We start from the raw sequence: 144,179 nt of genomic DNA on the forward strand, positions 1-144,179 counted from the left end.
ACTCGGAGCATTTGGGCAATAAATTACTAGTCTATTCACCACTTTAAAGATGAACCTGAACTACCTGGCGATGAATTGCCCAGACTGAATTGCGTGAAGCCAGATCCTGCAATACCTCTCTTTATCCTGAAGGCAGGTACTAACTCCAGACAGTTCCAGGCACCTGGTTTCAGTGCTGCAAACTAGACAGCTAATCTCTCGCAGTTCCTAGTAAAGATCTCGGTGCTCTGGACTAAAAAGACTAGTGCTACTGAGAAAGTCTCTCTCTCGCTACTCTGTAGCATTATCTAGCTGGCTAGTTACCATTTCTAGAGCAGGTGTGATGTACACCCTTCCTAAGAAACCTTGACATAGCCCCACAATTAAAAAATCAAGGGGAATGCATTTATAAAAATTTTAAAAACTCTTGCATTTGATACATTATTCTATGCTAAGCTGTATCCTTAAACAAAAAATTTACGAAGGTAAATACTGTCTTTCTCAATTTTACCACCACAGTTACAGTGGAACTTGTCAAGTGCTGTGCTGTGCCCTCTCTCCCTTTCTAATTTTGCAAATGCATTCATTTTGGGAGAGGGAGGAAACAAAAGAGAAAAAGACAAAAGAGAGAAGATGTATCTGCCAAGTCTGACTGCTAGGAAATAAATATATCACATTGATTCCTCTATATGCCATATTTCAGCAGGAAATTAATGTTTTTCAGGTGGCTACTTTTTTTTTGCTGTGTAAAGTGTTAATTAAAAAAAGTTGTTGTTATAAAGACAGTGAAGGCCCGGCCTTCCATTGCCCTTTGCTCACAGGGGAGTTTATACCGATGGCAGGATTAGACATGGCTGATCTCAAATCTTGTCGTGCGGTGGCTCTGAGTTGTAACATCACCACCAACTTCAGAGGGCAATGTGTACAATTAGTGAGTGTCACTGGCTGACTTTTCCCATGAGAAAGCTGAAGAAATTATCTTTGCCTATGAGAAAGCTGAAGAAATTATCAGCATGTCCAGTTCCATTCTTACTTGTTTCATCTGTATGTGCTTTCTCCACAGTTTTCTGTTATAACCTTGAATTTTGCTGCAGTGTTTCAGAAAGCTGTAACGTATACTGTATGTTTCATATGAAAATTGTCTAGCTGCTTCTAATTACAATAGCTCCTTGTTCTGCTGCCAAGGAAACAGCATCATCAGCTACCTGGATTATACAGAACATTACAGAATAAAGACAACAACATAAATACACTGTTATTTTTCCCTCCTTATAGCCTGCCTTATGACAGGAATCCCTCCCATGCTAAGTTCATTGGTTAACAATAGTCAAAGCTGCTTTCAACAACTGTCTCTCTGTAGCCTCTGTGGAGCATAATATGGTAGAGCCATGATAGTATTAAAAAACTGTCTTACCATGATAGTTTCAATTTTTTTAGTAAACTTTATTTGACTTATAGCCTCTCCTAAACAGAGATTAATCCCTTTTCTTGCATCCACATAGAATGGGACGTCTATGATACCAATAATAAAGAATAGCATAAATAATTTTCTTTAAGTAAGTATTTTGCTAACATCAGCAGAGAAAAATGTTCACTGCAAGAGATACAGTGTCACTACAAAGACTCCAGCAGTGACCAGAGGTTGTAGTTTACTCAGCCAGGGGATTCTGAGTTGCTTGTATCTTTCATTCCTATTAACAGAAGGTTTTGTCATTCAATGTTTTTGGAAATTATGGAAGGATATTTGGCTGAATCGCAAACACTGATTTATCAGAAAACATTTTTTAAAGCCTCAAAAATCTGTCTACTTTGCCCAAGGGAAATGCCTTGAAGAAAGGATAAGGATTTCACATTCCCTAGCTTTAGGTGAATAATTTTGGTCACCAAAATTAAGACTTTGATTTCCAAGGACTCCCTCTGTCTGTAGCCAACAGAGAGAAGGAGGATCTTTCAGAGGATTTACAGCCAGAAATCTAATTCAGATATTCTATGCTATCCTTCAGAGGAGGCTTGTGAGAGAGATGAGAAAACTGTCTGATACCCTTGGCAGTATGTGAGGGGTGGACATGCATTGGTGGTTCCAGTTTTTCAGTGCTGGAGGCTGGCTGCCAGGTCTGGGGCTCTCCTAACAGGGTGACATGCACAGACCCAGAGGGAGGTACCTGTTTTCACCCTCTGTCATGCCCTGTCTCCTCCAGAAATGCTGCAGAAAAGGTGGTGAGTTAGAACCATCTTGTGTGCCCAGGACCTGTGGGCCACCAGTTCAGCCACCTGTTCTTAGGAATATCAGTCCATCCTTTCTCTTCCCTTAAAGGTTCTCTGTCATACCTGGCTTTTGTTTTTCAGGAATATTGTAGATGAGGTATCTGACATTTTGGGGCAATGTCTTCTTGCTCATGCTTATGCCAGGCAAATTATATGACATTAAGTTCTGACTAATGCTTTGTTCCACTTGTGGTTGTCAGCTGTGGGTAATAACATCTGTATTCAGAAAGCACTGTCTGTGCCTTTGCACTTGAAGAGTGGTCTCAGGAACATGTGCAAGCACCTCAGGCCCTCTGACCTGCCATGTGCTGTCCCCACAGCTGTCCCACAGGCTGACCATGAGGAGCCTGGTCAGTTGTATCTATGAGACTGGAGTTGCTCAGACATTTGAAGTTGTGGGTGCACCTTGACCCGTATCTGGGATTATCTTTCTAGCTTCACATTTTTCAACCTACCCAAAACTGGACTTCAGAGAGGTCACCAACAGACTTCAAAGATAATGTATGCACGGACTGATTTACTTTAGACAATCCTCTGGGTGGGCACTGACGTCCTGCATCTTTGTGCTGGACAGTCTCTGTTAAGAAGTCCTGTAACTTCTTGTCCTTTTTTGCACGGCACTGCTATACCCTCTTATTTAGTTAGTATTAAACTTTTACTCAAACAGAATTCTTTAAGTGTCTGGATCTTGAAATTTGTTGCCAGATTCTTTAGTATTCATCCTTTTGATCCAATAAAATTGCTTAGCTCTCCTGCAGCAGTTAAGACATAAAAAACTTCCCTGAATCTGAAACTTTGGTGGATACAAAAGTCTGAGGGCTACTGGCTCTTCCGAGTATAATGGCTATGCTATTTTGTTTGCTGTTATCAGTGTTTCTTTTTATTAACAGATACTATGGGTTTTTTTTCTCATTTAGCCTGGCAGCCTAACATTTAAAGTAGGTGAGAATCTGATTTTACTTACAGAACATTTTATTTATTTAAGGCTATTTGAAATTACTTGTTTAATGAATGTATTGCAACTCAGCTGATGACCTCATCCTCTCTCTGTGCAATTACAGTTCTGCATCACAAAGAGAGGGCCATATGTATCCAGGGGAAACTGAGTCACTTAAGCAGAAAATAAAAGTCTGTCAAAATACTACACAAATGCTGTACATGCACCTTTTTTAACGGAGCCTGGTAAATTGAGATATTTCCAGTGTATTCTGAAAGTTTAGTCCCTGGACCAAGTCAACAAATGGTCTGCCACTCCTCAAGGTAAAATACAAGTCACAAGTCAAACAACTAGTCCTTTAGGGAACAGTGAATACATGTAAACTGGTGATCATTTTAGAGCTCCTTTGTTTGACTCATCTCATTAATTTATTTTATCAATTAAGAAATTTGCTGCATCAAGAACTTCACTGCCACCCTCCTCACAGATATGGAAGCTAATGCACTAAAGTACAGGCTGACATAAAAAGGGTTTGAAGTTTGCAGTGCTAATCAGAGGTGTGCCTCTATTCAAGAGTAGCTCTTACAGTACATTTGGCTTAGCACAAGCAGAAGAGCTTCAATATTTCTATTTTGTAATGAAAGCTTTAAAAGCCTCCTCTCATAGGGAAAAGACTTGAAGGAAGGGGAACAGGCTTTTTTACTTGGTGATTCCTTTCAGTGGTTCACTGCTCTGCAGTGGCTCTCTAAACTGCTGTGGATTTTAACATTTACTTGAGCACAGCTGGGCATTTTTTTTTCCCTGGCATTTTTCATTCAAATATAAATAGCTACGAAAGCAATATTACCAAGATTATTTTTAAAGAAATATCCACTGAAGCCATAAAAAAAGTCTTGAACTAAGGCCTTCCAGAATGACTGCCATCATTTTTATGCTCCTATTCTGAGTGCACATGAGGCTGTCTAGGAACTGTAAACTTAAGGAAAGAAATAGAAAGGTATATGATGAATACAGTAGATGGGATCTTTAGTGTAGCTTGTTCAGACATTCTTTTTGTTAATACAGCATTATTTCTGTCAAAATTGTAATGCTTTGAAAAATATGCTAAGTTGATGAAAATCTGTTCAAAGGAGAACTGATAAAGCATTAAAAAAAAAAGTCCAGGAAAGAATGTTTTGACCATTTTTAGAAAATTTAAAAATGTGAATTGTTTTATTTAAAACAATTCAAAGAAATTTGAACTCTGATTAAATGTATTGCAGCTACAGAACAATAGAATTTATTAGGTTGAAATGGGGAAAAAATTGGCAGCATGAAGTTTCCTGTGAAACGGAAAATCCAGTTCCTGGCCAGGTCTGTTTAGTGACAATTTCCTAAATCTGTAAATACTTTTGATTCATAGAATCATGAATCATGATTCTGTAAATACTTTTGATTGATGGTTTTAAAGAGAGAGAAAATTCTTGAATGTTGACTGACAAATGCAAGTAGATTAAAATCTCCCAAGCTGCCTGCTTGCTTTAGCGGGGATGGCTTGAACGTTGTGTGGAAACCCTGTTCCTCAGAAAGGTACCTCGGTACTGAAGCTAGTCATGCCCTTCTCTGAAAGCTGGCTGAAGGTATTTTCCCAAGCTGTAGATATTAATGGTCTCAGACTAATCATGCTTTTGCAAAGCATAAGACTCTCAATTACCTGAAGCGTAGGTTGCTGTTCATTTGCTGGCTACTGACAACTTGTAAGCTCAAGTTGACCTCTGTATATTTTAAATTGGTATTACCTTTGAAACAAAAAGAACATGTCAGATGAGCTGTTACCACATCTCATATGTCACCACAGACTGCCATGGCATAGGTCTTGCTGGGAGCTGCACAGTGATGATGGAAGAAAGCTGGGAAATTGTATTATTATAAAGAACACCTTCGTAAGTGGAAAAAGTGTTGGTGGAGGCAGATGCTATTAGTGTGAAGGAAGCACAGTCCATTCATTAGCTCTTCTTTCTATGTGGGAAATCAAAATGGGAAATAAAAAGGACTAGTTGCACTGTGCAACTAGTTGCTGTGCAATGAGTTTTGCACCGTGCTTTGAATATAACAACCACCAAATATAACAACTATGTAGTGGCCAGATTTCTTTTTTCTCTGGGGATTTTGATCTATTTCCTTTAGAGGCAGATTTTTTGTGTCACATCCGTGCATTTGCCATCACTTTGTAAGCTGAAGAAGAAATCGTCTGCCAAATTAATTAGCTAGAATCCTCCTACGTAGGAGACCGTGTAGGAGTGTGTAGACCTTAGAGGAGTGTTTGTCACCAAATGAACGTGTCTGTGCTAGTTCAAAATGCCCTTCAAGCTACATCTGAAATATTTCTTTGTTCAAATGAGTTGCTCCTTCTCGTGGGTGGAATGAAGAATCTTGTCCTTCATCTTAATTTGTATACACTAGGTTCATGACAGAGTAACTTAGTCATATAAAGGAATGCAGATATCACCTCCCTTCTACACCATGCAAAGCTGTTGTGAGCCAAGGAGTTGTACAGGTAACAGACTAGTAAAACCAGGCCTATGATGTCTACCAAAACAATCTGGTTGCAAACTCTGCATAGTCAAATTAAAAATCTAATTTAGCTATTTGTATGGGCTCTTAATCGTACATGTACAAGTACATATTAAAGTTAGAATTAATTACATCTCTCAACTCATCCATCTAAATGAACAATGCTTTGCTGAACGTAGCTTTTTTTTTTATAAATATCCTCCCATTATATAGCAACTGAAGATTCCTATTTTACTTTGGCTTTTGTGCGTGGGAGAGGCACTCTGAAAACTAAATATATCCAGTACTAATTAAACTATGTATCTAGAAAGGACAGCAGGACAATTCTTCTTTATAGTTTTATAATGAGATTTGTCTGTACATGAAACAAACTCAGCCATTAAACATTTTTACTGCAATTTTAGATCTCTCTTTACATCTGTGAGAGAGAGCAACAATTGGGTCCTATATTTTACAACCTGGTATGTATGAAAAATGAGCTTTTGTGAAATTGAGTTTTGCAAATACTCAGAAAATGAGAAGAAACAATGCACAGGGAAAAAGGAAATGGGGAACAAAAACATGGAGAAGATGATAAAGATTTTGGGTATCTAATGAAAAGGGAGAGGGAAATGCCTACGAAATATGAATCTGAACACAAAAGTCTTGCTGAATCCTAAAAATGATGTGCAGTACATTAGATCATAATTTTCCTTCTCTGTTATGTCTCTTGCCCTATTAATCCCGCTACCTATACCACATTTGACGTGTTCTCGTTGTGCTTATCTTCCTTCCTAATACCCCATATGAGCTAACAAACTTGCCATGGCTTCCCTTGAAGCTCACAAAGCTGGGGTATTCATGTTTCATGCCATGAGCAGTTTGCAGAGAGTCACCATCAATCTAGCTACAGCAGTGTGGTACAGCTCTCCCTTGGCACACACACGAGCTAGCGCACATGTCGGCACCGTGCTGTCCTGAGGCCGTGATGCTGCCTGCAGTTCCCAGGTGCCTCTGTGCTGTGTAAACATGCCCACTGTCTTTAATGATCTTGGCTGGTGGCTCTGATGCAGAACCACAAAACTCGGAGGACTTCTTTGCTTTCAGGTGTCTGCTGTAACCATGGAAATGTTTTCACCTCCATCCTGGATTCAGCAGAAGGCCACCAAACCTGAAGGTGTTGTGAACTAAATTCTCTGAACTCCATGAACCAGAATTTTCCCACTGAATTATTCTGCTTGCAAATGCGAGAAGTTGCAGGTTTACTTCATCCATCATGCAGGTACCCTGTTATGCATAATACTTGCGTTTATTCCTTGGACAAAGCAGTTTGCCCACTCTTTCAGTCCAGGGACGAGGACAGAGACAGCCTGGCAAATTGCGCTGAGGTTGCTGAAGGCAGAACCCCTCCAGTTGTTCCGTCTGTCCTGTCCCTGCCGCAGCTGGCCTGGCAGGGTGGAGCACCTGCACGTGTCTCAGTGCAAAGTCTGCTGTCTTAGCACAAACCAGCTTTCACCAGCACTTTAAAAAAAAAATTGCTGGGCTTTGCATCTGAAGCATGTACATGCAGCCCCAGCCGGCTGCTTTTCTGCATGGATGTTTTCCCCTGGCAAACAAGTGGTAATGAATTGTGGAGGGCCTAGAAGCAGAAGGAAGAAATAATTCATGAGTACCCAAAGTCTTCCAGACTTTTTTCCATGGTATTGAAAAAATGAGTCCTTAGCCCCATTTAAATAACTACCACCGAAGGCTATTACAAACTTCTCAACCTAATGAAAAAGTATGTGGTATACAAGCACCGAAGATTACAAATAAATATTTTGCAAAACTGCCTGTTATTATGCAAAGTAAATTTTATGCAAGAAGTGGCGCCACCTAAATGGCAACATAACATATGCACATGTTCAGAAAAGAGTCTTTTCAAACTATTGCCACCTGCCTGGAATAGCTTGAGTCTTCAATTACAACTTAATCTATCCTAGTAAAATGAATTCTTTAGTGTTGGGAGTGGTTCTCTCGTTTTTCACTAGTAAGTGTATTCTTTCTACTCTACTATGTTGAAACAGTAAAGTGACATTAAAGGAGTAGGTAGAATTACTTCCTGTATGAACACCATATGTGGCAACATGACAGTAGTTCTGCTGCAGCTTTCCTCATGGCAAGGTGAGAAATCCAAAGTTAGATGGCTCAGATGTTACCAAAGCTGGTTTATAGCTAGAGTTTGTTAATTTCTCACTTTGTGCATGAGACCTGAGCAGGTCTCACAATTACTGCTCAGACCTGAGCAGTAATTTTTGTACTAGCAACAATCCTGATACTTATGGTTTTCTCCCAGTTACCCTCTTTTTGGTGTTTCCAGATAAGTAGAACTGGTCTTGTGGCATGGGGCTGCAGTGCTTCTCTGCAGACGCAGAGGAAACAGGGCTGTTCCAGCTAAGGCCGTTAGTATCTGCTGTCTGCTCCTGTGCCGTGATGCATGTTCTTCATGCAGCCTCTCTGGGGAGCTGGACTGAAGTTACAGCACTGTGGCTGAAAGTGCAACTGCCTTGAAGAACAGGAGGAGGATACAAGTTTATATGGGTTGCAAACACAAAATTCCCTTATGTAGTTGATGAAATGAGCCAGCTTCTAACTGCCTGGATTTTGAAAGCTTCCAGAAAGTCCATGAAAGGGGTTTCTGATATGTTGACGCAGTAATAGCTGTGTCAGAACCATAAGGTGTTGCAACTTCCTAAGCAGTAATAATAGATGGGTTGATACCATCTACTTCCTTAGTTTGTGTTTTCCTGCTTTGTCACAAGGGTGTTTGTCTGGCAGGGCTAGAAAAGGGAAGATACTTACGTTTTGAAAAATTTGCAATTGTAAGCAGCTGAGAAGGAAATGGGTACTAAATCTTGTCAGAGGCAGACTACTACCCTGCAGGCTCTGCTGTCCAGCAGAGCAGGCTGAGTGATGAGCTGTGGGTTCTGCACTGCAGAGAAGGGGGAGTAGTGAGTTTGAAAGGTAACAGTCTCAGCTGGCCTTTAGAAATTCTCCTGGTCATCTATGAAAGTCTTTGGGATGTGTCTGTCAGTAGAGCCATATCATTCACGAATCTAAGTTTAGGTTACGCTAAAAAGCATAGCAGGCTTGAAGAAGAAAATTTGAATGGATCAGAAGAAGCAACCTTGATTCTGAGAAAATAGATGCCTTCATCTAGGACCTGTCCAGATAAGTCCTCAAGTCCATGACTGCTTGTGCCAAAATTAACTCTACAGTCCATGCAACCTGTTCTTTAAGTATAAGCCCTAGAGCCAAAGTTTTCCTTCCACTGAACTCCCCTAGTGAAGGTCCAAATTCTTGTCATTGCTCGAATTAATAGATATACCCTTTGAATCACAGAACTTTACACAAAGATGTTTGTGTATTACATTGATCCATGTGTCTTCTCTGTGGAGACCAGAGTCCTGTAGAATAGAAAACAGTTTGAATTCTCTTTTATTGCATATCCAAAAGAAAACAAACAAACAACGAAAAACCCCCACACCGTATAAGATGTGTTTACCTGAACTTCTAACCTTATTTCAGATACACATGTGGTGGGATAGGGAATTCTTTGTCTCTTGCCCTGTTTGTCCTGCTCTGTCATCATGTGCGTGGAACTCGTATTTCCAGTACAGCATTGTGACTTCTCTTTGACAGGCCATGAAGGTGTGTGTTTGCAAAGGCTCAGAGAGTGGTGGAGACACCGTGATGTGGCCACTTCCCAGGCTGCATGCTGCAGAACTTCCACGCTAGTCACCCAGCCTGGTGCAGAGGGCTGGTTGCCCACATACTGTGTTTCCCGCCCCCCGCCCCCCAGTCTCTCTTTGCTATTGAGTATGTTCTTCTACAGTTAATATTTTGCCATCCCTTAGTGTTGTTTAGCAGTACTATCTCCCAGCCTTGGTTAACAAAAATAGAGTGAGCCCTCAGAATTAATACCTCTGCCCCCATTTTCTATTGGACCACTAAACTAAATGTATGAGACTTCACGTGCCTGTAATGCTGACCAGCTACTGTTAAAAAGCCTTCTTATCTGTCTCTGCCTTCATGCTTAGATAATCAGTCCCCATCCTGTTATGTAATGAATTATTTTATTGTCTTCATTTTGTCCATTTTTATAACAAATACTTCCCTTACATTTTTGCCTTTGGAGCTTTTCTTGCTTCGATGATTCTCTGGAATATTATGTTGAGCTTGTTTTAAATAGCAAAGTGTATGCACGTGTAATGTGCCTCAGTAAAACATACATGAACTGCTGTTCACAGCAGCTCTCGTTGTCAATTGGTATGCAATGTTTCTGATGCACCCAAGTTCCCCCAAAACATTGTCTAATGTCACCACCTCAGTCCTGTCTCCATTTGAAGTCATGGACTCTCCCTTCCTTCCTCTAAACTAACCCTTGCTCTAACTGTACAGCACAGAGTCCTAGCTGGTGTAGCACTCTCCCCGTTCTGCATGTTGAGTTTCATGCCAGCAAAGCTTGCCCCGAGGATAGTTTTCCTTTGGTAACGTGTACCAAATGTGCAGTAGTGTAACAAGTGGAATAAAGTTATACCAATGCAATACTAAAGATCATCAATGAAAGTCCCCACCGAGAAGCAAGTACCACTGGAGATCATTTCTCAAACGGTATGACTAACCCCATTTATCTAATGTGTCACCCTCTAAGTCTTATGTTTCACCCCAGCTGTCCATGTTTTAACATTTAAAGGCTTTGCGTCTGCTGTGCCTGATACTGTAGTAGTGAAGGTCACTAAGCTGACTTTACTATTAGGTGGGTTTCATTTTTATATACCAAACGTGATGAGGAAGAGTCACAGTGAAGTCTGTTGACAAGATCAGCTTTAAATGTTGCACATATTAAATGACTTTGCTTTCAGTTGGTCGTCTCAGCACAAGCAGGACTGGAAATCTCATTAGAATACAGAAAGTGACAGATTTTGCAGTGCCAGCTGTGCTCTTGGAGCCCAATGTTGTCTTTCATGTGAATACACAGAGAGTATAGTCACATATTTATTTGAAGGTTGCCCTACAGCTTTGTCTAGAGCACCCACTGACAACAGCCACACACTACCCTCACCACTCCTCTGAGTGAGTTAACAGCAGTAAGGAGGTCCTAAAGTGCCATTTCATATTGATTAAAAACTAACTTTCTTTCTGGTAGGTAACCTCCCCAATATTAATTATTAAAAAGTTAACTTTTTAATCACCCAAATGAACGCTGTGCTCAGATAAAACAAGTCAAATATGGCAGGCGAAGTGGTCTGCAACTGTTAGCGTTCTTCTGTAAAATTTAGGTGAAGCAGGCTTGTTGGTTAAAATCATGACAATAAAAGAAAACAAATACTTCTTTGTTTTCTCAGATGCTTTCTGACTTACAAAACTGCTATTGTTGCAGTCAGTAAGTGTGGTCAAACGCCATGGGTCATTGCAATAATATGGAGAATACATGATTTTCTGCCAAAAAATATTTTAGGAAGAATTATTTTCTACATACAGGTAAAAAGTACAAGATGGTACGAGCCTGACCATGCACATATGTCAGTGAAGTTTCACATACACTTGAATTTTTACATATATTTTACAGTCAGTAATAAGATACAAAATAAACTGATACTTATTCAAGAAAATGAGGGACATGTGGTCCCATAACTGGATATAAGAGAGAGAAAACCTCTCAGACAATATAAAATAGGCAAGCATGCGCTTCATTTTGAAGAAATTACTGCACCTACTACTCAGCAGTTTTGTGTGATCCAGACTGAGCAGTATTAAGTTTAAAAAACCTCTGGGCTGAGGGCATGAAAACTTTATGCTATAAAAATCCTACAAGATCCTATTAAAATCCTGAAGGTCTGTTTTGTCCTCTTTTACTTTCTTGGAAAAAAAAGTTGTTATCAAGTCCTGCCATGGAGGCCACGGTCATTTGTGAGGAACTGTCCGATCTTTCCTCAATGTTTCTCAGGGCTGAATACAATGAACCCTGTGTTAATGCCCACCATGTTCTATAGAAAGCTACCTGTCTACAGCTAGGTTGATTGAAAATGCAGATCTAAAAGCACAAAAAAAAAAAAAAAAAAAGCAAACTCCCACCTAAATTTTTAGACAAACAAATGTTAATTGGTAAAGTTTCCTAAGTGCTGGGGAAGCTCTCCTGCTGTGTGTGTGCTTCCACCCTGCCAGGGCTGAGTGCCTAGAAACGTTCCCTAAAAGGTAAGTGGTGGTATTCCCCAGTTCATCTTCCCTGAGACCACTTGATAGCTATGCTTTGAGCACGCTGATGGAAATGAATCAACATGACACACAGCAGCCTTGGGTGCTTACGTTTAAAAATACAGCCAGTGAGGGAGGTGGTAATGATGTTTGTTCCTTATTTAATCTTCTCGTGTTTAGAGTACTCTCCCAGGAGATGGAAGATTTGGGTGCCATGTCCTCCTACGCCATCAGGGGTTTGGTGTCAACATTCCCTTCATTCCAGAGGAGCGGCCAGACAACGAGGCTGTAGACCATGCTGCGATAAGGAAGTGACGTGATTGGACCTGAGCAAGAATCATTAAGCTTCAGTTGTGAAACATGAATCCTTATCTAAAGCAGCTTTCCACCTGTTCAAAAGCAGCTTCCCAGTCCATAGTAGGGTTAGGATATTGGGCACGTGCCTCTTTCAGCAATTTAGCAAGTCGTAGGTTGCTGGATGTTGCAGATCCAAGCTTGCAGCATCCAAGTCCCTTCCATACCTGGGGCAGGGAGCTTAGGTGACTAGCTGAGGTGTTTTGATATTACTGCAAGAACCGAATACCTGAAACCTACGTGAAATAATGCACTTCAATGGTCTGAGTCCTTTCATTTCTCTATCTTTGAGTAGCAGATTATGGGTGACCAGACAGACAGGCATCAAAAAATGACAGAAGCAAAAAATATGAATTTTGTACTAGTCCCATCAACTTTGCCTTCCAGTTTTATCTGTGGATTACAGGAACCTGATAGAGAGCAACCTTGTTTATCCATGTAGACCATCAGATGTAAGGTCATTGGCTAACAAAGCAATTGTCTGTAATTATTTAATTAAGGAAGAGTGCATGCACGTACATGACTGCACATATGGGAAAATTGTCCAGGAGGTCTGATAGGCTATCATCATGGTCAACGAGCATTTGCTTGAACAGAAAGCAAGACATGACTGAGAAGATGCATGGAAGACAAGAACGTGACTTTTCACTTTGCAGGAAGTTCTGCCATTTAAAAAAAAGTATTCAAAGTAAAAATGAAAAAAACCCCACAACTGAATTTTCTACAGAACTGGCTTAATTACTCTGTAATCCAAAATAAGTTGTTTAGACCTTGGATATCTGAGTGTTACACACTTGTGATGCTAACAATTATAAATGTTTGAGCTGAAATAGTTTCAAAATAAACATTGGAAGTAATCATTAGGTGAAGTCTAAAACAGGGGGAGTGTTAATTGTTATTTTACCTAAAAGGAAATTCAGTGGAGATAGTGATTTGTTGTGAAACATGCTCCTTTAAATGAGTTACCTTTCCAATGACAGAAAGAAGTATTTTGGGGAAAAGTTCTGAAACCTTTAACTGCCTGATAAATGGTGGGTAATGCCTATTGGAAGGACTAATATTCATTGCTGAGCTCTAAATTACCTTCAGCCACATAGGAAAAAAACCTTACTGCCTCTCAGGAAAGCTGTGTGAAATATATGATCATTGCGCAAGTGTGGTCAAGAAAGTAAATGAAATGTGAAGATGGCTAAGGTTAAGCATAAGGCACTTGAACCAGGTTCTTGGAGAATCCAGAATTTCTGTGAAATTCAGCTGCAGTTACATGGACTCAGTACTCTAAATCTCAGCATTTTTATTTTGAATGTAGCATCTGACTTTTAGAAGGTATATGAATAGGCATCTACTGTCAGGAAGCAACAGGAAAGTGAGGGACATTCAGTTTAAGATACAAAAATGGTGGTATACTATGTTGTGTTTTGCATAGCAACAAAAACTACATTCACATCATTTTAGTTTTACTTTTAGATTTTCAAAAGGCTTTCAGACAACAATTGCTCTCTTTCCTGAGTTACAACTTCAGTTAGTTTTTGTTTTGGTTCCCTCAGGGAATAACCAACATAAGATTTTGCAAGTGCAGAAGCAATATTTGAATGGTTGCCAGTGACACAGAGAGTAATTGTCAAATTATGATTTTAAAAAGTGTCCTGCTTAAAAAGCTTCTTGAGTAGCACTGGTTTTGTTTCATGTGGCTGAACTATTTACTGCAAAGCAAGAAGGCCTAAGTGAAAGTGCTCCAAAATGGGTTTTCTAAATGTGAATCCAGAGAAACTCGTCTCTAAGGTTAATTACAGAAGCTGTGTGTTTGTAGCATTTACAGCACTTTTTAAAGCAGTGCTTTCTCATGGCCAATATAGCAGGTTACACATTTGGGAAAAGAAAACCAGGAAGTCCTGACTTGTACTTCCCCAGCTGTAACCAATGCAGCCACAGTATAATTAAAGCTCTAAATAAATGATGCACTTAATTAAAGACAAAAACAAGCCTATTGAAAATGGAGGGAAATAATGAGCTATTTCTTGTTGTACATGATCTTTGTATACAATAAAACATGTGCTAAAGTGTTTTGTGGTTGGCTGGTGTTTTGTTTACTCTTTACAAAAATGGGAAGACAAGGAGCCTAACATGGTTTGCATCTAACAGGCAGTCTACAGACCAGAAAGGCGTGATCACTTACTGATTTAAGAAATAGGTGCAACGAAGCTCAACGGGTACCATCGCAGAGCCTGTGTCACCCTCTCTTTTGGGCTGGCACAGCTGTTCATACAGCCAGTCAGTGAACCATTTTGGGGAACTGATCTAGCAGAAGAAAGCAACTGGGTTCGGGGGGAGGGGAGGCTGTGATTGATTGTATTTCAGGTGGATCTCTTCTCCAGCACCGATAGTGAGGAGACCATGCAAACAGGGATAGCCTCGCCTAGGGGACCAAGCAGCTGGAGGCAGAGGTTGTGCAACATGTTGCCAAATGTTTAACAACCAAACCCTCTAATATTGTTAAAAGGTGAGGAGCAACTAAGGGGAAATACGGTAAACCTCTGGGAAAATATGTATAGCTATGCCTCATACTATTTAAGATATTAAAGGTACATGGCCCAACTTGTAACCAACAACACAAGCAACAGGAAGGGATTAGAAAAAAAAGAGAAATAGATTTCAGCTCTTGAGACTCATAAGCAAATGTCATCATGCAGCCTCTGATCGCTTCTCTTTCTGTGCACTAGTATCATCAATAAGACTAGCAAGAAAATGGTTGCAGCTCTGGAGGTGTGACAGCTAAATGATCACTGCAGACTAGCAACAGGAGCTCCGAAATTTAAGACTGTGGGTTCTTTGTTAAGGTGGCTTGTCTCAGAAACAATACTTTACAGGTACTGCTCTGTAGGAAATTAGATGATATTACATAAGTGAAAAAAGGAAGTCTCCTGTATGGTTCTTTTTGTGCTGTACCAAGTGCATGTGTGACGGCTTTTGGACCTTGGGTTATCATGCCGAATTCTCTGCTAGGTTTGCACAAAATTCATTTGGGCTCCAGTCAACAGGATTTGAAGGCAGAAAAGGAAGGAAGGGTGAAACCAAGCAATCTGTTTTTTTTAATTTCTTCTGAAACAGTAGTTCCTTAATATATTATAGACACTAAGGAATACTAATATCATCAAGTCAAGAGCTCTTTCTAAATTTTGGCCCTGTCAAAACTGTTAGTGTTTTCTGATGAGGTACAAATTCCAGTCTTGTGCTCCATCTACTTCATACAGAGCTTGTGCTGCAAACGGAATATGAAACTCCGTTCTGTCTGGTTTCCAGCAACACCATATGTACGACGGAATCCTAATTTGCATGGCTATGGTTCAGATTATGTCAGTATTTCATTGATGAATCCCTGTCTCAGGAGTGGATTGCTCAGCCTTTTTTTATTTTAAAGAAAGTGCGGAAGGGGAGGAGCCCTTAAAAGTGATAAGTTGGGGGGAAGAAGGAAAGGAATTTAATGGAAGGTGATACTTTGTCATCCCATCCTGATTTGAAGCGAATTGGACAAAAAGTAAAATTTCTTTCCAACACTTTCTTTTTGGACACATTCTATCTGTCAGGGAAGCTATTCCATTGAGTTAAATGAAACACAGAAAAGACTTGAAAAAATTATTGCCAAATGCATCTTTATAAAAAATGCTGCATGAAAGCAAATATTTATAAACAATGAATAGCTTTGTTAAAAATTATCTGAACCCAAATAGGGCAGCATGTGTCAAAAACACAGTGTAGAAGCTGTAAAATTGTATGAGAAAAAGCGTGACTATATATTGGAAGAGAAGGACAGAGGAATTGGTCTAGCACTCTGGCACAGCAATGCAACAGAAAACTTTTCTTAAAAAAACCCCAGACTACTACTGCCATCTCTTACACATAGCCATCAGTCTGAGCAGAGATTAATTTCTGCTCTTATCCCCAGAAAAGCAATTTGCAAGCCATTTCTGATCTCATTATATATCTGCATAGTTTCTTGTCTTCTGCACAATAAATTATTTGGGAACATTAATTTTAAAAATCACCTTGTATATTGCAGCATAAAAGGCAAAAACATTAGAACTGATAGAATCTATGAGCAACAAACCTTAGAAGAGCAAATTGCAACATCTCCTGCACAGAAGCTACAGTGAAACAAGGCAGCGTTTGCAGGTTGCCACGAGCTGTGCAAAAATCGGTGTTTTACTTTAAGTCCAAGATCTTGCGGCAATGTTATTACCTGATAACTCAGCTGTAAAAAGATTCATACTCTACTGTGGGGAGAGGGGGGAATTGAATTACAGAGTCGTAAATGCTAAGGCTCTGTGTGACAGGCGAGCAGTAGCCACAATTCATTTCGTTGCATTATGTTCCCAGCTCATGATTTTTAGGTAATCGGGGCTATCAGAACCGTGCTGCTCGCCTCAGCTTTTCCTACAGACAGACCAAGCTTCACCAGCTTGAGAAACCAAACCGGGATGCAGCTACCGTTTATTGCGTAGGCATCCAAAATATGGGGTGGGGTCCTCTGCTGCCCTTCACCTGCTTCTGTTCAAATGCATTTTGGGCAGCCCAGTACCCCCGGGACTTTCCAAGACCGGCTTTCCCCTGCTGGCGCTGGTGCCCAGAGCCGAGTCCTTTTCCTCCCTTTCCTTGACTCCGCAGAGCGGAGTGACAGAGGGACAACCTCTTTCTCAATACCGTTTAGCTGCTGTGACCCAATTCACCGCGGGTTGCCAAGACCTGAAACCCTCCCCATGCTTTAATCAGCAGTGAAATAGTTAAGGACGGTCCCGTTTAATCTGAATGCTGAATACCGTCACCTCACCCAGCTAAACCTACGCAGGGAGGGGAAGATCTGCAACTTTTAAGTGCCGTTTAGGGGCTAAGGTTTGCTGTCGATACGAGCAGCCAGTGCTGAAACTGGTCAGAAATTTCCTGCAAACCCCCCCGGAAAGCGCCGGCTTCTTGCGGCCGAAACACGCTGACGACTGTCGGACTGGGCTGACTGCAGGGCAGGCCACGCTTGGCTCCCGCGCCCTGGGAGAAGCCTGCAGCCGGCCCACGTCCCGCCGGGACGGGGTGCCGCTCCCCGGCGGGAGCTAGGCGCTCTCGGGTTCGCCGCCGCCGCCGCGGCCGGACCGCGGCTCCCCCGGGCGGCCGCGGCGGAGCGGGGGAAACTTCGCTTTCCCTCAGGAGGCAGGGCGGCGGGGCTGCCCCTGCGAGGGGCGGGGGGGAAGCCTCTCCCCCGGCGGAGGACGCGGGGTCCTTCCCGGAGGAACGGCCCGGCCCCGCTGAGCCCCCGGGCGCCCCGGCCGCTCCCCCGGGACCGAGGCCAAGCCGGCGCTGTCCCGCGGGGGCGGCCGCCGCCGCCGCCAAGATGGAGGCGGCCGCTGTAAATACCGCGGGGAAGGGGCAGGGCAGCGGCGGCACCGCCGGCGGCGAGCGAGGGGGGCAGCCGCCGCGGCGGGGGGCTCCGCCCGGGGCAGGTGCGCGGGGCGGCGCCGCCGGGAGAACCGCTGCCGGGCGGCGGCGGCGCGGGCCGAGCGGAGCCGGGCCGAGCCGAGGGCGGGGCCGGGGCCGGGGCCGGCGGCGCGCTCGGCGCTCCGGGCACGCTGGGCGGCGGCGGGGGCGGCCGCGCTGGGAGTGACAGCGGGGCCTGAGCGGATCCGCGCTATACCCCGTGGCGGCCGCCCGCCTCGGCGGCCCGCCCGCCTGGCGGTGACTCGGGCTCCCCCTCCCGCCCCTCCTCCTCCGCCGCCGCCGCCTCCTGCTCCGCTCGCCCAGCCCGGGCCCGGCCCAGCCGCTGCCGCACGGCGCCGCCGCCGCCCGCCGAGCCCGGGGCGCAGCCGGGAGCCGCGCGGGGGCCATGACGGTGGAGCAGAACGTGCTGCAGCCCGGCGGCGCCGCCAAGGTGAGACACCGGCCCGGCCCGGCCCGCCGCCCTGCGCCGCGCCGGCCGCGGGGTCCGCCCGCTGCGCCAGGGCCCGGCCTGCGAGCCGGCTGCGCGCCCCTCGCCGCGTGCCCCTCGCCGCGTCCCGGCCCGCCGGCCTCGCCCGGGCCTGGCCCCCACCCCTTCCCGGAGGCGCTCCTTTCCTGCGCGGCTCCGGCGGCTGCCCCCGCTCCCGCCCCCCCCACCCCCCCCCGGCCGGCGACTTTCCCCCCCCTCTGCAAACGGGGGCGCAGCCTCCCCACCCTCCGCCGCTTCCCGGGCCCGTGGGAACCTTCCCCCGGCCGAGGAGGGGGCCCGGCCTTCCCCGCCCCGCGGCCTCTCCGGGCCCGCGGCGCTTCAGCCCCGGGCCGGGGCGATGGCGAAAAGCCGCCGGGGGGACGCGGCGGGGCCGGGCGCCGCGCTGGGGCGCGGTCGGTCAGCGGGGGGGCCGCCGTCACCCCGGCCCCGGGTCAGCCCCCCCCCCTCCGGGCCGGGTCCTCTTCCCCAGCGCCCCGCGGCTCCGGGGAGACCCGCCGCTCCCCGGGCTGGGACGGCGGCGGGGCCCCGGGCGGGCCTGTTGCACTTGCAGAGCTGCCGGGACGGGGAGCGGGACGGGGAGCAGCGTGTCGGTGAGGACCGCGAGGTCCTGCCCGAGCCCCCGGCGTGAGCCGTGGGCCGGGAGGGAGATGCTGCACGTGCACGGCGTGACCCTGCTGCGCCGGCATCCGTGTCTGCTAAAGGTGAACGCTATTCCAGCGTGTGACACACGGCTCGCTGTGACGCTGTCTTGGTGGAGTAAAAAAGTGCTGGATTTAGGGACTTCTGTTAGCGTGCATCATGAAATGGGGTTAAGCGAATGGCAGCGTTTATGAATCTTTTGCTGCGCACCAGGAGTTGCTGGAAAATGTTTCTTTATCAAAAAAAAAAAAAAAAGACACCTTCTAAAGCTCTTTTTTTGCCTGAAGTGAACTGAACTGGCAAGAGAAAAAAGAAACCTAAAATTAAATCAAGGTGCTTTTAAAATTATTTTTTTAATTTTTAAAGGTAACTGTTGCTGGTTAATGCAACTGTTCTGGTTAGTGATATGACTTACCTCCTTTTCCCTGACTTTTTTTTTTTTTTTTTTTTTATGGCATGTAATGTTTTTATAGGAGGATAAAGGTATGTGTGCTTTGGTATAGTCAGTGTGGAAGTTAAATGGCTCCAGTTGTAAGACTGGACAGCGGGAATGCAGTTATTAAGGTATAATTGTTTAAAGTGGTACAACATACATTCAGAAGGCTTGTTTGGAGGGAGAGGCACGTCTTGCCAAAGACTGCTATCGTAGCTGAAGTAGTTAGCACTGATTTTGGCTGCTTCAGCAGGAAGGCAAGGGCTGGACGGACTAATTTTGTTTCTTCGTTCCTCAGTCAGCAGTGTTTTCAATTGGGGTGTGCTAGCAGGCTAACGTAGGAGAGTTTTGCTGCCAGGTCCCATGCTATGCGTGTGTCTTCTGTGTTGAACAACTTCCTTTGCCTGACAACTTTGGTAGAGCGAGGTTATATTTTACAAAACCTGTTGTTGATGGTTTACTTAAGTATCCCTTAATTATCGTATTGGATACTCTGTTACGTAATACCTGATAGACACTGGTCAGAGCTGCCTGTTGTACTTTCTGTCAGTAATCCTGAAGAAGACGTGTTACAGTTTCCAGCTAAACTACTGCTTGCAGGTCAGTAGTTCAGGATTACTGTAGTTTCAAATCGAGGATAAGTTTAAAGGGTGGTTGGAGATTGATTGTGGTAGATCCCCTGGTAATCTACTGCAGTAAAAAATGAAATTAGCAATAATTCTAAAGTTGTAATCAGCATCTATGGATGATGGTTACTTGTCTAAGTATCTAGAGAAACTGTATAAAATAAGTTGGTTTTTTTTTTTTTTTTCATGGCAGGGATTTGCTTTTTTTATTTCTGTTGAATCATCTGATTATTATATTATCTGAAACTCCTTGTCGCCCATTTTATCGCTAATTGCATGCTGGGGGGGGAAGGCCAACCTTGAGAATATTTTGCAAAAAAAAATATTATTTGACTCTAAAGTGAGTATCTCATTGCTTAGTGAGACTAATGAATAGCTAACTGGATGGCAGACTTTAACATTGTTCAGCTTATTTGCATGTAAGAAGAAAAATTGTGAAGGTACAGTGGGCTGATGCGTGGTTGAAAGGTGGAGAGGTTACCATACCACTAACTCACCGTCTTCCCTCAAAAGAAGAAAATCCCATGCTCCACAAATAATGAGAGTTTTTTCTGGGGACCTCAAAGTTTGTCATGATTGTTTTCTGTTAGTGTGAAGAAACCACATACAAACAGAAATATATTGGATTTCCAAGAGATGCCTGAGTCATCAGCATACCTTATTCAGAACTGTGGTTCCCAACATTGTTCATCAGATGTTTTCTTACTGTCATACAGGAAGTATGTGTCAAACTGCAGCAGTACTTGAAGATGTAGGTTTGTATTAATAAATGCTCTAACTACGAACAGCCTGTTTCCCACTGAAGCTATCTTTAGTTTATTGTGTAGTTAAAGCATCTGGATCGGGTCAAAAGAAATTTTTTCTTTCATGTTTACTGGTCATCTTGACTCCTAGTTAAAACTTGTAATTTATCTCCTGAAGCAAATAATTAATCACGTTACTCTCATTGCTCACAGCTCTTGTGTGCTTCTCTTAACATTGTTAGGTGTCTGTAGGTTATCTGTAATGTTCATATTAAGACTAAAGCATGTGAATAAAGGTAAATGGCCTGGGAAGTTAAAAAAAGTGGCTTCTCGTTTTGCCCTGTCTGTATTTCTGTCCAGTAAAACCCTTTTTGCCAGGCATTTTGGGGCTGAAGAGCAAAGGCATGTGTGTTGCAGGGTTCCCTGTACTCCAGGCAGTGCTGCACTGCTGCCATGGGGGCAGCTTGCACTGGTGCATGTGTACATCGATTTTCCTTACTGAGGAAGACTGTTCCAGGCTGCCCTTTGTGCTGTGCAGACCCTTCCCTTGGCCAGTGTCCCTTACACAGTGGGTTCAGCAACAAGGGCTGGGGTGAATGGTGATTTTTCTAGTAATTGGAAGAAATGATGTGGAGAGGTCATACATGTTTCAGCAGCGTCTCGGCTCTAACTAATAATTATCGTGATGGTCCTCTTGGAACAGCAGATTGAAGAAGCTGGATTTTAAAGGGTGACACTTAGCTGGCCACTCAGCAATGTGTATTATCAAGTTCTACTGCTTCTGGAGAGAGACTGAGTGTTGGCTGATACATAGATTTAAAGTCTGTTTTATCTGTCCCTTGGTTTCCCACACCCACTGTTATTTCAGACCTGTGATTCAGCAGCATATTGGCAGTGTAATCACAGGAATAGTAGAATAAAGTGAGGTGTGTCAGCTCAGCTCGTTTTTTTTAAAAGAAGCACAAACCTTTAAGGATATTTACCCCTTGAAATAATGCATGGCTTAAAGCAAGGTCTAATACTACTTACTTCCTCTCCCTTGCTCTTTTTTGGGGTAGTAAGGAGAAAATTGTGCTAGCTTATGTGTGTGCTTCCGTTCTGCTCATCCTGTGTATTTGATGTACTCATTACTGAAAGATTTAGCTAATAATATGGTACTGACTGCTTTTCTTCCCTGAAAGCAATAGCCACTAATTGCGGTAGTTCTTCATATGAAAGATGATACAGTCCTATGTCTCCAACAATTGAAATAGGGATGTCCATGCAGTACTGAATGGCAGGAGGTGATAGCAACAAACATCTACTGAGGACTAGGCATGCAAGGAAGGTATTTTGGGAGTTGTGGTCATTTTTTTATTTTTTTTAATTTTTTTTTCATCTCAATAGGTGGCAGCCTTCCAAGGATACAGCCTTTAAAGTCTTTGTGTTTTGATCAGTTGGGTTCAGGGTTTCCTGACCTACCATTTGCCCCGTGGATGCAGGAGGCTGCAGGCTCCTGCTCTTAGCATGTGACCAGAGCCCCTCATGCCCATGAGCAACACGCAGGTGTCTTCCCGTATCTGAGAAATGCACCCTGGGTCATGTAAGGAGGATGGCTTACATATCTCCCCACGAATGAGCTACCTGTGTTTGGACTGTGTGACAGGTGGCCTCCTTGCATGGTGGGCTTGCATGGTGGGGGGGATTATACCTGCTGCTGCTGGTATTGGAAGCTTTATTACCTCTTTTGGCCAGGATGAGCAGAATAAGCAGACTAGTTTACTGAAGGTGTTTGCACCAACTGCTAAGTAATTTTCAAGAATTATTTGAGGTGCTATGGAGTCACACTTTACATATACACATCTTGTTATGCATTTAAAAAAAAAGTTCATTAAAAAAGTTCATCTTGTGTGTAGTTACACCTTCTACATAGACTCCTGTTTGTATTTTCTGAAAGCTGGAGCAAGGTGCAAAGGTCAGTGATTCGAAGTAATTTTGAAAGCCCTTGCCAGACTGGTATGCTGAATGCCTTCTGGTTTTGTGAATTTTCTGATGGGTTTTGGTGGGAGGGGCTGTGTGTGTGTGGTTGAGTGGGTGGTGGGTTGTTTTTTTTTTTGTAGCTATGCAGTCTTGCTTTTTTTGGTATATACTATGAATCTGCACCTTTCTGAAACATTTAATAGTAGTTTAAAATCTGTTGCATTCTAGAAAAACTTCCACAAAAGTTCAGTAATGATTTTGATTGTGGTAGCACGACTTTGCAACTATAGTGCTATCACTAGCATCTGTCCGAACTAATGTCTTTAAATACCTTTTGGTCCACACCTTGAAAATAAAAATACTTCTTCAGAATATTAAAATGTAAGGTTTATACATTTTTCTGTTAAGTTATTTTTAAATAATATTACAAAAGGTTTAGTACTTTCAAAAAAAAAAAAAAAAAAAGATGTATTTTTAGGATAACCCTGTATCTACAACCACTAGGAAGAGCAGCTACAAAAGATGACAAAACCCATCAGCTTCTATGAAAAGGTCAAAAAGTAAATTACCCATGTCTCAAAATAGAAAAATATTTGACATTTTTAAAAGTGCTTTGTAAAGATAAGTGGGAGGATAATTGAACAGTTGCTTTTCTTGCACTCTTATGCCTGAAAAGATATGTTAAGGCAGGAAGTAGCATGTCTTTAATCCTGTGAATTCAGTTGGTGTTCATGGACTTTTCTAACTGAAGATGAATGAAAGATAGAAAGAAAGATATAATTTTTGTTCTGTTTTTGCCTAAATCTTCTCTTCTTCCTGGTTGAGGAGCACACTAAGTGTTGACTCTGATTATTCAGTCTGCAAGAAGCTGGCTTCATAACTTCAGTGATGTGAATGGCTGGGTTGAGAGACACCCTGGACGCCGGGGACCGGTGAATTGATCTGGTGCCCCAGCTGACTTGGAGGCTGCCTTTTCAGGCTGGGCTGAGTTCTTAGCAGAACTAGCTGGGAGGTATCTAACCCTCACACATGACTTGTGCCAGGAATTGTTTGGGGTGCTGCATCAGTCACCCCCTTACAGCTGTTGCTGGTGGTGCCACGATGGGGGGATTACTGAGGTGCCCAGGGCTGCTTCTAGGGTTCCTTTATGTTTTATTGCCCTTCACTTTCTGTAGTGGAGATGATGATTTGCAATTTCCAGCTGGTCATCTCACAAAAGCTAAGAGCCAAACGTGGCATTCCTGATATTCTTTAGCATAAAAAGTAAACAAAAAGCTTAAGAACAGTGTCTTCGCTTACATGTTTTCATGTAGGAGTAAATTCCTTTAAAAGCCTGACTTTTTGGTTTTATTTTTTTTTTTAATTTCTTTTTTTTTATTATTGACATCTTGTACTTACTATGGAACAGAGCTCTTAAAATTGGGAGGGGGGGTGTTGCCAGGACCTGGACCGAGACAGGAAAGTCTTTTCTACTTTCACTGAGTAGGAAAGCCACATGTGTGGGAGCAGCTTTTCTGGGAAATGAAAGTATCCTGAGTGCTTTCATTTTCTGGTTCTCTTGTGATAACCAGCGTGATTATGTAAGGGTGGGGAAGGTTGCATTGAGTTACAATGAAGGTTTGTTTGTGTGTTAGGGTTTTTTGTGTTTGGTTTTGTTATGTTTTGGTGTTTGTTTGCGGTTTTTTTTTGTGGGGTTTTTTTTGTTTGTTTGTTTTAGATGGATGTGTTAAACCTCCCCATCAAAACCCAGTGACTAAGTTACCTATGTGATGGTCTTTAGTCAGCAGGTAGACACCTGTAATTTGAGAGGATTCAGCTTCTCACCCGGGGGCTGTTGACTTGTGCCTGGGGTAGCAGTGTAGCATCACGATGTAAATAGCAAGCCAGAGTATTAGCTGAGTAATGTAGGAGAGCCTGTTGTGACAACGTATTTCAAAATGATTTTATGAATTCAAGGTAGACTTCAGTCTTTCTTTCCCAGTAGGACATAAAGACCACTTCTGTTAGCTGATATTACACTTCATCAGTTGGGGTGCTGTTAAAGAAGTCAACAGTTGCCGAGAGTAGGAAATATTTGACTGGAGTGAATGTTCAGTTTCACTAGTTCAGTGAAACTAATATAACTCGCATGTGACTTTTGCCAGAGATCTAAGTGTGCAATAGGTGGGGTGGTAACTCCATTCACTTTGGGACTGTGATATGTGCAAAGTTCTGGTTAATGAGTGGTTAAGTATAATTACTAGGGAAAAGGTAGCACTGTGAATCACTATAGTTAGTTGCATGTAAAAGTATGTAAAGTTGAAACTTTTCTGATGAATTCTTTATCTTTTTTATTATTTAAAAAAGGGGCAAAAATACGATGACAAAGTAATCTAAAGCTCTGAGGCTGAAGTAAAGATGAGGTGGTGAGATGCTTTACTGCTCAACAGGATAGCGGGGGCATGCCTTGCATGATGGTACAAACCCAGGCTTTGGGCCAAGTCAAGGGAAAGACTTTTTCCTGTTTCCTGCATCAGGTTGGCAAATGGTATCTCTTGCTATTTTTTTGTGAACACTTGTAAGTCTTAATTTGGCAACACAGCGTTCTGAACAGCGGATGTCAGATTTTTTTAATGTTACCTTACAGTAATGCTGTGCTGAATATAAATGTTATAAGCTGCATTGTGCTGACACACCTCAGCCAAACTTGCAGGTAGAATGGAGAGCAGCTGTGGTGTGTGCCATGACTGAGTACAATCACTGTCTAAATCACCATCTAACATGTTGCTTTCTTACAGCATTAAGGTTTGCGCCCTCTCGTTGTATTGCAGGCTTTAGATCTCTTTATCACTAGATTTCTTTAGCACTTCAAAACTTGTAATACACTAAGGGCTCTACGGACCATTAAAGGAAAATTTCCATGAAACTTCTTTTTGAGTAAACCTGTCCATACCACCTTTCTGCTCTACGTCACCATCCCAGTTTCCAGAAGTGAATGAAGGGAGCAGAAGTCAGTCTGTCTGCTGCAGCGGGTTACATCTCCCTGCCTGGATATTTGGGGCGCGTACGCTGGTCTGTGATCTGGAGTGGCAGAGGTGGTGTGCTGCCTTCTCCTGGTAGCTGCAGGGCTGGGTCTGCTGGTAGAGGGGTGGTTTTAACATGCTGAACTACGTAGTAGTTTTCCTGGTGAATGTAGTGCAGAATCTGTGGTTTTAGGCTTTAACAGGAATGAGATGTTAAGCAACATTTTGAATCAATATTGAGATTCCTGTGAAGTGCTATGAAGGAGGAATTGGGTCCTAAGATGTTGTAAAGGACAGATTGACACAGTGTCGTGAGTAGGACACTGATAATTTCAGTCGTCTATGGCAGGCTTTGTGAGTTCTTGTCTGTTTAATTATGGATGGGTTTTCCATGTATTCAGTAACGTCATTAATTCCAAACATTTGAAAATCACAATGAAAGTATTTAATCTATTTAGACATAGACCCTTGCAATTTAAGGCGGTGCTGATGATTTTTACAGTTAGGTTTTATAGCTTTCATTCTTTTGAAATTGTCATTAGCTACATTCTTTTGCTTTTTGCTTCTTTGCTGTAATGGATGAAATTCAGGAGCATGTTGAAAGCCATCAGCATGAGAGTTTTTCTGAAGCCTGATGTTACCTGATGATGGGACTTCAAGAGAAACAGCACTGTTGGGAGAGGTGGCAACGCTAAGTGTCCACAGTTCTAATGTAGCTCTCTGTAGTAAGGGTGTTAGAGAGGTGGAATCCAAGGAACATGTGATGTGGAAGATCTTGAAGGCTGGAGTGCAGCTAGGTTAACCTTGGAAACATCACCTGACATGGATTTGTGTATGTAAAACACTTTTTTTTTTTTTTTTTTTTTAAGGCAGCAGAAATATCGGTGTGCAAATTCTAATAGTTTTTATTCTGAGATACACAGCTTTGACTTGATGCTTTTGTTTATAGTAGTTTTCTGAAGTATTTTAACTGGTGGATTCTTGCTGAAAAAAATTATACCCTGCACAACATTTCTTTTAAAATGTTTCTGTTATCAACTAATTGGCAATAGTCAAGCTTATCAAAGTTTAGGGGTCAAGCAAATGCAGTTTCTGGTTATAATATCCTTGACTAAAGCTTTTTTTAGCCATCAGGTGAAAGCTTATTTTTAAGCTTTACAGTAGGCACATGTAGACAAGAATAATGTATTTCATAAAAGCCTTTCAGAGAGGTATTAGTGTTTTCAAGGCATGATCCATAGCTATTTAAATGTAATTGACCCTTGTATCTTACCTCGGTCTAGACACAATTCGTGGACATTAATGCACGTGACAAAAAATGGCATTATATGCCTTTATGGCTCCTTCCTACCAATTGACGTGTCATCATTTCACTTGTGTTGTACCCCAAAATCCAGAGGGCTCCCTTTAATTAAAACAGGATGTTCACTTGACATTAGGGTCTGAGTCTCAGATGTAAAAGTTTTGGATTGTGAATTGTGTACCTATATTTAATGCCATCTCTTGCTTTTGCTGAATAGTAAATGCTAGGCTTGAGTTTTCGCATGGTTTTTGTGATAGCAGTTCTTCTCACAGCTGTATGACTTCAAGAAAAGTCAGATACCTGTGCTGAAATTTCCTATTCTTATTCTCAAACCAAAAATTACTCTTTCTGAATTTCAATAAAATTTTAATGAAAAAAAAAATAATTTTGAGAAGTTGAATTTAGCTGTGTTTTTACTGGAATTAAGCCAGAAAAAAAAAAAAAAAGTGCTACGTGGAAATTGAAGATAGTATTTATTTACATTCAGGTGTATGCTTCGAGAGTCCTCTAAAGTACGCAGCTGGTAAAGGCTGGGTATGCACAGGCATGTGGCATTCTTTGTTCTCTTCAAAAGAGAAGGAGATAGTGAGAACAGACTCCTACTCCGCTTTCCTTTTGTGTCCAGTTTCATTTTATTCCTCTGAAAGTTAGCTGCTTTGAAAAAGAAATTTCTCCTGGGAACACAGCTGTTGGAAATGTACTTTTTTTTAAACACTTGCCAAAGTGCATAGGTATAAATGGCCTGGTTAGAGGACAGATTACTGTGTATTTCATTGTATCCCAGAAATCTTATATTATGACTTAGAAAGCATTTCTATATTTTGCAGATTTTAACTTTTGCTTTTTTTTGATACAGAATCATGGCAAAATATATTAAGAGAAAGTTTTTAAGCTTGTAAGTATGTTTTAGTTTTTTAAACCTAAACAGCTTTTGGAGCGCTTGCAGAGTTGTTTCCCTTCTTGGTATTACCTACTTTCCCATTTGTCAGCTGCTTTTCTTCAAATTCTGCTTGTCTCTCATGTAATTTTTCACCTGTTTGAGGACTATGCTCTTTTCATTTAGAGACTTTCCCACTACCGTTTTCTTTTCTTACATTAGAACCTTTTAATTATTTGGTGGCAGTAATCAGCAAGCTTTTTAAATTCAGGCACCTAGGTTTCTAACTTTTTTTTTTTTTTTTTTAATGGGGTACTAGAATTAAGTCTTCTCTTTCTCTCTGTATTCCTTTACTTGTTTGGAAATCAAAAAATAACCAACATCTTACTGGCTACTTTTAAATGTTGCCTCTAGTCTTGCATGTGTTTTATGGGACTTGGTGCTGAAAGCCACAAACATCTCTTGGGACAGCCCTGACTGGACCATAATTGTCCCCTTGCCTGAAGCTGGCTGGGCTGCTTTTTTGGGTAGTCTGCTGGGTAACCTCTGGATTTATTCATGGTAGGGATGGACAGATTTCCCCATCATCACAAGTTCCAGCTCTGGCTAACTTGGCAAGTTGCCTTGAAGCTTTTTCTGGGCCTGATTTAAAGACGACTGGTAAATGTGCTACCTACTTCCCAGTACTGGGTGGGGGTGTGCGTGCAGCACACACGCTCTGCTGCGTTGTGACCGGGGAAGGAGTTTGCAGCTGCCTGCTATCCCCAGCAAAGATGCCAAAGACTGTTGCTTTGTGACCTTACTGAGTAGAAAAGGGTTGAAAATTTTGCTGTTGGAGTTTATTATCTGTTGTTTGATGGGGGAACATGTTGGCATAGTGCTGCTGCTAGGAAGGCGGCACAGAATTTAAATTTCTGTATGTTTCAAATTATTTTTCAAAAATGTGAACTCTTTAGAGGAGTCTTTCATACCCCTTTTCCTTAAGTCAGCCTATGAAGTTTCACATAGGTGTGCGGTGATGAAGAATGGCAGAAAGTCACTACTGATGATATTGCCACAACACCACTGAGACAGGGGAGACTGATAGGACTAAATTATAACAAATAGCAGTTATAAAACAAAGTTGTCATGAGTTTCTTGAGACCACGTCCTCATATTAGAATACAACAAGTTCAGCTTTCTGTGGGAGCTGAGGCGAATGTGCATTTCAAAATCAGGTAATTCTAAGTCCATTAAAAATTACCCAGGGATTCTCAAGATTGTCTTTTGTCTTTCTCCTTGAGAGAAAATGGCCTGGAAAATTTCAGTTGCCCTCTGTGGAGTGTACTGATGAATTTACTATTTCTTTAATTGTGAGGTAGTAAAAGTATATGCTGATATACTGGTAAAAATCTCAACACATCTTTAAATACTATGTCTCTGTTGTGTTTGAGGTTCATTTTAATTCTAATACCATCTGCATCTGTCGAGGTTATTACCTAATGAAAATGAAAGCTGCTCGCTGCCCTTCACAGGCTGACTGTCCATGGTGTTGCGGTGGCCTTTCTGCAGGGATGCAGCACGTGCCGGTGCCTTCCTGGTGCTTGACCCAGGAAAGGCTGTCTCGCTGGAGAAGCTGGAACTGCTGTCAGAAACCCAGCCCTTTGCAGGCAACCTGTTAAATACTGCCCCGGATTTTAGGTGATTTACTGTGATCTGTAATCTCATTCTTCCGCAGAGTTTGTTTATTTAATCCCCCCCCCCCCCCCCCCCCCCCCCCCCCCAAGCTAACAGTGTGTGTCTCTTCACAGGATTCCTTTTTAAGTGATTAGTAGCGGGGCAGGATAAGCTAGTCAATAACTTTACTGAATGCTGCAGATAAAGGTGTCTGACTTTTCTGACGGAATTCCGCCTCGCAGTGCACCTCAGGTTAAAAGTTGGGGAGGGGGTGATCTGTTGAGGCTGCAGGATGAGCTCCCCTCCGAAGACCTCGCTGCGGCGGGGTGGAGGTGCTCCCCTCCGCTCTCCGTCCCCAGCCCCTGTGTCCTCTCACCTGATCTCTCTTGGCCCGGGCGGCGGCGGGCGGGAGCGGGCAGCGCGATTGTTTGCTGCGGGCCGGCCGGCTGAGCGGCCGGGTGCAGCCCCCGGGACCCCCGAGGCAGGAGGTGGGTGCTGCCGAGGGTGTTGGGGAGCCCTGGGGTCGGCCAGGCTGCTGGAGGTGGCCAGGGCTGCCGCTCTCGAGAGACGGGAGGGCACGTGCACGCTCTGTGAGCACAAGGCCCGTTTCTTTAGGAAGCGAGGTTAGTAGTTTTTTTTAATCGGACTAAACGGCAAAGCCCATGTTGAAAGGCTTTCTGTTACGTTTTCTTTCTTTCTTTCTTTCTTTCTATTCAAGACAGACAGCTGAGCTTTTTGCCCAAATGTGTCCCTGCTATTCAATACCGTGGACTCTTTGTGATACAGGCCTGTCTTAAAAAGTGCGATTTAACTTTCATTTAGGATTTCCATGCTGTACTATTCTGAATTTTGTGTGGAAAAATTGTTTGTGAAATCTTCCCTGGTATCGCTTACCTAGGGCACATAGCGGAATTGTTTGAGGTGAGGTTGGGATCTTTGACACTTGTGCCATTAGCAGTTGCAGTAAATGAGATCTTTCTGGATGTGAACACCTAAACCGGGGAGCGGAGAACAGCGTACAGGGTTTCAGCCCCTGCTGGAGTGGGCCTAAGTGTGAGCGTTCTTTTATGTGGTGTGTGGCTTTGACCACTGAGGCCCACCAGGAGCATCAGACCCTCGTTGAATTTTATGTTCAAATTGTATTTATATTATTTATAATCCTCTATGAATTTTATATTCATCTCTTGTTTGAGCAGGTTTTCTGCAATAGTCCCTAAGTAGGACAAGGACTGCGGGAGGCTTTTTTCCCCCTCAGTTTCCCTCACTGTATAAAAATAGCATTAAAATAAAGGCAGAGAAACAATCCATTTTCATAAGGCTACTGCTCCACAACAGTTTAATCCAGTGGAAATAGGTGCAGCCTTGGTCTTGTCCTCTCCCTTATCCCACTCCTGGCTCTCACTAAGTCAGCAGGAAATTAATTTAAAGCAAAGAGCAGCTTTCTGATGGTTTATTGAGAGCCTGGGCTGGCTTGCTGGAGGTTCAGGCAAGTGGCAGTGCTGGCTCAAAGGGAGGAGTGGCTTGTGGCCAGAGTGGGTGGCATCGGGCAACGCCAGCCTAGGCTGGCCAGTGGTGGCAGGAGCTACAGCCTGGGAAGGACAGCTGATGTGTCAGAAGCAGCTTGTGGTCTGACAGCCCCTTTAAACTTTATTATTGGTTTATTATTTATTAAGTATTGCAGAGACTGGAATGCCACCGATCTGAGGACTCTTGCAGCTTCCAGAGTTGGTTGGTTTTTTCCTAGAGTTGTCCTCTTTATCGTAACAGCAGAGTGAGGAGAACGAAGGGGCTAGCTTGATGTTTTCTTGTGAGCTCCTCGGTATTGTGCAGAGCAGGGTGAGATTGATGGCTATTTGGAAAAAAAAACCCAACATAAAAAAGCTAAACACTTGAATGGGCTAGCGGGGCTGCCCTCTGAGTTGAGAGGTAGATCTTAGCCTTTCAGTGACAGATAATAAATAGGTAATGAAAGGACTGTGAAGAGCCTCAAATGTGAGCCAGAATAGCTTGTGTTTGGCGTGATGGGTTAAACTGTGACTGGAATGCAAAGGAAAATAACTCAAAGTGAGAAGTTAAAATGTGGATCTTTGCAGCATTGTTTTAGACCTCAGCAAGACAAGATTTCATTAATTGTTTAAAAGACACTCGAGGATGTTTTTAATAGCTGCTACAGTGAAATTATGATACCCTGGGCAATAGTCTTTCCTGTAATTATGATACCCTGGGCAATAGTCTTTCCTGTGAGGAGAAAGCTTGTGTCTTGGTGAAACTACCTGGGCAGAGACTGTAAAATTTAATGTTTAGGCATGATGGTAAATGTCTATGAACAGAAGAAAAAAATTAAGAAGGAAACTTTTACAACAGAAAGTAGCCAGGAGTGATTGGAAAATATGTGTGTATATTTATATACACACACAGTTAGCTCTATATCTGTCATCCTCCAGCCTCCTTCTCCTTTCTATCTGTATAATGTCACCTATCATTGAGCCCACTGGCTTTAATTTGCTGTGGCTTGTGCACCCTGTTGGCAGCTCTCTTGATGCTGGGGTCAGAACACGTTGAGGTGGGACTGGGATATGAACCGAGGCTGGAGTGTGCCACTGGGATGTGGCACTGCCCAGCTGTTTCCCATGGGTGGGCTCTCAGAGGAATCCTTCTGAATTTTATATGTAGTTTACAGATAATGTGTGCTGGTGCTTTGAAAGACCCCTTGCTGCCACCAATAACTCTAATCACCCATCAGAGTTGGATTGGAGCAGAGATACTTTTGCTAATTACTGTCACAGTTATTGGAGTGTGTAAGAATCAAAAGCGATTTTTGTGAAGCAAATTTTCCCATGGCCATTCCAGTGAATACAACCTGAAGTTTAACTTGCATCTAGTTAAATGAAACTAAAGATCTCATTGGTTTTATCGTAATTAATTAATTTTTAGAGGTGCCGTCATTACTATTGGGAAGCTTGCTATCGTACTGAGCAGGGTGTGAGAAATCGTGATGGTGGTTTAAAACACACAGACCTCAAAACTCTCAATAATTTTTCATTTCTGACACCTTTTATGTTTTCCGTAAGTACTAAGGCTGCTATCCATTCTTGATTATCAGCCTGTCACTGAAGCTTGTTTAGGAGTAGTTATCAGTAAGAGCTAGAAATGTGGAACTAAGCAATTCTTCACATGCTTCACTCAAGCAACAGTGTTCATAAATCAGTTCATAGACTAATTTTAAGATAGAACTTCAGTTACATTTCTATTGTTTGATCCTGTTTTGGTTTGGAGGATTGGTTTTAAACGATGTTGCTTTGATGGAAATGACAAGATTTTTGAGTTCACACTTCGGTTGTAGATCACACCGTTTATTAGCATGTTCTGGTAAGTTAGTTTAAATGGCTTTGCTGCCTTCCTAGCGTTTGGTCTTGCTTTGTCTTTATAATGACTACTCATATTGCCTTCAGCCACTGTTTTCATTGTTGTTGTTTTGTTTTTTTTCTATTGGGGAAAACCAAATCTCTTAGCAATATAAACTGAGCATGTTTAGTTGTAATCCAGGCAATAGACCTGCAGGGCAATCAAGTTGGAGTCCAGGGCTGAGTTTCAGTCCTTCTGTGGCCTGAGGGAAAAGGAGACAAAATCCACTAAACGTGTTCGAGGAAGTGTGTTTCTGTTGCTTTCTGAATGCTCTCCATGTTGTTGTATGTAGGTACTCAGTGGTGCCTTTTCCAGCTGCATTATTACTCCAATTCTTTAGCACCCTGACATTTGCCTAGGAAGATCCATATAATAAGGTGGTGCTTCTCCCTTGCTTTACTCTTCTATGTCCTGTGTACAAAATCAGGCTGTAGGGTCTCATTCCTTCTCTGTGCTGTCCATCTGAACGTGGAAGAAAGGGTGTGAAGCCACTTTTCCTGCCTGTGGGTGGAATAGTTTGGAAAGTCACAGACTTTCCCCCTGTGAACTGACAGGGTTTCCTGCTCGTTGCAAGAGTATTCCCCATGTTAGGTGGTGATTTGGTTCACATTTAACTTCTGTTTTTTTTGTAAATGTGTGTAACTATCAGAGGTGGGTTTTCCTTTTATTTAGTGTTAGTAAATACAAACCAAACACCTCAAGCCTCTCTTTAAAAAAATCTCGTTTCAAAAAGTGTAAATATTAGCTTGAATTAAAATAAATTTAAGTGTTTTATGTTGAGAGTAACTGAGACTTTTTGGGGGGGCCACTTATGAGGCTCAGAATAGTGAGTGTTTACATGAATGCATGCTCTCATATTGTGTAGAATCCTTAATACCAAATCTTGAAATTCATTGAAAAGTCACTTCTTTAAAGCCTTTTCAGTTGAAGTAGTACAACTTTGTTATTGTTCATGGAAACAGTATGGAAATGTGGTGAGAGTATTACAAGTGTTTTCTTATGATGAATGTAGGTTATATAACGCTATGATTAGGTAGGATCCTTCCTTTAATTTTTCAGGGAGGACTGTGTGCACGTAAGTAATGGACTCAAGCCTTTTCCCCATTAAACTTTTATTTTGTCCAGGCTGTGGTTGGCTGAAAGTTACTGCTATACATTGTGTCCTTTTGCTTCCTTGAAGTAAGTTTGCTCTCAGTCCAGTTGCAGGTGGATAATTACGCACTTTGCACAGGCTGCTGCTGTAATTGGCAGGTTTTGGCAGTCTGCGCAGAGGAGTCCTGGACTGAAAATCTGCAGTCTCTGTGCACGTCCTTTGCTCTCCACAAGTGATTTTGTCCAAGCCAAAGCTGAGATGCATTTTGCATTTGTGTGTGTATAAAAATATATCTTTACCTACTTTCTTAGAGGATACAATGTCATGTAAGGGGTTTCTCTTTTCATGACTGAACAAAAGGAAACCCAGTTAGCAGATACCAGGCAAGGGAATCTAATTCTGCTATGCTTTAGGAGGTACTGTAAGAATGAACACCTTAAAGCCAGTGCAGAGATTTAACTTGGTCTTTGCATTAGTAAAATACTGCTTTTAAAAATATGTGTATACATATACCCACTTTTAAATTTACCTATTTATATATATATGTTTATTCTGCACACACATACACACAGAAAAATCTTGAGGACAGAGATGGTGAGAGCAAAGACATGCAGCAAAGCCTTCTGGAGTTTACTGTGTGTTTTCCCCATGTTTCAACCTGGTATCTTTATGGAAGGAGTTAGTTTTTATTTGCCCATTTGGAACTTGAGCAACAGCTTATTTAGAAGATGGTTAATGTACCTGTGTTGCTGGAAGCTGTAATGCTCAGCAGTGTATGTGGGCCTTTTAACTGTTCCTGGGAGATATGATTAATGTGGCAGAAAATGACATTCACAGTAGTAATTGAGGGTCTTTAGTATGCTCGTCCTTTGTACATTAACTGTTTTTTGTTTGTTTGTAGCAAAAACTTAAACCCTTTTTATAGGGGATTACATTCCTCTAATCTCTCAGTGTTCTTCTCATTACAGCAACATCATACGAGGAAACTGGCTTATTGGCTACTTGTCTGGAAACGGTACCATTAACAGGTCCTCTGCAGCTCAGGTTACATTAGAAATGTCTTTAATATAAAATATTTTGTGCAATGTCATTTGGGTTTTCCTCCAACAAATAGCTCTTATAAATCAGTGTTGCACTGAAAAGTAAAGTGAGTTTTGTGTGGAGGGACTGAGTCAAGATGCTGTTCTCTGCATTTGCATTTTTTCTGCTCTTTCTTTTTTGTCTCTAGTACAAGTATTCATGCCTTGAGAACGAAGGGATTCCCATAGTTCGTTCTCATTATGTACTATTTAAATGAACTGTGTAGTGAGGCAGTAGGCCCTGTTTCCTCCTGGTAATGGTTGGACCATCGCATTTATTACTAAATATACAACTTTTTCTGTGCTTGGAAACTGAAGAGGGTTGTTTTATCTTCTAAGTTTGAAAGTGCGTGTTGCAAATACAAATATTTGGATGTTGCTATGAATAAAGCCGAAGCTTCTGAAGAAGTACATGTAAGCTACAGAGATGAGAAAACAAACAGCTCAAAAGGTGTCTAATTTTTTCCCCCAAGTTTATCTGCAGTATAATTCAGAATTAGTCAACCTGTGAGATTTACTTTGTCCATAAAAGCATTTGTGTAACTTAGCTTTTTGCTCTGATTTTGATAAGTTATCAGAGTTTACAGTACTGTTGTGGAACTAATTTGGGCACAATACCTCCCTAAGCAGATAATAGTGTAGATCCTTTTCTGCTTCACTAGCACTGGCACAGCTACTGAATGTGCTATTGTGTGAAGTTATAAACCAGATAATCTTAATTGGGCATTTCCTGAGAGGAAGGGAGGGATGGCTGAAAAAGGAGAGAATTGGAAATAAGGGCATGCATTCCTACTATACAAATTTGGCTTCCATCCAGGAAAATGGGAGAATTTCCTGTTAGTTAAAATCTTCCAAGAGCTGAAAGCCTGGTGATACATACTGCATACCTCAGGGAGCCAGAGGAAGGGGGAAGGCTGGGAATAGCTTGTGCATGAAAGCCCTGTGGAACCGATTGCGTTGTGATGCGTTGGGACTGAGGGGTGTGAGCAGCTGGATCTCAGGGCAGCTGTAGCATCGGAGGACCATCTCCTTTGTCTGGCCAAGGATTTGGGTTACCCTGTAGTGGTTGCACCAGCAGAATCTGGTGTCATAGACCAAGTCCTGGAGCCTTTTTAGAGTTGAGTCAAATGTGATTCAAGCTACATGGAGTATGTGTGTATGTGTTGTATGTATGTGTGCATATACAATCTAACACATTTGGTGCCTCACTGCAGATATACGTGGAGTCTTGACTCGCTAAACTGGAGAATCTCTGCTGTAGATAAACTATGGAATCTGTCATGTAAATTTGAGGAAAGGATGGCAAACAGAAGCGGGTACAGGCAAACAGGATCCAAAAGAATTTAAGTGGATTTCTTAGCACCAGTAGTTGCACCTGGTTCCATGGGAATAATCTTTTTGGACCTGCATTTGAAGAGAGAGGTTGCTTATTAAATTGAATTAAAGTACAGTGAGTTATAATTCAGAATTTGAGCCTCTACTAATTCAAGGTTGGGAAAAATAGGTAATCAGGGAAGAGATGTGTTTGAAAAAAGACTGCAATTTTTTATGTTAGGACTGCTAGTTGTGTTCTGAATCATCCCTCACTGACCTGCTTTAGTTAATATACGCTAGTGTAGATGCTTCAGACACTTGTAAATACTTGTACGCTACCATGTTTGTTTTTTAGTCTTTGCTTTAGTGTAGGGTGAGCTCTTCTGGGTGTTTTTCGTAAGCCTGTGAGTGAATTAGGATCGTAATTGTTTGGAATATCTACATTAGTGTTTGTGGACATTTGAGGGTCTGTATGTTACAGTTACTTCAGCTCAAGTTAGCCCAAGCTCCAGGAAAAGTGAAGTTTCTAGGGTAGATGTAATCAGAAGGAGCATTAATAGCAGTAAGAAGGGTGGCTTGCTTTGTATATAGAAGTCTGTCCTAAGTATTGTATTAAATATTAGTTATGGTACAGAAGAGACTTAATCGTTTAGCAGTTGCATTAGAAATTGGTCTCCAAACTTCAGTCATGGGTAAGAGTAAAATAAAATCTTTTTTTTAAATCATCCCATATGCCCCAATAGCCTGTACTAAAGGGATATAATTCAAAAAAAATAAACTTTACCTGTTTTGACTTTTGCAGTCTAGTACAGATGCACTAAATTAAAGTGACATCAAGAATTAAATACTATCAGCTCTCTGAATATGGGTACAATTGTGTTTCGTAAACTTCTTAAGTGAAAAGCAAAAAGAAAATTGGATCTCGCCCCCGATTAATGAATGAGGAAAGGGTTTGATAGCAGTTGCCTGCACTGTCATTTGTAATGAAAATAAATAGAATTACCTGTGTTAATACAGTTTCATGGGTAATAACATATTGTTGATATAACAGTAAAGGAGAAAAATGGCAAAGTTAAACATGCAGCTCCAAGAAAGTCTGTACACAGTAAAGATGATGCAGTTACGTCAGATTCGAGAGGATGAGGGGAAGATGGTGAATGCATAGAAGAGAAGGCCACCAATTGAATGGTATGTTAAGGAGTTTTTAGCTGCCTTATGCAGTTTCAGAATTGTTTCTGAAGACCTGTTAGTCTATTGGAAGGTATTAAGAGAACACATTGATCAGGTGGAAACATTTAAATTATACTTTTTTTGTTGCTTTGTTTTTATCTTTTTCCTCCTCCTTCTAGGAAGGGAAGTGTCTTGTCATTCTTTAACTTCTGTGTGATTTGAAATAACTCAATTAGAGATTAATGGCAGCTTGTCCACATGTACCTGAAAAGCCAGTAATGTCTAAAACAGATGTTTGTGGCCCCAAAGCAGCTCAGCTCCATTTGAGGTATTCAGGATAACTGTAAATTTTCCTCTTAATTTCTGTCACTTGTAACTAGGATGCTTATGGACTCTGTGTTGTTCACTTAATTACCAGTTAGAAATTTTGGAACCGAGTGCCTTAAACTCTTGGCCTTAAAAAAATATATTTAGGTACTTAAATCATCTCTTGATGAGAAAGGAGCATCTCTGGGCCTGGTTCTGATCTGCTGAATGTGTATATCCTTGGGAAGGGGGCCTCGAAACACAGCTTTACACTGGAATACTGAAATCCGGATATAAACTACAGATGTCTAGGTTTATAAGTCACAGCTGTGCTCATAAATTAACAGCCAATATTCTGAACTGCTAAGAGATTGTTTGTTGGTAAACTATGTCCCTTCTGTCTTCCCAATCTCTGTGAACAATGAATATCCTCCAGTCAGCCTTTCCAAGTGTTGTATATATTGTGGAAGATAGAGAAATCTTTTATAACTTGTTATAATAATTTCTAGTGAAACTATTTTCTGTTTTATCAACCATCACGTTGGTAGCAAAGAAAAAAATAAATCCATTTTGCTGCCATGCACTGCCCTTGAATTGCTCCTGCCAGTTTTAATGCTGTTGTAATTACTTTTCCCAAATACTCTATTTCTTTTCTTTCCCTCTTGCCAGACCCAGGGGCAGGAAAGCAACTTTATAGGGGAAACAAGTCCTGCCTTTGTACAGTGCTATGAAATGCACAGAGTAAACAAATGAGGGGGTGAGGGATGGGGATAGAGTGGGAGTTTGTTTTCCTGCATCACTTCACTTTTCTTGTGCCAATAGCAGGGTTTTTAAAAAGAAAAGGAAAAAAAAAAGCAAATTGGATTGTTAGCAGTGTCCCTTAGGATCATAAATGAAGGGAAGATTGTGTATGTAATTCATAAACATCCTGAACTATACGCCTTCTATTTCAACTTATTAGGGCATGAAGTAGTGCCTGCCAGGTTAATTTCACACTGGGGAATTCAGCATTCATGCAGCTCTTAATTTCCTCCTCTATACAAAGCTGTGATAAGGAGAGAATAAGGGTATTTGAATATTTGATTCCAAATAATTATTTTTAAAGAGAAGTATTTTAGCAGTAGCCGCAAGACAATTATAGTTGTTTTTTTTAATTGAATTTGGGGAGTAACATGAGAATGTTTCTTTGTCACTGATAGGAAATATGCTTTTTGTCTAGCAAACAAAACCCTGTACTTTACAAAATCTTCTCTTTTATAGATGAAATTATTGTTTTGAATTCAGGATGTGGTGGGCAAACAATAAAAAAGAAAAGCCACTTGCAAATACCACTAATCTTTCTCCTTTTCTGATCTGCCAAAGGAAGCATGGAATTTGTTAGTATGGAACAATGGTCAGTCCTCTGTATTTTCATGGGTTTAATGGTTAAGATGGTTTTAATGGTTAACTGGAGTTCAAGGATTGTTCCAGCCTAGTGCCTGCTTTTTGCTTTTGTGATGTGGTATCTGAGCATGAGTGGAGGGAATCATCTGTTGGCTCTAAACAGGAATCGGACCAGATTTTTATTAAAAAAAAAAAACAAAACCAAAAAGCCTCAAAATTCTTATGAAGTGAATCTTTGAGACCTGGAACCTTTCATTCTTTTCTAACTCCAAGTGTTAATTTAAACTCAGTCATGGATGCTGACCGATGTGATGGGGAGAGATGGATTCAACTGGTCTAGGAAGGTGGTTAAGACGAATTCCTAAGGTTTTGCTTTAGTCTCGAGAAACTCTGTTTTGTGTGGATGTTTTTAGACTAATTCTCTTAAAACACCTAGATGATCAGTAAAGATGAATTTCTTAGTTTTTGAGGTTGGAATGGCTGGGAATTATGTATGTTAAGGAAATAGCAGGGTTGAGAATAATTGGCAGTTGGTGGTTTTGGTAGGAATTCAGTCAACTATTCCCCCTACTGCCTTTGAACACCAAGCTATGGAGTTTTATTTGTTTAGGAGGGCCAATTGCAGCTCTATATAGGTTCCTTAAACCCACATTGCATAAGCTCACCCGTCATCAATTTTTTTTGTTTTTTTTTTTAACACCCCCTCCCCCGCTCCCCCCAAAGCCAAACCCAACCAAACAAAACCATTACATTTGGGAAATAAAAGTGCCCAAGTTGCAGAAACAAAACCAAACTTGAATAACAGGGGCTCTACGCCTTTGTGGTACATAAAGCTTATATGGAGATACTTTTAATGTTTGTAGAGACTCATACTCTTGTAAGTAATTGGTTTTGCTGTTATTTGGCTCTTACCTTATTTTGATTGTCTGTTTTTGTTTTTAGCACCAGCAAACATTTTTAAATCAGCTAAGGGAGATCACTGGTATCAATGACATCCAGGTACTACAACAGGCACTGAAGGTAAGATGGATGTGTCTGACTTGTAGCTGAATGTATACATCTTAAGTGCCTGTGAAAGCCATAAACCCTACCCTTTCTTACTCTCATCTTCCCTTCCTTCCGTTCCATGTCCATCTTGAATACTTTTTAGATTTGTTTCAGGAGGGAAAAAAGCTAATAATGATGGCTTGTTCACTTTAGAAGGAATTTTGGTCTGTTTTGGTACTGACATAAAAATTAATCTGGTGTTCAAAAATGAAAAGACAGGAATGGTATGACTTGCCTTTAACCTTTGGCTAAGGTGTTTTGAGATACCTTGGTGCTACTACAGCTGGTCAACTCCTGATGAGTTAAGTGTTGTTTTTTTGGCAAGGTATAGTTAAGTTTTCTATCACGAACAGGTCCTGCTCTGTATGTAGAATGAAGAATTCTCCTTGAACTTGCCACCCTTTGCTAATTTGCTATTGTTTCACTGTTTTTTTTCAACCATTGTAAATTCTTTCACAGCACAGAAGAGTTCTTTGATGCAAGTAAAGAATGGCAGGTCTCTGTGTTCTGCTTCCCCATATATGTATATGTGTATACATACATACATATATATATTTAAATAAAATGGCTTGTCTCCCTCAAGCAGAGCTTTTTAGCCATTTAACATGGTAAATGAGGATTTAATGAATTTAAATCATATATATATATATATAGTTGTTACTTCAGATTCGGCATAAATCTTGTTCACAACTGCCCCTCGAAAGCCAGTATTCTGGCTTTAAAAATGGAATGGTAGACTTTCAGAAGAATTCAGCTGACTGCTATTGAAGTCTGTGAGAATGTGCTGATTATGCTTGTTGAGGGGTGGACCTACACTACAAGACCTTTAATTTTTTTTCTGAAATAAGTGGAATTCTTCCAAAGTAAATTTTTATAAGATGTTTTATCTTTATTTTGGTTAAAAATAGAGAGGTATGCAGAATATGTCAAGTTTGGAAACTTTCTTTTCTAACCAATATTTCACCTGAAAATACAATGTGTCATTGATCTTATAAAATGCTTGTATTGTTGTGCTTTGCTGTTAAGAAAAATCAAAAAAGGGTAAGGGGACTCTCACTTCTTGTTTCGTTGATGCTTAAAGGACAGCAATGGTAATCTGGAGTTGGCTGTGGCTTTTCTCACCGCGAAGAATGCCAAGGTTCCCCAGTTAGAGGAGGCAACTTACTATCAAACAGCCCTTCCTGGAAATGACAGATACATCAGCGTGGGCAGCCAGGCAGACACCAGTAGGTATTTTTGATTTTCGTAAGTTTAGTTTCAAGGCAAGGGAACTAAAAACTTGCCTGCGAGATGACTGTTTCTGCTGATAATTCTTGCTTAAAAATTTTTAGATAATTACGTGTTCTTTCTTTCCTTATTTCAGTGTATTTTTGTTTTATTTGAGCTATCCTTAAGCATTACCTTTACATGTATGTATGGTGCTGATCAGAGGGTGAATAACTGGGTTGTTTATCTTTTTCCTCTTTTTTTTCCTATTACAGGATTTATTTTGGGGTCATGCAGTAAATAATTAAAGGCAAAAGCTGGTTACTCTTTTGTCAAAATAAAATAAAATGGGAGAAGAGTCTGTGAATGTCTGTCTTAATATGCTGAAGCCTAATACGCTTAAGCGTAGCTTCTCCCTGACAGGGATAACTTTCCCAAAGGGAGAACCGAGAAGTTAGGTGTGCATTTTGTAGTAAAAGAGTAGGTATTTTATATGTGAAATTAACATTAAATATATTCATTTAAGGAGTTTTATTTAGTTTATACAGAAGGTCCCACAACCTGTATTTCTCTGAGCCTTGCAGGTTCTATTCCTTTGCTTCAAGTGCATAGTTATTTTTATTGGGGGAAAAAATGTGTTAAACATGTTAAATGTGTTCTGCAAATAAATATGGGAAATAACATGAAAGAAAAAAGTCAAAGGAAGCTTTGTAGTGGGATTGATTGCTGTAAAATCTGAGTTTCTTGATACTGTATTTACATTCCAACATTCTAAACACAGATGTAGAATATTTTAATTACATATTGATTGTTTGACCATGTATGTAGTACGTCTATGTAGCTTTTCTTAAGTAAGTAGAATTATTTAGCTTCACGCACAGCAGGATTTTTTTCCTCTTTGTTTCACTAATATTGGGGTGGCTATGGTGGCACCATTATAAAGAAGTTTAGTTAGATCTCCTTGTCAGTTGCACAATTGTCTCTTTGTCTCTGGCATCTTGACATAACCATCTTTTTTTTTTTTATTTTTTTTCTTTTTTTAATTTAGAGAAGAGTTTATTCTCAACATCTCAGATTTGAAAACTGCATTTTAATCCTTGGTATTACTAGCAACCCTGTTTAAAACACCCCGAGTGCATTATAGGTAGTTGTATTATCCCCCTACTAAGTTGGGGGGGTGGTGGTGGTGGTTTGTTTTGGTGTTGTGTGGTGTGTGGGTTTTTTTTTTTTTTCTTTTTTTCTTTTCCCTCCTTTGGAAAGAAAGCACACACAAAACCCCACATGTATTTAATTTTCAATGTCAGAAAATTGACATTGAGGAAATGGAGAATATTTTCAACAAACTTACCACTGTTGTCATAGGCTGCAGTACTGAAGATCTACTATGGCAGTGGAATAGTAAGCTGGATTCTCTTGCTGTCTGTGTTTAATTAGATTTATTAGCAATCCCATTAATAGAAGCATTTAGTTTTGCTGTCACTTACTGTGCTATGTAACCTTATTGAAGATATGAGGTGACAAGGGATATGAGAGGGAAGAGTCAGGCCTGCAGAGTCTACATTACCCATGACTTATGGTCAAACTGAAAAAAGTAAGTTTTGAGTTGTACATTCCAAGCTGAATTTCAAGATTCTTTTCTCTTTTCTAGAGGGCTGAAGGCAGACCCAGACTCCTTACAGTTACATAGCATTACAAGCCAGTAATCAAGAAGCGCAAACTGCTGTGGAAAAAGCAGACAGATTTTTTTTTTTTTTTTTTTTTTTATATCTTTAATATCTGGTCAGGTCCTCACTGGTAACAAAGATAAGAACCCTTTCCCAGCCTTTGCTGTTTTACTTAGACTGAAAACATGTTATGAGGTAAAGGCATCTTGGTCAACTTTTCTTCACGCTGAAGGATTTATGGGGCAAGAGCTAAACACCTACAGCAGAACAAAAGTCTAAACCAGTCTGGTCATTGAACACCTCCCTGCCGCCCCACAGAGTGAAAGCTTCTTGCAGAAACCTACAGTTCTTCTGTTGTGATCTGCTTGCTGTAATTATTTTGATTATGAATTTAAAAAATGCAGTACACTTAAAATGGACAAGTTGCAGGGCCCTACCTTAGTAAGTACTGTCATGCAAGGGAGTATAATGAAAGACAGCAGATGACTTGGGAGAATAGAATGGAAGGGTGGGCATAGATGGAAAACATATTCAGCAATGATAGCTCCAACCATCAACACTCCCTTCTGCAAAGAGCACTATTCTCAGAAACTATGCTGAGTTGCTGACAGTATCTTGCCTTTCAAATTTGAGTCCCTTTTACTATCCCACATGGGTATAATTACATGAAGATAATTATAACTCACCCTTACTGTTTCTTACTGCTTAACTACCTCTGTGCATTTGGAACTTAAAATGTTATGAGTCACCGAGTTTCGTGATCCCACCAAGTTAAGTCATCCAAAATGGGGATGAGAGAGTTACAGATAAATGTCAGAACTGTCTTTTATGCCCCAGAAAACCTCCAGCCACTTAAAAAGGCTTTTGAATGTAAGCCTTGCATAAAGGTATATCAAATGTATTCTGTCAGCTTGACTGACTACATTTCTTTGAAATGGTTACTTAGTTAAGGGGTAAAATAAAAAATGTATATGTATACCTTAACAATCAGCAATTAGCCTGGATTGTGCACTGGCTCTTCCATAAGTGACAGTGGTCATTCAGATGTTTGAGTTGCATTCTATATGTTAGGAGGTATACGGAAACGTGATTTCTCTTATTAGCAAATGCAACACTTAAGCAGCTGCAAAAATATTAATGAGTTTGCATAAAATTTACTCCATCTTTAAAAGCAAAGGCTGACTTGCACAGTGTTATTCATGATGCTTGCCTTTTTGCCTGTTCAAAATGGTCTGTGCAAGCACCTGCGAGTAGCTTTTTCACATCAGGAGTGATGTGTGCATTATCTGATGCCTTTGCAAAGGTGGTGTTACTCTTCTGGATTTTTTTTTTTTTTTTTCCCTTCCTGCAATCTATTAGTGAGCAGAAGGTGCTTAAGCATTAGGGTTGCAGTGTACAAATGGACACCTCTTAGTCTAAGATCACTTTAATGTTCTGCTGAGTAGCATAAATCCTAGGCACTGCACTTAAAGCAAAACAAAAGAAGTTTAGTAGTACTTTCTAACATTTTCACTTTATTGATTTCTCTAGAAACCTTTTTTTTCCATTTGAAGTAATTCAGTGTATTTTCATCTATGGCTGCACAACAGAACTGTTGCATTGCTAAACATATATCCATTTCCTTATTATTTGAGATACTTGCAGAACCGAGGGTTAAAGGAAGCAGCAGAATGAAGAGAAGACATGTATTTAGAAGTTGTATTGTCTTCAAATGAAATAGCTGTCAAGAAAAATTCTCTCCTTCCCTTCTTTTGAAAACTCAGAATTCTTTTTCACAAAAACTGAATTATTAGTCTTTGCAATTGCACATTCCACAGCTGAAGCAAAAGGTTTCAAGCCCTTTTATAAGGACATAGTACAATGTAACTATAAAATGTCATGCACACCAACTTCAGGGTTGTAGATTTCATTGCTTCTGGGGACCTGGCTTTTTATATCTTCCTGTTTTAGAGTTTGAGCTTTTGCATAGGTTTCAGAAGTCATTCAGTCAACCCTTTCTAATGAGGTAGGCTTAACTGCACCTAAAACCTCCCGAAGTGATGTTTATGTAACATTTCTTAAAAACCATTCTGTTTTAGAGACACTGAAAAGTTTATAGAGTCATTTGATTTGGTGCTTCACTGTCCTTACTTTTAGACTCCTAATATCTTGCCTAAATCCCTCTTGCTTCAGGCTAAGTCCTTCATTCTTTTTACTACCCCAGTGGAGATTATAGTACACTTCATTCCTTTTATCTTAGGTGAAGTGTTGCATGCTCAAAGACTGTGTATCATAATGTACCCTCAGACTTTTCTCAGATCTAAACTAAACAGCCCAAATTCTTTCCAAGTCTTTGGATGCATTTCCTATACCTATTGTCAGTTCTTTTTCTCTCTTCTCGACCTTCTCTAATGGTTCTGCCTTTTTTGTGACCTGTGGCACTCAAAACAATAACCAAGACTTCAGCTGAGTTCTTAAGCAAAATGGGTGATTATAAGTGTCCATGTAGTACTCTGACAGTATACCTCATGTAACACTTTCTATTTTCTTCAATGCTGTGATGTGAGTTGCAGGTTGAACATGGATCAGCTGTAGCCCCTAGATCCTTCCTGGCACAGGTCCTAGTCGGTCTTTGTTCTATAGCTGTGCATTTTATTGTTTCTGGACACTAATTTCTTCTGTCACCTTACCTAACTCAGATATAGCTATGTGACTTTGTGACATTTCCTCCTATTTCAGGGATTATTTGTGTCATCTTCATCCAGGTTCCTGGGAGTGTCTCCAGCTTGGTATAGCAGGGTCCCTGCTTCAGAATGTCAGGAGTCTTGTACCTTGAGGTGGTCCTTTTATCTTACAGATTCACTTGTTCCTTTGTTTCATGACTACCTCTCTCCTTCCCATCCCAGTCAGTGCGAGAATCGTCAGTTTAAGGTGTTATTCTAGAACAGTGTAAATGCAGCTGAGATGAGGAAGTTCCTGTGAGACAGTGGTGGCCAACATTTGCTAGCTCTTTCATCAATGGAGCTGTTGGCTGAGTAGCTGCTGGGATGCTGTGTATTCTTCCCCCATCCAGTTTTAACCAAAATTGGCATATACAGCCAATTAAATTCCTTTAAATTTTCACATAGGAGCCCAAGATCATCATGGTATTTAACATCACAGAACAGATGGTAGAATGTAAGATCTTGCTTAGCGCTGTTTGTAATAAGCAAAAATGATGTAGGCTCAACTTCATTTTTTTCTTTTTTTTTTCTTTTTTTATGTTGTTGGTATGTTGAAATTGGAGTCTTGCTGCTGAATTTCCATACTTGGCACCTGTCCATTGAACCTATCAGGCCTGCCCCTCATTTTCCTCTCCCTGTGCTAGCGGTTGCATCGCTGTGGTGCTTTATTGCCTGTCCCTGGGTTCAATTGCTACTTCTGATCTGTCCTTCATGCTGAGTTTCCCAGCCTACTTGAGTTTGAAGTTCCTACTCTCTGCCTCCTCCTAGTAAAAGTAACAAGTCAATAACACAGTAATTATTTTAATGACCTAGGCAATTACCAATTAAGAACCATTTATTTAAATGATAGAAACTTCCTAAGTAAACAGATTGGTAGTAAGGTTTTTATAGAAAAGAAAGAAGAGATATGGGGATAGATAGATACAGTGTGTGCATTTACTATATGTATACACTAATATATATGTCACAAATTTCAATATACAACTTAAAGTTCTTTGTAGAATTACAATTCAAACTCTCTGGAACTTAGGTACCAGAAGCACACATTATTATAGAATAACGTTGTAAACCAAAATACATTTCTTAGTAAAAGAGTTGATTAATTCTGCATGTTAATTTTAGTTGAATAAACATCATGAATGCACTAAGCCAGACTGTTTTGATGAGCAGTTTCTTCGTTCATAAAGAATTTTTTCAGAAGCAAACTTTTTTGTTTATTTAGTAGTCATGGCTTAGTTAAGAACATTTGCATTTCCTAAGGCTATGTGATATACAATAAGAAGTACCTTTATGAGGGTGAGCCAGTGAGACCTAAAGTGTCCTGTGGCCTAAATGAGAGGAGTGTTACAAAATCAGCATATGTAAATTAAAGTCAGGTAGCTATAAATTTGGAGAAGTGGCATTATTCTTAATACCATTATGAAGTGCATCCTTCAGCCTATCACAGGAAACTCGTGTGTCTGATTAAATACTTCGGGTAAAAGTCAGCTTTTTTTTTTATTTCAGACTCAGGCTTTGAACACAGAAATCAGTTGGTCAAATAGGAAACATCAGTAGATTGGTTTCATGAATGAATTCCACTACTAATTGCTACAAAATAAAGTCATAGATATTTTAAAACTAGATTAATGCTGAATTTAGTAATGAGTGTGAGAGAAGGCAAAGTGATCATACTTGTAGAATAACTGCTTGAAAATTGGACTTGAAAATTTTCACTTTAAAAAAAAAAGAAATCCCCATGTAAGAGTTTACAAAACATGAAGATATTTTAAAACAAAACCAAAAAAACCCTGCATGAATTTCATGTATATGTACATTTGTATAATCTATAACTGACATGAATGCAAACTGTGCAGACAAGCTGACTTTTTTTTAAAAGAATTTAGTCGCAGAATTTGCCCTTCTGTTATGACTTCTATTGAGATCTCCTCTTTATAATCCTATGATATAGGATTCAAGTCATACATGAGTTGTTGCAGCTTAATGAGTTACTGTGTCAGCTGAGATGCTGAAAAAGACCTTGAACCTGCTCCAAGTACAGCAAACATGAACTAAAATACATTACCTTAAATCTCCAAAACATTTTTATTTTACATTTGCTACAAACTAAAAGCTTGCATGGAGTAAGTTACTGTGGATTAGCTGATATTTAGAAGTGTATTTTTCTGATGTAAGTTATGCTAGGTAAACCCTCCGTGACATAAATTGATGGCACCACTCACACGTGGTGGTAGTATCTGGCAGCAGGTCTTCACTGTATTGTCTTTTTTTCATGCAGATCAGGAACAATGTACATGTGAAAACAAGATTTCTTAAGAGAATCCTGTGTTATCTGCTCCAAAACCCTTGCACGCCAAAGGAAACTGTTGTGTTGATCTGCTTTCTGAAAGCAAGTAGAAGTCAAGGATTTGGGGTTTTAATATTAGTGATGTAATCACTGGTACTATGAATGGTAATAAACTTCTAAACACATAGGGTGGTGGTATAAATTAATAAAGATTAAGGAGCTAGGGACATGCAAAGAAGTTGAATGAAAGTGTGAGTTGGAGTTGACCTTGGTAGATTTTTGTATAACAGTGGGAGCTTTTGTTAACCACATAATTTTCAGCTAGGTTATGAATTCTTTTCCAGAAAATACTCCCTGTATAAAGGAGCTTACTTCTTAATCTAACTTTCTTTTTTTATTGTTGTATAAGAATTTCATCACTCATACCTGACTAGAGACTAGCTAAAGGAATATTCCCCTCTAAGTAAGTGATCAGAGTAATCCTATATGCTTCTCCATCAGTTTGTGTGGCTGTGGGATTGAGGCTTACTCCATCTTCAGTTGTGACCACTATTACTATTTTCAGAAAAACAGCTCATCTCCAGTGGAGATGAGGTGCTTGTGTGTGGCTACATGCAAATGTGCAGAAAATATTACATAAGCATCGCATTTTAGAGCATAATAGGTAGTGTGTGGTCACGGGATCCTCTCATCGCTGTCGACCTTTCTAGACTTTCTCCTGCTCTCAGGCTATTGAACATGCTTGCATGTGACCCAGGTTGAAGTATTATTTTAGCCCAAATTACACTGTTCTCGATGTGGCAGCTCATATATGAAAACTCCTCTGGGTGAGATGTCTGCTGGTGGTTCTTGTAATTGTTTTAGAACTTCTGAAGGAGAATTTCAGGCAACTGAGTTGAAGTATCCTTCTGATATGCTGGTAGATCTGAGCTGACTATAAACGACATAAGAATAAAATTATGAAGTGCTGCTTTTGTGGTCATAGTGTTTTTCCATACTTCCAGATCATGACAGATTGCCTAGTTTACTTTGCAGATAAGAGTGCTTCCTTTAAAGGCTCACTAAATAAAATAGAAGTTCAGCCATCTTTGTTTGGGGAAACAGGGCTAAGCTGAAAACTAGTTTTTGAAGATGCTGGTGTTAACAGAAAATTTTCTTTTACAACTTCTCTTCAGTTTCAGCTTTCTGTGAGGACAAGGCATCCCATTTTCTGTTCATACACAGCTATGGCAATGATTTTTGTATCATAAGTTCAGTGTTTTATTTTGATCCAGTGAGAAATGTCACAGACCAAGTAAGCCCAGGGAAATAGGGGAAGCTGTCTCTACAGCGAGTCAGCCCATCCAGGAGAAAAGTCAGAAGCTAGATGGGAGAAGCTCTTTGGGTATGAGTAATTGAGCTGGCCTATGGAAGGAGAAATGCAGACAAGCTGCTCATCTCTCTTTGTGAGCAATCATCAGTTTAGAATCTATATCTCTTTCTCCCAGAGTCTTTTAGCTTCTAATGTCCAAACCCCAGGCTGAAGAGTAGTCCCTTTCATAGCTCTTTGGGTAAGTGTTGGCCTGGGAGGAGGGAGACTGAAACTGTGTGTGTCTCTCTAATATTGCACATAAAAGTCTCTTCTGCACTTTTCCTTCTCTTTCTGTCTGTCTGACTTGCAAAGTGAAACCTTTGGCCCTTGAAATCATGATAACCAACGACCTTGGCTTTTCTGAAGGTCTTGTGCAGTTGATGGACATTCCTGTTGGCCCTGGCTGCTCTGAAAGCATGGCTGTACCTGACGGGAGGGACTTCTGTTGTGGTGTGACCTGTGTAGTGAAATCCCTCCTTACTCAGGAGGGGGAGTGCTGTTGCTACTCTCAGGAAACGAGGTTTACGGGGGATGTTAGTATCTGATTCTTTAGATAATGGGAGCTGGAAAGGAAGGCAGAAGTAGGATTGTTTTCATCTTCATTACCCAGTCAGTAGCCCATCCAGCATTCCCCACGTGTCCAAGTATGGATCCTCATTTTGACTTCAGTACTTGTTTTCTTTAATTCTCCTGGTGAGACGGGACAGTTCCAGTAGACAGAAATTGGATTTAAATATATTCAGAAAAGGAATGCACAGACAGGATAGAAAAGAATTAGGTTAAGTAAGGAAGTCTCCCACATGTTATGAAACTGTGTGAAAGTATTTGGCTCACCAGTGCACAGAAATACTTGTAGAATTTGAGGCTGTATTGGGAAAACTCCACATGTGTTCCTCCAGGAGGAGGGAAAAACAACTATGCTTGGTTAAGGTATCCTTTTTAAGAGAAGGTTGTCTTCATCATGTGTTCCCTGGAAGCAACTGATTACGGTAGCTGAAGTAATACTTTTAAGTGTATTGCTTTAAGAGGGCTTTCAGAAACCATAGATTCCTAAATTTGTCCCATAGCTCTGTGAAACTTAAGAATGTTTGGAGGAAGGAAGACTTTTGCCTGTCATACCTTAGCAAGAGCAAGCTGCTGAGGTTTTTATCCAGCTTGGAGGCAGAAGGGAGCCGTTAGCAGGGTTAGTGGTTGGAAGAGCACAGGGCACAGGAGGGATTAACTGGAATGGCGCTCAGCAATCCACGTGGGCTCTCTCTCCTCTACAGTAAGACTTGCCTTTCATTCTGTTTCACTTTTAATTTTGAGAAAGATAGTTTTGCTTTTCAGATGTGATTGATCTCACTGGAGATGATAAAGATGATCTTCAGAGGGCAATTGCCTTGAGTTTGGAGGAATCAAACAGGGCATTCAGGGAGACTGGAATAACAGATGAGGAACAAGCCATTAGCAGGTAAACGAACAACTTATATAAAGCAGAAATTAAATTAAAGAGTTGGAGATTGGCCTGTATTGCTTTTTTTAACTTTTACTTTAACAAAGAATAACTTGTTTACTTTCACTTGTGCTACTGATATGCCTGGCTTCAGGATGTTGCTTTAATGTATTGTATGTTCTACACTGGAAAATAGTCTGTCATGTGTGGGCTAGGATTTAATAGTATATTTCATGTTGATGCATTTGTTTAAATATTGAGGAAGTTGATGGAGATAGAGGATATATGGTCATATTTAAATAGGACCTAAAACTAAAAGTTTCTCTTGTGTATCAGGTAAAAAGCAATGAAAACAAAATATAATTAAGCAGCTAATAAATTCTTTGTCCTGTTTTTTACAGTGTTCATTTTACAATAACATTTTCTTACCTCTGTGCTAAGACTGAGATTTGGGGAGGGGGTAGTAACACTATGACTTGAGTATACTAAGAGCAGCTGCTGTATTTTAGCTGATAAAGTATGTTGTTAACCTATTTAACAAATAGGTTTTATAACCTTTGAGTGAAGTTAACTTCTTGGTTTAAAGTTTTATGAACTTAACTTTCTCAACTTGGTTGTGATAAGAATCTGTAAGTTAACTTTTGATCAGATTTTACACTAATTTTTGGTACAGTATGTGTTTATATGTAAATATAGATATAATTATGAAGTATTTGGGACTTGAACTAAGCCTGGTGTAGGGTTGTGTGGGAGGGATGTTGGTTTTTTTTTTTGTGTGGCTGGCCTTGGGAGGGATGTTGGTTTTTTCATCTGTGGCTGGCCTTGTTCTAGGGGAAAAGGGCAATGATTTGATCCTTGTGTTAGAAGGTTAAGTACCGCCTCCTTGTAAAAGACTAATTTTATAAAAAAAATGATTTAGATGGGGGAGACTCATCACAATAATTCTTCTCCTGTATTTGACACTGTGTTGTGTTTGTTCACTGTATTTGACAGACTAAATGGCTTATCAGAAAAGTCCAACTCTGAGAATATGGAGAGTGTTACTTTATCCATAGTCATTTTCTTTTTCCTTTTGAAAAATAAATGTACTAATTGTGAGAATAAACGTACCCCTCCCTCCCCCCATTTGTGATAAAAGCCATCTTGTTATATGAATTTAAGATAACATTTTAGGAGAGAAAGGTGGGATGAGAGGGATTTATCTTCTCATTAATAGTTGGAAGAAGATTTTAAGGGGTTGTTTTTTGTTTGGTGGTGGTATTTGGTTTTTTTGTTTTGTTTTTTTTTTAAGACCTCAGTATGTGCACGTATACAAGATTATGGTGGAAGTTCTGTCCAGTTCTGATTCAGAAGTTCTGCTCTTGCATGTTCCTTTTTGAAAGACAGAATTGTCATAATTACAGAGTTGTGATTTAGGTAGGCTCTCATAAAGATGGACCTATTTCTGGTCATGGAAATCTTTCTCCCTTTTTTTTCCGTCCCCAAGCTGTGACTGCTTCTACTGTGCTCACTTCTTGGGAGCCTCCAAGCTTTAATTTTTTTCCTGTAGACTTTGTTTTTCACTTTGCAGGCTAAAAAGCCCTTTTTGGTTTTATCTGCTTAGCCCATAACTAAGTATTATAAACATTTTACTTAAATTATGGTGTATCTTTTTTCTGGTTGCAGAAAATAACAAAGTATGCCATTTTTTTCTGTATGTATAAAGGCATGTAGACAATTTGTTCAGTTATATACAGAGAAAATATTGGTCTTTTGATGAAACAGAGATGTATATTTGATGGCAAAATTACACACAATAGCATGTGCCAAATTAAGGGCTTGTTGCTACCAAGGGGGATATGGCCTGCACACTGTACCACATTTTCTATGCTTGCTGTAGTATTCTTTGGAGCACGAATTTATTTCCCAAAGCCATACAAAAATATTCATTAAAAGATCCAGAGTATATCATGGCACAAGAAGGGGAATGGGACTTTGGTTGTGAATGGAGGCAGAAAAGAATGAGGGTGTTGGGGGTTTTGGCAGCACTGAGGTATTAGATCAACTCAATTACATACCAAGATACACCCCGAGCTGATGGCAATTTATGTCTGAGATGTACAAATACAGGAAGTTCAGAATTCTTGATCTGAGCTATTCAATCAGCTTGCTTAAGGACAGGACTTCAGACTGGTTTAAAAAAAAAAAAAAAGAAATCACTTAGTAGTTAACACCCCACAGAAGAATGTTGGCATTCCAATAGAAAGCACAGTATCTGGGCAAGACTCCTCAAAACAAAAAGTAGAACACTGTGGTTGTAAACAAGTCAAGCTGCAGCCATTTACTTTTGTTTTTCTAGGTTAAATAAGAAGCAGAAATCAAACAGGAAGTCAATAATAAGCACCTGAAACTATGGAAATATTTCATTTTTAATAATGTAGGATGTGTGCATATTTAAACAGCCTTTGGTGTGGAGGATATTTTTTTCCAAAGGTATTCATGTTTTGGAACCTAATTTGCACTGATTTTGTTGAGGTTTCCAAGGGAGCATTAATGGAATTTCTTGACTTGTGTAATTAATGCTATAATGCGCATAGAATTTGTCTTCCTGAATGTAATTGCCTTGTGCTACTTAATGAGGACAGATCTGATTACTGCGTAAGTGTTGAGAGGAGTGCAGCTGAAATGTCCAAGTGTCCAAGCTGAACATCTTGTACATGGCACGTTTAAAGTTTTTTATTATTCCCTCTTTAAATCTCCCAGGGAAATGTGCGTGATCAGTGTATTTCCTAATATGAAAAATCTTCTCCTGTTTATATTACTTTTAAAGGATTGAAAGAGAATGAGGCTGGTCAGGTAGGGCTTCACTGGGGAAGCCTAGTAAGACATGACTGAAAGAAGAAATTAGCTGGCCTGTGTTGTGCCTAGGGTAGTAGCCATATTAAAATGAGAGCCCATGCTATAAGTGCATAAGGATGTGCACAACCCCTAGTGTGGTGTTTTTTGTTTGTTTGGTTGGTTGGTTTTTTTAACATGGTCACTGAAACTGTTGGGGACTCTGCACTGTGGTTAAGCATTGTGTGTATTGATCAGAGGTGAAACTGGGGAGGGATGTAGAGTTGGGGATGTTCCTGGATGTCCAGCTGTAAGATCATCACAGTATAAAGATGCTTCCTTGTTCTTTTAGCCGAGTAGCCTGCCAGAGTGGGCTTTTCTGCAGCATGTTTAGTGGGCTTCCTCAAAATGGTTTGGCTGAACTTTTGTGTTGTGGACTCACTCTGCCCGAGGCTTATTGCATTGTCTGGCTAGCCTCATGCAAGCAGCTCTGCAAAGCTGCTTGGCTATGCCCAGCTTGTTAGAGAGAAATAAAATACTGCTTTCAAGTCCCATGCCAAGCCTGGCATTAACTAACCCTCACTCCAGAGTTTTCCTCCAAACAAGATTCCAACGCTTGGAGGTGGGGAAGCCTTTGGTCCTGTGAGGCTAGAGAAATGCCATACCCTCCACGTAGCTTATGGCTCTGCGGCTAGCAATTGCTGCGGTGGTCTCCGAGGGTCGCAAAGAGGGTGTTTCAGCTATGTAATCAGAATTGCTAAATCCTTGTACTAACTTTCTGGAAGGATGCTTATTTTTTTGAGAGCATGTGTGAATAAGATTCTTTGTCAAGATAGTCTCCCAGATCAGGACTGTATGAATATAATATAGTGAACATTATAGTATGAGGTATACTCACTATGCTGGTAAATACATTTATTTATGTAGCTTTTGAACTGATCATTAGGTTCCTGTTTACTGTGCTCACTTTTTATTTCAGTTTGCATCATAGCTACCATTATGGCTGAAAATGAGTTTGGCACATAGGGTGTGCAGCTATTGCATGTGCTCTCTGAGGACAATGTTATAAGTAAAATTAAGGAAAAATATGAAGTTTCGAGAATAAAATACTTTTAAGACATGGAAACAGATCTGAGGTGGAGCTAGAGATGAGGAAATCCATCACCTGCTGAAGAAATACAATAACAAATACAAGGAAGAAATTTTAGTAGGTAATTAAATTGACAAATGGTAATACCCTTGGGGTAGAGAACTATTTCAGTTTGAGAATGTATATTTTTCTGAACTTGAACCTTGAAATATCTTGAAATATTCTTCAGCTTGGGAAAAAAAGAAAAAGTTTGATTGTTTCCCTGAAACAAAAGTGGTATGGACTAAGTATTGTAGTCCTGTTACATCATCATTCCAAATTTATTCCAGTCTGTCAGAGTCTTCCTATCAGTTTTAAAGGTCCCTTCAATTTAGTTTAAACAAGAGTTTAAGTAATTCTACCTGAATGAGAAATTATTTGAAATATGTATGACATTTGTTTTGAATTAATTTTTTAATGTCCTCATCAAATAACTTTTACTCTCAAAGCAGAGATACACTGGTCATCTAACACTTTTGAAGGATTGTATCAGTGAGAAGGGAAATGAATTTGACTGTTTCTTTGCATTTTGGGGTTTGCTTAGGAGATAACGTTACCGTAAAAGACTCTTAAAACTAGCAACTACTGAAGAATCAGGTTCCATCCTTATGCATTGTTTGAAGAGATGTCAGAGCAGAAGGTCTTAGAGGATTATATGCCTGTCTTTTCAGTGCTGTTACAAGGTTATCTGTCAAAAACTAAATGTCAGAAATTGATTAATCCTTAAGAAATTACAAGTTTTAGGTTCTTCCTGACATGTATTGATACAAAAGTGGTATTTATACCAAATGGTCTCTCAAATTCTGAATGCTTCTATTTTTTTTTTTTTTTTTAATTAAGTAAGTAGCAGTAACAAATTAGCATGTCCCACAAAGCAGTTGTCTACAGTAAATTCATATAATGCTTCATAGTTCTTGTATATCTTGTAAGATACCTTTTCTTACTTTGACAAGAGCATAGCTTGAAACAAAAATTTACAGTTAGGAAACTGAGGGATTATGTCACATGTGTGTCCCACCCTGTTTCTTTGTTTTTTTTTCTAAGGTGTTCAAACTTTGTCCTTGAGGAACTCCATTTACAGACCAGCCTAAACCTGCCTGTCTTTGTTCAGTGATTTTAGGACTGAAGGGGGCAACCCTTCATGCTGCTCAGACTGCTTAGATGCTTGTCATGCAGCTCCAGAAATCCTGTGATTGGCGAATGTAGTAGTTCAATAGCAGCTCAGCCTTTTACATGGTAGTCGGAGTAGATGGTTGGGGATAGTGACTACTGTGTCAGTAGTACACACACCAGGCAACTTTGCTTATAAGTTAGAGCCATCGTTATATGACCTGAATGTATCCATCTCCATCTTTCTGTTTAGAATATGCAGCTACCACAAATTACCTTTAAGGTGTTCTTTGTCACCAGTCTAAGGATATGTGCTGATACAGAAATACTGTGTTGAGTGAAGCTTGAGTTTGGGAGCATAACACATAATCAGATCTTACTGTCATGTGAAATATGGACATTCAACGTAAATCACGTAGGAACAGTTTCCTGCAAAGAGTGTGGTCATTGAAGTGTACAATTAACTTGAGTGGCATTTGAAAAATTGTGGGAAGATGTCTTCCCATGGCTCATGAAGTGATTACTTGCTATGTAAAGTGATTAATACAGTTGCATAAGTTCCAAAAATGGAAACTAAAAAAGCTTCTTCCATTTTTGAAAGTTGCCTAGCTAGCTTTGGTTTACTGTCAGTAAATTAACTATTGGTGACTTTCTGCTTTGCATACCAATAAAAGCATTTGTGGATGAAAGTACTACACTAACAGTGCTGCCTGATATTTCTTGTTGTCCATCCTATTTGAATCTGGTTCTTCAATAATTGATGACTTAGAGACATGGTTCTTGTATCTAGAGCTCTCACAGGAGACTCACTCATTCACTCACTGATACCATTTTCCAAAACGTAATGGAATTACTGTAACATATCTAAAAGTAAAATGGCGTCTTACTTTTGAAGACATATTATTGCATATAAATTTAAAACCAAGCTCAGCAACAATAAGTTAGTGAATGATGTAATTAAGATGTCTGTATTAGTAACTGAAGGTGTTTTACTGTGCCTTTTTTTTTTCTTTTTCTCACATTTTTCCCTCCCTTCTGTTCCCGAAGAGTTCTAGAAGCCAGTATTGCAGAAAATAAAGCAAGTTTAAAGAGGACGCACCCAGAGGTGTGGAGTGACTCTCCAAACCCTTATGATCGAAAGCGGCAAGACAACTGTCCAGTAGGATTAAAGAATGTTGGCAACACGTGCTGGTTTAGTGCTGTCATTCAGGTAAGAACCCTCTTTGATTAGCTGTGTATACTCTTCATTGTATTTTTTGTGAGGTGAGTTATCTTATTTTGAGTGGATAACTTAAGATATTTGTTTTCCTGGGAAGTTTAGGCCACTGGATGAGATGGTTTTGAGCATTAATTATTTATTGCATCTCTTAACGTGTTTATCTATAGGCCTGATGGAAATGTAGAAAGTACTGTAGTGTAACTAAGTAAAGCTTCAAAATATTTCTTATTAAAAAGTTGCTGAAGACAAGGAGTTGAGTCTCTGAAGATTCTGGGTGTCTGCAACTCATGCTGACATCAGTGACAATTGTGGGTGCCTAAAAACATGTGAAAACTGGATTACAGATGAAGAACAGACTGCTTATATTAAAAGGAATGTATGTAAATGACTGAAAGGGGGTGGCTGACAATGGAGGTAGGTAGAGGAAATGAGACACCCTCAATCATGGAGTGCTTACTGGAACAGCTACAAGAAAATAGATAGCTGAGTAGGGTAAAAGAAGGAATAACTGATAGAGAAGGAAACTTGAGGAGGAGGAAAGTGAAGGTCTGATATGGATGCAGTTGTGTCTGTTTTGGGTTGTTTTACCTAATACAGCCAATATATGTGCTCTTAGTCTGTTTTTGTGTATATGTAGCTTAATTAAAAGCTACTTTTTTTTTGAAGATAGGGTCAATAGGGAAATGAGTACAGGTAGTGCAACTTGTTTAGTCAAATCTAATGTTCTAATATCAAAGATTCATTGTACATAAACTTTATGAACCCATCTTTTAAGAGATTTTTTTTTTCAGAAGTGATTGCTAAAGCTGTGTATGTTTCTTTAAATAATCTGTAGGTATATTCAAAAGCATGCAAACCCACAGAAGACTGTGGGTGAAAGTGGTCTACAATAGGGGGAAATTTATTTTTAGTCTACAAGAAGCAATTCAGCATATTGTAACTTTTCATAGTCTGACATTTTGAGAGGAATCAAATAAAATATTTAATACCCATTTTTAACAAATTACTGTCAGGCTGAAGCACTTCAGATAAACTAATATTGTTACTTTCATACTAATGGCTGTTGTACTTCAGGTTGAGTCCATTTAGATCAACGTTCTGCCTAGCAATTTCTGCAAATGCATGCTTCCAGAGGAGTACAAACAGTATACATGATACTGCTCTGTTAAAACACTCCCAAGCCTCCAACTGCTTTCACCTTGGGGGATTTTCTTAATCCTTTGCAGTTTTAGTTGGCAATGCCCAGTGGACCTCTTTTATGTACTTGTCTCCCTTGAACCTTGCAAACTTCTTGCACCCATAGGATCCTTTGGGTGGGAATTCCATAGTTGTGCTCCCTATTTTGCATGAAGAACTGCCTGGTTTTTGTTTGTTTTTTTTTGAACTTGGCTCCCACTAGCTTTGTCTGGTGGCCTCCATGTCTCCGTGTGGACAAGTCAGTTAAAAGTTGATTGCTGTTACAGTTCTGTGGACTGCTGTCATACTCTTTCACCAGGTCGCTGGTCTCTTTTTCCAAGCTGACTGCTGAGTTGTTGCCTATACAGAAACTGTTCTAACCTCTGACCTGCCTTGTTGCTGTTCTCCAGATCTTTTCTAGCTCTAGTAGCATTTTAGCTGGGAGACCAGGAAAGTTCTCAAGGGGTGAGTGGGCTATGAATTTGAGGTGGTACAATGGACAGATACAGGCTCTTCAGGAAAGACAATCAGGGATGACAAGGAAGGGCATTGCCTTCCTTATGAAGGAGCAGCTCAAATGTATGCTGTACTTGTGTGAGACAAGATGACAATTTAAGATGAGAGTTTGTGGGTCAGCATCATGGGAGAGGCTGGTAGAGGTACCACCTGTTTAGTTTGTTACAGATCACCCTCCTCAGGATGGGGTTATGGACAAAGCTTTCTTTCAAGGCTGGTTCCCATGGAGAACTTTAATAATCATCCTGACATCTGCTGGAAGTCCAACACAGCAGGACACAAGCAAACCAGATTTCTGGAGAGTATCAGGGACAACTTCTTGATACAAGTACTGATGGGCTGCCTAGGTGTGATGCACAGCTGCATCTGCTGTGCCCTAAAATGGAAAAACTGGTTGGAGATGTAGTAATGTGGGTACCCTTGACTGCAGTGACCATGAAATAGTGGAGTTCAAGATCCTGATAGGAGTGAGGAAGGAGTAGCAGGGTACAGACCCTACAGTTCAGGAGAGCAGACTTTGGCTTCTTCAGGAAGTTGGTATCTGGGATCCCATAGGAGGCAGCTTTGAAGGGCAGAGGAGCTCAGAAAAGCTGGCAGCATCCTCTGATTACAAGAAGGGTCCGTACTGCTGCTCAGGGAACTCATAGCCAAGCTCCAATGCAAGCAGGCAGTGTGCAGGATCTGGAAGCAGAGGTGGGCTACTGAGGAGGAGTTTGGAAATGTTGCCTAGGCATGAAGGGATGATGTTAGGAAAGTGAAAGCTAACTTAGAGTTGATGCCTCAAGGGATGTCTAGGGTAACAAGAAGAGGTTTTGATGCTACACTAGTCGTAAAAGGCTGAGCAAGGAGAACATAGTTCTGTTGCTGAATAGAGCAGGTGATTTAGTGACAGGAGGCTTAAATAAGGCTGAGGTACTCGGTGCCTTGCTTTGCCTCAGTCTTCACCGATGAGGTATCCCAGACCACTGTGCTTGGTTGGGGGAGAGGAACTCTGAGCAGTGTTTTCGGATTGAGTAAGAGATTACTCGAGGAAACTTCACCCATATAAGTCCACAGGACCCACTGAGCTGCATCCAGTGGTGCTGAGATAATGGGGGAAAGTCTTAGCAAGGCCACTCTGTCATCTTTGAAAGGTCATGGAGAATCAAAGAGGTTTCTGATAAACTGCAGACAGGCCAAAAAGTCAACCTTGGCAAGCTATGGGATGGTTTGCATTAGCTGACCATTGAGAAGATGGAGCCAGGCTTTTCACAGCAGTGGATATTGGGAGAATGAGAGGCAATGGGAGTAGAGTTAGATAAGAGAGATTCAGCCTGGATATAAGAAGCATTCTTCCCCATGAGGACAGGCAGGCAGTGGAGGTTGCCCAGAGAGGCTGTGCAGGCTCTGTCAAACCTTGAAGGCTTTTAAGATGTGCCCTGAGCAGCCTGGTCTGATCTCACAGGTGACATCCTGCTTTAAGCAGGAGGTTTGAAAAGAGACTTCCATCAGTTCCTTCTGAGCTGAATTACCCTATGATTCTATAGTAATGTTTTCTGTTTCATTCTGTCTTCCTTTCTTAATTATTTTTTTTTCTTCTTTTAACTACTTTGTGTATTGAACTGATACTTTCATGAAACTATCATAAATTCAAAGTTTTGAATAATACTAGTTAGCTTGGTGCCCATAATTTTCTGTAAATTTTAGGGTTGTTTTCCACCATGTATATCACTGTACACTTATCTGTGTTCAATTTAGCTTTCTTATTACATAGTCGCTCAGTCCCATATGATCCTTCTGTCAGTTCATCTTTGCCAGCTCTTGTTTTTACTACATTGTATATCTCTGCACTGAGCAAACTTGGTGATCTTGCCACTTGCTCTCTTTTCTAGATCACTTCTGAATTTTGCTTACCAGCACAGACTTCATGAATTTGCAGTAACCTCCCTTCAGGCTGGAACAGATGGTTTGCTCCTGCCCTCTTTTTCTTTTTGATTGCCTATTTGTCTGTACCTTGACCTTCCATCTTGCCTCATTGCTGCTTAGTTAAAAGTTTTTGTTGAATGACTTCTTTGGAAATTACTCTGAAGTCCCAGTAGACTACATAAATTGGATTGCTGTTATCCATGTTCTTTTTGACTTCTTAGTGTTGAGTGGTTTTGGTTTTTTGTTTGTGGTGGGTTTTTTGGGGGGTTGGTTTGTTTGTTTTCTGTTTTTTTTTTTTTTTTTTTTTTTTTATGGACAGGGTTTACTTACCTGCAGGTAATACTTAGGTAACGCTGTAGATAAGGAAACAGAAAGATTTCTTTATTTGTTCTACCACCTCCTTTCCCACCGAAATTTTTGTGTTCTTAGGCCTCTTTTCTTTCAGCATCTAGTAATATATCAGGTGTTTGAATTTTCTGTTTTCCTGAGATGTTTTGATGTTTCCCTTGTTCATCTCTCCTCCTTTCCTTATTCTTTCACATGAATAGCTCTTTTTCCAATAGCAGAAACATTGTCTTGGTGCTAATATAGAGAAACATTTTATTTCCATAAAGCTCTTTGTGGAGCTAATATGACTTGGCGTTTTACCTTCTCTGTTGTGTAATCAGATTTTACATTCCATAGTAGTCCCAAATCTCAAGATGACTTATTTTATGTGTACGTGCATTTCTGTAAAAGAAATATTTATACACAGGAAACTGCAAATGTTTAAATAAATGTTTTCAAGGAAACATGAATTTTAATTCATTAACCACAGAGGTAAGAACAGAGGCTAGAGAATGTAAAAACCTATGCTAGACCTATGATCTCATGTTATTTATACACGATGTGCAACTTTATACCTTGAAAATGGATTATAAAGAGAGCTAGCTAGTTCTTATGGTCACTACCCATATTATGTGAAAATCTGTGGCATCTGTAATTATAAAGGTTTGATCCTAAAAGATAGTTAACTTCTGTATTTATGTCTATAGAATGTAATTCAAGTAAACCATTGAAAGATTTATAACTTCAGTTGGTTGAAAATGTAGGTTATTAATATTGTCTGCTAGCCAGGAAGACTTATGTTTCAAACAACCATACCAGGAAACTTAATGCATGTTAATTTAGAGTATTAGCTAATACCATATTTATTTATCCACAGGGCAGATTGACTCCTTGGGTTGCATTGACTATGTAGAAGTATTTTCAAGCTTTCTTTAGGAGTCTTTTGAAACTTGACACATCACATAGGTCAACGATGTCTAAATGTTAACTACTGTCAGTCACAAAGATATATTGTGTAATATAGTCTAAAACTAAATAGCAAAGAAAGAAAATTTTTTTCCCCTTCTACTTAAGGGGTGCTTGTTAAGGGAAAAAAGCTTTTGACATTTTGACAGTTTCCTTATGCAATGTATGTTGTTTTTTATAGCCACCAGTTAGCTGACTTAGTCAAATGCAATCAATTGTTCGTTGTATTTGCATTAAGAGCATGAAATTCCTTAAGCTGTGTTTTCAGTGAGTGTCAGCAAACCTTAACAAGATTCAAACTTTGCTAGAAATACTGCCTTTTAATCTGTATTTATTTGGGCATTAGAGAAATACACACGTATGGAAGTCATCCTCTTCTGTAGGGGAAGAGGGGGGTATCTCTTCAGATAGCTCTAAACCGAAGTATTGCTTTCAACAGTTACATTCAGCATCGTTAGAATGAACAGTAATAGTTTTTCCACAGTGTAACTTCTACAAATCTGTCCTGCTATTGAAGACTTTTGACTTGATAATAACTTGAATTTAAAACTGAGTCCCCCAGAAAATATGTCAAAACAAAACTGTATTAAAGTATGTTTGCTTCTTCCTCACCTGCCAAGAAATGAATCAAGTCTCTCAATGATTTCCCACCTCCTCTTTAACTTGTAATAAACCTATATTTTTGACAGGAGTTCACCCATAGATGCTTTTGCTACTGTTTATTTACATTAACTTTTATAGTGGGATCCCTAAATCTTGAGTTTTTAGAATATTTCTAGAAGGTTGTTTGTGTGGGTTTGGTGGTTTTTTTTAATTCTCATTATTGTAACTGCATATGTCTGCTCTTGAAATAGAACTTAAGATAGCAAGTTCTTTAAAGAAACAAAACACGAATATATTCCTATATGTTTTTACTTCCTTTTTTTCAGTAGATTTCAGTGGCTCCCTTGTAAAAATGTAACTTTACAATTTTCCTTGGTTTTAAGAGTTTATAGTCTGAAAATGGCTTATAAATAACACATTTATTGAGACTGTGAAGCGGCTCCTTTGTGTCATGCTGAGCATGAGTTAAGTGTTTGCAGGACGTAGGACATAGAAGGCGGGTAACGCACAGGACACAGAAGCGTTGCTGGAGTCATGTCTGTAGGCTTGCTGGCTGTGCAAGTTGTCTCCCAGGTGTTTTGCTTTAAGGCATTGCACAAGACTAACTTTATCTTTTGGAGTTCCAAGTAGGGCTTCAGTCATGTGTGAGAAGTAATGCCCTGGCAGCACTTGCCCCTTGAAAAAGGTGTCGTGGGAGATACTGAGTAGTTGGTCGTTTAGTGAATGTTGTCCACTCAGTGTGCTAAGACAAATTCCTGATGGAAGGAAGAAAGTCTGTGGGGAAACACATGAAAATTGTACTTTCCTTCCCCCCCATCCCATACCTAAAGTACTAGGTGCAGTGTTTTCCTGGGTCTCGTGAGTTCCCGAAGGCCTGTCTGGATTGTAGCTCCTCCCTTTCCCAAATGAGTTATCCCAACAGGACAGCTGAGGCTTGGCATCCCCACACTCTTCTCTCTGGGAGCCTGTCAGAGTCTGGTTAATCATTCAAAAATGAGAGCTCCCCCCCCCCCCCGCCCCGAGTACATAGCTTGCAGAGCAAAGAATTAAAAAGCTACTGTCTTACAAGCATAAATCTCCATGGCTGCTCTCTTTAACTTTTATTTTCAGGGTCCCTCACACCACTTCTGGCATTTTACTCTGTTGCATTGTGTTTAGGAGCAGCCTTCTTGCTTTTCTGATGTCAATATATTTGGGGTTAGGATCTCATTTGATCCTAAGCTTCTAGTTCTGGGAAGAAGCAAGCCAGCTTGAGGGGTGAGAATCAAGGAAGTATTTTCTTCCCAGTTGGTGGCTCAGCTATTGTTCTTACCATCTTTGAAGCAGCCCACCGCAAGTATCTAACTTTCACATTGTTTTGTTTTTCCTATTTGTCATGTTGAATGGAAGGGATTGTGATGGATGACGTGGTAGTGCATTAATACCAAAAAGCCTAGTATTATATAATGAGAGTTGCATATATGTGTATTGTACACAACTCCCTTGCTTTCCTGGACATGCAATGGAAGGTTGCATGCTGAAGAACATTCAGTGTGCAATCCCTATTTGAGTTAAAGTGGTCATTGATGGAATATTTTCTTTCCACTATTTTCTCTCTGGAGCAGCCTGGGGGGGTGGGATATGATATAAACGGTTCTGTAGAATTTCATGGGAAGAGGAATAATGAAGTGGGAAATCTAATTTCTTGCTTTCCCTCCGTCACTCCCTGTGTTCCCCTGTAGAGTAAAGATTGACCTGTCACTTCCAAGTTCAGTCATCCTAGGATATTGCTGACAGGAAATTCCTTTTCCTGGTTTTTGTTCTTCACTGTGGTCTCCAGCTCGCTCAGGTTGCTTGCGTGATTTTTTTGAAACTCTTACCTTATATTTAGTGGTATACAATATTGCGTTTTCTGTTGTGAAGGTTTGGAAAGCTTTAACGGATGGTGGCTTTAGCTTTGACTCATACATAATTGTCCCTTTAATTAACATAAAGGATATAGAATAGGTGTTGGGTTGCGATCCTATGTGCAATTCCTAGGTTTAGAAGGGCATAAAGCTTTTGCGTTGTTTAGGTGTGGTGTTTAAAGTTATACCACAAACTGATTTCATGTTGTGCATTTAGGCAAGAAGTTGAAAACTGTGACCATGTAAGGAAATGTTGGCTGTTATTTTATGTCCTAACAGAATTTTTTTTTTCTTGCTTTGAACATGTAATAGAGGAGTGGTTGAATGGCATTTTTTAGTATGTGCCAAGACACAAGTATAAAGTGAATTCTTCTGGACACATCTCACATCATGCTTATCTGTCTCCTGAATTGCAGTAATGTTCTGAGTTTGTTGCTATAAACAAGTAAATGTTCTCTAAATGCAGGCTGGCAATACCGTGGTGAGCTGTTTGTTGAAAATGTTGACTTAACCCAAGTCTGCTAGAGGTCTTAAGTTAGTTTGACTTTCTAGATCAAACAGTATGAAAGCTGTTTTCCATCTTCTTCTTCCATGTTACACCTCAGCCTTTTGGAAAAGCAAAACATGACAGCTTAAAACTGCATTTTATACTTTGGTTTTCAGCAGTTTGGAATGCTGATTGGTTGATGGTTTATAAATAAAAATGTCCTTTTTGAGATACTTTCCAAAGCTTTTAAGATCTGAGATTGAATCTCTCTGTGACTTTGAAAATGCTAAATGTTCTCCTGACTGCTACCACTGTACATGTGGGGTTTTTCTGCTGAAGTTCAGCCATGAGATAGTGTCATATCTGTCTGTAGGAGTTTTGTTTCAGAGAGGGAGAGAGAAAAAACTCCTCTTCCTTACTTTCACAACGAAGTTTGAACAGGAACCTGCTTTAGTCCCAGCTTTGAAGCTGTTTTCCTCTCTTCCCTTCTCTCTTCCTTACAGGCAGTTTTTTAAACAATATGAGGATTTTCAGGAAGGCTTTTGGCTGTGCCAAATTCTCGGTGTATGGAAAGAAGCAATGTCAGGAATATGTTTTGGGTGACTTCCTCATTTTCTTAAGTTTTTTTTTTTCTCTGAAAGGTAGAAGACATTACACAGGGCTGCTGTGTGCTTAAGAGAAAATATATTTAAAATTCTCTATAGTCTTGTTACAATAATTATTTTCTACATTGTGAATAAAATGTGTTTAAACTAATTTGCATATACATATAACAGTTTCCTTTTTGTTTAAGCATTATAGGAAGAATTCTTGTTGTATTTATGCTTGCTGACTTTCACTGCTATGCAATGCATGCATAGGGTCAAATACAGGTCTGATGACCACATTTAATGCCTGTCATTAGTCTTTATTCTGAAAACAGGATTTACCACTTTACAGGAATAAGACATGCACAAGTGGAGTAGGAGGCAGCCCCAGTGTGAGTTCTAAGAAGGTGCTGGTTAGAAAGAAGTGTAGCACAGGAGCAGAGCGGCCACTTCATGGACTTTGTTGTAAGAGAAGTAGGTTTAAGAATATGAACCAAAAGATAAAATAGTAAAATAGATCAATAAATAGAAAAAGTGGGGAAGGCCTTAAAGAGGAGGGAGAAATCATTCTCCCAAATTAGTGGTATAGAGTCCAGAAGACTTGAAAGTTGGAGAGAAGTGGACTTAGTTGCCAGTGAAGTTGCTTATGTTTTTGCAGTACAGAGCTCTGCTGGACACTAATATTCAATCTGAAGCGTGTAGGAGTGTTAAGTCACTAATAAGCCTAAGTGTACTTCAAGTGTGGATAACTAGTAAATTTAAAGTTCTTAATGTTATTGGAAGGACCATATGGTAACGTGTACAGGTGGGAGCATACATTCCATAGAGTTCTGTGTTTTCTTTGATTTAGATTATTGGCATGAATAAAAAGTTAACCCTAATAATAGTCGATCTACCCCACTAAAACTAGCTCTATATACAGTAAACCACCAAAATTGTTTATAAAGTGAAGTAAGAACATAAATCTAATTTGTCATGTTGGCAGAGGCAAAGTATTCCAAATAATATAATTAATGACATGGGCAGAGCTCTGTTTTTGCTTTTTATTTTTAGAACAATAATAATGTATTCATTCTTTAAAATTGCTCTCTGCTTGCTATATGGAATGAAGGTAGTTACAGTCTCTGCTTTGTGGCTTTAAAATCTGAATAGATGTAATATTGGAAATGCATAAAAGGCCCCAGATGACTAAATGAGACAAATGGGTGTTGCAATGTGTTAATGCATATATAAGCTTTCAACTTACACAAGATCATGTTTTAGCTAAATGCCAGTACATGAAACAATTCGTTTAAGAGCTCTGTAGGAATGCATACTTTACTTTTCCCCCTGCCAGAGAGTTGCTTTTCAAGCCATACTAATAAGATATATTTAGTTTTTGGTTACTAGCCAAATTAAGTTCTTCCTAAGTTTTCTTTGCCAAAATTCAAGTTAGTCTTTTTATTTTTCTCCTGTTAAATCTCAAGCCTTGGCACTAATTTGGAAAAATTCCTAGCCAGTATTTGCTGGTGACAGATAGGTATTGTTATGCACACCTACACTAGTCCTGGCACCCTTGCCTGATGTTAATCCCCATCACTTTGGTAAAAGGGAGCCTACAAACTGGCCTGCCACAAGAATGGGAACTGCACAGCTTTTCTTGGGGCTGCTCTAAGAGAAACCTGAATGATGATGGCATTTCACAATATGCTGGTGGTGTTCCAGCTGGGTGCCAGTAAGTGTGTCCTGTTTTGTTTGCTAAGCTTCATTAGTAACTGTGATTCCCCCCCCCCCCCCCCCCCCCCTTATTTATCACCTTAGGACAAGTTTAGGTTTTCTGCAGGCATTACAGCACTGGTCAAATATATTCATTCTACTTAGGCATCATAGATGTTTTTCTGCCAAATGAGAATGTTTCTGGCATCTTGCTGACTGGTTTAGAATTAGTAGTCTGAATTGCTTTAATGGGTGTTTCACAGAACAATTTGAAAGTCATTCCTTCCTTCCAAGCTTAACCTTTGCAAATTGAATGGGAAGATGGCTGTGTTCATAGCATTATGAAATTAAGGTTTTTGTGTAAACTTGTATAAAGGTGATCAATATTTAAAATTCCCCAGTTCTTGTGCAAAATTTTTTGCTTTTTGTTCCCAATGGTGGAAACAAATACAAAATTGCTAGTCAAAGAAAACAAAAGGTTTTCATACATCTGTTAGTGAAACAGCTGGTTTTAGTGCCCTGTGCTTATAGAACTTGCAAGAATCCATCAAAGAGCCTGTCTAAAGCTTTGTGCTGCATCTTGGTAGGTCGTATCTTATCTAGATACAGAAGTACTGTTTTCCTACTCTCCAACTATTGTTGATGTCAGTAACTACTATTTTAGGACTCTGCTGGTGGTTCTGTCTGCATGACCAGCTTTTATGGATTTAATATGCTGACTAATTTATATTCTTGCAGTATTAATGCAGCATCACAGTGCTTAAATGTTAAGAATGTTAAGAATTACCTTTATTCAGGCAACCTAAATTCTGCCAAGGTCCTTAGTTTTGATAATCTTAAACATTAAGAGGGGGAAAGGGATAAGCAGGGTGTTTTAGGTGAAACCAAGGCAGCTTATATTCTGAAATTGCATTTGGACTCTATACAGTGTGGGTAGACATTACTCAGAAAAGTGAAGCTTTTTAGTATTTTACAGTCTTGAAGCTACAACTCTACCTAGCTCTTTCTGGCATGACAGAAAATACATCTATATCATCAGCACCTATAGCAGGGGAAAGCCGCAGTATGTCTTGTCATACAGCATAGTTAGTTTGAACACCCTAAACTGATACTGAATTTTTGTTGTTGTTGTTTATTCTCATTTTCTTTTACTATCTTGTTCAGCCCCCAAACTGACATGACAGGAGGCAGGTATACTAAAAATCTGTTGATTTTCATGACAATTTGAATTGATATAACTTACCTTAGCCTTACTTGGTCAAGTTTCCAGATGACAGCTTTTAAATAGGTTTAAATACACTGGGGGAAAAAAACCCCCACCCTTTAGAGAATTTTTCTTGCATGTGTAAGTTTTGCATACTTTACGTTGGAAGACTTAGGCCAGTAGATATGAAGTATCACCTTTCAGATCCAGCCTGTTTTCTTGCACTGGGACTCCTGACACTTTTCTGTAGCTGAAGCCAAGTGGGTAAGAGATGAAGTGCTGAAGGCCAGTGCTTTGGCGTGGGGCCAGCGGGTGGCACTCGGCCCAGGGACAGTCTCTGCTGTGTCTCTCAGTGGCTGCAGAAGAACAGCTTCTGCTCCATGGCATCACCTACCCTGGGTGTAGAAAACCTAGTCAACGGACGGCTTGGCAAATTGGGAATTGTTTTGCCTAGCCCCTTTCTGAAGCACTGGGGTGGCTGGCCATGGGAGGTCTCTGCTGCAATGAGGGCTTAGGTGAGCTCATTTAGATCTCTCTACCTCAGAAAGAACCGTAGGTTCCTCCTTGAGGTACTTCGGGCACAAAAATTGGTTGGTCTTAAGCACGCTTATTGTATACTTGTTTATACTTACACTGGGAAATTACCTTCTTTTTTTTAATGAAGATAGAAGTTTCCTGAAGTTGATTTAGCTCAGTATAGAAGAGCTACAACATAGTACTGTCCTGTTAGCATTAGTGGTGTTGGCAGTAGATTAACTGTGAGTGTTCGCTGCATCTCAGTACAACCACACACAGCATAAGCTGTTTTGGAGAAAAGTTTAATAACTAAGTATCTTGCATAAGAAATTTTGAGTAGAACAAAGCCGAAGAAGAAAAACCATATCAGACAATCCTCTTCATTATTCTCGGCAGCTTGCAAAAATAGGTCTGTTCAGCTTAGTAAAGCATGGAGTTACATGTTCACAATTCAGAGTTCTGGATTAAAGAAATGTAGTTCTTGTGGATTGAACGCCAGGTAAAAATTCTAAACTTTAATACAGTTTTCTGTACTTAATTCGTATGTCTGTGTTACGAAATTGGGCAGCTCAGCTGCTTGGCACTTTGATGGCACTTGGATTAGTCATGAAGAGAAGTCAGTCTTTGGACATTATATTTTAGCAGCTGGTTTATTTTGTATGTAAGACATTGCTGTGTTTTGCTTGATGAAGAGCCCACCAGTGGAATGCTGTTACATCATGAGACATAACTTCAATTAGTATCAACTTCTAGAATGACACTCAAATTAAATATTAACATTTTCTATTCTTTGAGTAAGTAAACAAAGGACTCTGTTTTAATCTCCATTCTCTGCAAGGACAGATAAAAGGGGAACCTGTATTTTGAACAGCAAAAGAGAAAAAAAAAAAAGCTTCACTACTCAATTGTCTGTTGATTTAGCAAGGTCAGAAAGATGTTTTTTGGTTGGTGTTTGATATTTTTCAAATTATTTTTAAATTAAAAAATGTTAGGAAAGACAACTTTTTGCTGGAGACACTGTATACTGTGGGGTATCAGAAGAGGTTAAACTCGGTAACGGCTCTTTCACGAGGAGAGTTGGGAACGTTGCAACTTTTGACAAACTCATCTTTTTTTCCTTCCAACATGTTCTAAATTATTAGAATAAATGCAGTGCCTCTTCACAATTTGAATGTCACTTTCTTGACACTGTGCGGTTGAAATCCTATTAAACTCGCTGTGGTCTGCGACTTAAGTCTTTACCTGTGTAGGACAAGTTGTGGGATCAAAGTCTATTGCTGGGGAGGCAAGCTCTGCCTTTCCAAAATAAATAGCTAATATGTGATCAGGGATAGTTAATCACAGGTTGTAAAACCAGAGGATATGAATAGGAGGGTAAATCTTCTCGGTGCTTCTCTGATGAGCATGTTTAAAATGCTTTAGACCTTTTCTGCTACCCTTTCTTCATCAAAATGCTAGTCTGTGGTAATGAAGTGAACTTTAGTTAAAGTGCTTTCTGCCTGCATGGAACAGCAATGATGCGGTTACGCAAGTGCTGAGGACTTCGGTTTTCAGCCACTGCTTTGGACTTTTATTTTTGCAACCAGGAGTCATTTTGTTCTTGTACTCTCTTGGCTCCAGGCTCTGTGTTACACTATGGGGTTCTTTATGGGTGTGCCTGTGGACACCTGTTTTCACGTCTTATTGTCTGTAAAATGAGAATGTTACCAGTTCCTTACCTGCAAAGATGTATAACCCTGTTTCCTTACTCTAATGTACGTCATACAGATCCTATAATAATAGGAGGAGTAAACAGAATGCAAAAAATACAGATAATTGCAAGTGGATTTCAGTTGCATATACAAAGATGTACTCTCTCTGTGCTGAGGAGGTAGATGATAGAGGGGCTACAAGATGAATTTTACATGTCTAAACAGGCTTTAATTTCAATTTGAAAACTAACAGTTACACAATTAATAAAATTCTTGTTTTAAAAAGTAGTTTACCTATCATCTAAAATTGTTCTGTTTATGTGATTAAGTATAAAGAAGTTTTTTTTTATTATGCTGTTTACTTGGCAAAAATAATTATCTTATGGTGAAAATGTGTTTAGTAAAGTTAAGTGAAATAATCTAGCTTCTGAAATGAAACTTTAGCACTGCATATGTTTAACATTCCATTTATTTTGCTAAGGCACGTTTGGAAGAATTTTGTTTGTAGAAGTGCTTAAATGTGTGTGGTTTTTTTGTTTGTTTGTTTTTTTTTCCTTCTTTTCAGTCATTATTTAACCTACTGGAGTTTCGAAGACTAGTTTTGAACTTCAATCCTCCTGCAAATGCTCAAGACTTGCCCCGAAACCAAAAGGTAAAATTGGAAGCTAACTTCCCCTCGTGGCTGATAAGGGTGTTTCTCTCCTGTAATTGAATTTTGCACTGTTCCTAGCTCAAATTAGCATGGATTTTATAGGTGCTAATTAGTGTTTCTTTGAGCTTCCTATTATGGGTCTTGCATAAAATACATTAGCCTAACATTAGAGTATGGGCAGGGTGTTGAGAGAGGCAGAGTTTGCTCGGCGTGCTGCTGCTTAGACCAGGTTCAGTGGAAGGGCTTTGCTGATGCAGCTGTAGCAGCACTGCCGCTAGTAGGTGAGCATTTCTAATGTGAATGTAGCCTGTGTTAGCAAACATTTTATTTTTAACCTAGTATTAAGTACTGTGTGTGACTGACATTCCCTAGGATCAAATTTCCTTGCTAATAAAGACCAAGTTTTAATAATCCCGGATTTTCAATACTTTGGTTTACATCCCGTTGTTCTTCCAGTTGATAGTAGAGTTTAATGCAAGGGTCATGACACTCTCTTGATTCAGAATTAAACATGTGGTTATACTTAAGGGAATATTGCATAGTGGATTGTTTTTGTTTTCCTGTCAATATATTGAATCCAAATGCTATTAATAATTTGGCATGTAAAATTTTGAATCCACAAGTCATTGGTATAAATTTTGACTTTAAAAAAAAAACAAACAAACAACCCCACCCTGTTTGCATCCACTGATTGGACTTTGTTTTTCTGGATTTTAAACTTGGGCATACACTTAAAATCTCCAATCTGTTTTTGTTCTTTTTAATTTGAAATTCACTTTTCTTCCTTGGTGTGTTCCTCAGCTTCCTTCTGTAGAACAAATATGGTTCTCTGTAGTTACTGCAGCTTCTTGGCTCTCCATTTCTCTTACCTCTTGCTGTCATATGAACAGATCTTTTTTGCTGTACACAGTGAGGCCAGCTAAATATTTGACCTCAACAATATCTTCAGGAAACATTTTATTATCAGAGGAAGTGGGTTACTGTGCTACAGGTTAGCACATCCTTCCCCCTGTTTCAACATTCTCATTATGCCAGCCAGTGTCCTGGCATTACTGATTGACAATTATGAATGTTTACTATGTATTAAACATGTAGATTGCTTTAGAAGCATTTCTTAATCATAAATTGTTCCAATATCAGTGTATCAAGAAATTATTTATGCAGGTAGAATAGGTGATAAAATAAAGAATGTTTTAGACTATGAACTTCCCATACAGTTTTCATTTCAAAATTAATTTTAATCTTTTTTTGTGTGTGTTGGTACACCTACAGGATGCTTTAAAATTGAGAGCCATATGCTGTGCTGTGATCACTTTATTAGTTCTTTTGTTTTAATGTGCAAGTCCTTTGTGGAACTGTATACCTTGTCTTGGGGAGTGGCTCACATCCTTTTGAAGATTTTAGGCTTTGTTTAGTCAGAAACACTGTTTGTTGTGGTAATGCCCACATAATCTGGTCAAGGATCATGCCTAATGTATTAAACTGAGCTTTCTCAAAAAAACAACAAGGATTTTTCTAGTTTTAGAGAACTTTTATAGGCTTCACAGAGGTATTTGTCCTGAGTAATCCCACTCACATCAGTAGCCAGTTGTTCAACCTAAAGCTACAAGTATGCTTAAAACTCAGCCAAATTAGTTGTGTAAATTTAGGTAAGTAATGCAATAATACTCACTGCCTGTGTATTTCAGATTTAACAAAAGGAAGGTGAGATCTAGAGTATTCTCTGGTCAGTTGTCTATATTATGCATATGCATTATCACTGGTATTAAAGCATCTTGACAAAATACATCTGTATCTAAAACTTGAAATTCTGTTCATTTTTAATAGATCACTTCAGGTAAATAGTAAGAAGAGAATCACTTTCACAATTTGTTTCCTTGTTTTGTTGTTATAAAGTGCTTTAAATATGTAAATGGGAGACTGATTTTATTCTTAAATTATGATGGTGTAATGCTGAATTAGGGTGGCATTTGATGAAGTCTTCAGCCTTCTCTGTGAACATTGTTTATAATTGGTGGGTGTCTTGCAAGGTGGACTAGAAGAGCAAGTAAAACTTGAATTTATGTGACTAAAACTATTGTTTTAGATATTATGCGGAACATGTTCCAATTTACCATGCACAGTTTTTAAAGCTGAAATAAAGCAGACTTTATGTACAAAAAGCTTCATGCATACAGGATTGACATAGGAGTGACTAAACAAGCCTGCTGTTTGATGAGCATGTGAAATAGTTTGTCATCAAGTAATTCCAGTTTGACCAGCATCTGACATCTGTGCTGCCTTTGAATGATACTTTGTTCTAAATACAAGTGGATATGACATGGGTTTTCAATTTCACAAGTCTTTGTTAACTATCTACTCAGGAGTATGAGACATATCCAGTCTCCACAGCATTTGTCACCTGTGGTTTAATCTATGGTACGACGGATTTGTGTTTCAGTTTACGTGCTTTTCATTATACAGGCATAAAGTATTTCTTCTGCTTCTCTCCTGGAAACCAGAAAAAGAACTCCATATTCCCCATGAACTGTACTTAAAAAATAGGTAGAAAGGAGAGCAAGGTATTTCTCTTCTGTCAAGAGAAATAATAATGATTTGCGTACACCTTATAAATTTATGTCTTCAGTAAAAAATAAGCTTAAAAAGGTACTAGGCAGTGTGAAGGCTTACAAGAAATTCTGCTAGAGGTACAGAGGAATACTAATTTCAGTAAAATCAGTGCATATTGTTGCAGTGTATTACTTAAGGCTTTGTAAGTCTTGGGAGCAACAGTTCTGTCTTAAATGCAGCTCAGGTTGTCCACTTGTCCATTCAGCCCCATTTCAAATCAGCCACATCTAGATGTGGTTTCAGGGAGCTTTCAGTTTCTGACATGTAATTTTCTTCCCAGAGAACTACATTATTTTGTAAAACTGGCAAGTAAAAGGCATGCAGCACTACCTTGCTAGTACTACAAGTGAGCTTATATGTAACCTGTATATATGCTTAGTTTATTGGGTAATGCTTCTGTAAAGTAGATTTTTGTTACCACTTTGTTAAATATCTTTAATTCTTCTTCAAATACAGGAACATAGGAATCTGCCTTTCATGCGTGAATTGAGGTATCTGTTTGCACTCCTAGTTGGTTCGAAGAGAAAATATGTTGACCCATCAAGAGCAGTTGAAATCCTTAAAGATGCTTTTAAATCAAATGATTCCCAACAGGTAATTTCTATGTATTTTCCTTCAAGCTTATTCATGTTTTCATATGGTCATCTGGCAACAGGAAATACTTCAAATGGACAAAAAAAAAAATTCAGAATGTCCACAGACAAGAAACTCCTAATTATCACAGTCTTTGAGCTTTTTTTCTGATATTATGTAATCTTTAGTCACTTTTATGAAGAACAAAAAAAAACCCCAACCAAACAAAAAAATTCCAGTGTGACTATTTTATTCAGTATACTTTCTTCCTATTGTTTTAAAAACTAACTAATAGTTCCACATTCTTGTTTTTAGGGTTTAATTTAGCTTCTAAGTCTGTGGTTTTTGAAAGAGCTTTATTCTTCTGATCTAACAGTACATCCAGGGCTGGTACAGTCCAAATATAGTATTTGTCTGTGTAGATATTGGTTTGGAGGGTCCTAATATTCATATTCAGGATTCTTGCCTAAATCATAGTGGGTATATTTTGCTTTTCTGAGAAACACTTTGTTTCTTCAGGTGCTTTATTTCTCCCACATGAGGTTATGTGGCTAAGGTGTTTAATTACAACAGCATGCTGAATTTAGTGCTTGATGAAAGTAGTATTAGTCACCACTTGTTAGATACCAAAGGGTTTGAACAATGGAATTCATAAGATGCCTTTGGACTAGCATGGTATGAAAGCTGAGCCCAAGTAATAAGGATCACAGGACAATGTGATGGCTGAGGAACACCAGAGCCTTGGTGTGCTCTAAGAGCCACCTAAAAAAAAAAAAAAAAAAAAAAAAAAAAAAAAAAAAAAAAAAAAGAAAAAAAATCAATCATGGCATAGTCTTAGACATAGTGTGATTTTTGGAGCTCTTGTGGAGGCGAATACTGCTATACTGACCTTGTAAGGTGACACTTCATTGTGTTCTGTTACATATGTGAATATATACTGATAATTTTATATTTTTCAACAGCAAGATGTTAGTGAATTTACACACAAATTACTAGATTGGCTAGAAGATGCCTTCCAAATTAAAGCTGAAGAGGAGAGGTAAGATTTTTTTCCTAGCTCTGTATATTGTACATTTTGATGAGGAAAAGCAAACCAAATAACCAAAAATACACTTCTCACTGTATGGCTGAAAAAGATCCAACTGTCTAGCTTGTTTTAGTTCAAGCATTTTTTTTCCATACGTGCCAGTACCTTTGATTTTCCGTGAATTCTTTTTTCACTTTCCGATTTCACGTTAAAAATCTTGTTGAATGAAGTCCAAAGTATCTGAAGAGTGGGGATTGGTTGTGTTGTACATAATCAATTAGGCTTTTTATCATTTGAATGCATTTTTGCTTTTCAGTCGTGTAGTTTAAATGCTTCAAAACCTTGCTCCTGTTTCTCTTCTCAGCGGTAAATACACTTTGTTTGTATAAGTGAACAGCTGTAAACTCTTTTGAATACATAAGTGTTTCTAGAGTGTTGCAGGCAATGGTTTTTACAAGGGTTTTGTACAATTTAACCACTCACGAATTGAATCTGATTTACATAAATTTTCCTAGAATGAAGCACTTCTGAAACTTAATTTTCAGAATATACTTATTGCAAATATATGAATCATTATTACTGTCTTTAGAGGGAAGTACAAAACTAAATGAACAGTAACTGAGTAAAATAGGCAGCATTTCCATAATGAATTCAGAATATTCTGCTTGTAGTTTTATGAAAGTTCATAGATTTGTGTTTGATTTTTACACTAACATGCTTTGTTTTCAGGGATGGAGAGAAACCAAAGAACCCAATGGTGGAGTTGTTTTATGGACGATTTCTAGCAGTAGGTGTACTTGAAGGTATGCATCTGAATTTACTTGGACTTCTGTGCACTTCTGTGCTCATGCCTGTTCAGTGCTTTCCTAAGTACACAGGTGAATGATGCAGTTGCAGCATTTTAGCTACTTCTGCAGAAGTATACTTGGAGAATATGTGTTCGGTCTGTGACAAAATGTTTGTCCTGAGACTATGAGAACTAAGGCAAATGTAGTGAGCTGCAGTGGTCCAGAAGGACTGTTCTGATAACTTTTAGGAGCTGAGTGTGGGTACCTAAGTGCAGTAGAAGTTAGGGTAAGGTGCTAAGCAAAAATACTTGCAAGAAATTATTATCAGGGCACTTTTGCCACTTACTAATGGTATAGAGAAGGCAAGTTACTGTATTTCATTGAGCTAGTCTCTTGCACTCTCTCTGCTTCATTTAATGCAATTTAAAATTTCAATTGCATTTTCTTCTACACAATTTCTGGTATGGATAACTCACCCTCTTAAAAGTACAGTTTGTTGAAAACAAATCAGTGGAAACCTGCTCAAGGGCAGTGTCAAAGAGAGAGTACTGAGGAGAAATAGGCTGCACAACAAGCTTCCTTTTATCTTATCTGCATATAATTAGTAGATTTGCAGAATTGCAGTGTTCTCTCTTTCCAGGAGGCGAGCAGTTGTGAAAGTATTTTTAATGTTGGTGACTCTGTCCCCCATCCTGAGTGTGAATGACTCCTGAGATGCATTTGAATGAAGCAGCTACAATCTTTTAAAGTGGCTTCCAGGTTGTTTCTCGGCCTGGAGTATGTCTAACGATTTGTTGTCAGATTTCAAAACCGTTCTGCAGATTTCTTGCTACTAGCTAGCATTCTTGCTCCTTTGCGTTCAGCTACTTTCATCCCTTACATTCTTATCTTAACTGAGGAGGCATGTAAAAACCAAACCAATGAAGAGAAACTGGTGGATGTAAGAAGACTTTTTACTGACTTTAGGATGAAATAAGTTGAAATTGTAGATTGAAATCATTTGTCACCCACATTTCTCCTCATATTTGAGCTTGCATCTTTATACACCATTAACAAATTATGGTCTTGTTTTCAGAACAGAATTCATGAATGTTCTCTTTTGTGGTTTATTTTTGCAAAATGTACTTATACAAAGGGCTGTTTCATACCAGCAATTCCACTGACTTTGCTGATACAATGTAGGGTTGTATTACTGAGCTGCTATTTGCCGGAGGAGGACTTTGTTTTATATGTGTAAAACTTCCCATACATCTGTGGTGCGAAGTCATTTTGAGTTTTGCTTATTACCAGTAGATGCAAAACCAATATAAAAATGGACAGAAGAGGAAAACATAGTAATTTTCAATATTACATTCAAGTGACTTTTTCAAGTAACTTTGTTTTCATACATATAATTGAATTGTCCAATAAGAAAATGGGGGTATTGTTCAGTAGACTAGGTCAGGTGACCTAGGATTGTTAGGGTTTTTTTAAAGGTAATTGTTTGTTTCTAAAACTCTAACTGTTTAATTTCTTATGTGAAGGTAAAAAATTTGAAAACACAGAAATGTTTGGCCAGTATCCACTCCAGGTTAATGGCTTTAAAGATCTGCATGAGTGCCTAGAAGCTGCAATGATTGAAGGGGAAATTGAATCTCTCCATTCAGAAAACTCTGCAAAGTCTGGTCAGGAGGTAAGTTAAGTGCTCCTGTGGGCTTCTCTCAGGGTGGTGCTGTAGCGCTCTTTATTTTTCACTGGGGTTCATGGTTGGTTTTTATATGACCTGCTGCTATGCAGGTTCTGATGTCTGGCGTAATTGGATTGTTAATTTGGGGGCTTTGTATCTCTTTTGGAGGATCCAGAGTATCATCTTCTTGTATTTTTCATAAGATACAAAGTTCATGCTTATTAAAAGCTGGCACAATTAAGTGCTTACAGTGCTGATTTGGCACAGGCTGGTTCCCACCTGTTGCTGATATTTGATCTTCAGAGAGGTCATGGGTGTAATGTCCTGTGGTAGCTGACCACTGCTCTGACTGACTTGCCGCCCTGTGCCATGCTGTAAACAGCAACCGTGAGCTGTGTGTTTGACCATTGCTTCAGAGCATTGTTGGTATTCCTCTGTGCCTCTGTCTTTAATTCCTCAGCACCCTAGCCTTCTTCCCCTCTCCCCTTTTTACTGGTGTTTCCCAGCATCCTCCTCTTTGCCCCCTATGGTGGGCAATCCTCCCCCCTCTTTGACTGCAGTGGTGGACAGACAATATTTGCTCTATGAGCTGCTGTTCCTCCCAGGAGAGCTCTTGCTAGAGCAGGAGGCTGCCAAATGTCAGAGCATGCTGGAAGCATGGGTGGAGGGATTCAGATGGAGTCCCACTGAGAAGTGGGATATGCGGTGTATGATGTTGGGATGAGGTGACAAATGAGATTTCTTGTGCAGAAGTCACAGGTTAGGGAAAAGAGGTAGTTGGACTGATGGTGGTTGTAGAACCAAGAGGGTGTGCTCTGAAATGTCCCCTCTTATTGCTGGCATGCATGTATATGCCCAGCATTTTTCTCTGGCAGAGCTCTCTCCAATAACCTGTGGGTTATTGATGTAGAAATACGGGAATCCCCATTGCCTCTAAAGACTGAACTACTTTCTCTTTACACAGTTGTTCAGGTTTCATCACAGTTACTTTAAAGATGTGAAATCTTGGAAGGCTTCTTCTACTTAAGTAAAAAGTTCGGGTGTAGTTTCTTCCTTCATATTTTGCTGTAATGAAATTTTGCTTCCTTTAATCATATCAACATACACACAGGGTTTTAATTACTAAGCCTAGTGACGCACACTGAAATCATCTTCCAGTCTGAAGTTCTATTTCCAATTTTGTGTTATCAACAAAAGTTTTAGAGCATCCCTTTTGCAGTCCCTTTTTCTGGTCAGCTGTTATTGATCAAATATTGATCAACCAAATCAGATGTTAACAAGCATTTTCAAATGTATTTACACATCTTACTGGATCTGCTGTTCTTTCACAGGATGATTCAATTTTTTTTTTTTATTCCAACACTTGTAGAAATGTCTTACTACAATGAGCATGTTTCCTGAAATAAACTGGAAGAAAAGAAAAATCTCATAAATATCTTGGTACAATTCAAAGTTCAGTTTCTTTATGCAAGGTGAAGTCTTGTATGCATCTACTACAAGAGCATGGTTGTTTATCTTATGGACTGAAGGTTGTCTTGCAGTTAAAGCCTGTGTGCATTCATGCATAAAATGTCAGTTCAGTTATTAATGCTTGACTAGACATGACAGACTTGGAGAGGTTTTTTTTTTGGTTTGGTTTGGTTTTGAGGGTTTTTTTTTTAACCTGTAATGTCAGGAAACCAGGGAACAGAAGTATAGTCATGTACAGGTGTAGAGCGTTAAGCTTTGAGTTCTGTGAAAGTGTCAGGGTTTTAATCAGGTTGGCTTCATAGCATGTGGAAATGGAAGTGAAATAGTCATATGTCAGATTGACAATAGTGGCAACAGAAGAAAGGTAATGGGTTAAGTCCTAATCTAGAAAAACATTACTGCATTGTTACCAGGGCCAAGCAAATTGGTTACGTTGCCCTGAATTGAAGCAATTTATTTATAGTCGTTGCTGCTGTTAGTAGTTATGTTTAAACATAATGCCTCAAAGGTGTTACAGTGCATTGGAAGGTTTGGAAGTACTGAAGGAAGCTGAATTTCTTGTAGTTTTAACAAAGTCTGTCTCTGCTGAGCAAAGACTTCAAGTGGCATTCATCCAAGCTGGTAGATGTCAAAGCTTAAAGAGAATGATATTAATGTGCTAGTTCCATGTATTGAAAGATCCTGAAAGTAACATTCTATTTTTTCCCCTTGATCCCACCATTGACTCTAATGGGGTATTTAGCTTGTTGTTCATTATTATTATTACTATTATTATCATGATACCTAAAAGCCTCAGCCACGGAGTAGAGTGTCAGCAAGCAAGCTAATGCATGAACAGAAAAAAGAGACATTCCCTGTCCCAAGGAACTTAAATCCAAATTCAAGAGACGATGGAGGTCAGTGCACATACTTGGAGTTAGAAAGGTGGGGAAAATGAGATAATGTTTGTCAGCATCATCGTTGATGAACTTCAGCATGTCAGCAGCTTAGTCACTGTTAAGTGGTTTGGGGGCCTTGCAATAAAAGGGGTTTAGGGGGAAGGATTGTGCTGTGGCTTTGCTGACTTTAGCATTGAAATTTACTGATGTGTGAAGCTGCTGCAAGAAAGAAGTCATGATTGTCTCCTTTAAAACTGAAAAGGTGGTTGGTGTGGAGGCTGATATAGGCAAGAAAAGGGAACGCAGCTCACTGTGTGTGTAAAGAGATGAGAGGAGTGATATGAGGGCAATGAACTAGGAAAATTCAGCAGCATCCTGGAAATCTGTTAGTGTGACAAGGCTATGCGTGCTAAAGCTGGGCAAGCGGAGAAGAAAGGAAACATTGCACTGAGATGCGGAGTGATGAGAACCTAGACCTGAATTTTAGCCATTAGCACAGAAAGAAAAGGCTGTCTTGAAATTATTGTGTGAAAAGTCTATTCAAGACATTTGGCTGGATAGGAGAACTTGAAGTGAGCCCCGAGTCAAATGCTACGTCTGGGCTATGGGCATTGACGTCAGAAATATGTGGCAACGGTGTCTGCAGTAATCAGGGAAGCTTCAGTTGATGGTTAGACATCCAAAACGTATTAAATGGATAGACCGTGGGTTTTATGTTGTAGTCTGGGGAGAAAAAAGGAACTCTAATGCTGGAATCGGAGCTGAATTTGTCTTGTAGTTGAGAAATGAAGTATGTGAGGAAAGAAATATGGACTAAGGATAGACCTCTACTGAATACTCAGAGAAAACTGGGATGAGGTGATGCTAACATGGGTTGGTCCATGGACAGATTAGCAGTGATTAGAGACATGAGCCAAGACTTCAGGAGAGGTTGTTAGTATGGAGGAGATTTCCAGAAAAAGTATTCGCCTTGTCTGACCCAGCCCAGAGTACTCATTGATCCTGCTTCGGAGGAGGTCATTAGAAACTTTGGGTGATATCAGGTGAATGAAAGGGTCAGAAACTTGAGTCTGAGTGAACTAGGGAGAAGAGCACTTGATACAGTGTAAACAACCCTTTCAGTGGTATTGGAGAGTTCAAAGAGAACAGGACAGTTGGCAAGGCAGGTAGGTTCAAGTGTAGGCCACTTTTAGTATGAGGGAGACAAATGTGAAAAGAAGCAGCCTTCCTGCCTTCTCTGCTTTAACGCAGGTAGTGATAGATGAGCTGAAAAGTCTGATGCAGCATGGGTGACGAATGGTCTCTGTTTAAACTGAAGGGGCAAGATGGGAACTTTGGAAAGCTTATGCTGACCCACCCTCTAGAACCAATTTCTCCCATAGCTATGTCAGTCTGCAGGTATTGTACCATTATTATTAAAGTTCTGTTATTGGAAGGTATTCATTGTGGGGTTTTGTGTTTTTCTTTTGTTCAGCACTGGTTCACTGAGCTTCCTCCTGTCTTAACTTTTGAGCTATCAAGATTTGAGTTTAATCAGGCTTTGGGGAGACCAGAGAAGATACACAACAAATTAGAATTTCCTCCAATTTTGTATCTGGACAGGTACAGTACAATATTATCAACAAAGTCTTAGTATGAATATAAATTAAATCTCATGAGTTTGGTAAAGTTGCTGGTGCATCTTATACTAGCTTAAATCACAGTACATTTCTGTTCCAGCTAGACGAATTAAAATTTTCATGGGTTTCATCTGTTTCAGAAAATACACATAGATAACAATTTAAGACATACTGCTACTTTGGGCTAAAACCTGCTTGCACTTCAGTCTTCAATTTATTGCTAGGTAGTTGTGTACACAGGCAAAATACTCTGAAAAATCACTGTTTATGAGCCCATTTGGGAAAGAGGGTGAGAAGTCAGATATTTCATGGTGTTCCAGATGGACTGCATGGTTTGAAGAGGATTCTCAGCAGCAGTATATGTCGTTTATGTGTAGAGATGAAATACCGTGATGATTTTCAGTTAGATGCTGAATGTTATTTGTGAGCCTAAATAATGAAACAGGAGTACAGCTATGTGGCTGCTACTTAAACCACTTAATTTAGAAGCTTTCTAATACATGTTTGTCATCCATGGTATGAACAGAGCTTTTGACACTGGGGAAAAAGCATCCTCTGAAAGTTGTGGGAGGGGAGCTTAATGGGTTTACCACTTTCTTCTCAGTTCTGTTTTACTGCTTAATATGTTGTAGGTTTTAGAGGGCGTGAGTTTTCATTAGCGGTATGGCTGATGAGTACAGACCTCAGTTCGTGTTGGGATGCTATGGGCTGACACCTCTTTTTAAACTTCATATTTTACAGGTATATGCACAAAAACAGAGAAATAACAAGAATTAAACGGGATGAAATCAAGAGACTCAAAGAGTACCTCACAGTTTTACAACAGAGATTAGAACGGTACTATAGATAACTGTAAATGCAAATAATATTACAGGCTACATAGAGTAACTTCTTTCAGCTATACACTTTGTGTGTAGTTATTTGCTCTAGATTTCTCTTGTGTATCTCTTCTTTCACCGTTTTCCTTGGAAACTGTACAAGTGTGATAATTCTGATGCATGAAACATGCTAGGAAAGGCTTGCTTTATTTAAATGCAGTCAAGCAGAAAGAAATCTTTTTTTTTTTTTTTTTTAATATGTGAGTCATGGCATTAATACATTTTATGGTTAACAGATATTTAAGCTATGGTTCTGGTCCTAAACGATTCCCCTTGGTAGATGTCCTGCAGTATGCCTTGGAGTTCGCCTCCAGCAAGCCGGTGTGCACATCTCCTGTTGATGACCTGGGTGCTAGTGCCCCTGCCAGTGGCACGCTGCTGGCCCAGACCTTGCCCAGGTAAGGGCTGCCTCCTGCTCTCCCAAGGTGAGAGGCCAGTCATCACCTCAGTGCAAACCTGGCCGCTGAGAGAGAGGGGAGGGAGTTTAACTGCTTTCTTCACCAGATTAATACAACTAGGCATCTCCTAAGGGGTATAGCATAAAGTTTCTCCTAGAAGTATTTTTCAGCATGACAGACTTAGACTTAAATAAATAAACCAAAATGTTATTAATCTGGGTTTGTCTCATGCACTTATAAAAATGTCCTTAGGTGGAGAACTACCATTTTCAAACAAAGCACAGTTCCACCTACAATTCCAAATAGACATGTTATCTGGTGAGGTCACTGCTTCCCAACTGTATTGTTTAAAAATCTGAATTTGGGAAGCATGTATGTACTGCAGAGCTTCAAGGTTTCTGGTGTACAATTTATATGTTAATTTTTGCCTGGGAGTTAAGCTTCTTTTCTGCTTTGCAGCTTTCACTTTTAACAGTTTGTCAGGAACCTAATAGTCTGACTTTTTAGGTACAGAGTAGCCAAAGTATCAGGGAGATAAAGGTCTAATAGTGTTTTTCTCATTATTGAAGCTAGTAACTATTAGTAACAGTTAATAGAGTATAACTTAGGATAGGACTTGGCTAGGTGGACGCTAACAGTTTACAACAGAGCTTTTTATATTGCATTTGGAAAGTAGGGTTCTAGGTTCTGGTCCGGTCAAGATGGTTAACTGTGTAGTTTAGAGAAGTGAAGTAAATTAATCTAAAAAGCCTTTAAAATATTTCAAATGTCTTACTGATATAATGCCAGTAGGAATCGTGATGATTGATAAGAGAAGACAAACTTTTAAAAGCTACCACCGCTTGCATGAAATACAGTATTGGAAGTAATATAGTTTGTTCAAACTCCTATATAGGAAGTTTGTTCTGTAAAAATGTAAGTATTATGACTTTTTTGTCAATCTGTAGAAACACAACAGCATGTTATGTGGAGTGCCATCGTCAGCACTTAATGTTCTCAGAACTTTCTAAACTACCGAAGAATCCAGGTTCCTCAGGCTGTATCATGATGATGTACACAAAGTAAAAAGTCAGTGGCTTGCTAGAAAGATCTTTAGATTCGTGTTATGCATATGGTTACATATAGGTGGTCTTATTGATGGCAAGAGAAAAATCTGTAACAGGTTCTCATTTTTAATATTCTGTTGCTCTTGTAGAATTCTCCTAAGCTAGCTGCTTTGCTCTTTGAGTTAGAAGGCTTGTTTGGAACAAGTTTAGATGGTTTGGTGCTAAATTTCCAGTGTGGTGTAAATATCAGAGGTCCCTACATTGTTACTGTTCAGTTAACACAAGTTGTAGGTAGGCAATAGGAAAAAGAAAGTCTTCTAGGTAGAAGACATGTGAAGAAGTTGTTAAACAGGGAACTTGCGTTTATTGGATTTTATGGTCAATGGGCCATAAGACAACTGCTGTGTTTTTTCTCCCAGCGGTTTGGCAGTAAATGTTTCAAACCACAGTGATTACTTGCATGATGTTATTTGAAAGTGTTGAATAGCATTTCAGGTAAGGCAAACTGTGGTTTGACCAATTCAATCCAATTTAGATTCCTTTATCTTTGGTAATGGCAGCCAGAGTTGTTGTTATGCTAACATGTAGTACACCACAAAGTTTTCAGAATTTACATACTAATTCCATACTGATATTGTAGGAACCTTTCCTGGATTGCACTGTAGGAAATTACCTTTAAAATTTCTGTTTTCAGATGAAAAGCTTATTTTTATGGTGTAGCTTTTAGTTTGTATACACGATGATTCAATTTTTGTATTTCATGTTTTGAATGAATGCAGCACAGTAGAGCAGCAGGGGCCTTCATCTTCAGATGTTCCAAGCACATCTCCTGTACAAAGATCAGTAATACATAAACCGTTCACACAATCACGAATTCCTCCTGATCTGCCAATGCATCCGGCACCAAGGCACATCACTGAGGAAGAGCTGTCTGTCCTAGAAGGCTGTTTGCATCGCTGGAGGACTGAAGTAGAGAACGACACTAGAGGTAATGCCACAAGCTGGGGAATGCATTTGCTGTTGGAAAAGATTTGTGGAAGTGGGGGAAATCACCTTAATGTACACGTGTGTTGAGTTGCTTGTTTCGTACTTCTAAACTTATCTCTAGCACATAGGAAGGGAAGTCAGTTAAGAGATTGCAGTAGACTGGAGGTATATAAACTGAAGATGCAGACTGGGCATTGAGTGAAGCATCCATGGGTGTTTCAACACAGGTTTCTCATCTGTACCTGATGTTGGGGGGAGTAGAGTGAAACAGAGTTGGGATCCACACCAAAGGATGTCTTTGCAGATGTGTCTGAGCTGTCAGTGTGATAGTGGCTGGGCCCATGCTGTGACTTGGTGCTCTGCAGGGGAGTTTAGGGTGACCCCTTCCATAAGGGAAAATTCAGCAAATTTCTGAGCAAGCACTTTTTGAAGTGGGTAGAGCTTATGGTCCGTTCCCTTGCTCTGAGGGAAACGAGAAGTAGTTGTTCCACCAGGAGTGGGGTCGGTTGAGCTCTAGGAAACAAGCAGTGGTGTATCATGGATCACACTCTGCTTTAATATAGATGTAGCCATGTGCAATTATGCAGCCTTATGGAAGAGAGCTTCTGTTTTTATTTTTCTTTTAGATTTACAAGAAAGTATATCTAGAATACATCGGACAATCGAATTGATGTACTCTGACAAAACAATGGTCCAAGTAAGTACAATTTCTGCATGAGAATTCAAAATAGATCCTTTTTGTCACTTTTATTAAACTTCTTAGATGCTTGAAAATATAGCAAGTATACAACAATTATATATAGTGGTTTGAGAAATTTCGCTGGAAAGTCATAATAGGTTTTGCAAGCCTTTTAGTTATGCAGTCAGATGAAAGACGGTGTTACAATATTTTGCGGTGGCATACTGAAGTTTAAGCAACTTAGTGATGAAAAGCCCAAATATGTTCTATCTCTGATTGACTTTTTTGACTTGAATGCAGAACTTCATTTTTTTGTATAACACAATAAAATTTCCTCACCCCGATTTGACCATATTACTAGATAATCTTATGACTTTAAGGTGGCAAAGCATTAGACACAAGAAACTATTATTTTTATACTTCGATGCTTATTGCTATTGTGTATTGCAATTTCCATACTAATACTTGGGAATTCAAGGCTCCTGATTTTAATTTGTAGTTAATAATGCCAGTAGGGTTTTTTTTGTCGTCATTGTTTTGGTTTTTTGTTGTTTTTATTTATATATATATATTTTTAAAAAAACTCTGTCTAGATTTAGTATCAGTCATAACCTTGACTATTAGTCTAAGCTGCCTTTTAGGGAGATTCTCATGCTGTGTAATCTGAACAGCATTTTTAGAATGCTTTACTATGGAGCAGTGGCTCCTCTGGTATTTCTTATGTTCATGTACTCATGTTTGCTCACTTCGACAGGTTTTAAGGTTAAGGATTACTTCCTCTGTTACTTTCTGTTAGTAAAAAGAACTATTTTCCTTCCAAGTAAGATCTGTTCAGCTTAGTTTTCCTTGAGGTACGTTTTCACTTTGTACATGGCTTGTAATAGTTCTTGGCAGCTGAACTCTGATGTTAAGGATTTCAGGCAGACTTGCCTAGATGGCTTTCTTTAAGCTTGCTACTGGCAGGCATTTTTTTTTTCCTTAATACTTGTGTTGTAACAGGATGGCTACAGGCTACATGTTATCTAACAGTAAAATGAAGTAATTTGGTGATCTTGCATCCAAATAGCCTACCTGTGTTGGCTTAGGTGTTATAGGAGGAAATACCTCTGGGTGGCGAAGATACTAGTCAGCAATCATTACAATGGAAAAAGGACATTACTTAGTAAAACTTGTCCTAGTGCAGATTTGTATAATGTTGGCTAAATTTTTTTTTGTTTGTTTTTAACCAGAATTCCAGAAATGGAGGACAATGAAGATGGTATATAGATTTGTAGAGGGGGTTCCTGTGCCATGCCTGAAGGTAGTGGTGTGTTTTAAGTGATTGTTAGGGAACAAATAGGTACTGAACCCATCTGAAATCACAGTGGAAGTGAAGGCTGCCCTTCTGCAGCTCAGCTGGTTTTGTCCCTATAGGTGTTTTGGCCCAATAGGAAGGAGGCAGGTGCACATAGCTGTCTGCTTTGCCCTGCTTACCTCTGTCTGCATCTGGGCAATTGGATTAGTGTTGCCCCAGTCTCTGGAAGCAGTTTCACAGTATTGATGTTTTCCTCTGAATGATACAATTGTAGGACTGAAAGCTTTTCTCTTGTGAGTTGATAAGGTCTGGGTACATAAAACTAGATTTTTTTTTTTAAGGAAAACATGTTATATTTGCAGGATATTTCCTAGTGTTTGTATGAACTATTTAAGAAGCTCTTCATCTTCTCCTTGTGTCCTCTTTGATTCTAAGGAAACCACAGTTGTCATATGAAATATATTCCCGAAATTCTTATTTTGTCTCATCCTCCTGAATGAATAGATTTCATCAGCTGCTTATTTGATTATTTCCCTCCTTCTGTGAACTTGCTGTGGGGAAGTGTGACGCACCTGTTTTTCCTATGAGAATTCATCTTTGATATATCAGCTTTGATATATCTGTTCTGTAGCTACATGTGACGAGGCCAGTGAAGCTCCATTTCTGTTTCATGAGTAGTAAGTGTAAGCTAAGAGGTTTAATGCCAACTATTTACTTGTTGTGTTGCCCTGTACTGTTAATTACTGTTGATAGAATGGCTTATTGCAAGAGATGCCTGTCAGCACTGAGCTCGCCTGTCCCCCAGTCACAGACCTCTGTGGGGAACCTTCCTGGAAACTCAGCATGGATGACTGACAGCTGGTTCTCCAGAGCTGGAGGAAAGGGTAGGGGCCCTCAAGCTGACCCACTTAGCATGGTTTTAGGTAAAATGATTTAGATTCACCTGGGATTTTAATGCCCTAATTTAGGGTGAGGAGATTTTATTGTTGAAGTCTAAAGAGGCTTCACTTACCTTTTTTTTTTTTTTTTTTTTTTTTTTTTTTTTTTTTTTAATCAGGATCTGCATATATTTCTGTGAATATGCATGGGCTTGCAATCATTTTAAGAAGGCTTTCACATTGTTTTGATAACAGATGTTAAAAAGCCCAGAGCATTCAGATTTAAGGAGGAGTTAGGATTTCTTCTGTGTATACTTCTTGTGTTTGGGAGATTTACAGTGCAGTTTTGTCTCTGTGATGACAGACTGTTTGATTCCAGCTGCTGTGCAGTCAGTGAGCTTTTCAGTTCAAGCGGGGTTGAATAAATCTCCAGCACTTGCATATAGCCTGGAAGAGAACAATCAGGTTAAAAATAATTTCAAGGAGTTTCTCAAGTCATAGTTACATATATATTTATGGTTACTGATTGTTGTGGTGCTCAAATGATATTTGCAAAAAATATTTAGTACACCTTCTGTTAAATAGACCATTTATCTACAGTCCAGACTGTGACACCAGTAAAAGATGGTTTCAGGTTTTTCATCCTAGCTGAGCTGTTGTCATTCAGGCATACTGTGCATGGCAGGGAAGATCAGTTTTCCCTTTTATGTTGCATTTGCTGTTTCAGCAGGTTAAAATGAGCTGATCACCAAGATGCTTTTAAAAGACTTCTAAGTAAGGAAGGGCTCATTCATTCTGCTTCTCTCTCTCTCCCCTTAGGATTTCCAACTATTTATGTAGAAACTAAGTTTTCCATTCTACTTACTCGTCAGTGAACATACGTAACCTGGGATACTGTTTACATTGATCCTAGAAACCAATTATCTTCCTTCTCTGCCTCAGGAGGAAGAGAGGACCTCTTCATGTGTTCCATGCTTCTTTTAGCAATGCTTTTACTGATGTGTTTAAAATACTGGAAAACAATTGTATTCCTATTCTACTGGAAGAATTTTACCTTTGGGTAATGGAAATATTCAACTCCCAGATATTCCTTTAAATAAAGTCTCTTACTGGCACATAGAAAGCACAGAGTTTATTACCTTCAATTTGCATATGCCTTTCCAGACTTCAGGGCAAGTTTACCAGGTCAGAACTGGAGCAAATCTTAGACACTAAAGGCTGACATATTTGAAGGTGTTTTGTAGAGACAAGGAAAGTAGGAATATTAAGGAATTAAGAAAAGAGGATGGCTGGCAGGAAAGACAGCAGAGTAGACATTTATGCTATAAACTCACTAATGTTTTTAAGATCTCTTGTAACTAGTACTGGTAAGTAAAATAGTTCAAAGTTCTTTTGCTTAGTGGGTTGCTAGTTTTACCCCCCCCCCTCCATGTCCTGTTTTGATCCTGTTTAACTTTATTTTTGTTACTTTTATTTAATGTAGCTATTATTGCTGGCAGATAGTAGGAGCTAAATGCTGGCAAGGAGAGTTTGACATTTTGGTTTTTTTGTTTTGTTTTGGTTTTGTTTTTTTTAAGGTTCCTTATAGGTTGCATGCTGTGCTAGTTCATGAAGGTCAAGCTAATGCAGGACACTACTGGGCATATATTTATGACCACCACCAGAACAGATGGATGAAATACAATGATATTTCTGTGACAAAGTCAACTTGGGAAGAGTTGGAACGGGACTCTTTTGGTGGTTACAGGAATGCCAGTGCATACTGTTTAATGTATATCAATGATAAGGAACAATACTTGATACAAGGTAATGTTATGGGTATGTTTTCTGCATGATGTAGAACAGCAGAATATACTGATAAAGTGAGCTTCTTTCAGATGTATTTCCAGATTTTTGAAATGGTTTTAATAATTATTCAAAGTTCTATTTATGCTCATAACTGTCAGTCAGATTGGTTTTGTAGGTGGAACAATTGCTCTTCAACTTTTAGGTTAATAAAGATAATGCCAGTGTTTCAGCATTATTAAGAGAGCAAAATAAACTAAGTTTGCTAATTTGTAAACATTTTAGCCAAGTGATCGCAAGTTCAGAATTTTGGAGATAATAATTATGTTACTGAACATTAGAACAGAAATATGGGAATACAGAAATGAGCCTCTTAACGTTAGAATCCTCATGTAACTCTTTTTTTCATAAGCTTCAGAATTCTGAACTTCACTGGAGCATAGAAACTTGAAGTTTTATGCAGTATATTGAAATATGAATACCTTAGCCCTACCAATCACACATTAAACCAAAGTAATACATGGATCAGGAATTTTTTTTCACAATGTAGTAGTACGTAACTATAAGGCTTATACGGAAGTGTTTGGAGAGAGGGCAAAGATCCCTTAGCAGGAGTTTTGTGAGGCCTGATAATGACGGCTAGGGAGCTGACTGTGAAAATGGCCAGAGATTTAGTAACAGGTGGTAGAAAATTTTCATGTTCCTGCCTTTTCATAGGGCATAAAGCTAGAGTGCACATTTGTTCAGTTTTTAAATAAGAACCGATATTAACCTTGACACTTCTACATTGCCAGATTAGTAGTAGACTTGCAGCCATTGGGTTTATGGGCCCCGTAGGGTGGCTGTGCCACTCTAAGTCTCAGGCCTGCTTGCTGGGGGACAATTACAGATGATTGATCCTCTAGTATCTAGGATACTCTTGCAGAGACCATTCTCAAAGCAAAAAGGAAGGTTACTCAATGTAGGTGGTGTTCTTCTCAGTTGACTTTCCAAATCACTGTAGGCTCACTCTCCTTCCCCTTTTCTGCTGGGAAGTTGAGTTGTGGCCAGCTCTGTGTGGCAGTAATGCAATCAAGCTCTGGTTGTGTTTTTGTGACTTCTTTTCTGGATGTTCACAATCATAGGGTGCTCATGGCCCAAAAGGCTCATCTTTCAAAATGGCAATGGTGTCCAAAAAATGTATAATCCAAAGATAGTAAGAGCAGTAGCCATACATCTCAGTAGAAGAGGAGTGCCTGACAGATAATAAAACCAGTTAAAAGTAACATAGTTGGGGGGTTTTGGTGCTGTACTGTACGTTTCCAGTAATTGACTTGAGGAAACTTGTTGAACATGCTTTCTTTTCCCCTATTCTTTCTTTTTCTGAAATTTATATTTCATGTTACTGCAGAGGAGTTTAACAAAGAAACAGGACAGATCCTTGTTGGAATGGACACGCTACCTTCTGATCTAAGGGATTATGTCAAGGAAGACAATAAACGTTTTGAAAAAGAACTTGAAGAATGGGATGCAGAACTTGCTCAGAAGGCACAGCAGGAGAAGTTGTTATCTCAGATACCCAGGGCACCAGCACCCTCACCTGCTCCAGGTTAGCTGCTACTACCTGTTTGTAAAAGGAGTAGAACCAAAAGTCACTGCATTTTATATGTATTTTTTTGCAGCTTAAGAAAGGAAGAAAAAGTTAATTTGTGTAACCTTGAATTATAACCATTTACTTGACCAAGGTAACTGTACTTGAAGTTTAGCCTGGGGTTTTTTTTTTTTTTATTATTTTTCATTTTATTTTTTCTTTAAAGAAAAAAATTATTTGTGGTTCTTCTGCCTTTTCCCTCCCAGTTGTGCTTAGCTTTTACTAATTTATTTTTTTTTTCCCCCCATGGAAACTTTGACCTTTTAAGATAGGTAATTATAAACAGGTCTCACCAGTCTGTTATGAGAATTTATTAGTCCATAAGTGATGTATATTCTTCTTTTCAGAGTAGTTGAGTAGAAGACCTACCTTATTTTAAATTAGGACAGAATTTAGATCTGAAGAGAAGAATAATTTATTTTGTGCGATGTATTGAATAGAGTTAGCAATAGTAGGGCACACTTAAGAAATTACTATGTAAAACTGAGGGTGTTAAAACTGTGGAAAAGGCTCTGAACAACAGTGAGGCCAATGCTGTTAGGAACCTACCTTATAAAGACCACTGGCAGTTTGACTATAAAACGCATGCCTGCTTTGACACAGAAGAACCTGTCAGGTTTTAAGTTACATTCACCTTTTGCTCCATTGCAGAAGGCTGTATGTACATTATGTGAAAAATGACATGATGGATTTGTGTAGTGAGACTGCTGTCCAGATGTTCTCATTGCTGTATTTGTCATTAAGATTGAGCATATATTTCTCATAACTGTCTATGACTACAAACTGCATGTAAAAAGTGCAGTGACTTAATGACTTTTCTCTTTTTGTAAACTCTGTGGACAGTGACTTCATCTTTTATATGTTTTGACTTCGCGAACACTTTGAGACTGGTTTTAGTTTTTTTGTTAGTAATGGAAAATACTAAATGAATGTTTTATTTGTCTTCCAATATTTGCTTTCATCATGTAAGGAATGTAAGATACTGTTTGTGCTAATCACTTTTATTGCCCTTAGGTGGGGGAGACTTTGAGATTTTTCTTTAAGTCAGAAGAATATAATGTGTTGATTATTTTGCAAAGTAAAAATACATCTGGCACTCAAGTGGCTGTAGGTCATTCCATATATTGGGTCTGTAACCCACAGAAGGTCCAAGTAGAATCTCATCTTTGTTCTCAGTCATCCCCTGTATGATTGATTGAACACCCCTCACTCAAGAGCCTTAATGGGTCTATAGACAGGACAGGTCTGTTGTTCCTAATAAAAAATCATGGGTCCATTTATATGAAAGTGTTCAAAATTACCTGAGACACAGACTGGTATAAAGTTGTATTTGTGAACAGTGGGACCTACCCAGCATTTTCTGTGTGGGTTTAGCTTATCTGTGAGACAGTGATCCAAATAAAACTAATCAATTCAAAATTCGTGCTTATGTTAACACACAAAATTGTTATCTTATTTCTGTCACTAAGTTCAAGCAGGAGAACCAGAATATTTAGAGCAGCCATCAAGAACTGATATTTCAAAGCACTTAAAAGAAGATTCTGTACAAGCAATCAATAAAGCTTTAGCTGAACAAGAAGATAGAGGTCCAGAAGCTATAATGGATACGGTAAGGACATTTTGAAGCTTGAAATACTACTTTTGCTTTTATCTTGCTAGTGGAAATGATATAATAGCTGATAAACAGGGTTGTGTGTGGAAACTTTGAACTGAAAATTGCTGTTTCTTCAGGGACTGTCCAACACTGAAGTCCGTCCAGAAAGTGTGTACTACAGTAATGGGTGTAGTAGAAGAAAAATACTAAAATAGATGTCCTCTATGTGATTAAAGTACTTGTCAAAATTACAGCATATTGTTCAAATAATAATCATGTGTTTGTGCCCACCATCTTTTTAAAATGTTAGATGGTTCCATTTATTTTTGAGGAGTAAAAATTGAGATTCCATGTAAAGGACTTGAAAAATACTGCTTTAAACATTGAGGTTTTTGTCTGAGAAATGTAAGATTATAATTGAGTTCCCTTGAAAGACCTATGGAAGTTAAAGTAGCTTTCAAAAATAAGGGGGTATTCAATAGTATCCTGTAGCTTCAATGCAAATTCACAACTTCATGAAAATTATTTTTTGTGATTCATCAGATGTTATATATATTATCTTAAAATGGTTATAAGAATTAGTGTTGGGTGATTCTGTTTTCACTTCATACAACAAATACTAAGAGGAATTTGAAATTAACTACTTCATGAGTTATTAATGAAACTAATATTTAACAGTTTTTTCTTTCAGCAAGTATTTTTTTTGCTTCCCTATAAGTATATGGATAAATGACCAAGATATTGGCTACAAGAGCAAGTGCCTTTAAAGCAATGTATGCATCTGTCTGGGAGCCATATCTGTAAGGATAAAACATACGAAATGTACAGTATAGCTTCCTTAGGCACCCCTAGTAACCACTAGAGATACGAACAATTTAGATATGTGCAAAATTTGAAGCATGCTTCCCAAGTTCAGGTATGAATCCTTATTAAACAAAAGCAGTCTAGCCCCAGGTATCTTCAGGGCCAACAGGAAGGTCCTTGTCACATCATTTTCAAAGGCTTTACAACTTGACTCCTACATCTGATGTGTTTTCCATCCCTCTGTCCTGTGGTGTCGGGAGAGCAGAGAAGCATGCCTTCTCTGCTAAACTGAAATCAAAGCCAACAGGCAAACTAATCTAACCCTGGATGAAAAGATGCTCTACTACTAATGCTTTAGGCTACTGCATATCTTTTGAGTTCTCAGAACACAGAACAGCTTAGGGGGAGCCTGTGTAATACAAGTTACTTCCAGCTGAAGGGGTAGCTATGAAGATAGCAAACCCATGATAAAATGTCTTGCATGTTACTGTCCTCTTTCTAGGGTCTGTGGCCATCCATCCTGGTGGGATGTGGAAGAATCTTACAGACTTGATTCCATGGATCAAGTATTTTAGTTTAGGCTAAGGACACTTTGCATGTCAATCAGCCTTAGGACTTCACAAGACTGTGGTTGAGGAACCACATGGGGAACATCATGATAGGCTTAATAAGGCAGATGCAGGTTGTCTTATTCCAGTATTTTCACTGCATTGTTCTGCAACAAGGTGGATGGCTCTTTAAAAATAAAACCAAAAAACCCCAAACCATGTAAACTCTTTTATTTAGAAACAAATGTATTTCAGCTGTTAGAATCTAAAGCCAATTTCTAGCTAGTCTGAAGGTACTTTGTTAATGTTTAAAAGCTGCTCTCTGTATACCCAAATTTAACTTAAGCAGAATTGTGCTTCCCATCTCAGTATATCAGCACGCTTTTTAATTATTCTACTTGCATATGCATTCTGACATGCAGGCATATATTCCTTTCCTCCACTTTTTGTTTGTCCATTTTAAAAGAAGGAAAGCCAATATCAGAACATGAAACAAACAGGATTGTAGGTTAGTCACCACGTGATCATTTGTGTCCATTTTCTGCCCTTTTGTCCTTTTTTCTGCCCTCTGATTACAAGTCTTCCTTTGTATTTATACAGTACTGGGTGTAAATAGATACTATGTATGTTTCTGGAGTCTTAGTTAAAAAATTAGACTATGGTAATAGTTGCAGAACAAGTAGCGTGGCACTCAGTGGTTGCTTAGATTAGAGTCAAGGTTTAAGTTCTTCAAATGTTGTAAACTGGCTATTATACAATGATAGACCCTAGGAGCTGAGATTTCTCTCTGTTGTTGTTTAAAACTTACTTTAACATAGCAAGAATTCCAGTTACTAGCATAATCTTCCCCTGATTTTCTGTCTAATTACTCTTCTAAATAAATAAACCTTTTGAATGTAATGCACCTTTAAATATTCTTTCAAATATCTTGATTGCTAGAGGCTTCTTTGTATTTTTTTTTTCCCCAGAGCATCAGGAAATGTTAGCCTTTGGATTGTTTGCCATCCCTTAGTATGAATTCATCAGATACTTCAGATATATTTACTAATTTTTTGGTGAAATGTATGAAAAGAACTGGTAGTTCACAGACTTATACTTTAACAACTGCCTAAAATTATAATGGATGTTAGGGTTGCAATACTGGCATGCTAACCTGTAAAGGTGTAATTAGTGAATAAAGAACAAATGAAATCTTTTTAGTAATTATGGCTTAATTTTAAAATGTACTGTTTAAAAAATTAAGAAACTAAGTAATTAGAGAATATAAATGATATCTATAATTTTTTTCAGAACTTCAGCACATCATTTTACTTGATCAGCCTGTCAGTTTGCGTCTCTGTAATTTTCTTTATTTTCTGATTATATTTTTTTTTCCCCACATACATACTGATAATGGTTTTCTTCTGCAGAGCTCTGATAATGCCCCAGCTCAACCAGCTCCTAACCAGCGAGTTGTAGAGGTGGCGATTCCTGATGTAGGGACTTTTGTGATTGAGTCGGAGGAGGGGGGTTATGACGATGAGGTACATTTGATTGCAGTTGTGTGCACCGCTCCTCCTCGGTGCTTTCAATTTTTGGCATGTTTGCACATCGTGACACCTAACAGACTTCTGCAAGACTAAATGCTTAGCAATTTGTAACCTTAACAATGTCTTAATTTGTAATGAAAGGAAAGCACTAGCTACTCTAATTGGGCATGCTTTGCATGGTACCATTTACACTGGAGGTATATCTGTCTTTTTAGTTGTGGAAGTTGAATGTTTGTGTTAGGCCAGATAGCCTTTGAAATGCTGGTGATAAACTGTGGGCTACTACATTATTTAAAAAGTGACAGGGTAGTGAGTGATGTTCTCAATGTTTGTGCTTTCTTGTCAGTCCAATAAAGCTAATGTTCAAGTCTGATCCCTTATTTGCCAAGGTTAAGCTTTTGAGACTTTAAGGATTAAATTATCCATGGAAATAACCTGAAACTGATATGGCTGGTGGAGCTGACTCTGCCAAAACTTTAGGAAAAAAAGGAGAAAAAAAAAAAAAAAAACTAATTCCTTTTTTCCCACTTCAGACTCAGGGTGGTGCGTGTACCTGGTACTACTTGAGGAACAGATGAGAGGCCCATGTTATCCTGAGAGATGTTATATTCTGCTGCCCTATTTTAGCAGCAGAAAGCAACACTGCCAGGTCATCAAACTGTCCTGCCTTGACACTGCTTATTCCGTGTTTGTTTTGGTTGGGCATAGCGTTGGTGCACCCCATATTCTCAGGCATCTGAGCATGTGTTCTTGGTGGTCTATGGGGACTTTTGCTTCCCTAGACAAATGGATATTTCAGGTATTCTGCCTTGTCATTGTGATCAGTTGTAACTGGAAGTATGGGGTGGGGAATAAAATGAATTAATCGACATTGTCACACTGAGTTTGGCTTCTCACAGATGTGTAGTCTCCACCTTTAACGACAGGAGGATTTAGCCGAATGACCTGCTTTTTTGTTGTTTTTTTTCTCTTTTTTCCCCACTGTTGTCCCCATGCCATTGTCTTTCTAGAGGATGATAACTTTCTTCCCTATTTCCTTGTTCCTTTTGTAAGTGTATTCACTTTTTTTTAATGTTGTTCTTACGTGTGGGAAACTCTTCCGGAGAGCGTGGGGTTCTTCATCTTTGGTTGCTGTGCCAGTTGCTGTGCCAGCTATACCTTCGGCAGGGAGAGAAGGGAGTATTTTTCTTTGCTCACAGATAACAAAGGGGAAAGGCCTTTCTGAGTAACCTAGATGTATCAAATTGTTTGTCTATAACTGATGTGAGTAGCTGTGAGATGTGTGTCTTATGTTTGGCTTGGTGTTTGTTAAATGTTTTGGGTTTGATTTTTAAGAATTTGTCTGCAAATGCTTCAGGGACCAATTGCATTTGCAGCAATGGGTCCCTCATTTTGATGTTGAAATATGCATAAAATACAGGCAGTGTAGTTTACTATGTTTTTAGTATAGTATATATGAAGTGTGATTGGGTGATTTTTCTAGTTAAAACGTTTTTTTAAATCCTTTGGTGGCCATGGGTAGCACTCATTCAGTATGAAGCTTCTGATGGATACTAATGCTGAACAATGCATGTTCCTTTCCTGGGAAGTTTTGACCATGTAACTTTTAAATTGTATTTGACACAGTTCTTCAATTTTTTTTGTAAGCTTCCTTTAATCATATGTTGTTACAGTAAAAATATATACACATGCCATGACTGATTTGCAGAATATGCACACCAGATCTGTAATGAAATGTGTCATTTCAATGTATGCATGCATTAAGTTGCGTTTTATCTTGCATGAGACTAAAAGCATATTGAATTTGGTCATTAAAATATTACTCATTCAAAACTTTTACCTTAAATCCCTTGTGGCAGGTCATGCTGACCCCGAACATGCAAGGTATTATCATGGCTATAGGTAAAGCCAGGAGTGTTTATGACAGGTGTGGGCCAGAAGCAGGGTTCTTTAAGGTACAACTAACATTTTCAACTTTTTCTCCTCTGACTTTTCTTGTTAGATATGCCTTCTTCCTCCACGCTTTGATGCATATTAAGACTGTTCCAGTGTTTATACATACTCTTCTAAGATATCAGTCCTCCATTTAGAAATTTCTTCCTTGAAAAAGACAGCTATTTCCCTGTTGATTCAGCGTTCACTGCCTTGATATCAGTAGCTTTATATACCTTTCTGCATTTTAGCTTTCTAATAATAGTAGCAAGTAACATGAAACCTAGATATTCAATAAGAATATGGTTTTGGTTTTTTTCCCCTCTTAGTAACAAAAAACATGCCTTCGCTAGACTTTTTAGGACATCATTTTCACCCAGGGACATCAGTCTTTAGTCATTTGTTTATTTCAAAGAGATGTTCTTGTTTTGTACTCCTTAAAAGATTTTTAGTAAATCTAAATTACTTTCTTTTGTGTAACTGCATGGATGTCAATGCTATCTATTTATGTAGTGTTTTGTCACTGGGAATTAGACATTAGGCTTTTTGTGGTTTCAAAATGATACTAGATTTAAAATGTGTTAGTTGTCTTAAATACACAAACTTCTGAGCATTTTTAGCTCATGATCTTTTGAATTTTCAGGGTATTAGAAAGGGAATTACTTTGACATGAGGTAAAATCCTTTCAAATGTGATCTGGAGAGGGGGAAGAAGTTTCTTTGTTGTTGAGTAGCAGTCTGTTTTTTTTTCTTAATTGTTATGGTGTAGGTGCACTAGAAGAAATTGTAAAAACCAAAAGAAACAAAAAAATCCCAAACAAACAACAGCCAAACAAAAACCAAACTAAACTCCACCACCAAAAAATTCTCCAACCCCTTAGTAAGGAAACTGAAGTCTTATGGCTTGGTTTGTTTGTCTGTTTGTGTGGGTTTTTGTAATGGATACTTAGAGAAGTGTTATGACCATAACACTTGTTTGCAAGGGCTGTCTCTGTTAGCCATGCCTGCACTCAGGGAATGGAGAGACACCTGCCATAGCCTCTGTTTAGTGAAATAGATTTGGTTTGGGATTTAGTGCTGGAGTGTTTTGGTTTTGGGTTTTGGGGTTTTTTGTTTTGTTTTTTTTTTGTTTTGTTTTTTTTTTTTTCAAATTTCTTACTTAATGAAAAGATGTCAATCTCTTTTATTTTTTTTTTAAGTTGGAAAAAAATCCTAATTTGATCAAATCAAACTCTTTACCAGAAAGTTTAATTACACCTAATTATTCTTTTAATATGCAGGGTGTTTTGATAATTTTAAAACAGAAATGCAGTTCAGAATAAAACTGTACTTAGTGCTTCAGAGTTACCAAAACAATGCTCAGTTGAAATGTTCTTTGGTCTTTAATTTTGAATGCTTAAACATTTTCACGAGGGACAGAATTTGTCTTAGTGTCAGAACATTTTCTCATCCAAAGTTGTTGGAGAGTAGAAAAGTTTCGTTACTCATTTTCTGTTGAATCATGTTTGCAATAACTTGGAAGAAGTGGAACATGCCTCATTTTTGAGGAATACATTAGTATGAACACATACAGATGAAGCGGTCCTGTTTAGTAACAAAATTTGTATTTTGAAACATATCAGATGAAATCTCATGTTACTCCATAAACTTATTGTAAAAGCTTCTATGATATTATTTAATACTGTCATACTCTGAATTTCTTCATGTCTGTTTTTTATGAAATGACTGTTTACAGAAAATTGTGGGTTTTCTCTGTGATGATTTTGTTTTAGTGTAACCCAGCTAAAACCTATTTGATGTGGGTCATTGTTACTGCAAAGGTTTCACTCCCCCTTTAGATCTCAGGCTTGAGACGTGACTAATACAAACCTATTAAGATATTTCTTGATCAATGACCTCTTCCAATCATCCTTCTTTAAACTTTGTAGACAGTTCCTTGCAGAATGTTGGCCTTCAGATCTTTATATAACGTTTTCAGTGAGAAAATGGAAGCACGTAATACTTTTTTCTACTGTCCCTTTTTCCTGTATTCTGTGTAAAGAAATAGTGTTATTTTTTCATTGTACATAGGATTTCTGAATCTATAGTATACCATTTTATTTTGTTTAAATATGTATATAAAATACAGATTTTGTGTTGCATTTTTTTCCTACTTCTAAGTAATTCTCTGAAAAATTACATGTCTAATAGCAATTGCTTTTTGTTTCTGGCCTACCCCAATAAACAGGGTTTAACTGCATAGTTATCCATGTTGGGTTTCTAATGGTAGAACTTATTCTGATGTAAGATAGTAGAAACTCTGTCTGTGGCTTTTGATATTTATAATCGGTTTTCCCAAACTTCCTTTTTAATGATAGTGCATATGATTAGTATTTAAAAATACTGATGCAGAACTTTCTCTTAAGTTTTAAAAGTTCTCCACATGCTCTGTGTTTAAGCCTGTCTGAATAGTGTCCTACCCACGTGTTTAGTCCTGAAATAAAATGTGTATTAGTAGAGGATGGGAACCCAAATTTCTGATAGTTAAACATCAAGAAGTTGCCTGCTACTGCCAGGTATTTCAACTTAAAGGAATTTGAAATATTGAACAGGCTATTTTGCTGCCTGCTTTGGAGCTTTATTTTGTGCATATGTTGTATTGAAACATTGCTAATGTGTGAAGCTACTGTATTAAGTCATTTGTTTCAAGTCGGCATTTAGTGTTAGCAAACAATCTGATCATCTCCCTATTTTGAGAGATAAATTATGGAACATATTAACATTTGTCATCATTTTTCTAATTATTTTTCTTGTTGCTCATGTTCATGGTGTATAGTTTCAGTGAATAAAATCTAATGAACATAACAGATGATGTTCGTTAAAATCTAATGTGCTGGCAAAGCTGGAAGAGTAAATGCTTCTGATGACCTCTAAAGCCGATCTAAAATATTCAGTGAGGACTCTGTCCTGCCCTATAGGAGACTAACACTATTTATATAGAAGTATTATTTTCTTTAGAAACACTACAATTTTATTTTTGTTGAAAAACATTTTCCATTTTCACTTAGTGTTCATGAAACTTTCTGTAGAATTTGTTTTATTCATGTATTTACATTTTAATGATGTATTAGAGGTGCCTTTTTTAACTTATATGATTTTAGAAGATTCCTTTAAGTAGAGTGTCTGAAATCTTATATTGCTTTTGGACTGTAAATGCTTAAAGAAGCCTCTAGGGATTGGATAAACCTTGTCTCAGGGAGATGTAGCACAGGACTGGAGCTGCTTTTGAAGTAAAGGTCCTCCTGGGATTTTGGCAGGCTTAGTTGGGGAGAGGCAGGAACAACTTTACCATTTGTCTGGGTTTTTTTGTGGTTTTTTTTGTTTTTGTTTTTCTTTTTTAAACATTGTTCAGACTTGTTAGAAGGGTGGACTATGGAATTGTTAAAAAATTACTTTGTAGACAAAAGTCCATGGGACATGAATTATCCTGTTAGTATCTGTGACATTTAAGAGTTAAAAGCCAGAAAGAATAATGTATATTTTTTAAATTATTTAGGCAATTAAATTGGAATACACGCGTTTGCTAAAATTAGCCCAGGAAGATCCACCACCTGAATGTGATTACCGTTTGCGTCATGCAATTGTTTACTTCATCCAAAACCAGGCACCAAAGAAGATAATTGAGAGAACATTATTGGAACAGTTTGGAGATCACAATCTTAGCTTTGATGAAAGGTAATAACATCTGCATGTCTCATTTCCTGTGCTCATGAATGTTCTCTGATGTGTGGAGATGCCCCTTCATTTTCAGATTGTGCGTGTAATAGAGGGAAGGCTAATGTGTTTGCTTGGCTTCACCTTCTAGTTAATAGCTTGCAAGTATATTTTGTAAAAAAAAAAAAAAAAAAAAAAAAAATTCTTTATAAAAATCTCTATAAAGAGTAAACAAGAACTTGGGTTTCTATTGGTATGAAATAAGCAGAAATGCTCAGTGTTGTTCATAATTTTGCACATAGGTTTCTGTACCTGCTTTCAAAACACTGTGTAAGGCTGTGTAATTTGTATTTCTTCACTGCCCTGAAAGCCAGCAGTAGACAGCAAAACCTTGCAAGCTAGATAGACATTGTCTTGCTTTCAAGTAAGTTATCTCTTTTCCACTCAAAACTCCATATATTTACTTATTTAAATAAATAAATAAATTGGAAGGTAAAGAACGTTAGTCTGATTTCTGTGTAGTGAATAATCCTCTAATGTTACTTTTGCAAAGTAAATATTGGGCAGTTTCAAGCCATCTGAACTTTAAATTAAAAAGAAAGACTAAGCAATGTGGCAATCTAGCAAAATAAAAAAAGGAGTAATTCTTAAATAGAACAGGCCCCCATCACACGTACTTCAAAAGTATGCCCTCTCCTGCTGGTTATGCCATGCATAAAAAAAAGCACATTTTCCACTGTGTTTTCATGCTGTTTTGCATAAGGCTGTAGCTTATACTGTTTGAGGCTGCTATCTTTGTATGAATAATATCCTTTGCAAATTTCCAGTAATATTCCATGATTTCTTGTTGCTTTTTGTAAGGTGCCGTAACATAATGAAGGTTGCTCAAGCTAAACTTGAAATGATAAAGCCAGATGAAGTAAACATGGAGGAATACGAGGTCAGTGTTTTTTATGCTTTGCATTAAATTGTAATGTGAAATAGTTATCATTAAGCTGAATTTTATCTACATAAATTTCTTCTTGTCTTAGACTGAGAAGTTAAAACTGGTTGTTGAAAGACTGTTTATTTGTAGGAAGGCTGTTCTGATCAGTTGATCTAAAGCTGTTTTTTTCCACATCTGTAATTCCAATGACTTGAGCCATAAATAAATGTCAAGTTTGAGTCTATCCTTTACTACTTAATGTGTCTCGACGTCACTAATAATTTATCACCGTACGAGCCAACTGGCTTTCTCTCTAGTCAGAAACAGTTAGTAGTGAAGGAGTGAGAGTGGTCTAAGCCCAGCATTTTGAGAACCAGGTCACATGCAGTCACATTTGTGCTTTTCCTCTATCTGTATCTGCAGCCATTCCCATTTTTTTACAAGCACCAGATTCTTTTGTTTGCTGAGACCATACATAACCAGTTTATGCATTTAATTTTTCCTCCTGTGCTATTTAGAAAAACTTGGAAAGAAAAAAAAGCATATCTCGGATAATAAATCATAGTGACTAACATTTGCCAAAATAATTCATGTCATATTTAAAGCTAAGTCTGTAGCTGGTCTTACAGCATCAGTTTCAACTCTCCATAATACTCTTCATTAAGGCCTCTTAACAGTGGATATTTGTCCTAGGCAGATTCCAGTGCACCACTTATATCTCATTGTTGTGCTATTAGGTCCGAACAGCTTGGTCAGGAGGACTATGGGAGTAATCTATCCCTCAACAAACCAAATGAAAAATATTTACTTGTCATTTCTCGTTACTGATTTCAGGACCTACAGTAGATGCTAGTACATTACAATGTGCCCTCCCTACCCTGTGAGGGGTAGGGATGCTCATAGTGGGATTTCTGTTGCATTTTTTAGGCTGTGCAAGGCTCAGTATCTTACCATTTGCTGAATGGCATTGCACAGGTAGAATAAACAATTCTGGACTTAGCTTTAAGAATGAGAGAGTGGGGGTGTCTTTATTCCCCTGCAGATACATGCCACTTTTTTAGCTCCTGAGGCAGATAGCTGGTGGTTTCTCCAAAGATTGTATCAGTATTTGTCCTGTATAGTAAGCTGGTATTTCGTGGACCCTTTCTCATGCTCTTTGTGTTGAATCTGTAAGTGGCTATGTATTATGGTTTGCTGTCCCCTATTTTATCTTTAACGGGCAATTGAAAGTTGGCTACTAACCAACTGCAGTAAAAGTGTCTTTCTCACTTCGAGCATTTACCTGTAAAGTGTACCAGTAGTCACTTTGTATAAATGGTGATGCAGTAAGATAAATGTTTTGCTCCAATATAAACAACTCCACAGTCTGAATTGCGTTTGGTTTTTTTGTCACTTCCCATATAAAGTGCTCGGGCTTTTTCTGTGTCATTCTTACGTTGAAAATTAAGCTTAATGTTTAGTGTATGAGAAAGCTTTCTAACACTTTCTGAGTAAACAACTGAGTGAGGGAAGAAAAAAAAAGGCTATTAGCTTCTCAACTCTTCTTGAGAAGAAAAAGGGGATCTCTCATAATTCTGACTGTGGTTCTCCAAAGATGCTTTGTGTTCCTTTCAAATGGTAATACATTTGGTAAAAATAATCTTATCTAGAAATATTTTAGATATTTAAGAAACTTTCTTTTTATTGAGGGAGGGGGGATTCAGGCAGACTTTTCACACATACAAACTTACTAGGGGTTCTTAGCACTAACTGTGAGTATTCAGTGCTAAGTAAAGTGTGTAGTTTAAAAAAAAAATTAAAAAAAAATTGTATTTCATGTTTGTGGATGAAATTCTATATACCCTTTCTTATATGCAGAGATGGCATCAAGACTATAGAAATTTCAGGGAAACAACCATGTTTCTTATGGTAGGATTGGAGTTTTTCCAAAAAAAGAGGTAAGTGGTTGTGTACAACTCAAATTTAGTAGAGCGATTTGAAGGCAAAATGTAATATTGATAAGTAAAGCTATTTTTTTAAATTAAGAATTGTTTTAAAGTGTTGTTCATTTAAGTTAAGCATTTATTCGATCCATTAATGTCTTCAGTACATTTACCTCAAAGTTTCAAGCAACTTTTATTCTTAATCTCCATTTCCAATCTCTTATCAAGCCATGGACTCTTTTCAGAGCACCCTCCACATGTACCCGTGTTCCTCCTTCTCTCCTACTCTTGAGTGCTCTGGATATCCCTTGGACATAAAAATCTTTCCTCTCTGGCACCACATGCACATACATTTATCTGCTTTCATCAGCAATCACAATTATTCAAGTCCCTGTCTTATCTGTATTGGGTCTTCCCACAGAAGCAAAGTTTTGCCTTCTGCATTTGTCTGAGCCAAAATTCCACACGTGATGGGCTTTAAAGGTCAGGAAAAAAGAACATGCTTGAGGAAAACTATAATGCGTAACTATCGTAGTTGTAGCTAATTCTTCTTAGCTCCATGAGGCAATGGTGATTCTTTCACTTCTCTTTTTGAACCAAGTCAGGAATTGTGGCTGTATAAAATTGGTGACATTTATTTACTTAACGCACTACAGCTAAAATTTATTCTCTGATCTACTACATGCAACAAGGATGGTGATTACAGTATAAATGCCTCAAAGCATTCTGCAGAAGAGTCTGAAACAGAATTGTTCAAAAGTACCTCCTCGTCCCATGCCCAGCCAAAGGAATGAAATGATTAGCTGCAAAATATCCAGTGGCTGACACTGGTGGTGTGAAAATTGAGCATATGATACAAACTTTTGATGGTCAAAACAATTCTGTAGTCAATCACTGATTTTTTTTATTTTTTTTTTCCCCTTATAACACAGTAGGTAGAGGAATTATAGTGGGAATCAAACTTAATTTCTTTTCTGTATGTTTTGTAGTAAATTGCTTCATATTTCTCTTTCTTGTCTTGTATGCTCCCAAAAAAGAAAGGCCCCAAACAAACCAGGAAAATTGATTGGAATAGAAATTGGCTTGTCTTTGCGACAAGCTATGTCTTTGTATAGTAGTCTTGGTTTGTCTTCTGGTTCCTAGCATGTAATAAACAGTACATTGATTAATAATCTAAATTGCAATGTGCTATACTTTGTCAGTCTTAAACAGCTTATGTACAAAGGTTGGTCAGAAGATTACCTGGCTTATTTGAAAAATAAACACTCTGGTACTGCTTGATCCCTTAAGGAGGCAAAAATGTCTCGGGCGTTGGTGTGGTATATAGGAACCCTCCTTGTTACCCCAGACTTCATGCACGCTTTAAGCATGTAGGCAGGAACGGAAGATCTTCAAGTTCCTTGGCACTGGGACTCCAGGATGGCACCTTTGACTGTAAAATACCAGTGTTTTTTCACTAATCTGCTTCTTAACATAATATATTCTGATTATGCCAGGGGGAGGGAGGGAAGCACAGGTTTCTGCTTTGTGCTGAACAGTGGTTTTTATATAGTTTTCCATTATTTACATTAACTTGGAGAATTAGCATGAGGCATTTGTTACCAAACATCTTTGTAATTTAGAAAACAAGCCTGTAATGACCAGTCTTAAACTCTGATATTTGTCAGAAATAAAAAAGTATGGTATTATCAGACTCATCTAATACCCAAAGAAGTGTAGCATTCATTCCCTTTGGCAAGAAATGCAATTTCATAAATGCTTCAAGAGGTATTTCATACAAAGACAGTAAGACTAGAGTTAAGCATGCTTAGAGGGTGGGTGAGGATCTGGGTATCCATTGACCCCTCTAAAGCCATCTGTTGCAATTATGCACCCATGTCTCAGCTACAGGTTCCCAAAGGACTGAGATATTTACTGAGGTTCACGTCTTGTACGCTCCAGAGGGCAGTAGTACCATCTTTATTCTGAAAAAGAGACTAAATTGATGAACACTTCCAGTTCCCTTATTAACACTGAAATCATAAAAATGTAACTTTAAAAATATTTATGAAAATATAGACTTTCATAATTGAAATATGACATTCATTAACAGGACTGTTTTGAGGCTTTTTTTCAGAAACTCATCTCCCTCAGTGGACCAACTTTTCTTAGTTTTAATAACACTAATTGATACCTAGCAGCACTCAATCTCTAGATGGAGGCAAAAATTGGCCTTTATCCAGGTGGTCTCTGTTATACTGTGTTGAACAAACACAAAATCAACATTAAAGATGTAGTTTGATGTATCTTTTTCATGCCTAGTTTCAGTATTCACTCAGTAATAATAATTAAAAATAGCTTGCCTTGCCGTTAGATTGCACTACAGTTGTTTCAGGGAAAGGTCACACAACTGGGGGAGGGAGCAGGAAGATAGGGACTGGGAATAATGCCACTACTAGCAACAAGTTTTTAATTTGGATCAACTGAGGTTTTGTCACTGTAATTTCAACCTGCAGTTTCACAAATAACTGAACAAGAATGAAAGGGGAGAGAAGGTCCTGCTCCTCTGGCTTTATATCCAGCAATTCCAGTTGCTTGCAATCATCTTCTCCCCTTTCCTCCTACATTAAGTTTTCTGCTGTCTGGTCAGTTGTGTTGGTGATCAGTGATGTGAAGAGTTTTCATGGGCAGGAGAAATGGACTTGAGGAGAGGGTAATAGGACTTCTTTTAATGAAAGCACAGCTTTGTATTTTGAGGACAAAAAGGTGGAGAACAGTGACTGTACTTGTAATATGTTAATTACTTAAGCAATAAATATTTAGAATTGCAAGGGACTATGAGCAGATCTCATGGTGGAAGAAATAACTTCGCAGTAGATTCTGAAATTATGGCATTGAGCTTCATCTTGCACTTCTAAAGAGGGATATTAGAAGGTAAAGCTTTAAGGAACTATTGCTATTTCAAGTAGTCTTTTCCCTTCTTTTTATGTTGTCTCATTGGGAGGCATTACTGTAAGTCTTGAGTTTGTCTACTTTCGAAAATTCTGACATGTATTTTTCAGGCATGCCCTCTGTGTGCTCACACAATTTTTAGCCATTTTTAGTAGTTTGGTGGTTTGGTCTTGGTAGTTTAACCATGACTTCCTGTTCTCACTAGGAGTGAGTAAGTGCACAATGTACTGTTCCTCTAACACTCCATTAGGAAATTTCTTTTCCTAGATTTTTTTAGTTTGAATAAAAATGAGATTTCTAACTGCTTGTTTTTAGGGTAGCTGCCTGAACTGCTTTCAGTGACTGTGTGTCATAACTGGGTTTCTGTAAGTCAGATAATTAATGATTTAAATTGTTTGCTGGAAATGGTATGCAGCAGTATAAAGGGAGATTGTTAATCTGTGTGTGAAGGGAATCTGTTGATTATTAACTGTTAGGTTCTTAGGTCTTCTGTTACTCGTCCTTTAGCAATTAAGCTTGTATTTATCTTCTGCATTTAGATTAAAGACGGAAATATCAACAGTCTGTTAGCACTTCTGCTTTTGAAATGCTGTTGTGGCTTCCATCACTTTAGACTTCAGTAGTTTGGAAGAACTTATAGTGAGGCTAAAAATTCACAGTTTATTTTTTAGAAACAAGGTGGCAGCTTTAAATCTTATTTGCTAAGGTGTAGAATACTATCAAGATAAATATGGCAACAGAAGATCAAACCTAATGTGACATAAGTGCACGCAGGAAAAATTTAAGTTTTCATGTATACTCAAGGATAATGCGAAGCTATTTTTGAAGTGGGTGAAATGATATACATTGGTTTCAGTGAGCTTTGGATCAGACTTCATGTGCAAGTGATATAACCTGATAATAAAAGAAATTGTTGTAATGTGCATAAAAGACAAAATTGTGTGGTAGAAAAAACACCATTATGAAGAGATTGGTGGGGACAGGTGGACTTATAGTCAAACAAGCAAGTGAAGTTACCTATCTTGTGAAGAGCACAGTAGTTAGCTTAAAACAGGTGGTACCTGGATGTTGCATCTAATGTTGTTGTTTCTTTACTTTGCTTCAGCTATATGGAAGCCTTGCTCTACCTTATCTATGCTTACCAGAATAACAAAGAACTCTTGTCCAAAGGCCCATACAGAGGGCATGATGAAGAGCTGATATCTCACTACAGACGAGAATGTTTGCTAGTAAGTGAAGGGTGAAGTATGTTTCAAAAAGTTGAACTTGCTGCATAGCTTTAACAAAATTAATTAGTAAAAAAATGTTGCCATCACGTAAACCAAAACCAACCCAAAACCCCTTTCATTAACAAGTTAATACTTAGATTTGTGTCAGGAAAAAAAGCCAAAGAAAGAAGGAAAACATTATTCCCATTTTCCTTTTTGAATAATTAATCATCATCCTTATGATAGTAAATAGTGTGCTCACTGCCATCATGTCTAGGCTAGGTAGGAACAACAGTTGACAGTATTGGTGAGCACACTCACCCTATTGCCACAGTTTGATAGGGAGACAAATATTGGAAAAGGCATCAGCAGGAAACAAGGGTTTTTTTCTTTGATTATGTCACTTTTAGCAATATTGCTAAATATTGAGAAAACAAAAGCAGGTGATAGGACCTCAGTCTTTAAAAAGAACAGCTGCAAAGGTTGAGTTGGCAGGTATCAAATGAAGTGGCTTTGAGGAATAGCACAAGATCAAGTGGTTTAATAGAGTATATGCATCATTGCTGTAAATGTTAAAGCGCAACTGTGGTTAATTCAAATTACCAGGTAGCTTTGTAGGAAGGCTGCTTTAAAAGAAACAGAAACTGATGCATGGTAGAATGTGAAATGCTGTATACTTAAAGGCTTTCCTTTTTTGTGGTGGTTTATGAAGAAACTAAATGAACATGCTGCAGCACTGTTTGAATCAGGAGATGATCAGGAAGTAAATAATGGCCTGATCATTATGAACGAGCTTATTGTCCCGTGTTTGCCATTACTACTGGTGGATGAAATGGAAGAAAAAGATATTGTTGCTGTGGAAGATATGAGAAACCGTTGGTGTTCCTATCTTGGACAAGAAATGGAACGTAAGTCATTTATTCATTAAGGTAAAAGGCCCTTGCAAACCTTTTTTTTTTTTTTTTTTTTTTTAAATATATATAAACGTGATGTTTTCAATGTCTTGAATTGAGCTTCTATCTTTTGTGCCTTGGTAATGTATTTTGAGCTACCTTGTCTTGAATAATCCCGTAGACATTTAAGTAAATAGTTTTTCCATATATTGCACTGGGGTATTAGGCCTTAAAGGAAACATGCTTTTTGAATGGAGAAAAATTTGTGGTGTTAGACCATCTGAAGGGGCATTTATATTAACATCTTACTAGGAATTGGTATGTCCTAATTATTGCTGGCAGACCTGAAGAAAGTGGAATATTCCAAGTGAAACTCCTCCTCTTCCCACCCACCAATAAAAAATAAGTCAATGTTGGGCAGAAAAAGGAGAATTCTACATGCAGACATAAATGCTTATGTTTGTTTTTCTTGTTTTATTTGCAGCTAACTTGCAAGAAAAGCTGACAGATTTCCTGCCAAAACTGCTAGATTGTTCTACAGAGATTAAAGGTTTCAATGACCCGCCAAAGTTACCCTCCTACTCCACACATGAACTGTGTGAAAGATACGCCCGAATCATGTTGTCACTCAGTCGAACTCCAGCTGATGGAAGATAAATTCTGCAACCTTCCTAAGCACATTGTATAAACTTTTTTAGTTCTTAAACCTTGCCTTCCTGTCACAGGGTTTGCTTGTTGCTGCTATAGTTTTTAACTTTTTTATTTTAATAACTGCAAAAGAGAAATGACTGTACAACTTTAGCCAGACTGCAAACAATTAAAGCTGAGAATCGCATGGCGCTCAGTCGTTTCAACCAGAATTGATGCAACATGCAAGTCTGATCATTACGGCAAAACTGCTCTTTTTGCCACTTATCTGTTACAGTATTACTTTGCTTTTATCTTAAGATCCTTTACTTTATCAACAGCTGTCTGGATCATTTTGTGACTGCAACTACTTTAAGTGTCCAGTGCTGTGTAAATACATGGTACTTGGTAGCTTGTAAATGAAATGAAAGAATAAAGTTTTATTTATGGCTACTTCTGTGTTTGCAAGCAGATACCTTGTATATTAGTGTAAAATACGGGTATTTTTAGAAGAGATACAGTATATTGATGGGTTACTCAATTTTATAGACAAGGTTTTTCAGGATTTATGGCCAGTTTAGTTACAGGTAGTCAGAGATTACTGTATGTGAATATATTGAAAAACTGTCACAGTATTATACACTACGTTTCTTTTGTATATTCTTTACTGATCTGTATGATACTGCACCCGAACACTTTGTGTGTGTCTGTGGCCATGTCAAGTCTATTCTGATAGTAGGGACTGGCTTTTGAAGCAAAACAATAATGGCATCTTCCTTCTATTCTAAAAAAAAAATTAGGAAGAGAAAAAAAAAAAAAAAGGTATTTTCAGTAGAAATATATTATACCCCCTGAGCAAAATTTTCTAGAAATTGATTCAAGTAGAGGAAGTACAGGTTTTAAAAAAGTGGAATTTGTGAAGCTTAAGAATTAATCCTTTTTTTTTTTTAATCGGTATTTTAGTCATGTAAGTGACCAGAAACAAAACCTTACGTTAATTCCTTACTTTAAATGGGTTGCTATTGTTGCAACAAAGTATCTCAGAAGTCTTTTATCTGTCCTAATTAAATTTCTATTGCAAGTAAAAGAAAAGATCTATAGGGCTTGTTTTGTAGAACTGAAATACTGTCTGGTTTTAATGAAGAAGCTTAATTATTTTGTGGAAAAAGAAATTTATTGTGTCCTTTAGGTAATCCTGTTACCTGACACTATTTTGATTCCTGCTCTTTATAGAGAACATTTTGTGTTAGAACAGTAAAATATGTGAATATTTGTTTGTATGTTTTTATTGGAGCGGCACTCAACTTTTCATTACAGGCTTTTAAGTGGTGATTATTCAAATACCTACTAATAAAAGAACACAGAGGGAGGGAAGGAGTGATTAAGTTCAGACCACCTAGAAATGTAGCGGGCATAAATGTAGGCATCTCGTATGCAAGAAGAGGCAGAGTTCAGTCTTGGTACGTATCTTGAAAGTAGTTCACTCTTGAGAGATACTGGATCACAATATACAGTGAATAGAGTGTGGCCTTCAATTCAAAATCTTTTTAGGGATGTTTTCCTCTTCTGTTTTCAATATTTGAGTGCTTCATACTTTATCAAACTATCCATTTATTTTATCAAATTAAAAAAAAAAGAATATTGAACTCTTACAAGTGCAATACTCCTCAGAAGCCTTTTTTTAAGTCTGAAACTATTGATGTGTGAAATATCACCTCTCAAGGAAGAAGATATGCATATTATGAAAAGGGTGAAGATGCATTTTCAAAGATTTCACATTTGACATCTGTTGCACTTTGGAAACTCGAGAACATGCCTACTTAGTGCTGTGTATTTTTAAACAAGGTTTTGAACAGATTAGACCTTTTGTTTGCCTTTTTCAATAACTGTAAAAACAATTAAAAGTGAAAGCAATTTTATTTCTTTGTTGCTAACAGGTTTTGAATTCGAATGTTTGTGAAAACTTTTAAGGAAAGCTCCCCTCTAACCCTGCAGGAACTAGTTACCCTCATCATATGTGTAATCTTCCATGACAAACACGGGGGAAAAGGCACTCTTTCTAAGGTAAAAAAGAGGAAGAAAGTATTTGACTTGATAAGAATATCTAAAATATTTAAATTAAAAGGAAGCAAGCAAGGATGAGATTATTTGTTCTTTTTTTCAGTTTTTTTTCAGTTTCTAAAGTGTGAAAATAGTCCATTGTAGTTCATAGTACTGAAGTTAAATATGTATTAATTTGCAATGACCTGAATTTTGAGTTGACTTGAGGTCTGTCTAGTAGAGCAGAAATAAATATATAAGTATTTTACTATTCTACTATCTTTTAAATATCCCGTATGAATTTAAACCTTCAGTTGAATCATTAAGACACTATTTTTTGTCCTAAAAAACGTTGCTCTTCACTGCACTAAGATAGCTGCTAGCTTGGATTCATGATACCTAGCGCAAAACCTATACAAGTAACTCTAAGGTAGTAAAGCAATACTGTTCATTTGGCTACCTAATAATCTGTGACTGAATAATGTAAGTAGATATTTCTCTTCAGTGTGGGAACTGTGAGATTTTTATCAGGCTTTTTTCACTTTACAGAACAAAAAGATTAAGGGAATTTAACCCAAATTCATTTACTAAATCACCTGTGCCATCAATTAAATGCAAGGGGTTTTTTTTCCAGATGTTGCTTCATAACATGAAGGACCCATAAGGCACTTCAGTCTTTCAGTTATGTGCCCTCCCCCTGCCCCCCCCCCCCCCCCCCCGCCATGTGTCTTCTTTTTAGCTGACCTATCATATTGCTGCACTTTTAACTGATATTTTGGTAGTATCAAATATCCTGTTGTTTCTAGTTAAAGCTGCTGTAACAGATCTGTTAGTTCCAGCCTAGCAGAAGTCCATGAGAACCAGCAGAATTAATCTGAACAAACGATGAGGATTGATGAGTGAATTTGTACTACTTAGATGTGCTGATGTTGAAATGACACCCTAAGCAAGGGGGTAGACTTAGACCTTCATTACTGAGTCACCATTGCTTTGTGGACAATCTGTACTTTAACTGCAGTGAATGACTGATGCAATGAACAGATTTGCTCTAGAAAATGTGAAGTATGAGCATAGTCAAAAGCATATGCTTCATGTTCAGGCATTAAAAAAAAAAACCCACCTGGTAATGTCTGTATTAAATATCTTTCAGATTATTTTTAGGCTGCTCCAGCATGCATGTGAAGACTGCAGCTCCAGAAAGGTACCCAACAAAGAGTAGCACACAGGGAACAATCTGATACTGTCCAACAAACACAAAGGTCCATAAAGAGAAACAACATAAACATAAAGAGGTCTTTTAGCAAAATGCAGTAGGTGGAATTCAAAAAGGGAGTGATTCTTTCAAGTGAAACAGAATTATTTTTCATGTGATTGGTATCCAGTTTTCCTTTACGTATTGTGTCCTTGAAGATCCTTTGAAATCCTGGGCTTGATGGGATAAGCTTTTAACTGAAAACACTCTTAATTCCTAAGGAGTGTCTTTGTAGACAAACTAATGATATTGGTATTCCCCTAGTTGAGTTCGCATCAGCAGAACATTACTGCTCTTCTATTTCAGTTTTGATCCTTATGAGAGCAAAGCCACAAAACACTTGCAGACAGCTGTATTTCTTATAGCTCCAGCCATCGTTACCGTATACATATGTGCTGCAACTTTGTCATGCCCTTAAAATCTTGGACTTGGCTACAAACTTTTCTTCACCATGAGTTTCAGATCTTCACTGTAAGTAGCAGGAAGAGACTCACACTTGTCAGAAACAGCTTCTTGAGGCAGCACTTTGAAAGAACAGCTTGACTTGCTTTCTGCTGCTTAGGATCAAACCAAATCCCATTCTCTCAGGCTGAGAAACGTAGAGTGAGAAAGGCTTCAGAATGGCATTCACTGGATGGATTCATAATGAATGTTAAGGATATGGTCATCCTTCATTTCTCCCTTCGTATCCTAATTGAAGTACCTCTCAAATAAAGGTTTGGGCCTCATGGTTCTTTCATTCACTCTTTATTTTTTTTATTTCCCCCCTGCCCTGTTGTTCCCCATGTAAGTCACTTCAGTATCCACTTTGCAAGCTTTCTAGTTTGTTTAGTTTTTGCTTCACCATCAACCACTGTGCCTTCATTACCAGGTAGAGCGAGTGAACCAGGATTCTTCTGCTTCCATCTGATTAGTGTGGGCTTCAATTTTCACCTCTACAAGCTCCAGAGTGCTTTTCTTGGAACTGCTCTGGTGTGTATGCCTTTGCAGGATCTGTGGGTCAAATAACACCGTCCACGCCCATGCTGTCTGACAACTCAGCATTTGAGAGCCTGAAATAGGGAAGTTATGGGTAGTTAGCTCAAGCTGCAGACTTTTTCTGTGTAGTCTCTTGGCATGTTTAAAAAAAAAAAGTAAATAATTTGTTGGAGACTGCTGTAACCGAGCACTCTCTGAAGTGGGCACTTCAGAAGCGTGGGGGGTGTCTCGTGCACTGTATCTCGGCATTGTCTATCCAGGTTTATGAAGGCTGTAGAGGCTGTTCCTGATGTTGAATAATCTTCAGTTTACCCTGATCCTCATACTTTGTCTTGAATTATTAAAACCGCAGTCAAACATAAATTTTGGCAAAAAGCAGCTATGTCTTGCTGTGCTGGCTTAAGTTAGTATCTGTGCAGTCCCTACCCATATCTGTGTTCTGTATCTAGGTATTTCCTATCACTTTGTGGGACTGTATCTTCTTCATTATCTGTGTTAAAGTTCTCTGAACCCATTTGTATTTCACGGACATGCAGGAAACAGGGAGAGAGCAATAATTCCTATAGATTTCCTTCAAGAAACAAAACTTGGATTTTGTCTGTGACCTTGTACTGTAATAGTGAAACTTTCAATTAAACTGTGGACTTAGGGCTTGGAAAACCTGTGGGAGTTTGGGGAGGGGTTGCTTTTTTTATTACAGATAATACAGAATCATAAGGCAGAGGGAATTACTATGTAAACATAGTAAACTTTTATATGGATTAGGAAAAAAACATTTTTTCAAGTAAGTTTTAAGTAAAAAAAAGTCAGTGTTAAGTAATGCAGTTTGAAGAAAACCTCATGTTTTCTTACGGAAGAGGTTGGAGTGTTAGGCTTTTGAGAGAAACCTTGATCTATGGAACTGAAAATCTTGTGTAACTTTTAACGGCTCAAGGTAATACGTTCTTGTAATCTGCTTATGAAGCTATTTTGTTTGGAAAGATTCTTTAAGTTTTACATCTCATAAAGCAGATTCTTAAAACAAACAAACAAACAAACAAAACAACCAAAATACACCAACAACCACCCCCCCCCCCCCCCCCCAATCAAATAACAAAACCCCCATTCCTTGAGGGAGATAATACTGTTCTGAGAAGTCCAAGTGGAGTTTGGATGCTAAAAAAGATGTATCTTCTCCCTTCCATGCTTACAGTCTATTGTGAACAAGTACATTCTGTTTTGGAATATGTACAATTTCTCTTTGAATTTCTGAAGGAAAATTTGTTCCAATGCATTTGAACATGAGATTAAGACCTTTCATTGTATTTGGCACAGACACTTGTTCCACTCTCAGCTGATGGTTATTTTAGTTATGTGGTTGTTGCAAGGTGCTTGAACAGATGATTTCTCACTTTTCCGTCTGTGGGATGGAGTCCTCAATATACATTGCATATAAAGATTTATACTGCTGTGTTTTAAGAATCGACTCCCCCTCCCCTTTTTTCTTGGTCCAGTTTAATCCTGTTACTCAAATGCCTTGCGCTGGGCAAGTAAAACAGTACTGATTTTGTTTGCCATCATTTTTGTCTTTTCCACTGAAGACGGTGACATCTCTGTGTTAACTGGACTTAAGAGATTTTGTCGTTCTTTGTGCTCTGTGAAGTTGTTTTACTGAAATGGAAAGTGGTGGAGTTAATTACCTGCTGGTTGTAGTTGACAGAAGAGCCATAATGTTGTTTTCTAATTAGTAACAAAGTAAAATAATTTCTCCCTTGACACAGTGCTCCACAAGATTAGGAAAGCTGAGTATTTTTTCTAAGAAAGTAGAAGCCACTAGGTAAAATCTGGCAAGTGTTAAAACTGGCCATAATCCCTTAGGGAGGGCACTTGAATGGATAGTGTGTTTGTTCTCTTGTCTTTGTTCCTGCAGTAGGCATACAGCTAAAAATACTGACTCAAAGCGTTTATGATGGATTTGTATCTGCTTTGTAGTAATTTTATGGGGTTTCTGCTTTATATAGGTTTGCTTGTTTTGTAAATGCGTCAATTCTTGGTGATAAGGAAGAAAGTATGATGAGTTTGGATGGCTATTTTCTATCAGAAGCTCAGTGAAGTTATGAAACTTCACAGTTATCCTCAGTTATTTCTGTCCTATTACTTGTCTAATTCCCCACTGTTCCCAACTAATGCACTTTTGAAACTAAGTAGTGGGCTCGGGGCAGACTATAATGTTCTTTTAAGGAAAAAATTCGTTTGGCAAAGAGGGTTACGAGAGGTCTAAGCTAGCTACCAAATACTGGTAAACTCTGGCTAAGAGAGGAAGAGAGGCTAGTAATATATATAGCCAGTTTTAAACTAACTTGTCTTGTATTATTTCTGCTTTTAAGATTGTATAATTTAGTTTTACGTGGTGTGCTAGTGGTTATAAATGCTGTTTTCAAGTCCTCTATAAAAGGCTGCTGTACAAAGAAAGTCTAAAGGGAAGTGCTGGACTATGAGTAAATGTTGAGGACTTCTAAATACTGTAGTGTAACAGCTCTTTCCAGAGTGAAAGTACTGTGGAGTTTGATCCCAGCAGAGAGCAGAAAAGAAATGAGAGGTGTTACCAGCTACGGAAACACTCGAGTGTGAATGGACAGAGATATTCCATCAGTATTTCTGCAGAGCAGGAGAGTGAAGGCTGCTGCTTTCCCTCATCTTGCATTTGATCAACTGCAGGCTCTTTGCCCGGAGGAGATTCAACACTTCTCAGCAATGTAGGCAAAGCTGGATTTGGCCATGAAAGGCAAAGGAGCAGGGCTCCCTTCTGCTGTAGAAGAGGGAGAAGAAATGGGTGCATTTTGGGCAGGAGCCCTAGGGAGTCAGGCATGCTGTTTCTGGAAGTGGGAAGGATGGCAACAGTTGGGAGGAGCCCCCTCTTTTCCACAGGAGTCACTCTCCGCACACTGGCTGTTCCCCTCCTTCCCCTTGTCATCGGCAGAACTGCGACTCCAGGCTCATGCATCGGCAGAGTGGGTGCGGAGCTGACAATTCTGTCCACCAGCAGCCTCCTTCGTTGGCTGAGTGCCTGCTTTGCCACTCTCCTGTTTAGTGTCGCACCTGCAAGCTCATTTTTACTTCAAGTCCCTTCTGAGCCTCTCCTTTCTAGGGTACTAGCCCTGTTGGGTAAGTGAAGTGATGTTCTTGCTTCCTAAATAGTGAAGCACTGGACTGAATCCAGCTCACTGAGTAGTCTCAGCTACAGTGTAATTGACTGACTCATGGCAATGTATATCCTTCCCTCAAATTTTCCATTGTTTTCAGATTTCATCAGTTATTGCTTGTATTTCAGCTCACTGATGAAGAGGTCTTTCAGGACCTGACTGCTTCTCCTGGAAAGTAGGTCCCAGTAACAAGAAACCTGTATGTCATGGCACCACAAGAACGTCTTTGGAATAAAACATAAACTTTCGGTCTTACAGCCATCTCGGGCAGCGTTAAAAGTCACAAGACTGTAATGGGATAGCTCCTCTGGTGGTCTGTGGTCTCTCCCCATAGGTAATGGTGGAGCTCCCTGTACCACTTGATGCAGTTAGACTTGACGCTAGACTTTCTTTGACAGCAGCACAGTGTGCTGTCATTAAATAGTTTTCGTGGTTCTCCAGGGTAATAGCAAATGTCCCGACAGCATGTGCAGCAGGGTTGTGTAGGAGATGATCAGGTTGCATATGGGAAGCTGCTTCTACGTGTTGAGTCCCCAAGTTACAAATTTCAGCATTAGTAGTAGGCCTCCTACACCAGGGAAATATAAACACTCCGGTTAAAATGACATCAGACAGAGTGCAGACGACCACAGATATGCTAAAACTGAAACCTTTGCTTGCTGAAAAATCTTACATGGTGACAGCCTAATGATGAGGAATACAGTTAACGTACTTGGAAGTTTCCTATTTGTTCAGTTTTGACCAAGCTCTTACCTACTGTATTAAAATATTTTAAAAGTTTCTGTTTCTTATCTTAAATGGCCCATCTCCCTCAAGTAGGAATCTGGAAGTTTTCACTGGAGTGTTCAGTGACAGTCTATACATAATTTTTATTATTTAACTTTCCCGTTGAGCTTTTCAGCGGACCTACATAGGAAATAATTTTAAAAGAATATGTTAAGTTTCTTTCTTCTTTAAGTGTATATAAAACATATGTATGATTGACAGTGCTTTTATATTGCAGATTTTAGAGTGCCTGTGGGATTCGTCTGGTCTGGGGTTGGTTTGTTTTTATGCCGGTCATGCTTTTTGCATTTTCTAGAGAGCCTAATGGTGTAAGTGATCCCTTCAGGGTCTCTGATGACATATTGCCTCAGGGACTAGGGTCTGCTAAGGCCTGAAGCGAATCACCGCCCGCGCTCCCGTTAAAAACGTGAATGCTTTCTGCGGTGGTGGAGACAGCTGCTCATCTGGGAAGGCTGTGGGGTTTTAATCTCCAGGGGAACAGGATTCTGAAATGTTTTCAACTTCTTCTGTCTGTAGATTTACTGCAAGTACCGAAGTCTGGCTTTGGGTGATGAGAAACTGCAGAGCAACAGCTGGCGGCGTTGCTTGTGCCGGGGCCCGTAGTTCTGTAAGACCTCAGGCTGCTCTCTGCCCCTGGGCAAGGGATTTCCAGGCACAGGCGGGCAGGAGATGGCATTTCCCACGCGTTGAGGCCAATTTCCCTCGGGCTTAATTCTCCGCCACCCCGCCATCGCCCGTAGGACCCGGTGACAAGCTTGCTCTTGCCACGGAAAGGCGCGGGCTGCCCTGGAGCCGCGTAGCGGGGGGGCGGCTGCGGTTCCCACCGCCTGACCGCGGTGGGGTTTGGTGACACGGGTGGGGGGTAGCGAGCGGTGCCCCCGCCCCGCGGGACGCGGCGCTGCCCGCCGTGTCCGTGTGCGCCGGCCCCGGGGCGGGGGCAGCCGGCGCCGCCGCTGCCCGTCTGCGGAGCTGGGGCGACCCCCGGCGGCCAGCGGCCGCCACTGAGCCGCCGCCGCCGCCGGCGGGCCCCGGAGGGGAGCGGCGGGCGGGGGCCGCCGCGGGTCGCTGCCCGCGGCTCTCGTTTCCTCTTCGCTCCGAGCCTCGGCAGGTCAGAGGAGTGACCGGCGGCAGCCGCTCAGCTCTTCGGGCTGCCGGTGGGATGCGTAAGGGGAGATTTGGGCAGACCTTCCCCGTGCTTTGCTCCTGGAGGAACACCGAAGCTGCTCGAGTCGTTAAAAAGCTAGGGGCGTCTTAAAATACGTTTGACTTTTTTGGCAGTTAACGCTACGCTTTGCCCTGCCTGCGCAGAGGTCCCGTGGATGTTGTTTTTTTCTCGTGATGCTTCGTACCTGCAGCTGGCTGCAGCAAGGGAACATAATTTTACACTTTTTTGCTCGTGTCTTCATGTGAATCGGAACGCTTTCTTTCTTTCCTTGGGCTGGAAATAAGGTGTGGCTTTTACTAGAGAAAGCCCAAAGTGATTCGGTATTTTGTTAGGGTAGCTTCTTTCAGTAGTTTGTTCTCGTGGCTGTAGTTAGTGTTGCCATTCGTGCTAAACAGCTTTCTGATTTTAAAATGGCCAGCGATTGGTAGTGCAACGTTTGTAGCGGCTGGTCCTTTTGCTCTGAAATTCACTTTTTGATTGGTACCAATCCCGTGGCTTTGGCAGGATGTACCAGCTCCCAGGAAGCATTCCTAGGAAACTGGTGGGCCTTTCTGAGACCCTGGGGTGCCCGTGAACAAAAGAATTGAGGATAGCGTATTAGAAGATGTTTAAAAATAATCTGACGTGGTTTGAATTTATCTTTCTATCTTGAGGTTGTGTGCTAATGACAGACTCAAGATAGCCATACTCTGGAAGTTTTCAGGAGCTTTTGTTGGAGATTTTTAAAAAATTATTATTATTTTATTTTTATTTTTAAAGTTGCTAGGAAATTAGGGGTTTTGTTTTGATTTGGTTTGGGTTTTTTTATGGCTGTTATTGATGCGTAGCAGGGAAGAGAAAGAATAGTTTATGAAATGATGGAACAGGGTTTCAGTTGAATGCCTAGAGCTGGTTACCTACTAACTAGTTAGTGGGTTAGTAACTAACTAACAGGTTTCTTGCCTGTTTGGAAATGCATGCACGTGAAGAAGCAACAGTGAAAACAAGATGATCTGAGTTTGGTCTAAGTCACAAAGGAAAAATTCCCCAGAGGTACTTGAGTGAAGAAATAAAATTGCTGTCTATAATTTTGGGCACTGTGGTTTTAACTGCTACCGTTCCTAGCAAATCAGATTATTTTGACCAAATGTGTCATGTTAGCTACTCCAAAATTGGCGGTTTTGTCTCTATGGTAGTGTGTATGGCAGTGTTGCCTACCTGCTTGTCAGGATTGAAGTATCAGCATCACGATACTTTGGTCGTGATACTGGTGCACAAGGTCTGTGGCTTGAGCTTTTCTGCTGTATTTGAACTTGCTCTGAAGAAAGCATCATCGTGGTGCCTACCTGAAAACAGAGGTGATCGGCGGTGTCCAGCATCCTATTTGGTGCCTACGAAAAAACGAAGAAGAGATTAATCTTTATTGTGTTCACCTAGTTTGAGATTTAGTAGGCAGACCAAAGATTACTTTAGCTAATTAGGCTCTCTAATTGGATTAAAAAAGTTATTAACCTTTTAAATAGGCTCTCCAGAGTGGTATGTTCAGCATGTACTGGTCTAATTTGCAGCCAGCTATTGGTTCCACTTGCAAGGCTGGCAAGTGGAGGGCAGGCAAAGGTTGGGTCATTCCTTGGCATGAGGGAGGGCAGGGAAAACGTCTGCGGCCCCGCTCTGCCATGACCAGGGTACAGAAGAGGATGGTGGTCCTCTGGCAGCGAGTGCACGAGTGCAGGTTCTCAGCGTGTAACGCTGGGCTGGGTGTGTGCCCAAGTAGCTTTCTGCTACTTACCCTCTGCATCACTTACCACTCACGAAACTAGCTGATATTGTACCAGGAGGCTGAATGAAGAGAGAAAACTCTCCCCAGAGAGATACTTTTCTCTCCTTTGACTCTGTCTTGCCTTTGTGTTTGCCTTTCTCATGGCACATATTACAATGTTTCTTCATCCTGCAGATGGTAAGGAGTTCCTCCTACGCAAAACCCTGAGATGTGCATTACAGAGTACATGGCTGGCCAAAGTTGTAGTGAGGGAAAAAGGTATAAAGCAGCATAATATTATTTGCTGCACATATTGGAAGGTACAATTAGTCTTTTACAATTTTTGGACCAGGACTGTTGGTGACTTTCTCATTTCTGATGAATTTAAGTGGTGCTCAATGTTTGCTCCTCTGCGTCACTCAGTCCCATGCGTGCAAGGCCAAAATAGCACTATCTGAAAAGGTCAGAGAGAACCAGAGATGTTTAGATATGCTCGTGATCAAAATCATAAAGATGGATGCAATTTGGTTCTGCTGTAGCATATCTACAAGAGCTTTCCTGCAAGTATTTTTCCTTGCCCAATGTGCTTTAGGACTTCTGAAATTTTTTTCTCCCCTTATCAACCTAACAGTATATGAAGTCATATGGGCAAAAAAGAAGATACATGTTTATTTACTCAAACTTGCCCTATTAGATAGAAGCCAGTTTTACAGCGCAAAATCTCTCTGATACTCAATTTTCATATATCACCAAGAAGTTTAAATCCCCAACTCTCAAGACCCGTTGTATTTTTCTTTCTTGCCGTAATACTTTTCCACTGCTTGTAAGTTATAGCACTCTGCAAGAGCTAGAGAACCGAGGCCAGCACTAGGCCATTTGTGGTGTCCATGCTAAAGAGCTGCTGTTGGATGGATCTCATGAATGCAGCAGCTGCTGTGTGCTTGCTGCTTTCCTTCCTGCTTTCTTGACCAAAGATGATGTTCTACCTGCTACACAGAGCTCAGCCTTATTGTCCCGGCTGTGTCACACTGTGGACTGCTGGCAGCACATCATATGGGTGTCAGCCTGGTGATGGTGGACTTCTGTCACTTTGCAAATGGAAAGCTCGAGAGCTGACAGCAGTCCTCACCTGCCAGCCTGCTCTACCAAAATCCTGGCACTGAATAGAAGGAAATATGTCATGCTTCTGGTGCTGAGCTTTTTCCATAGTTCCGCTTCCAAATGCTTTGCTGAAAAGTAGCAGTGACTCTTCAGTTGCACGTCATATCGTTACAAAATATTCAGAGAGACAGTTTGCTGAAAGTCAAGGATGGACTTAGTGGATGTGGTAATAACGCTCAGTTCTTTTATCACATGGATCTTTGTTCTTTTTATGCAAATTTGCTGGGTTCAGCCTGGAGTGAGCAACCTGTAGCTATGGAATGCCAGACTGATACTGAATTTTTCTTAATGGAGTGCCTACAACAGTGGGAGATGTAAAATAAAAACAGCAATTTTTTTTTTTATAAACTCCAGACAAAAAGAACTTTACCTGCCCTTACATTATTACCAGCTATTGCATACCTTTTTGCAGAATGAAAGTGCAGTAAATAGTTTTTTATCATTATAGTCTTTGGTTTTGCTGTTGTTAAGCTCTTCCTAGATTATACTGGGAGATTTCTGAACTGCTTCACTGTCCTGTGTGTTAAAACTAACATAGTCCAGCAACGCTTGTAAGTCTTCTGTGTAGTTCGTTCAGCAAAGTTTATGCTGTAATGGAAACGTTCAGTGGGAATATGTAGTTGTAACCTGTACGGTCTGAAATGACGCACGCTTGGAAAAATCTTAATGTGATATGTTGTAATGAGGGGTTATAAAAGTATGAAAAATAGATTCCTGCCCTATTCCTCCTCTGAAAGATTGATTATATGCTTCTTGGAAACGTGCTTTCAATTTTGGAGAGCTGAGTATTTTCTGTCGTGGTTTATGAGCAGGTATCCCTGAGTAAATACAGCCCTTCAGCAACTGGACCTGATACTCACTTGAGGCAGGGAGGAACACAAAATTTGGAGATGTGTAGTCTCATCATCACCTTCTGGTTTGTGTTAGAATATATTCTTGAAACCCCAGCTGAGAGAAAAGTTGTGCTGTTAGTGTACTAAAATCATTAACAGTAAGAGTGAATACCTCTCTTGAACAGCTTTTAATTTTAAAAGACAGAGTGAAGAAAAAGATGTCCTCCCCTGTGTATGGAAAGGAAGCTGAGCAGAAATAAAAGAAAAATAAGGTTAGGCCATGTGTTTGAGGACTACATTTCTGATTGGGGTATTGCATCTTCTAGAACCACGAGCTTCTAGAGAAGCGGGTTGAATGCTCCCTCTTTCCCACTCAAGAAAGCCTGAAATATGTTAAAACCAAGTCTTGATTATGTACTGTCAAGCCAGTCTTCATCTGTTCCTCCTACAGATTAGACAGAACAGTTGCTGGCTGTAGTCCAGGACTGGCACAAATGTGTGTGTATATATATATATATATATATATATGTGTGTGTTTGTGTGTGTGTTTTGATTCTTCCTCCACAAAGGAGAAAATGGAATATACTGTATGTTCAGAAGAAAACAAAAACCTCCAGACTTATATTTTAACAAGTTCTGGATGGCTGTAGGTTGCCGTGCGAGCAGATTTGTTTGCAAGGGTTCAGTGGCTCCATCTTGAAAGCTGATAATATTTTTGTTCAAAGCTACTCAGACCTCTGCAAATATGCAACCTTAAAAATGATTTAAGATTTTTTCCTTTGGTTTTGATTTTTGAAAAAGTACTAATTTTAAAAATCACTTTCAAAAGTAATGAAGCATATAAAAAGTGTAAAAAAACTATGAAAAAGTCTATAGAGATAATAGGTCAAATACACGTATACAGGTTTTGGAGTGCTATGTGGAACAAACACACTTTTCAGAATGTTAGTTAGCCCTCGGTATCTGATATATTCACACTCCAAGTCTAATCTGTGTTTCTTCTCTTCAATAACATTGTCACTTTATAGGTAATATGAAAGAATATGTTATTTGCAATATAGTTGAAAGCAGAATAACACTCAGAATAATTGTAATGCCAAAGTAAATTAAAATTCAATTTTATTGTGCTGATATTAAAACTATTGGAGTGTGTGCACCATAGGGAATTATTCAGCTATTAGCTATTTCTGTGCTAAATGGAATTTCAGCCAAGCTGGTTTTGGGGGGTAAATACTGAAGATAAAACTGGGACTTACACTGTCATTTTCAGCTTCTAGTTTGTACCTTTTTTCTTCTGTTAAAGCCTTTGTATCCCAACTGAACTGTACGATTCCAGAGGTCATTTGTTTTGTACGTGGCTTTTTGCATGGCTACCACTGATTGCTGTTTGCACAAACAGCAGCAGCAACTTGGATACCAGTGCAAAACAGCCTTGTTGAAATGACCATTTAGTGGCAACAGGTCCTAGGATCCAGCTTTTAGTCCTTATTTGGTTGTACTTCTCTCCTTCTGAAGGGGGGGGGGAAGGTTTGCTGTCATCACTTGTGTCAGAATTAGCTGCTTTCCAGTCCCCTCTGTCATAGTAGATCAAACCACTGTGCAAAGTCCTCTTGGGAGTTAAGTGGCATAAATGCACTGGGACAGCTCCTTCTCTGTGATCCCTGAAAAGTTTAGAAGAAACAGATCTGAATCCAGAGTCACTGCTACTCTACTGATGGTGCCGCAGAAACCAAACAGATTCATAGGAGTTGTTTTCACGCAGTTGACGCTTCCTTGCAAAAATCTTTGGCACCGGGCTGCGAAATTGCTAGGTAGCACCCTAAGCCTGTTGCCTTACCAGGGCTCCTGTTGTGGTACAGACATACCAGAAAGATGAGGCTTAGCTGTCTTTACCCCTGTTAGTTTCTGGTGCCAAGTGGTTCTGGTAATCTTTTTTAAAATAATAATAATAATAATAATAACAACAACATCTCTGTCAATATTTTACTTTACAAACTAGTGCTGAATGTATGTCTGTAACTTCCTCCAATTCTCACAGGTAAATGCACTTCCTGATTTTCAACTGGAGGAAATGTGCAGTTTTGAAGCCCGGTTTTGGAAATCCTGTTATCTCTATAATCATGGAAGGCAGAGAACAACACAAGACATATACAAAACATGATTTTCTTTTCCTTTCTCTACTGCAGTCCCAACTGTTTTTTCTAAAATCCTATTCAGCAATTTGAGGAAAAGGTTTAAGGGCCAGAACAATTCAAGTACAAGTTAAAAAGTGCTTATAAAAGGAGTGCCAAAACTAGGAAAACATGTAACAGCACCAATATGAAGCTTTGAATATATTGCTGCTATGTTTTCCATAACTAGTATTCTGATACTGGTTGCATGGTGTATAAGTAATAGTATCATTTATTTTAAGAAAATAGCATTAGAAAAGAAATGCTACTATTCTGACATCAGAAGCACCGAGGTCTTTAAATCTCATTGCTGAAAAAGAAACTGGGGTGCCCAAGTCATGCTTTTTTTTTTTTTTTTTTTTTTTTTAAGCTGACTGTCTCCTATGAAGTTCTGTGTGATCAGGGTGCTTTTGTTTGGCTTGGGTATTTAAGTACGGTGGAAAAAAAAAAAGAGGGGGAAGCATGGTGCAAGGGAGAATACTAATGATTAATATGTCTATGTCTATGCCTTTTACATTTTCTTTTTAATTTAGGGTGAGCTTTCAAAAGAGACAGTACTACAGTAAACACCTTAGTATCATTGACATTAGGGGACAACAATTTCCTTAAACCTTCTTTGAAAATCCAAACTTTCTCTAGGAGATGAAGAAATGTTTAAATGGTAGGATATATGAAAGCTATCTATTCTTCCTTCAAAAACAAGAATATGGACCATAAAAACTTTCACAAACGTGTTCCTCTTATGTAGGTCTGCAAATTTTGATAATACCTAAGCAATGTGTGTGTGCTGTTTTGCAGTCGTCATGTGAATTTACCCATCTTTCTAGCAATAATGAAGTGAAGAAGAGCTGTAGCTGTCCTGTGTTAAATATTGATTTTTCTTTTTTTTTAAATGATCACTTGGGCATCTGAAAGTCAGACTTGACGTGTATTATTAAATATTGACTTTTCAGAGCCTCAGTCAATCTTTTAAGACATTGAGGAATTTTATCATATAGGCTTGGGAAACACTGTACCCTTAACATATCTACAATACTGTGTTTCACTATTAGTTCAAAAATCTGATAATCTTATTCCTTAAAAAAAGGTTATGTTTTCATTTATTTTTGCATTTTCAGAGAATTGAGGGGACGCTCTAGGAAGAATGGAGCTGTTCTAGTGGAGGATAACTTGTTTTTCTGATGAAAGTATTTTCTTTCTCATCTCATACGAAATAAGTGTTTGTTAACAGCAGAAGCAGCCAACTTCCGTTCTCGTGTGCTTCAGGTAGGTTATCTTAAGGGTTTTTTTGCTAACAGGAGATGGAATTGGGCATTCCTTTCTTGCTCCTAAGTAATGAAATGTTTACCTGTTCAGCAAATGTAAGACCTCAGAAGAACAGTCATATATTTGCAAGTTTACTGGTAAGTTAAAAGTACTTTGGAGTGTTTGCAGTGGATCAGTGAACTTGATCATGGTATTAAAATAGCACAATTTGGTGCAGTTTCTACTGTAAACAATCCTTTAATAATGTTTTTATTAAATTATCTTAAGATTATATATCATGTAGCCACATATTGTTTAATATTCCCTCCCCCAACTGTTTCATAAGGTGTCACACACTTTGGGACAATTTCTAGAGAAAGGCTCTTCCTTAAATGTGTTGTGTGGCTATGAGACTATATCTGATCTACTTTAGTTTTCCCCTCCAGCTGAAGTCTTTGCTCTATGAGGGACTCTTCTCTTGTTGAGGTAGAGGTATATGAATCCTGTAAATCCAGGAGGGTCTTAGCATGGGTGAGCAGTGAGTCCTTATGTTGCTGGTAGCCTCGGAAGGAAACGCTGGCTGTTTCAAGTAAGCCCCAAGGCTGCGGGGTGTCAGAAGCTGGGAGCATACAGTAGAGGAAAACTCATGATGTGCTTGCCTCGGTATTTCCCCTAGGATTCATAACTAGGTAGCGTCAGGGGCAGGATACTGGTTTGGAGCTTTTGGCCCTGGCCAGTACAGCCCTCTTTATGTTTTTGTTACCTGATGCATCTGCGCTTTCCTGCCTGCCGCATCCTGCGACATGAGCTTTGGTGGCAGGTCCTCCGCCACACCTCGGGATCCACCCCGAGGGGCTGGGATGGGAAGTCACCCTGCACCTCCTGTGGTCAGTTTCTGCCTGTTTTTGCAAGAGCAGATGCAGCTGTGTTTAGTCTTCTATGCTATTTGCTGACCCTCTATCAGCAAGTGAAAAAACATTCCCTGTAAGGTGCTTGGGTAAGGGAAGAATAGAAAGTAGTTAAATTGAGAAACTTCTTTGGCCAACTGTGCTTTGCAGTGCCTCTCAGTAGAAGGGATTTGTTGTCTTTCTCCTGTCTAAACCAAGGCTGAAATTTAATTTGAATGTCCTCTAGCCATGCAATACCCCTGGGAATGAATCCTATAAAACAGCCTGTATCAGGCCTGTACAAATTGTAGACCTGCTTAGTCTGAATGAGCTTTAACTTCATTATGTTAGTACACAATAATTAGTAGAAAACTGAAATGCAATTTTGTCTAAAGAATGGTAGTTCTAGGGCTTTACCTCACCTATAGCCTTGCAAGGCTTTTAGTGTCCTGACAAGCAATCTGTCAGAGCAGGAATGTTGAGTGCATTCATTTTTTTACTTCAGTTCTTTTCTTACAGCAGCTCAAGTGACTCCACTGAAACTCTGGCATTTATCACAGACAAAATTAGGTCAGAAGAGAGCACAGAGGTACTGAACTGAAAAGAGATAAATTCATCCTTAGAAGAAAAAAAAAAAAGTCTCAAGCTGCAAACTTGGGTTTAATTTGTCTCTTCCACATAAGGTAAGACTTTTCCTAAGGGATTTTCCAGCCAAGCTAACAGTATCTTTGACATAAATGTACCATCAAGTTCTATAGGAAGAATATTAAGTATTTTTTGTTGAGCTATTTAACTTCAAGTAACTAAAGAACAGGTTTTTTCCTAGATGTAAACAAAAGTAGCCTAGGGAAGAATCTGTTCTGGTTTGGTCTTATGGTTAGTGTCCAGTTGTGCAAGCTGATGAGCGTGTTTAGGTAGCAGCAAGAGTGGCAGGATTTATTTGTCGTTATTAATTTGCAGGACCCTAGTACTTGCATTCTGGTTACTACCAGTCTGATGATAAAGCTGATATATAAAAACTGACTATATGTATGACTGACTACTGGAGTGATATTTTCTAATGTGAAAAATTATAACTTTCTAATTGACATTTAAGGAAATAAATATTAGCATCTTTGCTATAGTACATATTCCTTAATTGCATATGCTGTTACAGTTTAGATAAGGTTTTGAATTTTTCACTGGGCCTAATTGAACACATACATACAGAAATAGCACGCTCTTAGGAAATAGCCTCATGAAGAAGATGCCTCTGGTTTTACCTAAATATCTTTCAGAACACATGGGTGTATCTGCCACTTGCTCTTCATATCATGTAGATCTGATATTACTCAGATCCTTTCTACAGGGACTCTTGTCTTCTAAAAACTTTTGTAAGCAATTAATTCTCCTGTTGAATTTGCTACCTAAAGCTGTAAGACTATTGCCTCTAACAATAAACTGGATAAGTCTGGGTAACTATACCAGATCTATCGGTTATTTTTTATATAAAAAAAAAAAAAAAAGAAAAAATATTGAAAACTTTCTTACAAAAACCTACAACTTTTCTGCAAGAGGGGAATCATCTGGTTCACACTGAATAGCACTACATCTAACATTTAATAGTCCCAGTGAATCAAAGTCTTTTGCAGCAGAGAGGATGTGGGGAAGAATACTGGAAAGGGCAGGTAGGATACAGGAGATGGTTTCTGATGATTTTTCTAGCGGTAATAATGTGTTGCATCATGTACTGTGTCCTGATCCTATTATTTACCTTTATGATATGACTGAATTCCTTGAGACTACTCACATGTGCAGTCTTAAGCACAGGAGTGTTTGTAGGCTCAGTGCCTTAGTCCACGGGTTGTGTGATCTACACACGGTCTTCTAAGAACGAACGAATAGGGACCTTGGTGCAAGCTTCTGCAAACGGAAAGATAAGGCAGAAGCTGTTCAGCTGTTTCCTGATCAGGAGAAAGAACTTGACAGAGCTCTGGCCACCAGGCTGTGACTATGACAGTGAACAGCTGAGGTGACCAGTGACCCCTAAAAAATTTAAATACAGCATGAAGCAAGTCAGCAAAACACATGTGGTTCCAGATGTTCTCTGGTTTGTGTCAAATCAAGGTTATGAATATGTCCACATAGTCCCAGTGAAAAAAAATCTGAATAGAAGCACCTCTGAAATTTGACATTTGTACCCCAATACTGAATCCTCATATTTGAGGCTAAGTTTAGCAGCGATTAGAAAAAAAACTAGTCCTATTTTGAATGCAAAACACATACTAGTTAAAAAAAAAAATCTAGCTGAATGAAGATCTTTTTTTTCCCTCATCTCTTAGCAAAACTTTGTGGGGGAGCGTACTGTAGCTACGCAAATTGTATTTGACAAAACTAGTAGGTGTTTGTTTAAAAGCATCTCCTATCACCAAGTCATTTCTAATAATAGCTTAACTTTTGATGCTTCTGATATTACAAATTATTTTTGTAAATGTTTTTTAACAAATTGTCAAATATTTATGTAAAAGCTTTTACTGTATTTGCAGCTGTATCTTGGGGTGTCAGACACTGACTTTTTTAGATAATTGATTTTAAGTATTATTATTCTAATTTAGCACATATCAATAGTTAAATCAGATCCTGAAAGGTAAGGACAGACTTTTTATAAGGTTGGTAAATCAAAGTTATTCTGTTAAGATCCTACTGTTATTGTTATAGAATATATAATTAACCAGCTTCTAAAGAACTACCACATCTGCATATGGGAGGAATAAATCACTAAGGTAGAAAGAACAAGACCTTCTTAATGTCCTTGTAAATAACATGGAAAATCTGAAGATTTGCCTGGGAGCCGACGTAAAAGAAAAATCTAGTTTAATGTGCTGACCTGATTCTGTTCCTCTTGGTAACCTTGCTATAAGGTTTTAAATCAGATGGAGCATATCTGAGAACCTAATAGAAAGCAGTGTGGGTAATGAAGTGTTTTAAATAAAATACAGAAAAAATATTGGTAATTCTGAGTTTGCGGTTGGGTGGGTTTTGTTGGTTGTTCTTTTTTTTTTCTTTCAAATATAGCAAATTATTTTAGAGCATAAGTATATATATGCCAAAGTGTGTTTGTTTTCACGTGTTGTCACTTAAATTTAAAAAAAGGAAAACCTGTGTTTGTGTACATTCACATACACATGTACGTGTGCACACATTATGTTTCACTGAGATGAAAGATAATGATTGTTTTCTTAAGAATAACAGATTACATTTTAACACAAGCTTTAAGAACTTAATGATGTTTTTCAGCTATTACTACCCCAAATGGGTGCAGTTATTACTTTCTTCAAATTTAATGAAAAGAAATGTATTGAAACACCTTTTCTGCACCTGAAGTATCAGCCATGTTAGGTACCACAGCTTAAAAACAAGACTGAGAAAATTAAGCTGTATGTCTCACTAAGCAGAAGTACATTTGCAAAAAAGATGATAATGGGAATTACAGTAGCTCAGACTAACTACTTTCGCTGATACCAAATGAACACAGTGCTAGAGCATTTCTCTTTGAAATGCTCCCAAAGCTGCAGTTGCTCAAGGGCTATAAGGAGCAATCATTTGAGACAAGGACAAGTCAAATGTCTCTTCTGAAGTGCCAAATTGTATTTTTTTCGGCCAGTATTCTCAAAATGGAAGATAAAGTTCAGAGTCTTTCACAAGAGAGCTTCAGTGCAATCTGCACTTTGGAGAAAAGTCACTGTGGTTTAAGTGTGAGTGATAAGGACTTTTGCTGTACTAAATGAAAGTGCAGGACTTCAAAGTTCAGTGTTTGCCTTGCAACAATTGCCAGCTTCTGATATGTAGACTCTGAAGCGAGGTTGATCTTTGCTCTCAACATTGCTGATTTTGTCTCAGAGGTTGAAATTGTCAGGGAGAAACCAGACCTCCCTAGAGCTGAATTCTAGTTTTCATTTCAACAGACTGCTTCTAGGTAGGAATTGTCAAGAAGCCTGCACAGCTTTTCATTTGCTCCGTGTCTGCCTTGTATGAATGGAGCTGATTGGGAATTTTCTGGTTGAAGAAATCTGCTCTGATTCTGATCCATAAGAAATCTTCCTGACCATCATTTGGGTGGGTGGAAGAGAAGAAGAGAGAAAGAGAAAGGTTCTGCTACCAGATAGCAAGTAGCACTGTTATAAAAGCTCCTGCCAGGAAGCTGAGGTTCAGGCTGAGATTGCTGTCCCTCCTGCATGACCGGAGGGTGTCCCCCAGCCACCAGCTCTCCAGGTAGGGGCTCCTCGCACTGTTTATACAAAGTGGAATAGCTCCAGCAGAGCAGGAGGTACTTTCTGCAAAATAGCTGGTGATCAAGTTACAGCCTTGGGATCTTGGAGACCAAGGTTCAAACACGCTTTCTGAATCGCTGAGAAGGATTCACTTTTGGAACAACTTCAACACAAAGGTTTCTCTGCTATGTAAAATCCCTCTTCAAGAAAATCAAATGTGTGAGTCTATCTTTGATGGCTCGGAGATGTGCCCTGAGAGCTAGGGTATTCTGAAGTGAATCTGCGTCCATAATTGTGAATGAATGGCAGACTTTGAAAGCTCTCATTTTCTGTCCTCATGTGACTTTTGTTGTTGTTTAAATCTTGATCTTCCGCAGGATTTCTCTATTAGTTTGTAGGGTGGTCTATAATAATACCATATGGGTATTATCGACAGGGTCAAATGGGCATATGACCATATGTCTCTCTCTTACCTTCTACCACTTGCAGAGCACTTGCTAAATGCCATGCATTGCTCAGATCACCTGCAAGGAGTGAATTAGGGTTGCGTAGCAAGTTAGGCTGTCTGTGAGATCCCAGCTTTGCTGTGGAAGGTATGAATATAATCAGGGAACTGGAAAAGGAGGGAAATGCAAAGGAAGCCCATGAATTACAGGCAAGTTAAGTGATACTCCAGGTACAGCATATTAAAAATACACTCCGTTACAAAATGAGTGTAGTCCCCACTAAATGAGCTACAAAATGATTAGCTGAGGAAAGGATGACTGCCCGATAGTGGATTTCTGTGAACTGATTCTTATTTCCGTGGTTTTCATTCTCTTCATGAGTGGGAACCACTGTCCTATTCTAGATTGTCCTATTTGGAGACATACATCTAACTTCAGCCTTGTTCTCTTGTCTTTCATCACTGCTGCCTCCTTGCTTTATTCCCTTGCTGTCCAACCCAGGCCTCTCATCAAACTGCTGCCACCTGCTCCTTGCCTCCTTGTCTGCGCTGCCCATGCTGCTGGCTGTGAAGCAGTGGGGGAATCAGGCTAAAAAAGATTTGCCCATTCTGTGCCTAGGTGAGTGTTCGGGCATGCTTCAGAAGGGGAGCCAGTGATTGGAACAAAATTAAATGAAATAATTGCATTTTGAGTTGCAGAGAATTTATAGACCAGTCAGGCTTGCTTGCTTGCTAAGGTAGGCTCATTTGGAAAAGTTACCTCTAAATACTGTTAGATATCAAAATATACAGCTAGACGAAAGCATGTTCCTTACACTCAGATAAGCATGTCTTCCAAAGCATATTGGAAGAAACCTGGTACAGTAAATACAATTCTCTCACATGTCAGAATAAAGGAAGCAGTGTTAACTGCATGTGTAGTGTTTGTGATACCAGGACTATAACCAGTCCCGGTATTATTAGTGTGGCCCTGTGGGGTTGTAACACAACTCGTGTAGCCTAGCGCTACATCTCTGACAGTTGCCAGCAGTGGATGCTTAAGGAAGAATGTGTAACGTATCAGCATACAGTGATACTTCCCAAGAATATTTTCCTAACCTCCAGCAATTTGTAGTTCAGGAACTTTATGAACCAGGGGTGGTGACTGTGCAGTGAAAAACTGAATAGCTACCTATTTAGTATTTGTAATGAGGGAGTGAACGCTCATTTAGCAAATGTTATATGAGCACATAAAGACTCTGTGTTCAGTCTGTGTATACAAGTGAGACAGGGAATTAATTTCACCGTTTCCTGCCTTATGAATGTTTTACTTAAGAACGTTTATACTATTTTTTAGTTAAGTTCAGAAAACAAGGGGAGAGGCCCATGGTAAAGAATGATTTGATAGGGGAAGTTGAATAGTGATATTTAAAATAACATTAAGCAATGTTCTTGATGTTGTGAACAGTGTTTCTTATTCCCTTTGCAACTCTAGTCTTTAAAGGTAAGCAAGTTCTTTTAAATATTGTAGCCTTGTCACTCATTTTATAGGTGAATTATTTTTGCATTCTAGGACATTTAATCCATCATGTAAGTCTATAACATGAAAGTGAGGATGGCCAATTATTTCTTTTATGTAAATTTGTTGTAGGCACTGATATATATCTCTGGAGAATATTTTCAGGTAGTGTGAATAGCTGTTCCATGTAAAATTTCTTTATGTTCTGTCTCTAGGAATCTTCTGGCAAATATGTATCTATTTTAGTTCACTACTGTTCAAACTTTTATGTAAAAATATTTGACATAGACTTTGTTGTTATTGCAGAGATGCAATAAAAAGCAATAAACAAATTGTTTATTTTGGAGAGGAGGATGTAGAAAATACATGTAACTTCATTTCTAATGCAAATCTTTCTGTATATTAGAGTACATGATCATTTTTGAGATCCAATTTCGACCCTGGTCCTGCAAATTCAACCATATAAGATCATGACATAAGAAGATTCTGGGAATTTGGTGCCTCCTGCTCTGAACAAACCCTGAAAATGAGGCCTTGGAAAGCCTGTTCAGGACATCTTTTCTATAGATGTCTGGAGATATCTCCTATTTAGCTTATCTAGAATCTGGATCTTATCCAGCAGGAAGGAGATTTGTGCCAGGCCTCACCTTGGTGACTATTTCTACATTGGTCTGTTGTCTAATAAGCAGAAGTAATATTGGAATTGAAATGAGGAACCATCTTATCTTTCCTGTCTGCATGGGAATGGCAAAAGCCCAGGTCCTCAAGTTCCCTCCTGCCGGCGCTCCTTCCAGATCCATCAGTTTTCATCTCCTGATTGTACACTGGTGCAGGATGGAAATTGCTCCTGGTGTGCAGGGTGTTCACCTGGATTGTGAGAGTAGCGGGGGGTGGGGTATCTAGAACCCAATTTTTTCAATGCGTGAGAAAATGGTCTAAACACTATAGCCTTTCCACAAAAGAAAGATGCTGTCAGCTTCCAATTCTCTGAGTTGCAGGTGGAGATTCAGGTGTCTCTGCAGATTTGTTCCTGGGCCAGCCTTTTGAACTTGTGTGTCTAAATTCTAGTTCCTGAATTTTTCCCACTTTAGGTGGGAAATCACCACTTTAAGTGATTTAATTCATATGATTAATTTGCTTATTGCCAGAAGCTCTTGTGGCTATTTTATTTGTGGCTATTCAGTTTCTGTCAAGGAAAAAATTTAGACTGGTACGGGAAAACTTACAGACTAGTAAAGTGATTTGGATGGTCTGAGGCTGTAGCATTCATGTTGCCATGGTTATTTGCCAATCACCTATCTTCTCTAATTGGAGTATAGCAACCCTGGCCATTTATCATTAAGCATTGCAACATCAGTCTCTGGCCTTTTCCTGAACTCTTAAGAATTGTGACTTTTCTTTGAACTCTCAGCTTTTAGTTCCAGTGACCCTATTGCCCATTTATAACTGGTGTGCCATTTATCACTCTTGGGCTTAGAAATATGGTTGGGGGAAAAGACTCAAGTGCAATCATTCACACCTATGGTCTCTTTGTATTTGGACTTCACAGTTTCTGTGTAGTGTAACTGATAGGGAGAGATTAGTTACAAAACAGTAATTCCACTGAAGGATTGTGATAATACCGTACCATAAACTGTATATGATGCTCAAGAGGTTTGACATCATCAGGCTTCCGAGATTAAGTTACAGCATTTACTATTAGTCTCTGTCAGTATCTGTTTTAGAAGAGGGTTTTTGTGTAACCCCAGTGTAAAATATAGGATATTTTGTAAGTTAGGAAACTTGCTGTTGCATTAATCCTCTCAGAGTCACGTTAATAGTTAAACTATAGCATGACATAAACCAGATTTGGTACAAAAAGACACAAATATTTATTTTTATATGCTACAGAGAAATTCTCTGTACTGACTACTGACAAGGTCTTGACATATCAGACTGAACTGGGACTATTTTGGCATTTCTTAACAGGTTTGCGTTCTGAAATAAAAAAAAGAAAGCAGCATGTAAACCTATCAGAAAGAGTTATTGGTGAGCCTAGAGTATCACTCCAGGAAAAAAAATCAATGTGTATTTTAAAAGCAAAGCAAACCTACTCCTTTCTCTCTCTTGCATTCCCTTTTCCCTGTATAGTTGCTGCTATTTACACACACAGACTTACTTCTCTTGTGCCCCTAGGAAACTATAGCTTTCCCTTCTTTAAGCTATTCTTCACACCTTTCTTTTATCTCATTTTTCTTCATCTCACTCTCTCCTGCCTTTTTCCATCACTTAAGTGAGAAACAGTTGAGTACATTGTGCTTTAATGTAATTTTGGCCAAGGAATGCTTATTTTTAAAGTGATTTGCCCTTATGTAGAGGAAATAAGGAATTGCTTCAAAACTCCTTCCTCCCTCGAAGTACGAAGTTGGTAATACGGGCGAGAGATCTTTTCACAATTCATATGAGGGAGACTAAATAAGGGAAGGGTTCAGAAAGCTGAATAGCTCCAGCTGTGACTTTGGGAAAAATAGATCAAAGCTCAAGATTTCATGCCATGGAAATAAAAAATGTTTTCTTTGAAATCAGAAAAATTTTTGGTTTTTTGTTCACCACAATCTGAACCACTCAGGAAAACAATGATTAGAATAATGATTTCACTTGGCATTCTCTAATCAAATACTCCAATTTTTATACAAGATTCAGCAAGCTTATTTGCTATTCTTCCTTGTGCTTCTTTTTGCCTCCCGTGTCCAGGCTTCCTGGTTGGATGGTGTCTTCTCTCATCCCATACCTCCGTGATCACAGCATTCCTGTGATGTCTTATGGTGTAGGAAGGAAGGCTGCAGAGGTGCCTGAGCCCTTTTCCTAATGTCTGCCTTCAGTATGCTTTTTTAGGATAGAGGAATATTAAGTTCCTATGAAGAATTCAATTTATGTCTGATAAGTAGTAAAATAAATTATTTTGAGATACATGTCAAATTTCACAGTAAACCTGTGCCAAAGCTTCTGATAACTTTCCTTACATTTTAAAAAACACCTTTCTCTTTACTGCCCCCTCTCTGGTGTTACTCGTTAGTGAAAATTTTATGAAAACTTACAAACACATTAGAAGGAAAAAAGTGTGTGATAAGAGACTAGCTATCTTAAGGACCAATTAGCTGGAAAGTCTTAAGCCACAAGAAAAGACTCAGGAAAAAGTGTGGACGTAATTTTTTTTCAGCTTTGGACCCCCAGTGCATATAGACACTTTCTTGAAATTCTGATTAAAGTGTCTAATGTCTAGGTGAGACATAAGACTGGAGAACTGTTTTGTGTTTTTTTTTTTTTCTTCATTTTCAGCATTTCCTATTACCTAGCTCTAAATAGTCACATGCCAATATTCAAACTTTGCCTCCTCAGTAAAGTGCTTGTCTTGAATCGTATACTGAAGTGCCTAACTCTGGTGAGAAAGCCTTGTCCCCTCACAAACAGATCTAAATTTCATGTATTTTTTATAGATCTAGCCTTACATTATGCTTTGCAGTAATTACCATTTAGAATAAAGAAATGTTGTGGTATCCCAATACAGCTATTGGTTAGGGTGCAATACCACTTATGTTTAATTAGTAGATAATTAGTCATTAGTAATTGTAAATGTTGTATATACTGCAAGCCTTTGTGACTAGCACTGTTGTGTTGAAAGGATTTCAATTTTCATTCTTTCAGGATAAGGTACTTAAGCCACTTTGTTTCTGTATTTAAAGTTAGTACTCAAATGAAGCCCTTTAAATCTTCATTCCCCTCAGAGGGGAGAATGTAAATGACATGAACCAGTCACCGTTGGATTTTTTTTTTTTTTTTAATGCTGGCCTGTTCAAGATGACGTAGTTTAAACAGTGTTTCGTAAATCAGGTGTGGTTTAGTGTCATTTAAAATACTCTATTTATTTTTAAAAATAGGGCTGTAACTGAAGCAGAGGCATATAAGACAGAGAAGGTTATTTTTGTTTAAATGTAGACAAAATGGTTAATTGTTTGATTCTTGCATCATCTACTGGAAGCTTCTCTAGCATTTCCTTGCTCTCTAAAATGTTGCTCAGAGGTTTTTAGTTCATATTATTTTAAATTACTATTTCACAAAGACTACTACAAGCATTTGGGTGCAAGCTTCAATAGATTTATTTTTGAGCTTTTGTATTATGACTAAAACAGGGTTAGTATTACTCCTCTTTTCCGCAGAAAAAGACACCGTGGCCTATTGTAAAAACAAAAAAAGAAGAAATTGGAAATGGTACTTCTAGAGATTGGAAAAGGGATCTTAGTTTCTTTTTGTGGACAATCGACTGAGGATTTGATTTAGTTACGTAAAAGTTGTCTCTCCACAAGAGACCTGATCTCATAATTCTGCCTTGGTAACAACAAATTATCCTCTGTCTAAAAAGTATGTGCATGTATTTCAGAGCTACCTGGGTGAAGTGAGTTTTATTTTTTCCTTAACAATTCAGAGAGCATTGAGAAGCAGTCAGTGTATTGTAGGGATATAGCATCATACTCTTAAGACAGCCCCCGCACATGCTCTTCTGTTTGGGGGTAGCATTAGCATTTTGTTCCTGAGATGATAAACCCCAGGGAATTTCCCTCCTGAGTGTGCAGAAGGAAAAATTGGGACAATTAAATTGCTTGTCTTTTTAGTTAATTTTTGTCTCAGTGGGTTATGAAAAATTAAATGATTAAAATTGGACTATAAATAATGTACTGAACTTGCTCTGCTGAGAGGTGCAATGTTGTCCTTCTCAGTAGTAGAACAATTTATACTGTAAATAAAATGAGTTCATTCTGTTGTCCAGGGACTGAAGGGGCAAGTGGGAAAGGAGGGACTAGCACAAGCTGCACAGCGGTAAGATCCAACTTCAATTTATCAAACCTAGCCTTGCTTCTGTGGCTCCACACAATTTAAGTAGGACTTATCTCAGCATGTACATGTGAATTTTATTGAATAAACTCCCTATCTGGTGATACAGGTTTTTTTTCATAAGGTTTATGTGATCTGTAATAGAGACTCTTACCCCTTTCCCTCAGATTTGAAAAAAATTGTAGTGGCTGCTGACGCTGTTTTTTAATGTGCTTTTTTAACATTGTGTTCTTCAAATTTGAAGTTCAGGGAAAAATCTTGTATTTTAGTGACAGCAAAATGCCTACAGCTTAGATTCTTTGAAAAAGTGAAAATGCTTTGTGACATGAATGCTATTTACCCTCTTAACATTCTCTGTACAGTGCTCTCTGATGTTTGCTTCCCGTGTACTTTCAACCCCATTGAAAATGCCTTAAGGTCCCCCTTGATAACACTCGTGAGCCAAAGTGTGCTGAACCTCTGGAAGATAATCAGAATGGTCTGCAAATTGATGCATGTGAGTGTTCAAAAAGACCTGGGAAAGATTGCTTTCTTCAAGAGCTTGCTTGTAATTCCAGATTTGATGGTAGTTTCACTACTTGGAATTATGTGTACATATTAAGGACTCATTTTTGGCAGATCTCAACTTCTGAGTATTACAGAACATGCAAATTCAGACATGGAAATATGTTTTGAAAGGTGGTATCTTGATTGATATTTCCTTGACTAAAGCTACTGTAGGAGAGCAAAAGGAAGAATGATAATGATGAAGCAAAATGAATCTACTGCTTTTATGGTATTCATGTGGGAAGTTGTGAGAAGAAGATGCAGCTTTAAGAAAAAAAAAAAGGAAAAAAACCCCACTCTAGTAATGATGCACCTGATTTTTTTTTTTTTTTTCCATAGTTGCATAACTTGGGGTAAGATATGACTATGATTTTGACATATAATTTTTTCTTTTTTTATATGAGCAACCTGGTCTAGTGGAAGGTGTCCCTGCCCATGGCAGGAGGGTTGGAACTAGATGATCTTTAAGGTCCCTTCCAACCCAAGCCATTTTATGATTCCATGATTATTTTTATGGAAAGCTTAGAAAGGTTGCATAATTTTCCTTTAGTCAAGCTCTACAATTAGAACTGCATTTCTTTAGATGCTCCCTGTCCTAACACCTTCTGAGGAGGAAACAGATGGTCTAAATAAAATAGCACATGTGTAAACATCAGGAAAGAGTGGATAGTGTGTGTGTAATAGCATTATATAGAAATAATAAGCAAGTCTGTCCACTTGAAACTCTTAAGTAGTCAGCTTTAAGTTGCCCACAGGATTGCTCTTAGGACCATTTTGTGCTCACCTTGAATGTCCTTTAGCTAATTATAGGCCCTGTCCTGTGATCTATACTGAAGTTCACACTGATTTCGTGATTGAATCTATTGACCTTGAGTGTTTAGATTAGACCTACAAGGTGGTCTAAACCAGCTTGCAAAGTCAATGGCTTTGAAAGCCTTGCAGCATTTCAGGCAAGCCTGAAATGTGTTACCAGGCTGGAGGTCTGTGTTTGCTCATGTATATCCTTTGGCCAAGTAATACTGTGCAAGCTCAGAGGTTGTGTTTTTTCTAGTCTCAACAACATAGACAGTCATTGACGAGTAGCTTTTTGTCACCAAGTCACAACTGCCAAATAGTATAAGATTTGTCGTTAACGCACGTTTCTTCTGAAAGAACATATAGCTATACTTAGAAAGCCTTTTGTTCACCTCGAAAATGCAGTTACATGTATAGAGAACATTTTTGTCTACAGCATGTATTCTGTAAGCAGTTAGGAATTATTCGTCTTTTGTGCTGAGACTGAAACAATTTATCAATTTCCACTGTCAAAACATTCTGGTTTATTATATGCCTTACATAATTTCCTTCATATCTAGTAACTGTCTGTTAAGAAAGAGTAATATATAGAAAGGACTGGAGGGTTATTTTTATTGTAGCTGTGCTTAAAAGCTCCAGCCAGAACTATGGTTCTGCTGTGTCACTTTCTATACCTATATGTGTGGAAAGAGACAAAACTTGAGCCCCCTATAATGTAATTACACAAGGATTTCTTTAAGGAAAAAAAAAAAGTAACATTGTTTGTTTTGCAGAGGGAGTAAAGTGAAGCACAAAAAAAAAAAAAGGGATCAAATTTTCATGACCTCAACACAAGGAATTTAGATGTTTAAAAGTTTACAATTTCAGGTGCTGAACAATCAAGCCTTAAGTGTCCCCATGGCAGCAAGCTGCCTATGAATGTCTTCTCTGTATTTCACTCACCAAATGGATACTCAACGATTTTGAAGGTACAGGCTGAGGATTTTGAGTTCTGGATATTGGGAAATCTGTTCTTTGTTGATTTAACAAAGATAACATAAGAAATATTTGGTAGAGGTAGGAAGAATCTCACTGAATTTCAGTGCAGAGTTTAAGGCATCGCTTGTCTCTTTTCCCTAGGTTTTACTTGTAGTTTAAATGCATAGCATGGTCAGTGAATTGTTGGAAAATATTTGTTCAGCTTGGGAGTCCTACCGGTAGAGGACCACTCCAGGACATAACCCTCATCTTATTTTAGCAGCTAGTCTATGAAGAACTGTGGCTTGGCTTCCAGCGTTGGGTCTCATTGTGCTAACTTAAAAGAAACTTTTCATATTTAAATATGATATGCCATTCTTTTTTTCAAAGTTGTTTGTCACTTGCATTTAAAGTATAAGTAGTGCTATTTCATCAAGCTGATCTGGTTTAGAACATTTATCTACACCTTTCCCAAATCTTACTGTTACAAAGGGAAAAAACCCCAAAATTAAAAAACCCACCTTTGGAAACAAAAGGCATGACTTTGAATAAAATGTTTGTTAGGCCTTAAAAATCTTTGTATTAATCTCTGCCATTAAATATGTATTTTGGCACTATAGCGGGAACAACTTTCATGTCAAAATCATAATTAGTAGCAGGAATTCTGTTGTGTTCTGTATAGACAAAGAAATGCATTACCTCCTAATAATCTTTTCTTTTCCCTGTATATTCACTCTCATGTCCTTTGCTTCTGTAGAATTTTTATCTTGCAGACTGTGAGAATCTTTTCATCACAATACCCTTGTGCAAGCAAGTTGGTTGCATCACATATTTATAAATAGAGACTGATGAAGCACAGTCTGAGTCTCTTGAGCTTCTGTCTAGTAATGTGACCCTTGGCCATCATTTCTCTTCTTTCTTACCACTTACTACTTATAAAACACTTCCATTGGATTTGTAAGTTTTCAGAAATAGAAATAAAGTTGAAAATAGTTTTGGGGGCAAGCAATTTTGAAGATTAGAATAGTTCTAAAACCAATAATTTTCTAAACTATAATGCATTTTTGTCGTCATTGCATGTTTTTCTCTCATCTTGAATATCAGTAGTCCAAAGTAAGTACAGATCGAATGCACTGTTGGTCAAGAACCTTTCAAACTACAAGTTAATTTTAGCTTCTTGTTTACAGGCAACACAGGTGTCCATATTTTGAAACTTTTTGCATATAAACAACAGTGACTTGCAAGATAACTCAGTATTTACATATTCTTTAGAAACCCTGTTGCTGTTCTGCAGTGGAGAAGCTGTTTCAGTTCAAGAAATAGTTGTTTATTTTAGTAGAAAATTCACTCAAGATTCTGCAGGTTTGTTAAACTTGTTAAAATCTCTCACATTATAAAGAGGTAAGAGTCAAAACCAAAGATGCGAACGACATGCTTGCTTTAACTTTTTCTGTATTCCAAAGTTTTTCCTATTTACTTAATAAAACCAGATATTGTAGTTCATGCTCAGACTTCTGAATCTAGATATGCAGCCATGCTTTCTCTCTACACCTGCTCTGAAGTATTAAATAGAATTTAGTTCAAAAGAACTTACAACTGCTGAAACTCAAAATCTTCCCTTATTCTACCCTATTCTTCCCTTCTGTATTTTCACAGAACCTCAGCGACATAAAATAGAACTTCTACTTTCTAGATGACAGCTGAAGAGCTGAGTTCATACGTGCTGCAGCAAGTTCAAGGCCTCTTTAGAAAAGTCTGACTGACCCTTACCTCCTTTTCTATTCCAGAAAATGTGACTGTAAAGTGGCACTGAGCATAAAAATTAATGAAGAATGGGGAGAAAAGGTGTTTTATTTTCCAAAATGTAAATACTAGAAATTTGGTCTGAGACTTGGAAGTTATACTTTTTTTACTTTCTTCTCTTATTGTGCTGCATGCAGTAAAATTTTACTGTGGGTAGATTCCTGAGATTCTTTGACTCACAAAGCCTGAAAAGGCACATGAACGCTTTGCCATAAAAGGTGGTCCCTCTCTTTATGATGATACGGGAATGTCAATCACAGGGGTGCTTGGATAGACTTCAACTAATAAAGTGTGAAAGGCACCACCATAAACATGTTTGTTATTAAAACCATATGGATTTAGCACCTGCTTATACTCCCTTAGAAATCTTGTGCCTGAGCATAACTTGTGTGGTCGGCTCACACGGTGCATGCCTCCCAGATCTCCCACCTCCCCAGCTGCCAGGTGTGTCCTTAGTGCATCACCACGCAAGTCCTTTGAGAAAGTCACGCTTTGCTCCAAGTCACCTCGTATTTAGCATAGGGTGAAAAGCCTCTCTTCTCGCCTGGATCAGCAGTGGGATGAGAGAAGAGTGAGGCTGAGGCACTGCTTGTGTTCTTGCCTTGAGGCTTTATTGCTTTTGGGGGCAGAGGCAGCGTGTGTACATATGAACCGCAGGGATGCTGGCTGTGGGTCTGTGGATGTGTATGAGCTGTACATCAGGTGTCTTGTCGCTCGAGCCTGTGGTGCAGTACGCAGAGCTGCTCCCGGGCGTATTCTCCTTCTCTTAGCAGTAATACCTGTTCATTTTGCCCTCTGGAGTGGCTTGTGGCTCCATGGAGAACCGCAGCCACAGCGTCTCTGCTGCTTCCCTCACAGGCAAATATTTGGCTTTGTTGTTTTTTCCCAGTGGGCTCCTACAGGAATCGCTCCCTCTGGAGCACAGCGGGGAAAGGCATGCAGACTGAGCCATATCCTCAGGGGCATTGGTCTGTCTGTGAGTTGCTGAAGGCATAATTTGCTGTAAGAAATAGCTCTTGTGAATGAAACTAACAGATAGAGAAAGAAACAAGGGTGACTAACTTTTTTTGGTTGCCTATCATTTGGGGGATTTTTTGGTTTTCTCCCATTGCTAAACAACATGCCAATTAGAGGAACAATTGATGTTTTTATAATAACCCATCAGAACTGAAATTGTATTACTCTAATAATCACTTTATTTTTCTATTTCACATCTTTTCCCATACCTTCTTTTCAATTAGAGCTGAAAACCTTTAGATTTAGAATAAAGATCCTGTAGGGTAGGAGTTTATTAAATACAACACAGAAGGACTGGATATATTCTCTTAAGGC

The 144,179-nt window shown here is 39.0% G+C and overlaps 1 protein-coding gene and 1 long non-coding RNA gene across 4 annotated transcripts; one reads left to right on the plus strand and one right to left on the minus strand.

Moving 5' to 3' along the window:
* Positions 1–6,115: 6,115 nt before the first annotated feature.
* On the minus strand, positions 6,116–9,449 carry LOC115343687. Its single transcript, XR_003924243.2, has 3 exons — positions 9,271–9,449; positions 8,053–8,258; positions 6,116–7,352 (listed from the first exon to the last, which is right to left on the minus strand). It is a non-coding gene; the product is annotated as an uncharacterized LOC115343687 (long non-coding RNA).
* An 8,445-nt stretch (positions 9,450–17,894) lies between these two features.
* Positions 17,895–110,699, plus strand: USP25 (ubiquitin specific peptidase 25). 3 transcript variants are annotated; one of them, XM_030019966.2, is made up of 26 exons: positions 17,895–18,215; positions 40,203–40,280; positions 41,389–41,533; positions 50,847–50,970; positions 57,053–57,215; positions 71,349–71,435; positions 74,502–74,639; positions 75,581–75,657; positions 76,375–76,448; positions 77,957–78,105; positions 81,922–82,049; positions 82,808–82,903; positions 83,181–83,342; positions 85,168–85,376; positions 86,002–86,072; positions 89,804–90,032; positions 91,402–91,599; positions 93,111–93,250; positions 95,997–96,110; positions 97,976–98,071; positions 101,583–101,761; positions 102,602–102,680; positions 104,523–104,602; positions 108,624–108,747; positions 109,439–109,634; positions 110,104–110,699. In XM_030019966.2, the coding sequence occupies exons 1-26, from the start codon at positions 18,171–18,173 to the stop codon at positions 110,274–110,276; spliced, it is 3,354 nt and encodes a 1,117-aa protein (XP_029875826.1). In that variant the 5' UTR covers positions 17,895–18,170; the 3' UTR covers positions 110,277–110,699. The 3 variants fall into 3 exon arrangements, with proteins under 3 accessions (XP_029875826.1, XP_029875829.1, XP_029875827.1); XM_030019969.2 differs by lacking the exons at positions 17,895–18,215; positions 50,847–50,970 and having other exon boundaries at positions 40,201–40,280; XM_030019967.2 differs by lacking the exons at positions 17,895–18,215; positions 95,997–96,110; positions 97,976–98,071.
* The last annotated feature ends 33,480 nt before the right edge of the window (positions 110,700–144,179 follow it).

This window comes from Aquila chrysaetos, chromosome 7 (genome assembly GCF_900496995.4).
Source record: "Aquila chrysaetos chrysaetos chromosome 7, bAquChr1.4, whole genome shotgun sequence".
In the NCBI taxonomy this organism is placed as follows: Eukaryota; Metazoa; Chordata; class Aves; order Accipitriformes; family Accipitridae; genus Aquila; species Aquila chrysaetos.

What these genes read in the sequence shown, in the direction of transcription:
- USP25 (XM_030019966.2), top strand. Translation starts at nt 18,171, where the DNA reads ATGACGGTGGAGCAGAACGTGCTGCAGCCCGGCGGCGCCGCCAAG. An exon ending in AGCCCGGCGGCGCCGCCAAG is followed by an intron (nt 18,216 to 40,202) that starts GTGAGACACCGG and finishes TTTTGTTTTTAG; the next exon opens with CACCAGCAAACATTTTTAAA. An exon ending in TAAACATGGAGGAATACGAG is followed by an intron (nt 102,681 to 104,522) that starts GTCAGTGTTTTT and finishes TCTTATATGCAG; the next exon opens with AGATGGCATCAAGACTATAG.